General features: G+C 34.8%; 2 protein-coding genes across 8 annotated transcripts; one reads left to right on the top strand and one right to left on the bottom strand.

Moving 5' to 3' along the window:
* The first annotated feature begins 26,726 nt into the window (after nt 1-26,726).
* On the top strand, nt 26,727-95,580 carry LOC149543838 (AUGMIN subunit 1-like). 6 transcript variants are annotated; one of them, XM_089798525.1, is made up of 8 exons: nt 69,153-69,434; nt 69,539-69,642; nt 93,681-93,908; nt 93,993-94,125; nt 94,337-94,471; nt 94,597-94,720; nt 94,838-94,975; nt 95,180-95,580. In XM_089798525.1, the coding sequence occupies exons 3-8, from the start codon at nt 93,749-93,751 to the stop codon at nt 95,288-95,290; spliced, it is 801 nt and encodes a 266-aa protein (XP_089654651.1). In that variant the 5' UTR covers nt 69,153-69,434; nt 69,539-69,642; nt 93,681-93,748; the 3' UTR covers nt 95,291-95,580. The 6 variants fall into 6 exon arrangements, with proteins under 6 accessions (XP_089654647.1, XP_089654648.1, XP_089654651.1 ...); XM_089798524.1 differs by having other exon boundaries at nt 69,539-69,768; XM_089798523.1 differs by having other exon boundaries at nt 69,539-69,772.
* A 42,030-nt stretch (nt 95,581-137,610) lies between these two features.
* On the bottom strand, nt 137,611-140,065 carry LOC149543837 (heavy metal-associated isoprenylated plant protein 28-like). Of its 2 annotated transcripts, none has more exons than XM_089796326.1 (4): nt 139,930-140,065; nt 138,403-138,478; nt 138,029-138,323; nt 137,611-137,942 (listed from the first exon to the last, which is right to left on the bottom strand). In XM_089796326.1, exons 1-4 carry the CDS (start codon nt 139,933-139,935, stop codon nt 137,888-137,890), a joined length of 432 nt encoding a protein of 143 aa, XP_089652452.1. In that variant the 5' UTR covers nt 139,936-140,065; the 3' UTR covers nt 137,611-137,887. The 2 variants fall into 2 exon arrangements, with proteins under 2 accessions (XP_089652452.1, XP_089652451.1); XM_089796325.1 differs by having other exon boundaries at nt 139,909-140,034.
* Between the last annotated feature and the right edge of the window lie 4,114 nt (nt 140,066-144,179).

Raw genomic sequence — 144,179 nt, 5'->3', positions numbered from 1 at the left:
ATTTTGACCTCCATAGCTTTTTGCTTCTCTCTTCTATAATAGGTGTTTGCATGCAGGTGATTATTGGGAGTTGTGGGGTTGATTGTTCATCAACTTCAACAGTTGTGTCAAAAATTGTAGAAATGGTGTAGGTTTTCATAAGGATAAGATCATCCAAGATGAATGTTGTTATATAAAAGACTCCTTAATATATTGAAGTATTTTTGTAGATCAATTTTAGACACTTCCTTTTATTATGAAAAGTATAATGTATGCCTTCAAATCATACACCTATTAGCATACCCATTGAACCATCATTGGGTGCAAGTGCTAGTATATTTGTTCTTCTTTGATGAGCATTATATGTTGAAACCTTACATTCCTTATGATTTTGCATGTTGTGACTATCAATCATGTTGTGAACATTATATGCTAAAACTCTTGCTAGGTAGTTAAGATATAAAATAATAATAATTCAGCAAGCCATTGCAATGCTGATAGATATATGTCAGTTGTACAATGTTGTTGTCACAAAAGTTTTGCAATTACGATGGATGCTCAACAACTCTTTTGATGGTTAACCATCCCAATTATGATGGGTATTTGTGGTTGTTTAGCATTATTGTCGCAATTGCGATGTCCATAACATTAACTCTTGCCCCTCCCTCCCTCCAAGTTATGATTGTTTCTCCTGTCGCAATTATGATGGATGTCTTTGCCATCGTAATTTGTGACAATAAAAGTTTGATGACATTCCAATGGGAGCCAACTCTTGGTTTTGTCGCTAGGGCGATGGGTGGATGTTGCAATTGGGATGGTCTTCCATTCGAAAATGGGTCCAAATGTTGTAGTGTACTAACCCTCATAATATCTCTTAGCTATACAAAAGTGAGAGCTTCACGATAAACAAATAGATTGGGTGGAAGCGAGAGATTACAAGGATAAAGTGCTCTATGAAATTCTTCTCATGGATGCATGTCACCTCTTAATGGGAAAAAATGGAAATTTGATGTCAAGTCTCAACATGATGGTGAAAAGAGCACATATTTGATAAAAAAGAATGACATGAGGTTTAAGATGGATCCCTTATATGATCAATTGGAGGAAAAGGACAATAACTCCATTTCTAATGTTTGTCAGTGAAAAATAGTTTATGAACCTTATGAATTGAGATGGATGCTAGAAGTATGCCTAATTGATGAAGCCTAAAGACAATCCCTACATGCAATCTAAGGTGTAACAAGATATTCCTCAACAGATGCAATAATTACTAGATAGATACCAAGGGATCACGGTCAAAGATACTCCCAACTCCTTACCTCCAATGAGGGATATCAATTGTCAGATTGATCTAATCCCTAATGCAACTCTTTCCAATAATTCTACTTATAAGATGAAACCTTTTAAGAATGAGGAGATTCCAAGGCATATTCAAGACCTCCAAGACAAAGAATCAAGATTAGAGAGATCCCCAATCCCAATATTATACCATCAATTATTACTCCTAAGAAATATAGAATGTGGAGGTTTTTTAGTGACTCAAGGTCCATAAACAAAATCACCATCATATACAGATTCCTCATGCCCAAGATAGAGGACCTTATATAGTGTCTTGGGGGATTATGTTACTATTATAAAATTGATTTAAAACCCAAGTAATACCAAATTAGGATAAAGTAGGGAGATGAGTGGAAGACTTCCTTTAAGACTAGTGAGGGTCTTTATAAGTGTCTAGTCATGCCCTTTGTCCTTACTAATGCTCCTAGAACTTTTTCGTGCCTAATGGATGAAATATTGATTAATTTTATTGGTAAGTTTGTACTTATTTACCTTGATAACATATTTGTGTTTAGTAGGTCAAAAGAAGAGCATATGCAACATTTAAGCCAAGTGCTAAGGAGATTGCATGACAAGAAACTAAAGATCAATCTAGATAAGTGATAATTCATATAGATAGAGCTTGTTCATCTAGGATTTTTAGTGTCCATAGGTAGCTTGGAGAAGGGCCCTACTAAAGTTGAAAAAATCCTAAACTGGCATACTCCTAAATTAGTTGTTGAAGTAAGGAGATTCAATGTCCTAAAAACTTTCTACATAAATTTTATCAAGAGGCTTCAACAATATTTGTACCCCAATCCTTGACACTATAAAGGAAGGAATCAAATGCAAGTTTGCATGGACTGATCAGGTACACAAAATCTTTGGATAGTTGAAGAAGAAGGTTGGATAATTACCAACATTGATTTTTCCCAACTTCAATAAATTCTTCACTATGGAGTGCAATGTCAATAAGAAAGCTATAAGTGTTATGCTTAGTCGAGAAGGTCATCTAGTGGCTTTCTTATTAGATAATTTAAATGAAGCCAAGTATAAAAATTCCACCTATGATCTTTGATTTTATGCATTGGTTCAATCACTTAAAAAGTGGAGTTATTTCCTACTTCTAAAGGAGTTTATAGTCTATATAGACAACCATGATCTTAGCTTCTTAATGTGTTGGAAAATCTCAATCAAAGGCACAAAGTGGGGTAGAGAAACTTTAGTTTTTCACATTTATAATCAAACATAGGAGAGGATCTGCCAATAAAGTAGTAGATTCTTTGAGAAGGAAATTTATTTTTGTGAAATAAGTTTAGTTGCAACACACAGCAGTTGATTCCCTTAAGGAGATATAAAAGGAAGACAGGGACTTAAAGGAGGCCTATGAGATATGCACTAACTTTTTTGTATTGTTCATGTTGACTTTTTTTATTATGTTTTGTAGGATGGTCTCTTATTCAAGGATAATCAATTAGGTGTTCCTCATTCTTACATTGGAGACAATATAATTAAGGAGAAGCATAACATTACATTAGGAGGGCATTTTGGGTTAGACAAGACCATTGAACAAGTCATTAGATTCTATTACTCACATAGAGTACAAACTGATGTCAGAAACTATATTGCAAGTTGTCATATTTGTCAAAGGGCCAAGGGTGTATCTAGTAATGCTAGATTGTATCAACCTCTTCCCATTCCTAATATACCTTGGGAAAGCACAAGTATGGATTTTGTGCTTGGACTCCCAAAAATTCTATCGGGTTATCATGGTGTTTATTCCATTATGGATAGATTTAGTAAAATGGCTCATTTTGTGCCATGAAAAAGCACAAATGATGCATCCTATATTGTAGACCTCTTCTTCAAGGAGATTGTTCAGGATGCATGGTCTAACAATGAAAATTATGACTGATAGAGATCTCAGTTTTGTGGGACGATTATGGAGAAAATAATGGGAGAAAGTTGGTATTCAATTCTCCTTTTCATCTACATACCATTCTCATATGGATGGCCAAACTAAGGTGGTAAATAGGTCTTTGAGAAACCTATTGAGATGTCTTACTAAGCAACATCACATGAAATGGGACATGAATATAGGGAAGGAAAACTATGTATACAATGATAGTGTAAATAGAACCACAAGTAAGAGGCCCATTTGAAGTGGTGTATGGTTTTCACCCACAAGTTATCTTATAACTTAGGGAAGTGAATTGATTGGAGAAAAGATGTGCTTAGGGAGAAGACTTTGCAACCATCATAAATGAAGTGCATGATAATGTGAAGGATACCCTAGAGAATAATGTTACCAAATATAATTATAGAGAAGACCAATGAAGGAGAGATGTCCAATTCAAGATATGGGACCTGGTCATGGCTTATATCAAGAAGGAGAGGTTTCCTAAAGTTCATTCACTAAGTTACTTTTGAAGAAGATTGGACCTTGCAAAATTGTTCATAAATTTGGTCATAATGCTTATGAAATTGAGTTGCTGCTAGGACTAGGTATCTCTCCCATATATAATGTTACAAATTTTTTCCCTTACAAGGCCCCTTTGGATGCTACTATAGGCATGGATAATGAAGATGTTGGGACAAATTTAGATTGGATTAGACACCTTCCTCCAAGTCAACCCTTGTAGTTAGAATCCATCTTGGATTTTAAGGTGATTAAGAAGACTAGGAAAGGAACATATAAGGAGAATTTGGTCAAGTGTTCAAGCCTACCAAATCAAAGGAAACATGGATGTCTGGAAAGGACATCATGAAACATGGAACTACTATTAAATAACTTGCAACTCAAGGGGCTTATGTTAATTTTATTATGGAATCTTTTGATTTTTTTGGTAAGTCTTGTCGTGTTTATAATAAAGCCTTTAGGTTATTTTGTTTTCTTGTTTTAAGGACTCGATTATAAGTCCAAACAATCTTGTAGGCCCATGTGTTTACCTAAAGGCTCCTTGGTAAAAAATGATCAGACATTCCCAAGATGTGGGAAATAGGAATTTTCTTTCATTTTGTGTCTAATTAGTCTTAGTTGGCTATTTTGGAAAGCATTTGAGTCACTTTAATGTGAAAAATGCAAAACATGGAAAATGCCCCAAAAGATGTAAAAGGGACAAGTAACAACATGATTTTGAAATTTTTATCTCCAATGGCTAGGAAGTTGAACAAAGAATTTGATGTCAGTTACAAGCATCTGTGAGAGTGATCTAAGCCTCTATAAATGGTTTTGGATGTCATTGTTGAAGATTTGGAAAATAAAGAAATTTTGATTCCATAAAAGTTGGTATTTTACTCTATTTTCTCTTGTTTAATGTAATTATATGACCTAATACTAATACAAAAGGAGAATAATTTTTCATGACATGTTAGTGTGTTGTATTAGATTCCATTTTCACTTGATTTGAGTTGATTTAAATTTTTGGTATCCATTATACATTAGATTTTCTAGGATGCTCTAAGAAGACATTGAACCCTAAGAGTTTTGGGAAATAAGGATGACACACTAACATTCCACTATGGAAATTGGTTGATCCTTTTGAGAATGTTAGGTTATACTGTATTACGATATGTGCAGGATCATGGTCAACCAAACTATGGCCTTAAGTGGCAGTGAAAAACCAGCAAATCAGGATTATGTCAACTTGACACATAATTTTGAAGTGGTTCTGGACTTTATATCAAAAAGTTGTAAGAAAATAATCTATAGGAAATTGAATGTAGTTTCTAAACTACTAGGCCTTATCTGGAGAGAAAAAAAAATTGATTGGTCAAAAGTTTGGATTTTAATGCAATACTACAAAAATTTCAGGGTGAAAATTAAAAGTAGGTGTATGTCTAACCACCTTTGTCAAAATCAAATGATAATATTTTTTTAATATAATTATAGATATAAAAAGTAGACTCATGCCCAGATGTGACACATATTTTTGGGTATTTTTATTCCAAATAAATAATTAAATATAAATTTTCTACTAAAACATTTTTGAAAAAAAACTCTCGTGTCTGACCACCTTAACTAGAAAACTTTACCAAATTTAATTTTTTTTTTAAATTTCTGATACTAAGCAAAGCATAGAATGTGATGAAATTTTTGGATTTAAAAAAAATATATACTGTTTGAAAGTTATAGCTATTTTGTCATGCCCAAACTACGAGGGCAAAAACACAAAAAAAAATTGTTTTGAATAATGATTAGTAATTAAACATGCTCTAAGTTTGAAATGATTGAGATAGAAGTTTTAGTAAAGGTTCTCTCCATTATGTCTTAAGATTATAAACATGGGGACGATAACATCGATAAGATTTTGAAACTTTCGTTATTAGATTGATATCGATAAACTTATGTTCTTACATTAACTTTCAACAATAAGAAATAATTATTTAAATGGCAATGTAAATGTATCCGAGTTTAGATTCATTGAAAGATATCTAAATCAAAGGCAACTATAAATCTCTTAGAAAAATATTGATTGATAATCTAATCGATATTGTAAGGTCACTTTTAAGAAAAATAAATTAACTAAAATTGAAACTGAATATATATATCTAAAGTTTATTAACTTTAAACATTTCAACTATCTTAACATAAAAATTAACCATCTAATCTTACTAAATTTAAATTTCATTTACCAACAACTAACTAAATCTAATACGTACTGACTAAATATAAATCAATAATACATTAAAACTAGTTAAAAGAAAACATTAGAAGATAACTATAGTTCTACAAGTTAAATGATGATAGAACCTATAATTTAACACGATACACAATTTATAACAAAATTAAACTTACCCTTTTAATTCTAATAAGATCACCATTCTATTAACGCCAAATTAAAACTATAATTGCTACTAAACTATAATAAAATGTATATCTATATATAAAAAAATACTAACTAATTAAAGCCTAAACTATATTACATTTAATATTAATTTGATACTAAACTAACTTAATTTGATATAACATAACTAAATGATTATAAATTATCTTCAACATAATATTAACTTAAAACTTTAGTAAATTAAACTGATTATACTTTAACAAATTAAAATTTGCATTTTAAACTAACAATTTAAAATTATAAAAAAAAAAAAACAATATATTTAAAGAAACTAAACTAAACTAATAAAATAACTTAAAATTTAAAACTAACTAATTAATTTAAAAACTAAACAAAACACTAACATCATAACTTAATCTAACTAATTACAACATGAATTTAAACTAATACTACTAGAGAATATATATAATTTTTTAAACAAAAATCTTTAACTATATTAATAACTAAACTAGTTTATATCTTACTAACTTAAAAACTTAATAAAATCAACAAATAGCTTAACAATATACTAACCTACAATACTAACTACCCTAAAACCTACCATCTAACTACTCTAACAACTAACCCGCAACCCTACTAACCCTACCAAACCCCCCAACAAAAATGCATCCCAAATGCCAAATGGCATTACACTTACCCCAACTTGGGGTGCAATCCCAAGCGCACACCCAAGTGGGGTGTACTGCACGTGGCCCTATGGTCACGTTTGATGGCTGACCAATCTCGTGGAATGAGCGCAGGGAGAGAGAGAATGAAGGGTTAATACCCTTGCGTGCTGCCCCAAAACAATGCAGACCTACGTCAGTCTTGTTCCCTAGACAGCTGGCGCACAGAGGAAGGAAGGTACGATTTATCTTTTGGTTGCCTTATTGATAAAGTAAACCACTCCATAAAACTCCCATCCAAGCAACAAGGTGAGCACCCATTTTTGAAAAAGAGGGAGGAGATGGGATGGGGGACAGAGTGACATCACCCTTCCATAAAGACAATTGACTTCCAAACAAACAAACTAATTAAAAACATCACTCAAAAGTGACGTCCACCATGATGAGAAGGGTAAGTAATAAAACTCATAAAGTTTTATAGGTAGCACAAAAGATATTTAGGATATCGAATATAATTATGATATTTTATTTACTTGATGACTATTTTATTATTCATTTTAATTTTAAAACCAATTTTTCAATAAGCAAAAAGGATCTTTTTAAAGAATCTTTTGATTCTCTGTTACCAAATGAATTAGTTTGAATCTCCCATACAAAAGGAAGAGAGTTTCTACTCTCTTGAAACCCATTTTTAACAAAAGTTTTCTAAGTAAAGTTTACAAGGCTAGTATTTTTTTTTTTTTTAAGGTGTATTTTTGAATAGATTTAAGACATTTATACCATAATCATTTGATCTCTTAAATGACTTAAATTGGAATAATCCGACCTTTGTCATCATTTCTTTTAAGGCAAATCTATAAGAACTTGATACAACCATAACATGCCAAGAATATGAATTATCCATTTTATTCAATAATGCAATACTTATTTGATTCAAATAATCATGAAAATTGAATCTACATGCATGATCATAATTTTCATTTTCAACATACAAGAAACCTTAAGATTTTTGCCAAATTTAATCAACATCATATCCATCCTATTTTGATGTGCATCCATCTAAATTTAAATCATGATTAAATCACATGATAACCAAATATGCTCAAACACCAATTTTATTGGCAAACCTGATTCAAAGGCTCAACCGGGAAAGAACCAGGAAGAAAACCCGGCTTCGTTGCCATTTACATCAAGTTTAAAATACAATTTACAATAGGATCTCAATCCCAAATTTCAACAATTTAATCAAATTTTCTTCATGACCCTAATCAAGGGATTTATAATGTTTTCTGCAACTCCCTTCTAGAACCATGGAGGAAACAAATATCTGATCGGGTGACAACCAAGCATAACCAAGAGACAATCAAACATGCATAATCATACATGGTTTACACAATAGGATTCACAATGAATCAAAACTAGGGAAAGGTGGATTCTTCCAACCAGGAGAAGTCAAGCACAACACCAAACAAATGCCCAATCGGGGCTATATACCAAGAACCTCCGTTCTTCCATTTCAACATACCATAATCATACAAGGTTTGTGCTGACAGGTAGGGGCCCATAACACCTTACCCTTTCTCCCTCTTCTCATCCTGAGAAGAGACTCTACACTGATTGGAGTCCAACTTAACACACCTTTCCCAAAATTGGTCACTTCTGCCCTCTCCAAGGGTGAGTAATACCAAAACACCCATATAGGAAAAATCTCAAAATTGCAAACATAAACAAGAAAGGAAAACAACCAAAATAACATGTTTTTTCAAATCTTCCCAACATACCCACAAACACACAAACATTGAAACAACAACAAGGTAGCATAAGCATGAAACAAGAATAAAATCAGAACAAGGGAGATGAGAAATCCAACCTTCACAAAGAGGTAATGGCAATGAACAAGTTTGAGTAGAGTTTCCTTCTCCTTCCTTCAATCTTCAAGAACTCTTCTCTAAATGTAGAGATTGGGTAACCCACCCAACTAGTCCAACAAAGGCCTCTAAATAAGCCTCCAACTCAACCACCAAAGGGATCAATAACTTCTCCCACCCACTTGCCATTCTAGAAAATCCTAACTCAAACCACACCATGGTTAGACACTAAAAGGAGGTGGGGTAAGACAACTCATGGCAACCACTTGCAATTTTCGCACAAAGGCAAAAAGAGACTTTTTGAGTGGCCTCAAAAGTCAACAAAAGGGGCTTAGGGGTTGGAAAAGACCCATAACCCCTACCCATACCCCTTGGGTATAATTATTTCAAGTTTTAAAGCCTTAGGAATAGCTTAAGAGCCAAACAAAGCTTAGGAAATAATAGGACCAACTAACAACTCTAACAAAATAGATTAAGCACTAATCTGGATTAGGGAAGACTAACCTTGATTAAGAACCCAATTAGCAAACTGACACTAACTTAAACCAACAAAGGTCTAAAGGGTACACACCTAACCCTAATCAGCACGTTGAAGGGCAAACACAATTCACGAGTGTCAAGCGACACTAACAGAACATAATTATGAGACATTCACATTTACTAACATGGAAAGATACATTCATACATCTCACAATACAATACTTGAATTACGAACAACAAGGTTTCCAAAATTAGCATATAGAGATTAGTTATGTTCCTCCGTCGGTTTTCTCGACTAAAGTATCTGCACACTCATTGCACACATCAGTAGTCTCGAAAATCACATGTACATATATACGTATCTGAAATTCACATAAATTGAAACATTCATCAATCAGGGTTTCTTGCATCCTACCTATATCCTTAACCATAAAGATTCCAAAATCAATGTGTTAATCCTACATTTACTAATTCATCAACATACATATACATAAAGCATTAAATGATGGACATCAACTATCTAAAAATAACATCACACAACATGAAATAATATGATATGTTCGAGTATCCGATAATGTCTCGACATCTTGAGTCGTGAGTATCAAAATGATAAAGTAACATCTAAGGCTACGAAGGGTCGGGGCGAGGCCTCACACTATTTTTCAATCAGTATGTCAATCAACACTTTACAATCATCTTCATTGAAAATTAACTAATAAATACTTATCGAACTCAAAATTTGACAGCAATTATATCGATGGAATCTCGAGAGTGTTATAAAAAATCCCTTTTCATTCATTCAATTTCGATGAAAATAACATTGTCAGATGGCTACCCAAAGTCTAAGTGTCAGTGAAACCCTTCTCAAACACATTTTTTGGGTTGACCAAATAGGCTTGGTAAATACCAAAGCTAATCAGATACTCAAATTCAAATCGGGTATTTGATCAAGTCCAGGATTTTTCAATTGAAATTTGGAGGGAAATTTGAGAGGAGAGATTTTCCAATGTCAAATTTGGAGGAAGAGAAATTTGAGAGGAAATATATTTAAGAGGGAAACTTTAGAGTGTTTTAGAGAGAAATTTATTTAAGGGAAGTGTGGACATTAATATTAATATTATTATTATATATGATTATAATTATTATTATATTATAGTAATATGTATGATTATTATTATTATTCAATATAATATAGTTATAAATATTATTATTATTATTATAACTAAATATAATTTAGTAATATATATGATAAATATTATTCTTATTAAATATATATAGTAATATTATATGACTATTATTATATAATAATATATATGGTTATTATTATTATTAAATCTATAATCTAGTAACATATATCATTATTATTGTTATATAATCTAATAATATATTATTATTATATTAAAATATACAATATTATATTATTATTAAATATAATATTGTTATAAAATGCATCAAAAGGGGTCATAGGTTATCCTATGACCCTTTTCAACACATTTTATGACAACATATGTCCCTAGGGCCCCTAGTGACCCCTTTCAATGCATTCCCAATGGGTCCCTAGGGGTCCTAGGGGTCCTAGGGATATACATTGTCATGAAATGCATCGAGAGGGGTCATAGGTTAACCTATAACCCCTCTCGACACATCGGAACCAACCAAATGTGTCCTTAGGGGTCCTATGACCCCTAGGGACATAAGTTGTGATGAAATGCGTGAAGAGGGGTCATAGATCATCCTATGGCCCCTTTCAACCCATATAAATGATTATAATATGTCCTTAGGGGTCCTAGGACCCCTAGAGACATATGTCATCATGGAATGCGTCGAAAGGGGTCATAGGTCATCTTATGACCCCTTTCAACCCATATAAACAATTATAATATGTCCCTAGGGGTCCTAGGACCCCTAGAGACATATGTTGTAATAAAATGTGTTGAAAGGGGTCATAAGTCATCCTATGGCCCCTTTCAACCCATAAAAATGATTCTAATATGTCTCTAGGGGTCCTAGGACCCCTAGAGACATATGTCATCATGGAATGTGTTCAAAGGGGTCATAGATCATCCTATGGCCCCTTTTGACCCATATAAACGATTCTAATATGTCCCTAGGGGTCCTAGGGCCCCTAGAGACATATGTTGTAATAAAATGTGTCGAAAGGGGTCATAGGTCATCCTATGACCCCTTTCAACCTATATAAACGATTGTAATATGTCCCTAGGGGTCCTAGGACCCCTAGAGACATATGTTGTTATGGAATGTGTCGAAACCTATGGCCCCTTTTAACCCATATAAACGATTGTAATATGTCCCTAGGGGTCCTAGGGCCCCTAGCGACATATGTTGTAATAAAATGTGTCGAAAGACCTATGACCCCTTTTGACCCATATAAACAATTATAATATGTCTCCAGGGGTCCTAGGACCCGTAGAGACATATGTTGTAATAAAATGTGTCGAAAGGGGTCATAGGTCATCTTATGGCCCCTTTCGACCCATATAAATGATTATAATATGTCCTTAGGGGTCCTAGGACCCCTACAGACATATTTCATCATGGAATGTGTCAAAAGGGATCATAGGTTATCCTATGGCCCCTTTCGACCCATATAAACAATTGCCATATGTCCCTAGGGCTCCTAGGACACCTAGAGACATATGTCATCATGGAATGTGTCAAAAAGGGTCATAGGTCATCCTATGGACCCTTTCGACCCATATAAATAATTTTATATGTCCCTAGGGATCCTCGGGCCCCTAGAGACATATGTTGTAATAAAATGTATCGAAAGGGATCATAGGTCATCCTATGACCCCTTTTGACCCATATAAACAACTATAATATGTCCCTAGGGGTCCTAGGACCCCTAGAGACATATGTTGTAATAAATTGTATCGAAAGGCCCCTTTCGACCCATATAAATGATTCTAATATGTCCCTAGGGGTCTTAGGACCTCTAGAGACATATGTCATCATGGAATGTGTCCAAAGGGGTCATAGGTCATCCTATGGTCCCTTTGATCCATTCGACCCATATAAATGATTCTAATATGCCCCTAGGGGTCCCATAACCCCTAGAGACATATGTCATCATGGAATGTATTGAAAAGGGTCATAGGTCATCTTATGGCCCCTTTCAACCCATATAAATGATTTTAATATGTCTCGAGGGGTCCTAGGACCCCTAAAGACATATGTCATCATGGAATGTGTCGAAAGGGGTCATAGGTCATCCTATGGCCCCTTTTAACCCATATAAACGATTCTAATATGTCCCTAGGGGTCCTAGGACCACTACAGACATATGTCGTCATTGAATGTGTCAAAAGGGGTCATAGGTCATCCTATGGCCCCTTTCAATCCATATAAATGATTGTAATATGTCCCTAGGGGTCCTAGGACCCCTATAGACATATGTCATCATGGAATGTGTCGAAAGGGGTGATAGGTCATCCTATGGTCCCTTTCAACCCATATAAATGATTCTAATAATAATAACAACAATACTATATTGTGTTATAGTAAAAAATAAAAATAATATAGTAAAAATATAATAATATAATATAATAATCATCTATATATATTAATATATATATTTATAGATAATAATAATAATAATAATAAATAATTAATATATTATTATATATTAATAACATAGGTCATAATAATAATAATTATATATATGTATATATTAATAACATATATAATATATTACGTTATTATATTTAATAATAATATAGTAAAAATAATAATAATATAATATAATAATATATATAATAATAATAATAACAAAATAATATACTATTATATATTAATAGTTAACATAGGTCATAATAATAATAATAATTTCATATATATATATATGTATGTATATTAATATTATATATATATATATATATATATAGATTATAATAATAATAACATATATTATTATATTTAATAATAATATAATATAATAATACATTATAAGGTAATACATAACTCATAACTCATATATTTTGGTAATTCATAACTCATTACTCACTAATAATGAATAGTACTTCATTTTCCCCTCCAATATTTGGGTGGCAATATCGGATATCTGATTTGAAATCGGTATTTGATCTAAAATCGGATACCTGATTTTACTGGCATGATTTTTCCAAAATATTTCTTGTGACTGCAGACCCGACAACATCACTTTTTGTGGGCCTTTTTCACAGGTTTTAGGAAAAGTCACGTTTTGGGGCCTAAACAATCAAAAAAAGTTTGATAATATATCCCTAGGTGTTTGATATTGTCATCTGAATGGGGAGCAACAATCGTCGAAAGGTTAAACACAAAAGGAAGGTATCCAATGAAGACATTGAAGCATATAGGGAAAGGGACAAAATAGAACACCAAAGGAAAAGACAAGGTATGTCATATGTGAGTCAAGTTGATGATGAATTAGTCAAAGGTGAATCAAAGAGTTAGATAATGAGTATGTGCAGTTGGGGAATGAAAATGTACCAATTGAAAATGATAATGCTAGAATTGAAAATTTTGAGGATGAAATGCTACTAGGTCATAATATAAATTGCATAATTGATCATGTCGAACATGACAATGCATAGGAACCTTACATATCTCTTAATTATAATTGACATGAAGGTTGTAGAACACCAAAATGGATAATTGAAATTGATGAAACGATTATTACCAATTTGGAAGGGAAAAAATCAGAAAGAACCATTCGGTTATGGGCTTCAAGACTATATAAGATGTTTTCTAGCAACAAGACAGTGGTGGAGCAATGTCAGCTTTTTATGCACTTATTAAAGATGCAAAAGATGAGACCTATGCTTTCCAAATTGAAGATTTGTGTCAATAAAAATTTGGAAAGAAATGCCATTTGGAAAAAATAGAAGGGAGAAGGATAAGAGAGCTACTCGAAGGGTTATTACAACCTCTTTGGTAAGTCATCATTTGAAAAAGGGTAGATATATAAGACAAACTTGTATTGACTTGAACCTAAATTGTACAACTTTGAGAAGAGCACTTAGTTGACGATAGAGAATTGATGATCCTCTTCAAAATGAAACATGGGCTTTTGGTGGGAGACTTACACATTTTGATAAGAAGCTATCCAATGATGTGAAGGAAGAAATTACACAATTTTGGCACTCTAGCTCACAAGTATCACCCAATGCTAAAGACATGTTAAAGTTGAGAATTGGCATCAAAGACTGCATGCCACATCTTAAACACTATTTAGAGGTAAGTCAAACTATGTTGTTCAAACAATTTAGAGAGAGTCATCCAAGTCTTCATATATTACAAAGGGCTTTTGAATCTTTGAAGCCATTTTATTGTGTGCCACTTAAAATTTGAAATACATGTTGTTGCAAATATCATGTCGAGTTTTCTATGCACCATGAACTATTACGCCCCACCTGTTCTACTTTGCATAGTAATGAAATGTTGGAGAATTGTGGTGCTAGTGGGCTTCCAAAATCATCAAGAGACTTGTTAGATCAATTTTTATGTCATAGAGTTGATGGTTGTTTCTTTTATAGAAATGTTTTCTTAAATGAAAAGTGTTCAGAATGTGGTGGCTTATCCAAGTTTGACACATGTTTCAATGAGGGGTGCAAAAAAGATCTTGGAAAGATAATAGTAAAAAAAAAGGTATATGAAATGGTGAAATACACATTGAAGAGTGGGGGTGAGGGCTCTAGATGTGAATTGGTTGGAAAAGAAATCAGTGTTGCTAGTTTTGTTTCAAATTTCAAGGCAAATCTTTTCGACAAGTATGCAAGACATAGTCACAGGTCTCAATGGTTGGATCAACAATTTAGAATGTGTAAGGAGACTTTTCTCATTGGCACTATTATATCAGTTGTTGATTTTTCTGAGAACTACACATTGCAACCTCAAAATGAAACACAATCTTAGTATTACAACTCCATTCAGATTGCTATTTTCATCCACATAACATATAGACATGCCCCTGATAGTGCAGAAGATAATCAAAAGATTATTGGAGAGTATCATTTTTATATGAGTGGTGATAGATCTCACTCTCACGAGTTTGTGCAACATTGTTTCGAGAATTATTTTGATATCTTACATGAGCATGCAATTGCTACGGATAGACATATCATTTGGTCAGATAACTATACAGGTCAATTCAAGAATGCTCACATGTTCTATTGGTTGTGTAGGATGCACGTAGAGTGGGGGTGCCTCATATTTGAAGGTTTTTTGAATCTGGCCATGGGAAAGGGGAACATGATGGAATAGGGGCATGTGTAAAGAGAGCTCTAGTTAAGGAGCAATTGAAGATTTCAGCAGCAGAGCTTCTTGATGCTTGTAGCATTGTTGATTGGTGTAGTTTAGCATTATCATAGGGGGGACTCTTGATTCAGTGGTACACAAGTTCTTTTGGTTGGTTGAGGAAGGTTCCATAGGTGATAGATCAGATTGTGCTACAGTGAGAGACTCATCAAAAATACATTCATTCTGGAGCTCTAATTCTAGTACATGAACCATTTGGACATGACAACTAGCTAGTTTTTGTCCTAGTTGTTTTTAGTGTGATTGGGATCACTGTGAGTTGAGTGAGTGGGTGGACACATGGGCTCCAAATTATCTTACTCCATTTTCTATCATACCCTTTATCAGAAATGATGACATGGAAAGCTCACTTGAGCATAACCATCTATCAGATCTTCTTTAGCCAGGACATGTCTTTGCATTGGTTGCACCACAAGGGAATGATGATAAATCTGATTATTGGTTAGCACATTGTGTAAGAGGTAAACAAAAGCTTGCACAACTGATCATAGATGATGATGGATTCACATATCCTACGGGTTCAATGGTTGTCTCTGGAACATGGTTGCAGACATACATGCTTAGAAGGAATGGAATTCCTGCATTCAAAGACTATCAGAAGCACAAAATAATTCTCATATATTTGCATCTTATTATAGAAACAAATGTAAAGTTGTTGAAACATCAAGGAAGACCAAAAGTAAAATAACTTTTTACTATTACTAATGCTGATCATGAAGCCTTATTGGAGACCCTAAAACAGAGAGAGGACCCTACTAGAACACTCAACTAAGTATATTTACTTTTTATGTTATTTTCTTCATAATGATTCAATGAACCAATGATTATCTTGTTTAATACAATAAGTTACTAGTATTTTTTATAATATTGGAATGTAGGTACATCATGAAGAGTGGGGGGGGGCAAGGTGTTGGGGAGAATTCCTAAGATTTATGATGTATTATGATGTAAAATGTGAAGTTTTTTGGTATATGATTTTTGTAATAACGAAAAAGACTGGTTAAATTAGTTACACATTCTAATTTGTATTTTGGTAGGTTATTTGTAGGGAATTATAAGAGGAAGATATTGAACAAGTTCTTGCAAATCATATTTGCATGTGATACAAGGCTATAAGGACAATTTTAAGAGCATTTATAACTATATGAGTATTGAAGCAAGGAGACAATGAAAGATAATTGCTTGTAGATATCTTATTACAAGTTTGGATTTTTTCTTATTTGACATAGAGCTGACATTATGATTATTAAAATATTTTTTATCAAACTAATCAAATAAGACAAATCTAGAAAATACAGATGAACAATTAGAATACTTGATTCCTTAAAAAACAATTTGGGGAAGGTGTCAATAAGTTTGAATACTCATTCACAATGAGGCATTGAAAGAAGAAGTGATTTTATGATGCTAATATTGTGTAAGCCTTTTACTACAAGTCTTATCAATGCATTTCATTTATTTTTATGGTGTGAGGTTTCCATTATATATTTTACTCATTATTTTATTCTAATAATGTGATCTTGTATATTGTCAAAGTTAAACCCTTGTATATTGTCAACATTTGGGACTGAATCAACATGTTGCATTTGATCCTCTCCATAATCATCTTCATGTTCAAGTGCTAGTTTGAATGGTGACTCCTCCCTTGACTTGAGCTTGAAAAAATACCCAATTGCACAGCCTCTTGAGAGCACAAACTTTAAGCTTGATTTGCTGGTTTCTATATTGTTTCTTCTTTTTGTTGGTTCATCATGGTTACCATGCATTATTACAACCATGCCAACTCTTCCTCCATTGGCACCACATCTATAGAAGTTCATAAAAATTACATTTTACAACATTAAAGGATGATAGTCCATTTGCACACACTCTTTAGCATCTCCAAATGAGCTATTCATTAATATGGTGATTTAACATCACCAAAACATGTTGAGCTCTTAGGCCCACCCTTTGAAACAAGAGTAAAATCGACAAGAATCCCTTTGCATGCAGTCTCAAGCCTTCCCAAATGAACTAATCATTACCAAGGTGGTTCAACATCACCCATTAGTGTTGAACCCTTAGGCCCACCCTTCCAACTAAGAGGAAAGCCAATTCTTAGTCCAATAACATTAATGAAATACAAGGTTGTTGATCATTCACATACCTAGTATGTCTAATAAAAAGAGTTTTCAAGAATGCATGACATGTTTCCAAATGCATATCCATAAAAATGCACAAAAATGAAATTTTACAATATTAAAGGATGCTAGTCCCTTTGCACACACCCTTTAGCATCTCTAGAAGAGCTAGTGATTTTTGTGTGGATTCAATATCACCCAAACATGTTGAGCCCTCAGGCCCACCCATTTGAATTAGTAGGAAAATTGATTGGTTATCCAACAATACTCATGCTAAGAAAGCTTGTTAATCGATCACATACCAACCACATCTCATAAAAAAAAAAAAAACCAAGTAATGCATACATGAGGTATGCACAATCACTAACCATTCCATGCACTTTTTTATCACATCAATACATGGAACACTAGTGTAAAGCACCTAATATTTTTTCTTTTCTTGATGTAATAAGGTCTAGGGATAGATCTAATGATCTCCTTGTGACCATCCACATTTGTAATGGACAAAAGACCCCATGGTACAACTATAAGCCTTGGGCATCAATTGGTCCAATAAAGTGGATTTTTAGTAAATTCTATGTTTTATAGGCAAGTCTAGGTATTTATAACATTAGTAGGGTCCCTAGGAGTTTGTAGAGTCCATTTACAAACAAATTTGCAATAAAACTTGTCTTAGCACAAAAATTGCAAAAAGTTGCTTAGCAACTTTTGCAATTTTTTGACAACTTTTCAAAATGTAACTCCTAATAGCTAGAACTATCCATAGGTTGGTTGAATCAGTTGTAAATAACCTATATAGGCTCTGAGAATTTGAAGAAGGAGATAAAAGATTGAAGAAACACATTGTACTTGCTCTCAAATCAATAAAGAACTTGTTGTTTCCAGTGCATTTTTCTGATTTTCCACATGCAGTATGGAACCAAATGGTTGAAGGGTGAAATTTTTGCATTGATAAGTTGGCACTATTTTTTTATAAGATTTTGGTTTGGTTTGAAGTCCCTATCAATCATTTTGCAAAAGTTATTCAATTTCCACATACCCATCCATAAAAGTGCATAAAAATAACATTCTACGACATTAAAGGATCACCACAACGTAACTTTGAAACTACTGATCTTGGCATCAAATCATCAATGCCATTAGCTCTGAGTGGGTGGGTGAACCCTAGTGATACCCTTTTTCTAGCCACGGAGACCATCCATTATCTGTGGCCACATCTCCAAGGTGCTCTGAGTGCATTTCGAGGTCGATCTTCCGAGGGTCATAACTTGGAGCTCATGAGGGCTATCGATGAAACGTCAAATTCTACAGGATGGTGATGCTGAGACCTAAAATAAGCTATCTCATTGTTGAGAGATCACATTCTGTTTGGATTCAGCACAGTGATCTCACTCGATGCCAAAACTCGCAGCGTGCCTCAGTTCATAGGTGCACCACAACGTAACTTTGAAACTGTTGATCTTGGCATCGAATCATCAATTCCATTAGCTTTAGATGGGTGGGTGAACCCTAGTGACAGCCTTGTTCTGACTGGAGAGACCCTCTATCGTCTGGGGCCACCCCGTACCGAGGAGTCTCCAAGGTGCTCTAAGTATGTTTCGAGGTCAATCTTCCGAGGGCCGTAACTCGAAGCTCGTGAGGGCTATCAATGAACTATTGAATGTTATAGGAAAGTGATGTTGAGGCCTAAAATAACCTATCTCATTTTTGAGAGATCACATTCTGTTTGGATTCGACATAGCAATCTCGCTCGATGCCAAAACTCGCAATGTGCCTCAATTCATAGGTGCACCACAACGTAAGTTTGAAACCGTTGACCTTGGCATCGAATCATCAATGCCATTAGCTCTGGATGGGCAAGTGAACCCTAGTGACACCCTTGTTCCAATCACGGAGACCCTCCATCGTCTGCGGCCACCTCGTACCGAGGAGTCTTAAAGGTACTCTAAGTGCGTTTTGAGGTCAATCTTCTGAGGGTCGTAACTCAGAGCTTGTGAGCCATCGATGAACTGTTGAATGCTATAGGATGGTGATGTTGAGGCCTAAAATAACCTATCTCATTTTCAAGAGATCACCTTCCGTTTGGATTTGGTGCATCAATCTTGCTTGATGCCAAAACTTGCAGTGTGCCTCAGTTCATAGGTGCACCATAGCGTAACTTTGAAACCACTGATCTTGGCATCGAATCATCAGTTCCATTAGCTCTAGATGGGTGGGTGAACTCTAGTGACACCCTTGTTCTAGCCATGGAGACCCTCCATCGTCTGCGGCCACCCCGTACTGAGGAGTCTCCAAGGTGCTCTAAGTGTGTTTTGAGGTCAATCTTCTGAGGGTCATAACTCGGAGCTCGTGAGGGCTATTGATGAACTATCAAATGCTATAGGACAATGATGTCAAGGCCTAAAATAACCTATCTCATTTTTGAGATATCACATTCTGTTTGGTTTCAGCATAGCGATCTTGCTTGATGCCAAAACTTGAAGTGTGCCTTAGTTCATAGGTGCACCACAGCATAACTTTGAAACCGCTAATCTTGGCATCAAATTTTTAGGGCTATTAGCTCTGGATGGGCGAGTGAACCCTAGTGGCACCCTTCTTCTGGCCATGGAGACCAACCATCATCTACGGCCACCCCATACCAAGGAGACTCCAAGGTGCTCTAAGTGCATTTCGAGGTCGATCTTTCGAGGGCCGTAACTCGGAGCTTATGAGGGCTATCAATGAACCATCAAATGCTACAAGAAAATGAGCCATAAATTTTTCTTGCAAAGTGAAAATGAGTGCAAAGAGTTAGTTAGGGGTTTGAGCACGACCATAAAAGGTTGGAAACACCTATATAAGGTGTGAAATGATAACATGCATCAATGAAGCCAATTTTGTTAAGTGGATCAGTATGGGTAATCTAATCAATGTGAGAAATGTATAGATTTTATTCATATGGATATGGTATTGGGGAACCAAGTTAAAAAGGTTTGATCCAATCAAGTCTCTTAAGTTGGGATATTTTGAAGTTATGTTGAAATTGAAAAGTTGTAGTATGAGGATAGTAACAAAGTGAAGTACTAGTTATCAAAGATTATGAGTCTAAGAATGAGTTTGTGGTTGGGAATAGAATCCATGGTTGAGGAGTGGAGTCCTTAAGTGTGTTGAGATTATATTTGAAGCCAAGAGTTAGTTTCAAGGTTGAAGGTGGAGTTTAAAATCATATTTTGGGTTATGTGAACCTTGTGTCGGAGGTTAACAAGTGTGTTTATGTCATGATAGCAGTTCAAATTAAACGTTGCATCCAAATTTGATAATAAAGGTTGTTAAAATGTTATTCACAAATTATTGAATTTGAATCAAATATAAAAAATATAATCAAAATTAATGATATTCCATAAACATGAATAATACACATGATCCACGATAAATTGAACAATACTAGATACTAAATTAATATGTATATCATTGTGCACATAAATGAAAAAAATATATATCAAAATACATGTATCCATAGAAAAATTACACAAAGATCATGTATCCATAGACAAAGTACACAAATATATATCAAAATACATAGATCCATATACAAAATGTGGCTGATCATGCCATCAGAATGTGTATAATATCAATGTTTCTGTAAATAATGTGGCATATGCCATATCGAAATGTCTCATGATGCATCCTACAACAACTATACTATCCTATGGTGCTGGTGGATGATCAAAATGTAGCCTTTTCACTGCACTAGGTGGATCGAATGCCTCCTACATAAACAAAAAAGGAAAAACCAAAGTTAGACTACTAAATTTATATGATTCTTTGTATTTAACATTGAATTACTCAAATGCATAATGATATTTTTTTTAATGAAGATTTATACTATTAAACTTTCACAATAAATACCTCTCTCGTTGACCTCCTACATCGGTCAGGAGTCCTCTCGTATGCCCTCGACAATACTTGTACCTCGTTGATTGTGGGTTGTGTATGTTCAAATATGTTTGTCAGATGAATCTACAACTTAAACTATAACATTAAATAATTCATAGCATGCTAAATTTATAACATATTTAATCATGAATTCAAACTACAACTTACTAGTGTAGGCTCCTCCTCAGGATATAGTGGCTACATCATCAAAGCTACAAAACTCTCTCGTCGAACCTCATGTGCACTAGGAGTCTCCTATGAGATACAAAATAGTAGTTGTTAATATCATGGAAATTAGTTTTGAATTTATTTATGAAGATAAGGAAAATACAAAATAAATGATACTTATACATACAATGGGGCTCTCAATGTGAATGGAAATTCCTGAGCATCTACGATGCAGAATCTGTATGGGCTCATCGCTAGTAGCCACACCCTATATAAAATCAAGAATTTAATTAAATTTCATTACCATAAACATTTGACAAGAATGCATTGATATTTAATCAAATAGAAAGCACCTAATTACCTTTCTTTTGTCAATGGGTGCTGGCTCATCCCCTGCACTTTGTCCTCCAAGGACAGGTGGTACCTGCAAGATAAAAGAAAGATTAGCAACCATATATGCTACAATATCAAATAGAAAAAACAATGAGAACAAAACATAATGTATCGTAGATGTCTCAAGGCCAAATGAAATGGCCAAGATCATGGCATCATCAACCTGTCTGAGCTCCTCCTCAGTCATCAACTAAATATTAATGAAGATTACATACATGTATAAGTCAATATGGCTTAAAAATTAAAATTAATCTATTATAAAAATTAACTTTAAATCGCATATGTCATAACAAAAAAATGTATACACGTACTAACATAGGAGTCCATGCCTCTACATTCCCCTCCTCTCTCACATCAAGGTCTGTAGCCTCTGCATACGTGTCCGGTGTATCCTCATCTAATACAAAATGATACTCAGGAAGATCACCTATGGGACCCAGGCAAATATTCTTGCACATAATGCAAGTGTGAGGCACACAAATGTGTGATGAGCTAGTCGATGATGAACTAGCACCAACATCATCAACACAGGGAGGCAAGACTAACCTAGCCTAAGATATCAACAGGCTACTTAGCCTATGAATGGCTCTAATGGTTTGGGACCTAGCCTCTGCCATAATATTAGGATGCTGCACTCGAGGAGGGGGGGAGTTATCAGTAGGGGGGACAAAAGTGCCAGCTTTCTTCCGCTAGGAAGAGGGTCTATCCTGAGGAGCTCCTCGTCCTACACCCATGTTGGGCTTCATGCTCCAATAGTTCACTTTGAGTTTCAACACAAATTCTGCATATAATTTTCTAAGGAAATAAAATGGCACCTCTAAATTGCTATGTGGAGGGATATCAAAAACCATCCACCAACGATCTCAAAAGTTTACATGTATGGCATCATTTGTGCACCATTTAATTAATAGTTTGGGTTTTTTTTGTTTACTGGTATACCAGTTTTTGGGTTCTTAAAAAGGCTAGCCAAATCCTCTTTGGTTATATTGAGGGTCACAACCTCATCATAGTCCAAGCCATCATCAAACATCTCATGCATTTCATCACGCCAACGAAGAGCGGCATTTTGTTGGTTGGTAAGGGTTTTAATGTTAACCATTATGGTGTTTAACGTGGATAACATAGGAGCTAATGCAGGTACATTATTATATGTTATTTGCAAAGTTCTCAATTGGGTGAGAGTTTCAATTGTCAAATCCTTGTTTTGAGGGGGTAAAGGATCATTTGGTGGATGATTTTGTGAGGGAACTAGATCATTTGGTGGGGGGTTGTGAGGAATGGTATTCCTTGCCTCAGTGTCATCATTTTGATCAGTCATTCCTATTAATTTGCAAAACATAATTTATATTAAAAAAAACCTTAATTTTAACAATTTCTATCAAAAAAACTCTAAATTCAACTAAAACTAATGAATTCATGATAAAATTTATTAAATTTATATTAAAATTGATTAAAAAACAAAAAAAAAAAAAACCTTATATCAGATACACAATTTTAAACCCGATACTCGAAACCCTACGCACGAAAATCTCACTGTGATAACAACTCGTGGGTTGTCTTTTTTTTTATAAACATTGACAAATATCGGGTATCCCATATTATATTAGATATTTGATACAATATCGGATATCCAATATTTGCCACATCAACCCCACGTCAACCTGCGAGTTGTCTTTTTTGAAAAAACCCACGGGTCAAAAATAACATATTAGTAATTTATAATTTAATTTAAACTCTTATTTCCTATAATAACATATGTACAGTTATACTATAATTAATAATTAATATGTTAACTATAATATAATAATTACCAATATTAGAAGGCAAAAGCCTACAACGCAATGGTACCTTGCGAGCCTCTCATGTAGGAGGTCTTGGGTTCGAATCTACCTTCGCTAAACATATAATAATAATTAATTCAAACAAATAATAATTAATATAGGCTTCGGCCATTTATCGAGATTTTTTTTTTTACCAATATTAGTGATTATAAATTAATTATACTATTATATTATATTATACTCATATTAATATTTGTGAATGATTTTTTGAAATTTATAAAAATATTAATCTTCATAAATAATATAATATATATTTATTATTTTATAATTATATAATGTAATAACTAATTTATTATTTCATATTACTTTATATATATTTCATTCTATATATTTTTAAGTATTTGATATCAGGTATCCGATATCAAATCAGATATTTGATAAGGGTTGGGCCTTACTTTCCAAGTTTGGTACCTAGAAAGGTGAAAAAAAGTCAGAGCCAATTTTGAAACGCTTTTAGACATTTTTAAACTTTATTTTTTTCACATCACCACTTTTTGGCACACCATGATCTTGCATATACCCTGTAACAATGGTGATGCATACAATTTCATACCTATGGAATCTAAACATGAATTTTGCCATAAAACCCTAAGCTTGGCATAACCATGTGACAAGCCTGGTTTAAGAAGCAACATTAGCACAATGATAATTATTGGATGTGTGGGTGCAATGGTGGATCAGAGATCCTTAGGGATGTAAAAACCTCAAGGAAACAACCTCTTGACCCTTAGATGTGACTGGTGAATAATTTGGTGTTGAAATCCTTACCCTAAAGCAATTAGGTCTTTTGGAGCAGTCAGAGTTGACATAGTCAATGATAAAACCCGATTATGGTTTTGAGGTACTATGTAGTTCCCTTAAAGGGTATCCAAATATGTAATTATTCTATGGCCTTGCTCAAGTGGTTGAGGAGTTAAGGCACAAAAAGGGAGTTTGGAGGCCTAAAACTAATTAGGACTCCTATTAAGCCTAAAGTGGACAAATTGGGTTTTTGATCTTTGCCAAAGTTTCTAAGGCGTCTAGTTGTGTTTTATGGGTTAGTTGAAGATAAGGAAGCACTAAAAAACTTACCAAGCTTGGTTGGATGAAGTGATCCTATCAAGTAAGGGGCTAGAGTGTTGGATTATCTTAAAGATTAAAGACTAGATGTGAGGAGTTGTATCTCCTTATAGGTTTGTGTTGTCCTTGTATTGGTTAGAGTGAAGGCCGAGTGAGACACTAGCCTAGTGATATAACCTTGGAGGTTATGGTTTAGAACCATTGAAGGGTGTCTAATTGGAGCCTTTTGGGAAGTTGTCCAAGAAAACCAAGTGAAGACGTATTACCCCTCTGAATCACTTAACATCCCAAGTTAGTTGCTCAATAATGAATAGTCTACATTCTAACAAAAAATCCAAATTCTAGATCCTTTGTAAGGGTCACAAGTCCTAAAAATACTTCCCTTTCTAGGTATATATGTTTGAGAATGTATCAATTTAGATCAATTTATGTTGAAATTTATGCATTTAATCATAACAACCTAGATTAAGCTTATGCAAATATATCATTTCCTTTGTACTTTTTGGTATCACAATACTCTTCACTCATATCACATACTAGGGTGAAAACATGTCCATTTTCCTCAACCTTGTCTCACCACCTACATAATATCATAAAGTATTAATATCTTTCCTTGTGATCTTGTCATATAACCATTCACATACTCATTAACCTCCTCATCTTAGTCATTAGAGTTGTGAAACGTAACTCAAAGTAACTTCAAGACCATAACTTTGATAATAAAATATGGTCATAACAACCTTTCAGGCAAGACCTAAAATATATTGCCTATTAATTAAATACTATAAATCACAAATCGAAAGACATCATCTAACATATGCTTTACACATCACCAAAATGACTCCATCACTAACTAAAAGTACCTCAACAAATGTCAATACATATAAATAATTAGAATTCAATAATATAAAATAGATGGATAATGAATCTCATTCTAGTAAAATTGAATTGAATTACTATTTTGAAAGTTTTAATATGTTAATTGGTCTCTCTAGTATTTCAAATAATTACACTAATTAGACTAGTACCATTAGTCACAATGAAAAAAAAGTTAAAAAGTTAAAATTGATTAAACTAGTAAAGATTATATAACCCTTGTATAGAGAAAATTTAGATAAACATTAAATATTAATAGTATATTAATTTCAATAAGTATATTATAACATTAGTGCATTCCAATCTTATTTTTAAATTTATAAATAAATGAATGTAAATATCTTTTATTAATGACATTGCCTTATTTTGTAGAACACTATAAGATTATAGAATCCTACAATACCTAGATTTAATAAAATTGTTAAAATATAAAATATACATTTATATTAAAACTAATTGAGATATTATATAAAATCTTCCCTTTCTTATTAAATATTTTTCTTTAAAAAATAATTATATTTTATACATATATCCTATACAACTAAAGGATCAACTTTAACCTTCATTGTATGATATAAGAATTTTATTTTTCCCCCTATTAGATAGATCATTTCCCTATATTATAAAAAATATTTAAAAAAATAATTCCATTTTGACTGATAACGTTGGCAATAGTTAGTGCGCTTTGTATATATTATACCCTATATGTTTATAAAACATTAATCGCCCTCAAACAACTATCAATGTACTTTTTAAAGCAGATTATATTATATTTGTTGTTTTTGATACCACTTCTACCATTAATAAAAAATGTACCTAACTACTACAAACGTCTCTCCGGCCTCTAGCGACGACTCTATTTGCTCACGCTATTAAACTTATTTTTCCAAAAAGATTCAAAATATAACGCGGATATATGGCTCTGTCTTTTGCATAATATATAATCAAATATTATGAAACCTTTGTGCCATGCATGCAAACCTTCAGTTCTGAAGAGTCATTTTGTATTTGTTGATTCAGATTCCTTTCAAACCGCGTTGTTAAATTTAATCTCCAGCGTTTGAATTGCAGCCTTATTCCATCATATAATGCAAAAAACTTAAAAAGCTTTCAGAGCTGTCAATCTTTTGAATAAGAACGGTACAGAGTTCAACATTTCAGTCTCATTTGCTTACGAGTCTCGAAAGGTTGAAACTATTCTCTGCAGTAATACAAATCTATCTATGCTGATTTGGGCTGTTAAACCAGCATAAGAATCCGATAACGACGATTCAAGTGCTTTTGGGCAAGATATGGCAGATACCTCTGAATTTGGCCCTGAATTGCAGCCATCCCCAACCGCAGGTATCCATGAATTTTTTCCTCACTGTTATGTAATTTGAAATTCGGCTCAAAATTTTCCCTGATTTCAATATTGAATTTATACTCTATATTAAACTCACTCAGTTGATTGGTTTCAAGTTTTTGTTATATGCTGATAATTACCCTATGTTTATTTGGTTATTGGATGAACTAGCGACAATTCCATTTGATTGTTTCCTCTCCAGGTAGAATAAGTTGTATGATAAAACTTTCATTGAATTGTGAGATTGGTATTTGAGCCCAACAGATTTTGTCTGAAATGAGTTGACATATGTTGGCTTTTTGTTTTTTGTTTTTTTTTTGGGTATACAAGTATTGACGATATATTGTTGTCATGCCTGCAATTGTCTTTTATTGGATATGCAGGCATTGCCGATAAATTGTCTTGATTCCTGCAACTGTCTTCTATTGGGTATATAAGTATTGACTATAAATTCTTTCATGCCCGCAATTGTCTCGACATGCCACATCCGGTCTCTTTAAAGAATGCAATAAAGGAGAACTGATTTTTTTTAAAGAATGCAATAAAGGAGGACTAATTTTTTTTAAAGAAATTCAAAAGAAGAAAGGTCTAGTGCATAATGGAATGGTATCAAGATGGAACTATTGCCTTGATGTTTAATTAAGGGCTCAAGCCTGTATGAGTTGCCCTTGATGAGACTGCATGAGTGACCCATTTGAATTTTGAAGGAATGGATACCTCTCGGATGTGTTTCAATGCTATTCTACGCTTGATTACCATGCATTTATTTAGACAGGGAGGCGTGAGAGTACAAATCTAATTCACCCAACATATATAGGAAGAAGATCCCCATTTTAATTTTCTTCTTTCCCATATCTTATGTTGATAGGATTGTATTAGTGTCAATTGCAGGAAAAAGAAACCCGCTGGATGAAAAAACAGTATCTGTACGTTAGCAGGAGTTTTGTGAACCCTATAAATGAGTAAGTGATTCTCTACCATTTGGTGAACCCTATTTATGAGTTTCAAACAAGATCATGGTGCTTACTACCATGGCTTCTGTGCACTGTAGGTGAGGTGGTCAGACAATATAGCCGATGAGTGAAGTTTATGCTTGTGTTGTGTTAGCACCTGGTAGAACAGATAATCTGCTTTTACTGTTGGCCCTAGAATTCCTGAACCAGAATTAAAGTAGCTGTATAGAAACTACTTTCAATAAAAAGGTCACACAATTTAATTTATAATATCTTTACATGTTTTAAGTAGGGAAAGCTCATATTACGTTACTCTAGTTATTCATTTATAACTCCAGAAATCTTCGATTACTCAATTAAAGACCATCCCAATTCAATTTGCTATAGATTAATCTCCTCATTTCTTTTCTTATGAACTCTTCAAAATCTATCCACTAAAGTTTAATCATATCCTAATGTCCTAGGTCTTTTAGGTATTCACAACCAGACTCTTACTCTTCAGTAGCTAAGAATCTCCCAGGGATTTTCACAGCCTTTTATCCATTCTCTGAACTTCGGTACTATGAACAGTTGTCACTTTTTCTTTAGAATGTATGCCTTATCATCTTTAACCGTATTTGGAATCTCTATTCCCATAGGCAGGTTCTAACAGACTGCTACTTAATATATTGGGCATGACAATTGAGTTATTTTCTACAGATGTAGCTGGACTCACTTTTTAACCTTTCTCTCCTTAGGGACGTCAATTACATTTTAAACCTACACTTTGGCTATCTACACTTTAAACCTATTCCCTGTCTCTCTTATCAGGCAATGTGATTCAAGCATGCCTTCTCTTAATAATTTTTTATGATCTTTCAATAAACATGCCAGCCTAGGTAATAAATCCTTTCTGTTGAAGGTCTCTTGACAATAAACTTTTCTTATGTCTTACTCATAGTATACCTCAGAAGAACGCTATCAATTCATGTTTCTTAAAACAGAGATTAGATAGGCCAATTGATTTCACTATGCTCTCACTAATGGTCTTGAACTTCATAATATTAAATATCAGAAAACAAACTAATATGCATAGAAGGTGACTAGGATAGGATTGAAGATGGATTTTTTTTTTATAGAGAGACTAGGATATGCAATAATATGGATTGCACACAGTCCAAGCCCTTCCTACATGATGAACTGCACAGTCAGGCATATCCTATGGCTATATTCTATCATGAACATTCACGTAAGCATGATTTATTATACATAAGCAACACACACACACACACACACACACACACACACACACACACATGCATATATATATACACCACAATTGCATGTGAGGAGAAAAAATGCTGAAAATGACAGATCTAATATAATATCCGTCTGTCGATCTGAAGATAAATTCCTTTGGTGTAAATACTGATGAATCTCTATGAATTGATCTTAGACCTCTGTGCTCCTTTGTTGATTGCTTCAATTTTCCTTGGCAATTGTATTTGTTGACAAAATATCTGCTGAATATATTTGATTGATTGAAGATGCCTCGTTCCATTGCAGCCCTCTCCCTTTTACATCTTATTACTCCTTTGAAGAGAGTCAGTTCTTGAGAGGAGACTTACTTCTTTCTTAATTGCATCTAATTATTATTTTTCTTCCTTCTTGATCACACCCCTTTACATTTACTAAGAACTTAATTATTTTGGATGGGTACTAAGAAGTTAAGAACTTAATTATTGTTGTTTATTATTGTTTCGATTGCTATAAATCTTGAGCACTTTTTGTTTTGACTTTGATTATTAATATACCTTTCTCAAGTAGGATTCATGGGCCCTAGTTTGGCACCAAAATTTGAAATTATTCTTACCTTTTAATTTATATATTTTATTTATTTATTTATTCTTACTTTTTTAATTTTTAATTTATATATTTTATTTACTTATTTACTTGCTTGTTATACTTTAACTAGTGTTAAAAACACTTATTCATTTTATTAAGTATGATAATATCAATTGTTATTGGAAAAGGACGTAACATTCTCAAGTTCAGGATTGTTCCAAGCTTAACATACCAAGTACTTTGCTATGATCTTATTTCTTACCCTTCTTTTCTCACATCAATGATAGCTTCAGGATCCAAAATCAGTTTACCCTCATCAAATGGTACCATCTCCAACTAAGTAATATTTCCAAGTGCCCTTTAGAGGCCTGATACATGGGATGGATTGTAATTTTTGTTCTCCGAAAATTATAACTCATGCAATCTCTCATATTCTCTGCAAGATGTGTAAGGTCCATAAGTTGTGGCTTAATCTTCTCAGCTCCTCTTCCTTTCAGAGAAGAATGCATACTGAGATGCAAATCTTAAAAATACAATACCTGCCACCTCAAAAGTCCTTTCCAAACAATAGAATCAGCACACATCTGCTGATTTTGGGCCTGATGTATGTTCTCCTTGAGTATGTTCAAATATTTCTATATTTTGCTGAATCGAATCCGTATATATATATATCTTCTGCAATATCTCAAAGATAAACCACTTAATTCATGTTTTTTGTCTTGTAACATAGTTCCTCAAATATCCTGCAATCCATTGTTTACAGCCTCTGTTTTTCCATTTGTTTGAATGTGATAGCTAGTACTTGGAATCGACTCTATACTTGAAAATTGAATATGTTCTTGCCAAAACTAGGTAAGAAACTTGTTATCCCTATCACTTGCAATGTTCTAAGCAACCCATGTAATCCAAAAATCAGCCAATATGGAGCCTTGTATTTTAAATATATAGTACTACAATGAGCATATGTAGTGGGTCTGTCCATAACCACAAAAACAAAATCCTTACAAAATTCTATTATATGTGTTTTACATTATTATGTATGGCTCTCACTTAAGGATTTACATGTCAGATAATATCTTCCTAATGCATACACTAAGAAATCATCTCATGCATCCTGCAATGAGATAAGATTGCTAATGACTGCAATATAGAGATTCCTGATCTAATCTATATGCTTGATTGCTTGGTACTGCTTGATATTTTTATGTTCCTTCCTCAATGTGTTTTCCTTCGGAAGTCCAATCTCTTTATTGGATCACTAGAGGATCCTTTTTTCTTTGTATAAGGATCAATGTTTCTTGAGATTACTGCTTGAGGGTTGGATGCCCTCTTCAATCCAAAATCTTCTACTCTTATATCATTCTCTTATTGCAGAAAGGTGGTGTCCCTTCAGGCAGCCTATCTTTCTTGAAGAGTGGCATCTTTTCAAAACCAATTTAGCTTTCCTATTAGTTTTTTGATAATATTTGTCTTTTATCATTAATTAAATAGATGTCTTTATGTAATTAAATCACCGTCTTTATGATAATCAACACCTTTATTATATGGGGCACTGTTAATTGAGTATTGATACTTGGATTGCTGGGCTAGTTAAAAAAAATTCTCTTCCTTGGATGGGGTCATGACAACTAGCAATTGTGACAAATAGGAATTTGAATCTCATTTTTGGTTTCTAGTCAATCTAAGCTTTCAGTTCTTCAAGAAGGGGCTACAGTTTGGCTGAGGATTATTTTATGAGCATTCACCTAGTCGCACCCATCATTTCTTCATCATAGGGATCATTGGTGAAGCAATATATACCTAATCACGCAACAAGAAACTAGGTGTCCATGCAAGTCCAACATATCATTAGGCAACAATTAGATAGGATTATCACTTTGGATGGTGTGTTCAGTTTGATGATATCCTCAACCACATCTGCAAAGAAAAGCAATGTTCTATGCTTCAAATTGGTATTGTTGAGAAATATCTGGAGAAATAATTGGTTTGAAATCAAAATTTTATATCAATGATTGCATGTGTTTCATACAAAGTAACAAGAATCGGAATCGGATCAAAATCGGCAAGGTTGAATCAAATCGTGAATTGGCCATGAATCGGAATCGAATCGGCCATGAATCGGAAAATTAAAAAAACCCTTGAAATTTAGTGAGTAACTTATTTCATAAACCCTTTATCGCTGATTCGATTCACCGATTCACAAAAAATCGTTTGGCTTGAATCGAATCGCCGAATCGCGTGAATCGCATGAATCGCCGTGATTCTTGGAACTATGGTTTCATATCTACTTGGATAATGAAGAAATTCATTATTGTAGATTATTATGAGTGTTTATTGCTATGTAAAATTTCAACTAGTGTCGCAGCAATTGTGTTTGATTGCATTTTGAATCAACTAAGACCAAATTCAAGAAGGAAGATACCCAATACATTGTAATCATACATTGTGATCTTTCTTCCTTCATGTAAAGACATTCTCATCCCTACTTGGTTTTGTTTCATTGTGTGGTTCGAGAGGAATGTTCAACATTCTTAGATTTTCATCATCATTCTTTGTCGAGTATCCACCTTCATTGTAGGATATTATCTGTTGTGGGAGGGATATGTAGTCTCTCCCTTTCTCTCCAATATGGGAAACATTGGTTGTACATTAGTGATAGAAATAGTCCTTGATAGCTCATGTTGAGTCTTCATTCATTCTTTCACTTGTACATATTTGTTTGCATCTTTTCTCTTTTTGAGAGTTTTTTTTTCATATGGTTTTTCTCTTTTACTTTACATGTGAAAGATCTATTTGTACATGGGTACCGTTAATGTGATTTTTACACCACTACACCATGTAGAATTGAATACTCAGTATCTCAATCGAAATACCAAATCTTCAACTCTCTTGAACAAGGATTCTCATATGCTAAACAATATATACAGATTGTGTGATCAAATGATGCAAAATCAATGTTCCTTCTAGTTGTGGACTTTCACTTAGTCATAATGATGTGATTTTCTAGTATCACAAAGGGACTTATGTTTTTCGTTCAATGGACTTTAACTGCTTTAACTTCTTCTAACCAAACAAATTAGAATTGGGACAAGGGTTTAGAATATTATTGTAGTCCTAGAATACAAGAGACTGTGAATGTCTTTGTGACTCTACTAGACTTAGTTTAACCATTGACATCAACCAAGTTAGTGTGATCCCCTAAGATAAATATAAGATTTTTAAACTATTAGTCTATTACCATTCCATTAACACCATGAATGGATGCATATCAATGTGCAAGCAATAATCAAAATAGAGGTCATTAAACTTTTAGTCGACCACTCGAGGTAAACTTACAATCAACAGGCTACTAGAGGGATAGACTAAGGGAATTCCATGAGGATTGATTCACAATTGATTTCATTGAACTAAATTATTTCTACTCAGCATGAAATAAAATCTACTTTGAGGAAATGTAGAAACCATGCAATACTCCAAAATGATGCAAACAATAAAACATGAAGACCAACAATGAACTAAGAAATTTTTGCAGTATCATAGAAACGATTTCTCAAAATCCGTCCTCCAAATGATTTGAGTTAGCCTTTTATAGAGGCTCCAAGTGCAACGAGTGGCTCTGATTGATTTGAAATCAAGGACCAAGATTAATCTACCAAAGGCCTATTTCAACTAACTGCTACAAACCATAATTGCAATCAATTACATGAAGACTCCACGTTGTGGGTCAATAAGAAAATTACATTGCTTGAATTGATCAATCAGAAAATAGGTAAGGTAGAAGCTTATAAAAAAAGCCACCAATCAGTGGATCAATGATCAAATTCCATGTAGGCTTACACCAACTCTTCGTTTAGAAGAAAATTTCCTTGGCTTTTTTCTCCTTTTGCAAATTCAATGAATTTGGACATAGTATTGTCAAGCTCTTCTGTAGGAACACTTGGCATGGTTTGATTGATTGATGATGAATGAACACTGCCACAACTTGCTTATCTTGTAGACTTGATAAATGTTATCAAGCCTTCAATTGTAATGGTTCATATTCCTGAATTGCTTCATCTTTGTGCATTCTACTCTATCTTTTGAAGTCCTTCACCTTGAAGCCTCCCTAATGACATGACTTTGAACTGGATTTGTACTTGAAATCTTTCTGTCTTCGTGATATTCTAACCTTGAGTTTGTATTTTTAGTAATGATATGTGTTTCATGTAGTTGGATCTCTTAACTGAACTTGGATTTCAGAAGGAAATTCAAGTTTGCACGAGTTTCTCCATTTTCCTGTAGATTTTATCATGATGTTGTAATTTCTCTCGAATTTCCATTTTGATAGCTCGCACTTGAACTTGGACTCGGATTTGTATTTGTATCTTGACTTGATCTTTGACTCGAGCCTTACCTTTTCACACTCATCCTTTTAACCTTGCAAAACAACATTATATTGTTTAACATTTGAGTTTCAGATTTGCAAATCGAAAGACCTGAGAATTCAAGTTCTTGATGAAGATAGTTTTTATGATCACAACCTTGAATTAAATCGCAAGATTTAATCACATTAACCTGATTATTTCTGTACATAAACTCCAAATTTGAGTAACTCATTCAAAATGCGGTCACAGCCTTCTACTTATCTTGAAACACCATAAGAAGTGACTTATACCTTGCTTCTGATGGTAAAATCCTAAGTCTGACTCAGATCTGCAACTAATTTGAACTTGTACAGGCCTGATTTTCTTGGTATGATTAGGTCTTAGTGCTTTCAATTTGGCCATTTTTGTAATTTTTTTGAATTAGCTTTCAAATACCAATGGCGTCTTTTCATGATTCAAATGACTAATGAAATTTCTAACCAAACTCTTGTTGCAGCTGCTGTATGTTTGAACTGACTGGAGAAGAATGCAATCTGCCCTTCTTATTTCAATCTGCACTTAGGAATTGTTTTTGAGTTGGGTGTCAAATTGGATTCAACGCCCAATTATATAGGCTTTAATGCCATGGGTTGTCTTTCCAAAAGGGCCGACCTGGCCTCTTAGAAACCAAAATTAAATCAAAACACATCTTTTAATTTCATAATCAGACCGACTTGATCTTGATTTAATTTGTGGCCCTCTAATTAAATGGCAATTAATTAAAATTTACCATCATCGAATAATAGTTGCCATTAATTAATACTTGCTTGAGCATTTGATGATTTCAACTACTATTAGGCCGACTTTTCAAGCATTTTTCATCAAATTTTGAAAGCCAATAAGATTAACTTCGGAAATAATAGGGAAATTGGGCAAGATATCAAGTCTTTTTCAGAATTTCACATAAAGTTGGACAAACAACATTAATTCAATTTAGAATTCCATGTTTCATTGGGAAAGGTAGATACAAATTTTTGGAAGTTCAAGCCTAGTCTAGTTGGGCAAGGTCATTATGCAATTCGGAAACAATGAGGCAAGTTGGGCCAAGCACATAGAGATTTTCAGAAACCCATGCTCTATGGGCGAAACCACAACCAAATGTGGAAATCCTAGCTTCATTGGGCAAATTTTCATAGCCACTTTCAGAATCCAAGGCTCGATTGGGCAAGATCACCATAGCAATTCAGAAGTTCATCAATGAAAGATCCCAAAAGGATCCTTTCACTGAAATTCTTTAAATTTTAGATATTCCTGTGCTTTCCTTGTGGTCTTAGAGAATTAGATAGAAGTTGCAGAAAGATTGTTTCTTCTTCTTTTTTATTTTTCAGATATAAGTAAAACAATAATTAACAACAGCAGCAAATAATATGATATTCGGTCAACCAGAATAGCTACAAATAGTACCAGGCAAGATATGTAATTAGTATGCCAGCAAAGGTGTTTACAAACAAGGAATGAAGACGCTAGCTGCAAGAATGGATCAGCCACACACTAAGAGGGTAGAGATGGCTGACGTAAGCCAACCAATAAATCACGTGCCAGCTGAAAGGCAGCCATACGACTGTTATAGTCATACCAAGGCAGCAAGAAGATCCCAACGTGCCAAACAAGACCCTCAACGTGCAATGCACAAGCACTCCCAAACGCTGAACTTAACAATCTTTGTCAACTACTGAAACAATACTGTAGAATGCTATTGAAAACATCTATTGGGGATTGCGTCCCAATAACTAGGCTCTAGGGTTTGTGTCCCAATCCTCTAGAATCACTCCTCAGAGAAAAATTGCAAATACCAAGAATGAAAATGTAAAAGATAATGAAACAATGAACCAACATCTCCTTTTATCTCCCTCTCAAAGCCAATCGAACCCTAAAGGGAGAATATGCCTTTCCCTTTATTATAAAATGGCATCTTCTCAATTAAAAGGCCTTTATGTATAGGAAAAACACCTCTTTCCTCAAATAACATAACTCTAGGTGCCCGAAGGTCTCCAGATGATGAAAATAAGATATAATAATTAAAGACCTTTTCAACGAGCTACGAGACATAGGCCTGCTTGACCAAATGAAGCCAAAATCCCCTTATTACTCCAATTAGCTATATAAATAGTTGTATTTTAATTTATTTAAGCACAAACTTAGGAAATATAAAAAATATTTCATTTTATTCAACTAGAAAGCCAAATTCAATTGGAAAGCCAAACCAACCAAATAATCAGTAAACTGGTCCTGTCACCTGCCTATGACTGATGTCGAGCAATGTGGGCCAACTGTTAGTCCTATCCCTAAAAACTAGGGATGCTCCTAGAAAATAGGGAATATACCTTGTCACGCTGAAATTGAAACCGTATACTGGTCCCAAGGAGCCTCAAATCTGATCACTGCCACAACCTCCTAAATTTTAGGAAAATCCCTAAAATTAAAGAACTGCCCCGACTAGCTCTTAAACTGATTGTAGAACCAACTTTGGTCATTGAGTATCCAATATGAGTCTCTATCCATCATTGCTAGCCTACGAGACTCCAACAATAGGTCAACTCTCATGGCTTTGCTAGTCAGCTAGAGAGGGGACATGATAGTCCTCCCTTCTCGAAGATGCTTGCCCACAAGCAACTGCAATGCTAGATGTTGCAAAATGGACTCACCCTCCTAGGTGTCGTCCTCTATGGGTAGACCTCTCCAGCTCACCAAGTACTCCCTAATCACCCTACTCTTTAATCGTCTCTCCTTGACCTCCATAATCTCCTCAGGGACCATAGTCAATTTACTGTCTTCATCCAAAGGAGGTAAATCACGTAATGTTGCAATTTGTTGTCTCAGTGCCTTCTTCAGGCATGACACATGGAATACATTATGAACCCTACTATTTGGTGGTAACTCGATCTCATAGGCCACCTCTCCAACTCGCCTAAGTACTTTGTAAGGTCCATAAAAACAAGGCTTGAGCTTTTCAGCTCCTCCCCATTTATGGGTGCTCTGTCTATAAGGCTGTAGACAAAGGAAAATCATGTTACCCACCTCAAATGCTCTCTTCATCTTGTGCTGATCAGCATACATCTTCTGTTGATTCTGAGCATGTTGCAAGTTCTCCCTGAGAGATCTCATGATATCTTGGTTCTGTTGCAACCAATCTTGTGCCAAGGGAACTCTTCTATCACTAAAAGCCAAATCAACAAAACATAATGCCTCGTAGCTATAAGGAGCTCTGAAGGGAGTCATGTCAATGGACATGTGGTGTGTAGTATTATAACAATATTTTCCCAAATACAACCAACGCATCCATGCCTTCTACTGCCTTGACACATAGTTGTACAGATACCCCTCCACCCACTTATTAACTACCTCAATTTGTCCATCCATCTGAGGATTGTAGCTAGTGCTGGGGGTCAACTCTGTGCCTACTAGCCTGAAAAGTTCCTACCAGAAGGAACTCATGAACCTATTGTCCATGTCACTCACTATGGTCTTGGGGAGACCATGGAGTCTAAATATCTCCCTGAAAAACAACTTGGCTACCTGTGAAGTTGTGAAGTCCGCTCCAATGGGAAAGAAGTGGGTATACTTAGTCAACCTGTCCACCACAACATAAATACAATCCTTCCCTTGAGCTTGAGGAAGACCTGTATTGAAGCCCATAAATATCCCTGTCCACTTCTGCTCTGGTATAGGCAGAGGTTGTAACAATCTAGTCAAAAAAGTATGCTCTGACTTGTTCTGCTAACAAGTCATGCATTTGTGAACATGGCGTAAGACATCATCCTTGAGATCCTTCCAAGAGAATCGCCCTTGTACTGCCCTATAGGTCTTACCATAACCCGAATGTCCTGCTATAGGAGTATCATGGTAAGCATGCAAAACATGCTCCTTCAAGTGTGATTCAAGAGCAAGGTAGACCCTACCCTTGTAGTAGATGACATCATCCACTACACTATATCCGTCATCTTGTGTCAACCCATCCATGATCTCACAAGCATGTTGATTTTTGGAATACTCAACTCAACTAAAAGTTGAGCCTTCCGATTTGCCAAAAGCTTGCTCAATGAACATAGGGCAGCAAGTGATGGCTTCTTGGAAAGTGCATCAGCAACTGTATTGTTCTTCCCCTTGATGAACTCTATGTCAAAATCATATGCCTACACCTTGCTAACCCACTTTTGTTGCCTATCATTAAGCTCTGTTTGATCAAGGAAATATCTCAGATTATTATGGTCCATCTTCACCATTAATTTTCTGCCAACAAGATACTGTATGAATTTGGGTAATGCATGCATGATAGCCAACATTTCCTCGTCATATGTGGAATACAACCTCTCATTATCCCACAGCTTCCTACTCTCATAGGCAATGGGGTGTTTGTTCTGCATCAACACCGCCTCTATGCCTTCACCTCAAGCATCACACTCAAGTACAAATGGCTGCGAGAAATCAAGGAGTGCCAAAACTGGACAAGTGCTCATAACCTCGTTGAGTCTCTCAAAGACTCCTTGTGTTGGCTCTGTCCATCTGAAGGCTCCCTTCTTCGTGAGATCTATTAAAGTTGTTGCTAATTGAGAGAATCCCCTTATGAAGCTCCTATAATAGGCACATAAACCAAGGAACCCATGCAACTCAATAATGTTCCTGGCAGGGGGCCAATCAAAAATTGCCTAAATCTTCTCCTCGTGCATTTTCACTCCCTTTGAACTGATCACGTGACCCAAGTATTAAAACTCTCTGAGTCCAAACTCACATTTGGACAACTTAGCAAATAGAGACTAACTCTCCATGATGCTAAGCACCTCCTCAATGTGTCTGAGATGATCCTCCCATGTCCGGTTGTAAATCAATATGTCATCAAAAAATACCAAAACCGATCTCCTCAACTACTTGTTGAAGATGTGGTTCATACAGGACTGGAAGGTAGGAGGTGTATTAGTGAGGCCAAAAGGCATCACCAAAAACTCATTGTGCCCATAGTGACAACGGGAAGCAGTCTTGTGCATGTCCTCATCTTGCAAACGAATGTGATGATAGCTTGAACAGAGATCAATCTTTGAGAAGTAGATAGCTCTATGTAGCTCATCTAACAACTCGTCAATGCGTGGAATGGGGTATCTATTCTTGATTGTCTTTTTGTTCAAGGCTTGTAATCAATACACATCCGCAAAGTCCCATCCTTCTTAACAAGCACCACAAAAAAAGCAAACGGGCTAGAGCTAGGGCGAATGAATCCCATATCTAGTAACTCATGGATGGTCTTCTCAATCTCATCCTTGTATGCTCTAGGATGACGATATGAGGTAGTAATCACAGGCTTAGCCCCATCCTCCATCTCTATACCATGCTCGAAAACTCTATCAAGAGGTACACTAGAAGGTATATCACCAAAGACATGACCATGCTGGTCCATCATTGACTGTATGTCTACATGAAAGGCCTTGCCATCCTGAGGTGTAGGTATTTTGGACTTCACAAAACAACGTGTAGTCCAAAGTATGTCATCACGATGAATGATAGTCTCCATCTTGCGGGAAGTTACCTCCTTAGGACCATCGTCTGAAGCTGCCCTCAAGATAGTCTTCTTCCTTCCATAAAGAAACTCCATCTGCATGTAGTGGTGGTCAATGATGTATCGCCCAATACCCTATAACCATTGCATGCCCAAAACTACATCATAATCCTTCAGCAGTAGCACATAAAAATCATCTGTTAGAGTATAGTCCCCCATCTGGATGCTAAGCTGAGGAATCCTTCGAGTATAGCTCAAAACAACACCATCTACAACCTTCACTCCAAAACCAACAAACTCCTTGGACTGGAACCCATGCCTGTCAACTAGCTTCTGGTCAATAAAGTTGTGCATGGCACTTGTATCTACTAAGCTCATACCTGCTGGCCTCTCAATGTACCTTTCAAATGAAAGGCATGAAATCTGGGATAATTGGAGAGAGTAGACATAGTCACTTTAGCTGATGCCAAAGGCTCCAGAATGTCTAGCTGAGGAATCCTCTGAGTACAACTTAAAATGGAACCATCTGTAACCTTCACTCTAAAACCAAAAAACTCCTTGGACTGGAACCCACACTTGTCAACTAGCTTTTGGTCAATAAAGTTGTTTGTGGCACCTGTGTTTACTAAGCTCATAACCCGCTGGCCTCTCAATGTACCTTTCAAACGAAAGGCACGAAATCTAGGATAATTGGAGAGAGTAGCCATAGTCACTTTAGCTGACGCCAAAAGCTCTAGAATGTCTAGCTCTAATTGCGGGTGTTCCTGCTCAACCTCCTTTGGACTATCCTCAGTATCAATATCAGGTATCTCCTCATCGCTTATCTCAGATGTCACCTCTATCAAATGAACCTTGCCTTTACCAAGGCAACGATGTCCAGGCTCTCATGGCTCCTTATAGGAGAAGCATAGTTTCTTCCTCGTCTCTTGGTCCATCTTGGGTGGTCTAGAAGGTGGTCCCCCTCTGCCCTGGGAAGTGTTGGTCTTCTGGGGAGGCCGAGAATCCCTAAAAGGTTTCTTATCTGCCTGATAAGGAATTGGAGGGGGTGTCTAGTCTAAATGTAACATCAATGGCCTCCTTGAGGGTGGTTGGCCTGAATGCTCTGATACCACTGAAAAATCCCAAAAGGATCCTTTCGCTGAACTACTGCAAATTTTAATTAGAATAATGGATTTTCCTATGTTTTCCTTGTGGTCTTAGAGAATTAGACAGAAGTTGAAGAAAGATTGTTTCTTCTCTTTTTGTATTTTCCAGATATAAGTAAAACAATAATTAACAACAACAACAAATAATATAATATTCAGTCAACCAGAATAGCTACAAATCGTACCAGGCAAGATATGTAATCAGTATGCTAGCAAAGGTGTTTACAAACAAGGAATGAAGACGCTAGCTGCAAGAATGGATCGACCATGCACTAAAAGGGTAGAGATGGCTAATGTAAGCCAACCAACAAATCACATGCCATCTGAAAGGCAGTTGTACGACTGCTAGAGTCACACCAAGGCAACAAGAAGAAGATCCTAACATGCCAAACAAGACCCTCAACATGCAATGCACAAGCACCCCCAAATACTGAACTTAACAATCTTTGTCAACTATTGAAATAATACTGTAGAATGTTGTTGAAACCATCTATTGGGGTTTGCATCCCAATAGCTAGGCTCCAGGATTTGCATCCCAACTCTCTAGAATTGCTCCTTAGAGAAAAATCACAAATACCAAGAATGAAGATGTAAAAGATAATGAAAGAATGAGCCAACATCTCCTTTTACCTGCCTGGCTAGATGAAGCCAAAATCCCCTTATTACTCCAATTAGCTATATAAATAGCTTTATTTTAATTTATTTAAATGCAAATTTAAATATATTTCCTTTTATTCAACTGGAAAGCCAAACCAACCAAATAATTAGTGAACGGGTCCTGTCACTTGCCTGTGACTAATGTCGGGCAATGTGGGCCAATTGGTAGTCTCATCCCTAAAAACTAGGGATGCTCCTAGAAACTAGGGAATACACCCTATTACCTTGAAACTAAAACCGTATATTGGTCCTGAAGAGCCCCAAATCTGATCACTGCCACAACCTCCTAAATTTTAGGAAAATCCCTAAAATTAAGGAATTGCCCCGACTGGCTCTCAAACTGATTGTAGAACTACCTCTAGTCACTGAGTATCCAGTATGAGTCTCCACCACTGCTAGCCTACGAGACTCCAATAATAGGCCAACTCTCATGACTCTGCTAGTCAAACTAGAGAGGGCACATGATGATCAAGCATTGGGCAAAACCATTGAGCACTGGGCAAAACCTTTTACGATATTCAGAAATTGAGCCAGAACATTTTGAAATTCCTATATAAGTTGGACAGAATCACCATCCTTTTTTGAAATTAACATAGAGCCGGGCAAGATACATCACCAGATTTTCAGAATTCTGGGTTGACTTGGGCCAAACTGTCAAATAACTTGGAAAATTTTGGAAACTTCATGGTTATGTGGCAACTCGGCTTCGGAAGCTTCTTATATCTAGAGAAAATTAGTGATCAAGCTTTTGTGAGTAAAGGTTGAAAAAAGACGGAATCCAAGCCTTCATGTGACAATTACATGTTCGAACTCAAAAACCTCATTTGGCAACTCGATTTGACAATTTCCATCCTAAGGACAAATTGAAAATTTATGCGTCAATGCAGAGAGTCAAAACTCAGATTTCAGGCCTCCATATGATAACTTGGATTTTTAGGATTCCCAAGGTTACATGTCAAGCAGTTGTTCAGAATCCATGACCTTATGGAGTAATTCAGATCTAGATACTCCATGAGTCAAGTGCAATTTGGAAATCAGGGTCTTATGTGGCAGGGTGGAATTGGAGACTTTATGTGGTAATTGGAATTGGAGGTTTCACATGGCAGGTTGAAATGGCAGGTTGAAATTCTTCCAAAGGGATGTGGTGAATGCCACCAAGTATAGCTCCAATTTTACAAGGTTATGTGGCAAGGACTTTGCAACTCAAATTTGGCATGCTCATGTAGCTTACACTTAAGTAGCTTTGGAATCTTAGGTTGATGTGAAAAGGTGCCACATGAATTTTTACGACACATTTCATAATTCCTCAAATTTGAACTTGATGCTTGTCTATCAAATTTAGACTCATCCTTGATTAAATCTTGATGTCTAACATAGGGTTGACTAACTTCAGGGTTCAAACTCTTGACTAAGCTTAAATTATGAAGCCCAAGGGCTTGACATAAATACTCTTAAAAATGACCAAGGGCCAAATCCGTACAAACTTCATGTTCTTCCTTTCAACCACTGTTATTCTGTCCCCATACTTGACCAAATTTGATACTCTTTGATTGCTTCTCTCCTCTCTCTCTAAGGCTTGGATACTTTAAATGCTCCTCCTAAGCAAGTTTTCCAATTTGAAGGGATTAGCAAAACCTTAAACTACTGCCAATGTGCTCTACCACCTACACCTACCAACAACTACAAAAAGAAGGGGCCCCCACTTGCAATGGGACAATGGTGTGAAAACCTCTCTACAATACCTGACACTGTTTTGTAATTGAGGCCCATTCCTGCATCTTTGAATGTTTCTTTGCACTCCCTAAGTTGCACTAATGGGTTGTTGGTGTGAGAATTGTATATTACCTTATTATTTTTATATTAGATCTTATTTATACCAATACCAAATCTTAGATCATTTACTTTTTGTGTCTGATATCATTGTTAAGGCACTTGTCATGATCTTAGTTTGTTCTAGAGTTTCATTCTTGTTTTTATAACAAGGAATTCCTCATTATACATGTACCAATTTTTGTGTGATGCATCTAATGAATTTTCTAGCTTTGTAGCATTGCCTTTTCTTTTGTGTGGAAGGTTGTTTGGTGCAAGTGATCATTGGTTCCTATGGGGTTAATTGTCAACTCTCACATATATGTGCATAAGGCCTAAACATGGGAACATTTTGACGTTTCAGTTTCACACAAAGGATCTATGGGTACGGTATTAGCTACAACCTTTGTTGATGTTAGAATATATAGTCCACCAATACAACTGAGAGTGGGGGGGGATCAGTCATCCAACTATTATCACAATTATCAACCTTAAACAAACTTAACCATATGAGTAATATGATCAAAAACCACAACAAGATACTCAAACACAATAACACCAGATATGTTAACTAGGGAAAACCTTGATCAGAGGGAAAACCCTGGTGGGGATGATACCCACAAGATGATGTACTAATATAAATGTTCCTTGTTAGTTAAGAGTCTATGAATACATTCAGTACATATGAGTCCCTGTTAGGAGACTTTGAATCCCTGTTAGGAGATTCTAATCCTATTAGGAGTTGTGGAAGACAGCTGGACCCACTGCCCAAATAGCTTCAAGGTTAAGACCAATGAACCCCGTGTCCAAATGATCTATATATTATTCCTTGCAGAATAATAGAAATGAATACTGCTTCCTTCCCCTATCTTTGTGCTATCAACCAGACCTTTGCTCCTTATGATCTTGTAACCAAATCACAAAACTTGTATCCAATAATCCCTTGGATTGCTTACACTTCAGTAAACACTCTAATTCAGTAAACACTCTACTCCTTTTCGCACTTTACACTTCATACAGTGCTTGATGCTCCTTACAAACAAGGAAAACATCTTTCCTTTATACCATATTTTCAAAATAATTCCTTGAGTTGGCCTTGTGGCTTTCCCAGTTAATTGTAATAAGATAATTAATTAATTACAATTACAATAGCTCTGTCGGCTCACAGTCTATGCAAAAGTTCACATGTGTGATACTAGGGCTTGCCCACTTGCTGATGTCACCAACAGACTATCCTCTATCGCTGGTTGACTGCACATCTCTTCATTGCATCTCAGATTTAAGATAGAAAACAACCATCAGGAACTACTTTCCTAATGCTCTATTTCTATATTGATCTTTGTAAATCAGGTACAACTTCCGTATATCTTCGACTAACGTGTTGCGCCTTGAACCACCTCATGAAGACAGTGTTGAACACGTCCATGACTACACATTACCAGACGATCAAAATATTGTCTGTACAACTAATATCTCTATCTGCTACTCTAACAATCTTCATAGACTTACTGCTATGTTGACATGAATGACAAACACAGTCATGAATGCAACATGTCAATACTCTCCAATACTTAGGATACTCCCCCAGAGTAGTATCATCAACATTCATGCTAACAATCTCCCCCTTTGGCAATGATAGCAACATAGATGAAAAATGTCTAAGTTCCCAGAATACCAAATAGTAGTTTGTTGCTGCTGCTGCTGTTCTCATCTTCTCAAATCCTCTTAATTAGTCAATTCTGAAATCCTCTGGAACACTTCTAGGATTAGCATCAGATGTTCACACACTAAACAACTCTTAGCTTCTCTCCCAAAGAGTATCTCCCCCATACATGCTTAGGAGATGTTTTTTCATGAATATTCTCCCCCATTGACATCAATGACAAAAACCTCATCATATCAATATACCAATTGTTAATACACTACTCCAAGTCTTCAACTAGCTCAAGTGTCCAAAGACACTGTTCAAGACCAAATACCAAGAGTCCTCAATGACTCAGCTCATCACAAATACTCCCCCAAACGGGAAGCATCAGCATTCAGTCCAGTCTAACAATAGTGCTCTGTACCATTGGACTAATGCACTTACTACATCATCTACTCAGAAGTAGGCAGGGGCATAACCCCAAGCATACCTCTCAAGTACTCAAAAGTATCTTTAGGTAAGGGCTTCGTAAAGATATTTGCAATATAATCTTTAGCACTCACATACTCTAATCTGATCTCTTTTTCTGTTGCCTTCTCTCTCAACACATGCTACTTAATGGATATATGCTTAGTCTTAAAATGCAATACAAGATTCTTAGACATACTCATTGTACTTGTGTTATCACAATAAATGATAACAGTTTCTGCAAACTCAATTTTGATATCCTTCAACATTTGCTTCATCCACATAACTTGATTACATTTATTTGCTGCTGCAACATACTCAACCTCAGCTATACTCTGAGAAATACAATCTTGTTTCTTGTTTCACCAAGAAACCAATCTTCCTCCAAGAAAAAAATGCTCTACCACTGGTGCTCTTTTTGTCATCTATACTGCCTTCCCAATCTGCATCAATATATGTACATAGAGTAAAAGTACTCAATTTATAATACCAAATTCCATAGTCAGATGTTCCTTTCAAATATCTGAATATCCTCTTTATTGTTGCATAATGATGCTCCTTAGGATCAGCTTGAAATCTAGTTGCAATCCCGACTACATTTTCTATATCTGGTCTGGTGTGAGTCAGATATTGCAAACCTCCAATCATGGATCTGTATTCTTATGCTCTACTGCAAGTGTCTCATCTTTGCTGGATAACTTGTGACTAGTTATCATAGGTGTACCAATAGGTTTACAACTTTCTAATCCAAACCTTTTCAACAAGTCTTTCAAGTACTTAGCTTGTCAAACGAAAATACCATCACTGTTTAGTACAATCTGTAATCTTAGGAAAAACTTCATTTCTCCCATCATGGTCATTTCAAACCCATTCTTCATCTCTTCAGCAAACTTATCACTTGTTTCATCATTACCTTCAAACATGATGTCATCAACAAATATTACTATTAACAGCAAATTAGTCTCAATTTCTTTCAAATACAAGTTACTACTTGTTGTACCTTTAGCAAATCCAAGTTTTGCCAAATAATTGTCCAACCTTGCATACCAGGTTCTAGGTGCTTGCTTTAGACCATGTAGAGCTTTCTGTAGTCTGCATACCAAGGTCTTCTGTCAAAGTGAATCCTTCAGGCTGCTCAATAAATACCTCTTCTTCAAGTTCTCCATTTAGGAAGGCTGATTTAACATCCATCTTATATACCTCAAACTTTTTATTTGCTGCATAAACCAATAACATTCTCACTGATTCCATTCTGGCTAGAGGTGCATATGTCTCCTCATAGTGTATGCCTTCTTGCTGTGAATATCCCTTGCATACAAGTCTAGCCTTGTTCCTCACAACTTCACCTTGCTCATTCATCTTGTATCTCAATATCTATTTGGTTTCTATCACATTCTTATCTTTAGGTCTAGGAACTAACTCTTGTTGTGAGGTTTTCACACCATCGCCCCAAAACTTTGAGGACCCCCCCTTTTTCGGGCAGGCCTTGGCAAATTTCGTGAGTGTTGTAAGTCTTTGTTTGTCTTAGTGAATTTTCGGAGTTGTCCAGAGGTTTCGAATTGACAATTTTACCCCTTGGACGTCTTGGTCTCTAGGAGGGATTCAATTTATTTTCACCTAGTGCTAAACTTGATTTGTTGGAATATGTAATTTTGTCCTTAGGCCAAACAAAATTCAACAACATTGTTTTGATGGTTAAAATAATATCTGGCAGGACAAATTTGCAAATTTTGGACTTAGATGGATTTTTGAAAATTTGATATAATTGTATAAGTTTGAGCATTTTCAAAATGAATTTGTGGATTTAGTTGTTTTTGAAATCTAAAAAAAATTTTGATGGTGAAAATAAATCTTTTGATGGTGAAATTGAATTGCCAAATAAGGGTTTATTTTAATTGCAAATTGAAATTGGATTGAAGTGCAAAATTTGATTAAGTTGATATTAAATTGCCTGGAGGGGGATTTCAAAATTTTAAAAGAAAGTGAAATTGAAATTAAAATCATATTTTTGGGCTGTGTGTTTGTAATTTGGAAATTTAATTTGGCCCCCTTTGTATGTTAAATTCAATGGATTTTAAGGCTTAAGAGGTGTGAAATTCAAGATAAATTATTGGGTCCACAATGGGGAAGGTTTAAAGCTATGTTAGAGCACTACATGACTTTTAAAAAAAAAATTCAATTTTAGGGTTTATGGTAATTTCGAATTTGGCTAATTTAAACCCCTTATTTAATTTTATTTCCCTCCAATGTAGGTAGGCCCTATTCAAGGAGGCAAAATTTTGGTATAAGAAGAGGCTCCTCTTCATTTCCCATTCCAACTTCTTCCATTCTGTGGAGCAGCGATTTTGTTTGGAAGGGGGGCATGGTTGATTGTGAGGTCGGATTGTCTTATTTTTGGCAGCAATTTTTTGCTCTAGCTGGGCAAATTATGGAGGCAGCAATTCTGATTTTTTTAGGGGCAATTTTCTGCCCTAGTTGGCTGAAATTTGCAGCATGACATAGTTTTAAAGTGCAGACCCGAATTTGCAATAGACGTGCAATTTTGAGGGCAGAATTTTGGAGGTTGGTGATTTTTTCTTGGGGGGATTGCAATTTCTTCCTAGGGTAACGATTTTTTTCCCTAGCTGGGCAATTTTGAAGGTCCGAAATTGGTTAAATGGCAGCAGGGTTGTCTTGGAAAGTCTAATCTTTGAATTTCACGAGGGGGCAGAATTTGCATGAGATCTGATTTTGCATATTGGAGAATTTACAAGAGAGACAAGGTTGGTGAATTCTGATTTTCGCTAGAGATTCATTATTTGCAAGGAGGACTGAATTTTCTGAGATCAGATCTGAACTTGAAGAGGCCCGATTGTTGGTAGAAGGCAGATTTAAAGTAAGATTTTCATTCATCTTTAGAGGTGAAGATTGCTTCTAAAGGCAAATTTTATTCCTTGTTTTTGCTTGGTTCGTTTCCCTTATCTTCTTCTTGCGCTATTTATCCACCACGTCATCATCTCCATTGATAGGCTAAAGTTGGGAGATATAAGTGTAGATTTCATGATCAGACATTTGGAGAGGCAGAAATAAGCTAGACCACCCTAGGATTGAAGTTGAGAGATATAATTGTAGTCCATCCTAAGGTAATGAAGAGGCTGAAATAAGTGGTAGTCCCACCCCTAGGATTGAAGTTTTGAGATTGATAAGTGTAGAGATAGGATTTGGAGAGGCAAAAATAAGCTAGATACCATCAATAGAAAGAAGTTTGGAGATTGATTAGTATAGTCCATATCATTTAGAATGAAGGGGTAGAAATAAGTGTTTAGGATGGTGGATGTTAGTACAAGCAAGAACCCAAATGGAACAAATACCAAAAAAGACAAGGAAGACATGATACCTAAGACCACCTTCTTCCCGAAAATGAGGTGAATAAGTGACACCAATATTGGCATGGTGAACATGGTACAGTTGAAGGATAGATTGAAGGAAGGACAATCCCCCATGGCGAAGAAGATCTACAAGAGCGGAATTATGCACGTGGCGGCTTTCCTTCTACGTTGCCTTGTCTGGAATTGGTAATGGATTGTGCGTCCCAGTTTGATATTGTGACCAAGTCAATCATTTTTGATGAAGGGAAGAGAGTGTTGGCTAACATCAGCAGACAAGTAGTTGAAGAAGTATTCGATATTCCCCAGCATAAAGGCATGGCAGTGGTAATGATGGATCAAACAACCAAGTTCTTTTAGGATAATCAGGAAGCCTACTTCATTCATCTTAAGTAGAATTGGTTACACAAAGGCAAGAAGGGAGTTACCAAGTCCTCAATACTCACCAAGTTAGATTTCAAATCATAATATGGTGACCTTATTATGCTTCTCAGCCGAATCATGGGCATGGCTCAAGGTATGCAATTCGAGAGTTGGATGTACTATTGTATTGATGAAATTGAAATGGAAAGAGAAAATTTGATTAGGCTAGAATTATAAGTGAAAATTTAGAGTTGCAACTTAGGACAGTGCAAAATCAAAAGTAATTCTATATGGGATTTTACCTCTTTTATTTGATTTAGAGGCGGTGAAAATTGAAAAGTGAATCTCAAGGAAGAGTGAATTTCAAGGAAGACCAAACTAGGAGAAAGTGATTTGAAAATATTTGAGGCTAGGCAAGGCTTGGCTATTCATGCAAACCAAATTTGAATAGGAAGGTTAGAAAAGACTGGGAAGGTTAAGGAAGGCCAGGATAATGAAGGAGGAAAGCGAGACGAAAGGTTGAAAGAGTTCAAGTTTGATTTTAGGGTGGTGGCTAAGAGCAGGACTCTCAAATTGCAAGGAGGTTCACGTCTAGTCAAGCCATCGAGGCCAAGGCAAGATTACCCCAAGTGCACGGAGATCTCACCCTTTCAAGGTCAAGACATCAGGTACAAGCAAATTCAAGTGGTGATGAGAAAGTTTCTAAGGACGAGCTCAAGCATCTAAGGCTTCACCTCATCTCAAAGATTAAATAAATTTATAAGATAAGGTTGATGAGGTGGCAATTTCCTGTGCATGCAATCAAATCGTGCCAAGTGTCCTATGTTCTCATTGGCTGACAAATTATTCTAATTTTCTCATTGGCCCACAAAGTTGGTGCCCTCATGTAATTGTTTGAATGATGCTAACCCTAATAAGGGTTTGTAAGGTTTAATCTTGGCCCTTGATTTTGCCTTTTAATCTTGGCCACTCGTAATTTTGAGCCTCTATATAAGGCCATTTTGTTCTCATTTGTAAAGAGAGTTATGTTGGAGAATTGTTGCCAAACTACTATCAAAATTGTTATTTATTCATTGTTGTGGCTTGCAAGGTGGATATACATGATCATTTTGGTGTATTTGCATGTTTCTTCTCATCTCTTAAATTAAAGTAGGATTTCATTTCATGTTGTTATAGTAGAAGTAGATGGCTAGTTGTATGATGATGTTAGTGAATGTTTGATAGGGATCTATATACTAGGCCACTAGCATCCTAGCGGCTTGTTAGGAAGCCTTGTGCGGTAATCTAGTCCGATCGCTCCCAAGTTCTACTTGCATTTCATCTTTTTGCTTCTACTTCAAGTTGAGTTGGAAAATAGGTGTTAGTGTGAAAATCCTCAAAGTATCCCTTAGAATCATTGCACCGATGGAGGTAGTGCCACTGGCAAGCTTTCATTTGGTTGGATCCCTGTCTATTTACCAATTTCTTCATTCATAGGAGTAGTAGTAGAGCAGTAAGCATTTAGCGGTAGGAGTAGTTGAAAGTGAAAGTGATCAAGGAGAAAAGAACAAGTCAAGCGACGCGAAGTACCACCAAGTTATCTTCGAATGAATAACGTAAGCCCGCCTACTTGATTAACCAACAAAACACATTAATATAACTGAGTTAGTATCCACAAGTGTAAGGAACCTTGGAGTTTTCTCATCTTCTTCATGAGTATTTACTTTTCAAGAGAGGGTTGAGTATTTGGTATTCCATATCAAGTATTTAATTGCTATATGTTATGTAGTGGTACAAAATTGACATCAACAATTCCCATGCTTCATTCTTCACAATCTGATCTAATTCTTCCTTCATTTCCTAAATCCAATGATCATCTTTACATGCTTCATTTGCACTCTTAGGTTCAACTTGAGAAATTAAACATATCTCTTGATTAACTTTGTTTCTTGTCATCACACCTTTGTCTTTGATTCCAATTATTTGTTCTGGAGGGTGATTCTTTGTCAGATTCCTATTAGGGGTAGGATTTGACATCTCATGTCTTATCTCATCTCTAGGTTCAGGTCTCTGTTCTCCTCTTTGCTCAACAATTAACACACGATTTTGTAGATCATTGTTAGTCTCAAAGCAAACTTCTGCATTTTGTCTAACAATTTCAGAATTATTTTCTTCTTCATTAGAGTTATAATCTACTATCCTTTCCTTAGTTCCAAAATTTTCATCAATCCTTACATTTGCGCATTCAACTATTGTCTTAATTCTATAGTTAAAACATCTGTATGCCTTGCTTTTCAATGAATAATCAATAAACATACCTTCATCACTTCTTGGATCAAACTTACCAATGTCATCATCTCTCTTAATGTAATATTTCTTTCCAAATATTCTGAAATACTTAACTGATGGTGAATGACTAAACCATAATTCATAAGGTGTCTCGCTCATACTTTTTTTTTGATCCGTACTCTATATAGAGTTTATATTGCTGTACTGACTACTTCTCTCCAAAATGTCTTAGAAACATCATTCTCAAACGACACTGCTCTTGTTGCCTCTGCTATTGATTTATTTCTTCTTTCAGCAATCCCATTCTGCTCAGGTGTTCTAGGTGAGGATAGCTGTCATTTGATTCCATTCTCTTCACAAAATATGTTAAACTCTCTAGAGATGAATTCTCCTCCTCTATCTGATCTCAAACATTTTATCTTATCACCAGATTCATTCTCAGCTCTATTCTTAAATATCTTAAACTTCTCAAAAGCTTCAAATTTCTCTTTAAGAAATGCTACCCACATTATTCTAGTGAAATCATCAACAAAAATCATAAAATACCTTTCACCATTGAATCCTTTTGTTCTAGAGGGACCACTCTGATTTGTGTGAACGATTTCCAACTTCTCTGTGGTAGTGAACTTCTTGCTAGGAAATGATACTTTCTTTTGTTTAGCCAAAATACATTCTTTGCAAACAACATTAGTAGGCTCTGTTATCTTAGGCAAGTCTCTCACTGCAAATGTATTACTAACTTTCACAATATTATTGAAGTTAATGTGACAAAATCTTCTAAGCCACAACTAATTGTTGTCCACTTTAGCTACCGAACATGGCATTTAAGTATGATTCAACTGAAATACATTACCTCTGGATCTTGTGTTTGTTCTAATCGACTTACCATCTTTGTCTTTGATAATACAGGTCTTCTCAATGAATTGTAACTAATAACCCTTGTCCACTAACTTCCCAACACTCAACAAATTATGCTTCAATCCATCAACAAAATAAACATCATCAATGTTAGTTTTACCATCAAGAGTAATGGATCCAATTCCTGTTATATGACAGGTTGCATTGTTACCAACTCTAACAATACTTCCATCATGATTCGTGAACTTAACAAACTTATTCATATCACTAGTCATGTGATGTGAACATCTACTGTCAATTATCCAATTAGATTTCTTTTCAACTTGGGAAACTAGAGCTCTTTTTTCTCTAATTTCTCTATCAAGATCATCTTCCTTGATAGCCACAAATCCCAATTTATCATCACTCTCACTTTGACCTCTCTCATCAGATTTTTCATCTTTATTTGCATACAAACAATTTCTAGGTTTCCTAGGTCTAAACTTTCTCTTATACTTTTTCTCTTTTTTAGGACATTTAGATGCATAATGACCGAATTCATCACAAGTCCAACATTTAAAGATTTTTTTACCATCTTTTTCTTTTCTCATAAGAAGGGCTATACCTTCAATCTTCTTGTCTTCATCAAATCTGCTGCTACCAAAAAAATCTCCATGTGTGCTCACACTCCTTGCTAGATTTGGTTGAATGTTAAGGCTACTGAAAGCTGTTTCCACTATTGCTAGATCTCCAAATTGTCTTAGATCTACTTCTGCAACTTCTTATCTTCCAAGCAACGTTTCCTTGGTAAAATCCTTAGTGCAAGGTATCAATAGTTGAATCATCTGAGCTACTTGCTTGAATGGTGGCATCAAACTTTTCAAGATCTTCCATACTACCTCATCTTCTTCCTTGGCTCCACCATGAGATTGAATTTGTGCAACAATTTTTGATATTCTACCAATATAGTTTCTTACATATTCATCTTCCATCATTTTAGCATCTTCAAATGCACATATCCAACTCTGCAATCTAATTCTCTTTGCATGTGTATCACCTTCAAAAGTAGATTCTAATGCTTTCCGAATTTCATGACATGTTTGAAGTGACTTTACTTGACTGTACTCGTTCTCAAGAAGGGTTGATAGTAATGCTTCTCTTGCTTTCATGTTACACATGAATAAATCTCTCTTTGCTTCACTGCATTCTTCAAGCTTTTCTTCTTTCACAACGGTCTTCGCATTCTTTGTCAAAATCCAATAACCTAGACCCATACATAACAAATGAGTCTTCATCTTCTCCTTCCAACTATCATAGTTGGCCCCATCAAATCTAGGACTATCCTTTCTGAAAAGATTTGCCATGGATCTCCCAAAGCTGTTAAGCTTTCCCTTTAAGGACCCTGCTGCTTTGATACCAATTGTTAAAATATATAGTCCACCAATATAACTGAGAGGTGGCGGGGGGGGGGAGGAATCAGTTATCCAACTATTATCACAATTATCAACCTTAAACAAACTCAACCATATGAGTAATATAATCAGAAACCACAACAAGATACTCATACACAATAACACCATATATGTTAACTAGGTAAACCCTTGATCAGAGGGAAAACCCCGGTGGAGATGGTACCCACAAGATGATGTACTAATATGAATGTTCTTTGTTAGAGGATGGACCCTGTTAGGAGTCTATGAATACACTTAGTACATATGAGTCCCTGTTAGTAGATTCCAACTCTGTTAAGAGTTGTGGAAGACAACTGGACCCATTGCCCAAATAGCTTCAAGGTTAAGACCAATGAACTCACTGTCCAAATGATCTCTATATTATTCCTTGCAAAATAATAGAAATGAATACTGCTTCCTTCTTCTATCTCTGTCCTGTCAACCAGATCACAAAACTTGCATCCAATAATCCCTTGGATCACTTACTCGCATTCAATAAACACTCTGCTCTGTTTCTCACTTCGTACTTCATACAATGCTTGATGCTTCTTACAAACAAGGAAAACATCTTTCCTTTATACCAATCTTCAAAATAATTCCTTGAGTCAGCCTTGAGGCTTTCCTAATTAATTATAATAAGATAATTAATTAATTACAATTACAATAGCGTTGTCGGCTCACAATCTATACAAAACTTCACATGTGTGGTACTAGGGCTTGTGCACTTGCTGACATCACCAACAGACTATCCTCTGTCATTGGTTGACTGCACATCTCTTCATTCCATCTCAGATGTAAGATAGCAAACAACCACCGGGAATTGCTTTCCTAATGCTCTATTTCTGTACTGCTCTTTGTAAATCAAGTACAACTTTCGTACATCTTCGACTTACGTGGTGCGCATTGAACCACATCCTCAGGACACAGTGCTGAACATGGCCATGACTACGCATCACTAGACAATCAAAACATTGTCCATACAAGTAATATCTTTGTCTGCTACTTTGGCAATCTTCGCAGACTTATTGTTATGTTGACATGAATGACAAACACAGTCATGAATGCAACATGTCAATACTCTCCAATGCTTAGGATACTCCCCCAAAGTAGTATCATCAGCATTCATGCTAACAGTTGAGAATGTTAGCCTCATAGTAAATTGAAGCAAAATCTATAAGTAAATATAGTTTATGATAACCTTAATGATTGATGCTAAATCAAATTATGAAATATTGATTAAATATATGTCTATATATATATATATATATATATATATATATATATATATATATATATATATATATATATATATATATATATATCAACTCATACTTATATTTATCAACTGCCAAAATACCGATTGTCTATTATATATATTGGTTGAAATCTTGATCAAGTAATGTATAGGTTCAAATGAAATACCAATCACAATCAATTGTGTATCGGTTGTGTTAATTATCTGATCGTCCGTAATTATCATCGGGCAGTAGTTATTGTTTAGATAGGAATGTAGATGCATGACCACGTAGGGTCATGACTCTACGTGGCATGAGCAACGTAGGGTCATGCCCATCCACATTAATATTAATATGGCAATTGAAGGTTGGGATGATCATCAATCACATTGGCAATGCAGAATTCCAGTCTTCAGAATACATCAGAATACATCTTCCTCACAGTTCATTATTCATAGACTGATATATCTGCCCACATTATTAGCTACAGTACCTGCAAAAGAAAAACACAAGATTATATCAGAGTTATAATATAATCAGTCAATATTGTTGCAAGTATGTTTAGTTCTATCTCCACCAAAACGATCTATTAAATTTAATAACCCTTACTTTAAAATCAGCTTTTTTCCATGACCTTTGATGGAAAAAAATAGAGTCAAGAACATTGCCTATTTTATAATTAGTAGCAAGGATAATCTTTGGTCTCTTCCCTACTATAGTGTGCAACTACAAGATCATAACGATTCACTCTAGGTTCAATAAGGCGAATGCTACTCCTGATATTGAAATGCATGCGGCCATCATTCCCTAGATCCTTGTAGAAATAATCCAGTAGGCAGTATTACATGTCCAATGTTTAAATATGTGAATTCTTAATTGTAAATGTACTTCTACTTGTTATTTTTCTTTTTTTGATCCTAAATAATTGGAAAACATCTCTTTTAAATTAATTTACTAGCTTATCAAGATGAGACAATAGGCTAAGAAAAACTAGAGATTATGAAAAAGAAGGGGACGTTATAATCCCCTCTTCCTGAGATTTCCTTCCCTCAAGAAATTACAAAGCTAGATGTTGTAGAATATCTTGAGCTTTTCACATTGCATCCTCAAGTGGTAATTCCTCCAAAGCACCAAAAATTCCTTGTTCAGCTTGTTTCTTAGTTGTGTCTCTCTCACTTCCAACACCTTTTCAAGTTCCAAAATAAGCTTCCCCTCCTCATCTAAAGGAGGTAATCTAGGAGCAAACACAACATGCTGAGCAATAGCCTTCTTGAGGCATGAAACATAAATGACATTATGAGTCTGACTATCAAGTGGCAACTTGAGCTCATATGCCACTTCTCCAACTCTCCTTGCTATCAAGTATGGGCCATAAAACTAGAGTTTAAGTTTTCTTGCGTCACGCTTCTCCAGTGAACTTTGCCTATATGTTTGAAGGTGTAGGAATACCATATCTCCAAACTAAAAAAATTCCTCTGTCCTGTGGCAATTAGCACACATATTTTGTTGGTTCTATGCATGTTGGATATTATCTCCGAGAGCCTTGAGGATATCTTGATGATCTTGTAACCAATCCTTGGCTTGAGGAGCCCTGCTATCATCAAAATCTAAATCAATGAAAGACAAAGGCTCATAATCATAGAGAGCCTGAAAAGGTGACATGCTATTAGTCATGTGATAATGTATTATTATAACAATATTCCTCTTTGCTGACTTGCAACATAATTACAATAACCTTCCACCCATTTATTCACATCTCTATCCAACCATCTGTCTAAGGATGGTAGCTAGTACTTTGTCCTTGCCAATTTGAACAATTCCTACCAGAAAATATTGAAGAACTTACTGCCCTTATCAGTGAAAATGGTCTTGGGTAGACCACACAATGTAAATAACTCTTAATAAATAGCTCTACTTTGTCCAATAAGTTGTAATGACATAGAAATGAACAAATTTAGTTAACTGATCAACCACAACAAATATATAGTCTTTACCTTGTACCCTCAGTGGATCTGTGATGAAGTCCATAGACACACTCTCTTATTTCTACTTAGGAATAGGTAAAGCCTGTAATAATCCAACAGGAAACACATGCAATGACTTGGTTCTACTGGCAAGTCAAACACTTTCTAACATGGTTAAGGATGTCATCCTTAAGAAATCTCCAAGAAAATATCTCTCAGATCTTTCAGTAGGTCTTAAAATACTCTAGATGACCTACTAAAGGCATATCATGGACAACCCTCATAATCTTGTCCTTAAGTTAGATTTTGGCACCAAATAAATCCGTTCGTATAATAAATAATATCATCAACTACTCTATACTCTTCATCCTGAATCTAACCATCCATAATCTCACAAGAAAAAGTATTTTTGGAATACTCAACTAAGAGTTTAGAGTTCCAAGAAGCTAACATCTTGGATATGGAACATAATGTAGCAGTAGGTGGTCTCCCCAAAAGTGCATCGGTCACAATGTTCTTCTTTACCTTGATGTACTTGATGTCAAAACCATATGCTTGCATCTTGTTCACCCACTCTTGGTGTTGCTTATTTAACTCTTGCTCCAAGAAATATCATAAGATGATATGATCTATTCTCAACACAAACTTCCCACCTACTAAGAACTGTCTTAAGTTTAAACTATGCCAACACATGAATGATGGCAAGCATCTCCTTATCGTAGGTGTAGTACAACTGATCAATATCTCTCAGCATTCTCCTCTCATATGCAATAGGATGTCTATTGTGCATAAGCATTGCACCAATCCCCTCACCTAAAGCATCACACTCAAACAAAAATCGCTGAGAGAAATTTTGAAGTGCTACTGGGCAAGTATCATAACCTCCTTAAGTTTGTCAAATCTCTCTTGTGCATTAACTGATCATTTGAAACATCCCTTCCATATAACATTTCTGAGTGAGCTAGTAACTGTAAAAACCCCTTAAAAAACCTTTGTAGAGAACAAAGCGCAAGGGATCCTCTCAAATCCAAAACCTTTCTTGGTGGTGGCCAATCCATAATTGCTTGTATGTTCTCTTGAAGGCCTTGATCCCATTAGCTCTTATCACATGCCCATGATATAAGATATTTTTCAAGCCAAACTCGCATTTGGATTCTTTAACAAATAAGGATTGCTCCTCCATGATGCTCAATACCTCATCCAAATGTTGTAGGTGCTCCTCCCAAGACTTGTTGAATATCAAGATATCATTGAAGAAAACCAAAACAATCTTACATAATCACTTATTGAAGATGTGGTTCATGCATGACTAGAATGTAGTATGTGCATTAGTGGGGTCAAAGGCATCACAAAGAACTCATGATGTTTGTCGTGGCATCTGAATGTTGTTTATGAATGTCCTCATGTGTACGTATCTAATCAAAGATTTATCTTCAAAAAGTAAACAACCCCATGCAACTCTCTAGCATCTCATTGATATGAGGAATGGGATACTTGTTTTTAATGGTCCTCTTATTCAAAGCATGGTAACCAATGCACATCTATACTGTAACATCCTTCTTTACTAGGACTACAAAGAAGCAAATGGTCTTGAGCTTGATCTGTCCCATTGCTAGTAAATCCTTAATCATTTTCTCAATTTCCTCTTTGAAATGTGTCTTTATTGGTGGAGACTAAGCAACTATATTTTGTCTTGATATTATTTAATTCTGGAGATCTTTGAGTTTCTTATGTGAATGCTTGACTTCTTATGTGTGCTTAATGATTTCTGTAAATCCAATTTATATTCAATATATTTATTGAAGTAGTATTCTGATATAATCTGAGATCTATGTACCAATGTAATTGATATGATCTGCAGATAGAAAATAGAATAAGTATATATATATGTTGAAACATAATCATGTAGGGGCATGACCCTACGTGGTCATGTATATATATATTTGACAACTACTAAGATTAAACAATAGATGTTTCAATACACTAAAAGCTAACATTCTTAACACTCCCTCATTAGCAATGTGGGTTTTGAAACAGATATATATACAAGTTCAAATACCACTCAATTGTGGGTAATCAATTATGGTGTCCAGCAAAATCCAGCCTAAAGAACCATAACAATAATTTTTCATGGTGTCCGGCAAAATCCAGCCCGAAGAACAATGATAACACTTTCCTTCAACACTTTTGGTGTCAAAAGGTTGGTCAATTATTGATAAGATCGTCACCTTACAATAGTGACCTTAAACACATATGAAAGATCGTCACCTTTCATTTTACAAGTTTGCAAACAATCTAATTTTCAATATTCATGAATATATATAAATTTTCAAATTTGTCATACCAAGTTTACCTTTGAAGTACTTTATTTTCATCCTTGCAAGAGGCTTGGTGAAAATATCAGCATTTTGATCATTAGTGCTGATGTAGATCAGTTTGATCTCTGATATAATGGTATAGAGTTTCGATGTGCTTTGAGTGATTGTGAAAAATTGGATTAGCGGAAAGCTTGATGCAGCTTTGGTTATCACAATGAATCACTGTGGGATTTAATTTCTTTCCAAAAAATCTAAATAATAGCTTTCTCAACCATACTGCTTCGTGAGCTCCCATGGAGGTTGCTATATATTTAGCTTTGGTGGAGCTCAAGGCAATTGTAGGTTGTTTTCTACTGAACCATGATATCATCGTTGGCCCAAGACTGAAACAACATCCTATTGTACTCTTGTGGTTTATGGAACAACCAACCCAATCAGAATCAGTATAACCTTCAAGTTTGATTTCAACATTTCTATACTTTAATCCAAGACCAATAGTGCCACGTTGATATCTCAAGATATGTTTTGCGGTCATTAAATGAATCTTCTTTGGTTCACACATAAAGTGACTTAAGACATTCGTGGCATAGCAGATATCGGGCCTAGTATTTACCAAATACATGATTGATCCAATGATTTGTCTGTAGAGAGTAGGATCAATAGATTCTAAATGTATTGCTTCCTCCTTTAGTTGTGTAGATTAGTTTCCATTGGAGTTGCAAGGGGTTTGCTTTCCATCATTCCAAATCTAGTTAAGATGTCCTAAGTGTACTTTCCTTGATTTAGAAAGATATGATCTTTCTTTTGACATACTTCTAGACCAAAAAAATAGTGTAGTAAGCCTAGATCCTTCATTTCAAATTCAGCTACAAGACCTTGTTTGCATCTTTCAATTAGGTGATCATTTCCTATTATCAATAGACCATCAACATATAAAAAAAGTATTAACATATCATCATTAGAGATTTTGAAATATATGTTAGGATCAACTTCCTTCTTTGAGTATCCTAATTTGGTGAGGTAGCTATCTATCTTTTCATAGCATGCTCGAGGTATTTGTTTGAGGCCATAAAGAGCTTTCTTGAGTTTACACACATAGATCCTTATCTTTTATAACAAAACCTTCAAGTTGTTCAATATATACTTGTTCATTAATGACCCCATTTAGGAATGCAGTCTTGACATCCATTTGATATATCTTCCATCCTTTGGCTGTTGCAATTGCAATAATCGTTCTTATTGAATTGTATTGAGCAACATGGGCAAAAGTTTCTTCATAATCAATACCTATCTTCTGAGAAAAATCTCGAGCAACAAACCTTGCTTTATGTTTTTCAATCCTGCCATCAGAAGCATATTTGATGTTGTATAACCACTTTGAAGAAACAACTGATTTCTCTTTTGGTCTAGGTACAATATTCCAAACATCATTTTGTAGTATGGATTGATATTCTTCAACGATAGTATCTTTCCAAGCTTGACAAGTTAGGACTTCTTCAATAGTTGATGGTTCAGATTTAGTACACTTAGTTACTAATGCAATATAACAAGATTTGTTTCTAGTTTTGTTGCTTTCCCTGGAAATTTCATTTGGCTCAACATTATTTTCTTCAATCATTTTTCTTGTCCATAATGCCCTTTTCTTGATATTAGAGATGTCTCTATTTTTTGTATCTGGTAATAGTTCATTCTCTTCTGATATGTTCTCCCTTTGAATTTCAGTTTGTAGATTCTCATCTAAGTTTGTAATGGGCTCATCTTTTGTACTTGTTGATAGTTTTAACGTAGTGTTTTCCTCGAATATGACATCTTTGCTTACTTCAACTAATCTTTGTCCAAGTACATAGACTCTATACCCTTTAGAGTTTTCACTGTACCCAACAAATATCCCTTTCTTCCTAGATGGTTCTAACTTAATTCTTTTTTTCGTTAGGTATGTGAATATAAACAGGGCAACCAGAAATTTTAAGATGACTTAAGTCAAGTTTAGTTCCTGTAAAGACTTCTTCAGGCGTTATGTTTTCTAGTATTGAGTGTGGGCATCTATTTTGACTGTATACAACAGTATTGGTGACTTCTACCCAAAATGAGAAGTGTAGGTTTTGATCATGAAGCATGGCTTTTGTTGTTTCAACAAGATTCTATTTTTCCTTTTTGCTACCCAATTTTGTTGAGGATTATAAGGTACTGTATACTCCCTCTTAATCCAACAGAGGTACAAAAAACTTTAAAATTTTCAAAAGTATATTCTCCCCCTTTGTCTGATCTTAGGGTTTTAATTCTCTTAGGATTTTAATTCTTTTTGACGTTTGATTTTCCACAATTCTTTGAATTCTTTAAATTTTGATAAAACCTCATTTGATTCTTTGACCTTTAGAAAATAGATCCAAGTTTTTCTAGAGAAATCATCAATGAATATTATGTAATAAGAGTAACCTCCTAGAGAAAGTGTTGGCATAGGTCTCCATAAGTCAAAGTGAACTAGTTCCAGAACTGATTTAGACTTGTGTTCACTAGGAGGGAAGGGTCTTTTAATGTTCTTTCCTAGAGCACATCCTTCATAGGTGCCTATATGTAATGAATTTAGGCTAGGTGTTTCAGTGGTGATTTTCTCTACATTTGGAAGTGAACTAAATCCAATATGTCCCGGTCTTTTATGCTATACTTCATTTGAATTTGTCACTTTGTGGTTGAAAGTTTTCTTTTGAATGTTACATAGTTTATATAGGGTCCCATCTCTAGTCCCTATGGTGATAGCATTTTTGAGATTAGTGTTTTTAGGCCAGTACAAAACTTTGTCTTCATTGAAGGTGACTTGAAACCCTTTATCAGTGAGTCCATAAATTGATACTAGATTTCTTTTTATGCATGGTACATAGAGAACATCTTTCAATTTTAGTGTGACCCTAGTTCGTAGTTGTATAGAACAGGCCCCAATTCCTTTAACTGGATAGTTGGAGTTGTCTCCAATGGTGACTCCTTCAGTGAGATAATTTCCAAAAGTTTCAAACTTATCTCTGAATCCTACTATATGTCGGGAAGCACCACTATCTGTTATCCACACATTTTCATTGGATTTCATCTCACTTGATAAGGCAAAGTAGAATAATAGATTTTCATCCTTCTTTGTTTCGGCTAATGAAGCTAAGATTTTTTCCCTTTTTGGACAATTTTTGAAGGTATGTCTGAATTTCTCACACTCATAACATTTAACTTTGGAGGAGTCATTTCTTTTGTAATTATTATTCCCTTTACATTTGTCATATTTCTTTTCTTTGAATTTCCTCTTTTTTCCTTTGTTGTTAGAGATTGAGAAGAGAGCTTGATTTTCTCCCTCTTGATTTGAGATGATCCCTCTAGAGATTAATCTCAATTCTTTTGATGTCCAATCATTTTTTAGTTGATCAAAAGCTGTTATTGAAGGTTTGCTGACGACTTGGATGAATGCTTCCCAAGATATGGGTAATCCTCTAAGTGCTATTATCGATAGTTCTTGGTCTTCTACTTTGCTTCCAATAGAAGATAGATGATTTTTAATTTTGGAAATCTTTCCAAAGTAGGATGAGATTGTTTCTCGTTTATTCATTTTTGTATTCATCAGTTAATTTTTTAATGTAATCAATCTACTTGAATTGTTGATTTTAAATGTAACCTTAATCATCTTGAATACTTCAAATGCCTTTTTGAGATTTGAGATGGATGGAAGAATATGATCTTTTACTGAATATTTTTTTGACTTTATTATTTCGTCTTTTTCAAGTGGCCTTTTCTGCCTCATCTTTAGTGTTTGAAATGTTTGATTCAATAAAAGATTCTAGTTCTAATTCTTCAAGAATTGTAATAATCCAAATTTTCCAAGAAAAGAAATTTGCTGCTCCTTCAAGCCTGTCCTCTATTCATTTGACATATTGTCACTTTTGATTCAAGATTAAATTTGAAAGTCTCTCTACCAATTTGGCTCTGATACCATGTAAATTTTAATAGATCTTTATTGGTGGAGACTAAGCAACTATATTTTCAGTCTTGATATTATTTATTTCTGGAGATCTTTGAGTTTCTTATGGGAATGCTTGACTTTTTCTTCTTATGTGTGCTTAATGATTCCTGTAAATCCAATATATATTCAATATTTTTATTGAAGTAGTACTCTGATATAATCTGAGATCGATATGCCAATGTAATTGATATGATCTGCAGATAGAAAATAGAACAAGTATATATATGTTGAGACTTAACCATGTAGGGGCATGACCCTACGTGGTCATGCCTCAACATATATATAATTGTACCTTTTCAGAATTAATCACAACTCACCCGATACTAATCGGTGGTGATAGAACAAGACAGATAATCAATTAACAAATGGTGAATTTAACAGTGAAGCCACCTAATGCACAATCGGTGTGTAAACATAATAACGCCCGATGCACAATCGGTGGTAGAGCAAAAGGCTCAAATATAATTCATATCACCAATATAGAAGATTGATACCTTGTATCAGATCATAGACTCTCATGAATCAGTAATCTGCAATGTAAGTGTATGACACTTTTGTGTGTATATATATATATATATATATCTAAGATTAAACAATAGATGTTTTAATACACTAAAAGCTAACATTCTTAACAGTAGGGTGTGGTAATGATATGCTTAGTACCCTCCTCCATCTTTAACACATGCTCAAAGCCATGATCAGGTGGTCTGCCTAGGGGAGTATCTCCAAAGACCCCCTTGTTCTTATTAAGCACTATGTATATGTCTACATGATGCTCTTGTTCCCTGCTTGGTGTGGAATTGGTGGACACAAAAAACTGGGCTGACTACTCAATGTCATCATGTCTAAGTATAGCTTCCAGTCGATGAGATAAAACAATCCTAGGTCCACCATTTGGCATAGCTTTCAACTCTACCTTGATCACGCCTCATGAATTCCATCTTTTTGATGATGATGATCCATTGTGCACCCACCAACAATTTGTAACTAGTGCATACCCAAGATCACATCCCATCCTTCTAACTTAATGAGATAAAAATCATCCACCAATGGTAATCACCCAATCGTATTTTAAGTTGAGGTCTCCTTGAGAAATTCAAAAGATCACCACTTGCAACCTTTACATCAAATTCCAGAGTCTCCTCAACTTGTAATCCTTGTTTTGCCACTGCATCACATCAATAAAGTTATGTATAGCACCTGTATTTAATAGGAAAATAACTATTTCCCTCTAACAACTCCTTTCAAATGGAAAGTACAAAATGTAGGCTGCAGGCAATTCTGATAGTTTGACAATAGTAATGGGGGGTTGATCAACTACTTGTTTTCACTTTTTTCCTCTGTAGGCTGCTCAATACTCTCTTCATTATCGCTATCCTCAGACTTTCTATCCTCATTCTTCTCATCTTCTTCCTCTAAAACAACTTCAATGCAGTGTATCTTGCCTTTTACAAGGCACCTATGATTGGGGGTCCAAGGTTCCTTGCATGTAAAAAAGAGTTTTTCCATCTCGACTTGTTTTTAGTCTCCGTATCGTTTCGGGATGTGTAGTTTTATTCTGATTATATGATTTCAGAATTGTCTCTGACCCCATAAAGTTCTTTTTGGTTGGCTATGTGATGGAAGATGAGGTGTCTACATCAAGGGCCATCTTAATAGCTTCCTGCAGTAAGTTTGTCCTAGAACTTTCACAATCCCCTTGAACTTATCATTTCAGCCTTCAATGAATAACATAACCTTCCTTTTCAGACATATTTGGAACCATTATTGAGATCCTCAAAAACTCATTGATGATGGAATCCATGAATTGCTTTGTTTCAGCTCAACCAACTCTCTGTAGAAGGCTTCAATATCCTTCCAATCAAATCGAGAAATCAACTTAGTACTGAACGCCTCATAAGAATTAATCAAACCATAGTCATTTAACTAGACCATGGTGCAACCAATCATACACTGCCCCCTCTAAGTGCATAATAGCAAATTTAATGGCCTATGTTTCCTTCGTGAGTTTAAGTTTGAGGAAGGTGTCTAACTTATGTATCCAAGCATGATCAGTTGTCCTACTGCTGCTATCAAATATAGGAAGGTTTAACTTGTTGATAGCATGCTTCAAATCTTTGTTTTGAGTTTTGGGCCTTCTTTCTTGCCTTGTCCTTGTGGTTTCTCTTCGCTGCTCTGTGTAGTGTATGAAGCTTGAATTTTTTTTGACATGATTTAGTGATAAATCCCATTCATCATGCATGGTCATAATGCTATCAGTATTAGGTATAGCTTCTACTGCTTCAGCATTAATTACTTCCTCTTCATCATTACCATCAACAAAAATAGACATCAAAGGCATATCAGATGAGTGTGTGGACGCTCTCACCTCTTGGATTCCAATTGTACTACTACCTTCTCTATGATTACTGCAAGGTCTCCTAGGAGCTACACATAACTATTTAATAGCTAGTGTAAGATGCTGAAGGACATTGGCCACCTATTCCTATCCTGTTTGAATTCCTGTCAAAGAACCTCTTACTTTTGTGGCCTAATACTGTAATGGATTGTCATTCCTTTTCTCACCCATACCTGTAACATGTTCTGAACTAGAAGAGGAAATCAACCCTGATATCGTCTTCCCTTCGGGTACTTTAGGTGGTTGCCAAGTTTTACGCAATTCCCTCTAATAATATAGTATTTCCTTGTCTCCTGGTTGCATTAACAATTTGCTATAAACCTAAAGGTTAGCAGGGTCTTGGCTTTAATACCACTGTAATATCCCTTACAAATATTTGTCTTTAAATACTTAATAAGCTTGGAGCAATTTTGTCAAACAATTGTGTCGCACAAGTTGTCTAGTAGGTTCTGTTTTTTCTTTTACCCAATCACATTATAAAATACAAACACTATGTATTGTAATTCCATCAAATACTTTTCATGCTTAGTCACAAAATTCTGATTTTTCATTGAAGATATCTGCAAGAACGTTAGTTCATCATGTTGTCATAAAACATGCTAGTAAAAATTATAAAAGGTCTGAAGATGTCTCGACACAAGGAATAGGCATTATATCAAACACTTCGCATTCAATATTTGTTCTTTTTATTCAGATGTATCATATAGACATTGTCAAACACTTGACCAACTCCTAACATATTTTAACCAGAAAACTGCAAACAAATAAGAAATCTGAGGCCAATGCCCATAATGACTCATCACTAAAAAATATGTTTATTAACAACACCTTGAACCAAAAAGTTCAAACATAGTGTGAACAGAAAAAAAGAATCAAGATGGATATTGATATGTAACTCATGTGCACTGGGCTGTGAATATTAATCGATAACATGTAAATACCTACCCAAAACATAGACAAAAATACTGTTTATGCACTGTAGCAGCACTGTTCACAACACAATGGTGTTTGTGTGTTTTATGACCTACCAATAGTACAACAAAATATTGAGATACCTTATGCTCTCTTGATCAAAATCATGTGTATGCTATGATTGCAAAATATCATACAGTGGATTCCTTGGTGTTGATTTACTAGGATCGTTTCTGCAAATGTAGTAACATTGCCAATTTTATTGATGTGTTCCAGTTGCAGATTTGCTTCTCATATAAATATGAGAAAGAGGAGACATGTCTCTATAGTTAATCATCATTGGTTAGTATATTTAATATAACTAACCATATATATATATATATATATATATTATATATATAATAATATGTATGCATAAAGAATATATATCTAATGATGATTTACCATTTATAATGAATCTCATGATCATATCAATCTAACGGAACTACAGTTTAACACTCCCTCTTAGTTAGGAAGGATTGATATAGAACATACTATGTTCTTGAGTACAAGGAGATATCATCTCACTACGATATCCCTAGAATGGCATATCAATATGAATTCATTAACACACATGTGTAAATTAACATATTGAATTTACTTCAATACACTATGAGGCTAGAATCCTCAACACTCCCTCTTTAGCAAAGGGGAAATTAAAGTAGCTATAAAAAAACCACTTGAAATGTGGTCTAATAAGTTATGGTGTCCATCAAGATTTGGCCTGAAGAACCATAACAAATGGATTTTCATGGTGTTCAGCAATTGCCCAAAGACCCATGAAGGTCATCAATGTGTCCAGCAAAATCCGGCTCGAAGAACAAGGATAACCCTAACTTCAAGACAATGGGTTTTCATGGTGTCCGACATGGTTCCCAAAACTGCAGATTGGAAATCCAAGAGCCTGCCACTTCTCCGATAGGACTTCTTAATTAGTTTTCGCCAACGAACGGGAATACTTCTTGATTCCCCTGCACTTCAGGCTCCGCTACACCTAGGTGGGTAAACCTTTACCTCAAACGCTGACTGTCCGGTTCAAGGTTTTTCTATAGCGAATTTAGACTTGGAGTTCTTCGACTGGCAAGGTCCTTGAACTCGATGACACTGAATGTTGAATATTTGATAATTGAATGTTTTGTATAAATTTTGTAAATAATGGAATTGATGCTTGTAGAAGGAATATGTAGATTTTCTGACTTCAATAAAAAGACCAGTGCCTTTGCTCATCCAGCCAATAGAGTCAACTTCAATGAACTTTCACGTACAACTTCATAATGTTCAATCCATTTATACTGCCAACAATTTTAATAATCCAGATGCGACAGACCAATTATAATACAATCTTAAATTAGTCTAGATTGAATTTTAACTCCGCTAAGAAGGAGACAAACTGGACAGAGGTACGGAAACAATTTAATATTTCACAACACCTATGATGATCAAATCTAAAATGCTAATTGACCATGTCCACTTATCTGATATCAAAATCATATACAAAATTCTAAAATATAATTACGAAGGACGATTCGCCTGTAGTTTTAAATCTCCACGCCATTCAAAAATAAACAAAAGACATTTTATTTTATTTTAAAAATAAAATAATGGAATTTACATTATGAAGCCATATTTAGCCCTTATTCCTCCTTACAAAAATATATAAATATAAAAAATGCTTCTTTTTAGAGAATATTAAGTGTTCGAATATTGAATATTACAATGTCTTTTTGTTTCATAAAACTCCTATTTATATCTTCATACTTAAAAAGAATACGACTTTTCAATTTCAAAAGTCATTTCTTTATAAATAAGTTGCACCTTTTCTATAATTATTATTAATGTTTTAATATAACTATCGGGCTTACACTTAGTTTCATTATACTAAGGCTGGGGTCCCATGGGCACCCGCTTGCTTAAAAATAGAGCAGGTGCCGCTGAGCTTTTTTAGGAACATTTAAAGGGGAGCGGTCTCATGGGCATCACATTTAAGTTTGCTTTAAAAAATTAGCTCTTAAATTGAAGGAAATATTAAAAATATAAATTGTTGTTTTTAGAATTTTTGGTAGGATGATTTCAATTTGGAGGGAAAATGAAGGGTAGGTTCTTGCCAAGTGGCAGAATTCTTCCCTAAACAGTAGGGGCTATTTCCAGCCCCCCCCTTTTGCATCCGCTCAACTAAAAAGTAGGGGCTCCTAGTTAATAGGAAAAGATTCAAAATTAAGCTTTAGCAACCCCCCCCCCCCCCCCCATGGGACCCCGGGGTAAGTCTCTTCGACTGTCTTCTCTTTACTTTAATGATTTATCAAATAAAATTATGCTCCATCAAAATAGTAATCGCTCCTCCTTTGAATTAATCACGCCTTTTCAAGAATAAATTTTGGTGCCTTCAATAGTTTGAATGATTGTAACATTTTAATTCTTTCCTTCAAAAATAATCCCGTGAATTTAAGTCATAGAATCGGCTTCTATTATAATTTCTCTTTCATCACATAAACCTCCATTACTTTGTGTATGTGATGAATACCATTTCCTGTGTGTTATACGGCTCTGATTATTTTCGTTATTTTCCGCACTCCCGAGCCTTTTATTTATTAATATGAAATATAATCTTGTTTCGAATATAAGGATGATGTTTGAAGGTGCGCAATGGAATTTCTATATTGCCGCTTTCACAAGTTTGGAGCCATTTTAGGTTCTGGGCGTATTTGAAGGCAATTTCTTTATACGAACTGGAGATTGCATTTGACATGGAGAGTGTAAACGTAAGGTCAGTCCTTAAGAATTCTCGAACATCCGCATAGACATGTTTTTGTTTTTATATTGGTCACCATTTTGGTTTGGACTAACATATTATGTGTTTGTTCGATGCAGATCTTAGCTCAATCTTTGATTACTTCTAATTGCCCCTCAAATACAGAGTGCCGTGACTTCGGGTGTTATCCAAAAGTCTATGAAGAATCCAATATAGAGCGCTGGTATAAGCCTCCCAGATTCAACAGGCCTATCTTCTTCAAATTTTATGAGTATTTGCTCAGGAAACTGGTTCTCATTGTACGCCTATAGAAATATATTATGACTTCAATCAGATTGTGACTGAGATTGTAGGTATTCACACTGACTTGGACTACTTTTGCATTGGAACATCTATGACATCGTCGTGACAATTGTCCATTGTGCCTTCCTTGGATCGAAGAACTATAGAGTCATATGCTTGAAACAATTATCCATTTGTACATTCCACTATGTATTCACACTTTAATACCAGACTAGAGGCATTAGTGCTAGGAGATTAATAATATTGTTTCTGCCCCTTTTCAATAATTATCACGTCTTCCTCATACAATTCCCTTGACATGCAACAATTCCATGACAGTGGTATGAACTATTCATCTGTTCGGATGATGCTTTTTGGACTAGGACTTTATTAGTGCAGACCATAAGCTCAACTATTGTTCATGCCAATTTGGCTCTTGATGTGTGACAACAATACAACTATCCTCAGTTTTCCAGTTCTCAGTATGAGGATTTGGGCCCAAATAAAACATGAGCTCTAAAACTTCACCAATTCCTCTCTTAAATGATGAAATGACACAAAAAGAAGGTTCATAGCAACACAAGAGGGCCTCCTTCCAAAAATTAATCTCCTGACTGTAGTTTGGGCAAAATGTTTGAACTCCATAAATCTTTTTGAATATCAATTATCCACCAAAATACCAAATTCTTGATATAGGCATAATCACGAACAATATCTTCCTTCTCATTAGTAGTTTTTAATTCTCAAAATTGTTATCTATAGATCAGATTATATGATCTTTATGACTGTCTTAATCATCCTCAAGATTTTAGAGTTATATAGCAGAAAAATCTGGCCTTATGAATATGTCAGGTTACTTTAGTGGATATAGATCAAACTAGAAAGATATGTCAAGTCATTCAATTGCAAATGTCGTTGATTCTTTTGTCCACTTAGCTCAAATGGATGCCCAAAAAATTGAAAATTTGGCTCCATCACGACATTCGCCCAAAGAACCATGAAAGTTATCAATGTGTCCGGCAAAATCCGGCCCAAAGAACAAAGATAACACTAAATTCAACCATTTTTTGAAGACAGATCAACTATAATAAAGTCGTCACTTTAAATAGGATCAGAACACAAGAAAGGTCGTCACCTTTCACAAGAAAATTCGTCACTTTTCACAAAACAAGCTTGCAAGCAAAGAATTTTATATTCATGGATATATAGTTTAATAAATGCATTTACAACAATGTCATACCAAGTTTACCTTTGAAGTACACAATTTCAACTTTGCAAGAGGCTTGGTAAATTTAACTCATCCTTGTGATAAGTGCACCAATATCACAAGGTCAAATGACATTAAGTCATTGAGCATTTTCTACAAGAGTAGATTTATCACTGTATGCATATCATCAACCATATGATCTTAGTCAATAAGTGCATAAGAAACAATAAACATTAATCATATCAAGTTTACCTCTGAAGTGATATGATCTACTCCCTCTGAATAAAAATTTGACAGAATCATGTTCTCTATTTGCTCCCTCTTAATCTGAAGCAATGTCAGATTCCCTCTTCATAATCTTAATCATTAAAAATGTTCACTTCTAGAGCCTGCACAATAATCTTGGTAGCAAACGTACCAACTTTCTTTTTTCTGCAAGAATATCTTTAGATATAAAGGAAAGGATCAATGCAATTAACTCTTATAGTACGTATAAGTTTATAACCAAGAAGAGAGAGACTTTAGTAAGTAGATAGCTGTAATACTCAAGAGTAAGAATTACTTATCTTTCTATGACAATACATAAACATCAAATCATTAACTCTCCTCTCTAAAGAAGGTTTCAAGTGAGAATTCGAACATTGTTTATTATATTTACCCTCCACAATGTGAAATTCCAACTCTTATATCATCGAACAATTTTACATACTCGGTATCTAGAGTATGATCATGCAAGTTATTTAAGGATCTTTTCATTTTCTTATGATGTTCACAAGGTGTAGGTCCATTAAAATCATTTTGCTACTCATTAAAACTTTTGAACTCCCTTTGAATATTTTAATCTTTTCAACCTTCAGGTGATAATTCAATACTTCCTCATTATGTACATGGAGGTAGGCCCATCAAAATCACAAAGTCACACCCATGTATTTCTAGACTTCCTCTAATTATAAATAATCCAAGCTCCAATGTTGCCTAGAAGAAGTGTTAGACTCCCTCTTAATAAAGAAGAATACTCAAAACCTCGATCATCTTCAAGGTCCTTACATTATTCAACTTGATCCTCATAAGACTAATGAATTCTAGATCACGACTTCTTTGGAGCTACTTCATAAGATTGAGTCTACACAATATCTAATAGTATGTTTGCACATGAAGATTCAAAAATTGTCTTCTTAGAATATTTGGGAATAGAACATCTCTTCTAATGAAGGTTCAGGTGGGAATGACAAATTGAATATTATTCCCCCCACAATGTAAAATTCCCACTCATTCTTATATTGTTTTGTATCAAATATGATAACTTCTGTCTAAGTTTGAACTTTCTCTTGTTATCCAATGAAAATATAAACATTTATTTAGCCTAATAGTAGAAGCAAACACAAACTCTTCCACAATACGTCAATATCTTGATTGAGTATGATTGTGCCACTTGAATGACTCTACAACTCATCTGTGAAGTTTCATTTATCAAAGAGAGACTTGTCGATAGTTTAATTAAAGTCATAACTTTCTCAAGGGGTAGGCCTATTGCATGAATTTCAGTCCTCTTGACTGTTACAATTTTATTGATCACTGAAGTTTCCATCACAACATTGGTTTACTCCCTCTAACTCTTAATCTTCGTCTCCCTACAATAACATTCTCAGAGAAGGAGATCAAGATACATAGCTCTTATTGAAATATAATTAAGTTAGAGTCTGCAATGAATAGATAATTGTAATACTCAAAGAATACTTATCTATATACCAATATCCTTAATTATCCTTGTTATTACTGATGTGGTATTATATATATATAAACTAAAATTCTTTCGCCCGTATAATTCAGATATTATATTGCTCTCAAAAAATAAATCATTTCTTAAATAAACATAATTTATCTATTTTGAGAAATTAATAATGTTCTATATGTACATTCATATATATATACAATGTGTACTTTCAATTATAATATCCTTATCATATGAATGAATATTTCCAAAGTGATCGTTACCAATAAAACATAACAATGATTATAAAATTCTCATTCAAAATAACAATGAATAACCCCTACATATTTAGTAATCTATTCTTTATCAATACCAAATATATTTAACAATTAGATGTACCTTGAACTTAAATCTATTATCACTTTAATTTTCATATTCGCAAAAGAATCTAATAATAAAGAGATAAATACTTACCTCCACATCACTCCTTCCTTATTTATTTCCAACGTCAAGGGTTTACACAAATCTTTGTGATTTCCTTCCACCAAGGGTTTAATAGCTTGAATATAATTGATTTAACCATTTTAACGAAAGGATATGAGTTGTATCAAAATTGTTGTTGAACTCCACAAAATTCCATTATATTAGTGTCCTCTAGGACAATATCGGTCGTCATGGGTTCTGTGAACATTTGAATGCTATTGTGAACATTGCAATGGCAGCCACGTTTTGTAGCTAGGTTTCCATAGAATATTCCTCTTATCAAGAAAGTCTTACAAGAATGTAAAGAGTTGAGTATATATTTGAGTTCAATTCTTTAATTCAAGGGAGAAATCCGTAAGTGTTTGCCGAAACTATCACTGAATGCTAGCTATCCTCATTCAGGTAGTCACCAAAGACCATGTTGGATTTAAGATCTCTGCTAATGGAATAATATTGTTGTAATTCTATGTTCTTTGGGGAATTACAATTTCCAACAGTCGACAAAAAGTATTACAAATAAGGCCTGTGAAGATTAGGAGTTCAGTAAAGATAAATCTTCCCCAGCCGTACATGGCCTATCATTTTCGGACAGACAAACCTCGCTTAGCTGGCCTTTGTCACCAAGAAATAAATCGTTTTTGTTGCGAATTCATTCAGGACACTTTCACATCTCCCTCGGCCTCTGCAGTCAAACGGTTCTTTGGAGAACTCTAGACGAGAACCCGTCGTCTTTTATTTGTTTTCCTTTCAAAATCCTGAGTCACTTCACGTTTGGGTTGTGTTTGCTTGCGTTATGGGGTTATTTGAGATATCAGGAGCATATCTGTTAAAATACATTTTCATTTCATGACTGTTCGCATGGAGTACTTCGATCGTTTGAGGGCAAACTACTTTGTATCGTGGATCGCAGGAATGCTGTTAAGGCTGGGGGTTCCTTCAAATATAGCTCCCGAAAAAGTGTATCCTCTGGTCTATTGTATATTTATGGTTCCCATCACAATCTTAGAGCTCAAAATCTACAGCCAATGGTTCACCAAAGGAAAGAGGTCCCTAGCTTGAGTTGCAAACCCATCCATTCAATTGTCCATAATCGGGAATTTCGTCATAGCCTGTATTGCAATGAAGGTAGAATGGATGGAAATTGCGTTGTTCTTCTTTACTGTGGGATTCATTCATTATGCGGTTGTGTTCATAACCCTCTACCAGCAACTCTCCTCGGACATCACGGTTTCGAGAAAGATATGCCCTGTATTCTTTCTGTTTGTTGCATCTCCAAGCTCAACAAGCCTGGCGTAGGAAGAAATATCGGTATCGTTCAATTTGTTCGCCAAGATGCTTCTTTTTCTTTCACTGGTCTTGTGCTCGGCCTTGGTGGGTATAGTCAGATAATACAATTCATAACTGAAAATGAATTTGCATCAAATTAATTGAATTTGAATTCATCTATTACACTAACTTCCTTCACCTTTGTCCTTTTAGATAATGAGAATCGATTTCTTTCAGAATAGCGTACAAAAAATTTCAATGATATGGTGGGCATGCGCATATCCAATTACGACAACATCAATGGCCGCTCTGAGATATGCAGAGAATGTGAAGCATCCCATTGCTCGGACTTTGACTTTTGCTCTCTCTTTTGTTTCCATTGTGGTTTTACTAATTCTTACACGGTTAACTATTGTTAGTATGGTAGTTGCTAGGGATCACTTCTTTCCTGATGATACTGTCATCATCATTTGTTCCGAGACGCAAAGAAAAGTTCTCTTGCGAACTAAAAGATCATGTAGTTCTTGCTAGCCCTTATTTGAAATATGATTTACAATACTTACCTATTCTTTAGTCACTTCTGATTTCCTATAGTAAACTCTTTCTTTAAGCAACGATATGAAAATTTAAATATCATAAGAACTGTACTGTACAGTACATTTCAAGGTTTTATTCATATGGCTTCTACATATACTATTGCTGTCCATTCAATTCAATGTTTTATCATGATCCTTGTAGTTATAATATCTTCATCTTTTGTATCCTTTCTTACATTTGTAGTTTGGCTCTGATACCATGTTGATTTTCTAGGATCATTTTTGCAAATGTAGTAACATTGCCAATTTTATTGATGTGTTCCAATTGCAGATTTGCTTCTCATATAAATATGAGAAAGAGGAGACATGTCTCTATAGTTAATTGTCATTGGTTAGTATATTTAATATAATGTGTAATATATATATTATATATAATAATATGTATGTATAAAGAATATATATCTAATGATGATTTATCATTTATAATGAATCTCATGATCATATCAATCTGACAGAACCACAGTTTAACACTAGGTTCCTTTTATGTTAGCTCTTGACTCTGGATAAACTCATTGCTTAATGTGTTATGTTGTTTATCACAAGGGGCCTTATGTTTACATTGCTCAAGTTGACCTCAAATGGTACTGGTTGTGGGAGCTTTCAGAAAATAGAGTACTTTTTTAGGTTTTCACGAATATGTAGAAAGAAAAGAGAATAGGGTTTTACTCTAAGAATATGAAAGATAAACACTACTATGATGAAGTCTACCTAACTTTGTTTCTCCAAATTCCACAACTACACAAAGTTGGTGAAATTTTCAAGGGCTTTGTATAAGATTTTCATAATATGCATCCAAGATAGAAGTACAACTTCCACGTAGGAGGCTTAGATTTAACCTTTCCCTATGCTTAAGAATCACTTGAGACCAAGAGGTATGAGCCAAGTGACTTCGCCCACAACAATATTATCATTCAAATTCACTTAAGTAATTGAAAGGAAATCAAAACTAAATGAGGGAACAAAAAGAACATGCAAGCACAAAGACACATCAAGAAATCACTTGATTTTAGTGATAGCTTTATTATTTCACCATCTCATAGCAACAAAGTTTGTTCTTTACAAATAAGAAATGAGGCCTATAAATAGGTCCCTAATTACAATGAGTGGCCAAGATTGAAACAAAAGAAAAGGCCCAGACTGTGTCACATCAATTTCTAACTAGGGTTAGGGCAAGTAGAGATAATCTACAATTAATATGTGTGTCCACATGGAGCCGTTAGAAGAAAGACTGCCTTCTTAGTGGGTAATAAATACTATACTTGTGTATTCAATGGGGGAGTGGGGTGTCATGAATGCCCACTATGCATTAGATGCTCCTTTGAATGCATTGAATATGGTCAACATGGTCTACAACTCATCCATGCTGACACTTGGCATCATTACCCATTTGAAGTCCTGGATTGTTGTTCAAATTGCTTTCCCAATCCAAAAATGAATCTTGAGCTGTGTGCATGACTTTTGAGAAAATGGAGAAGTTTGTAAAGTCCTCTTGAATGAATGAATGAATGAAAGATTTTTAATGGCGTCCACAAGGCCATAAGCGTGAGGGACCCACATAAAACTCCTAGTCAGTCTAATGTGATTTCTCTAGCCTGTCTCTTTTGTTGTGAATCTGCATAAGTAAAATGGCACCCTTGAAGAGTCTTGGTCCTTCGAAAAGGTCTTTTATGTTCATTTTTAACGTTTCTTTGTGTTGGCTGTGAATGTCTTCGTATGTTGTACAATGCTTCAAATAGTGTCACTCTGTTTCCACCACACCCTTGTTGCAAAATCTACAAATTTTGTTCTCCCAATCCTCCTTAGGGACCTTCCATCTACCAGTTTCACATCTCAAACAGTGGGAACTAAATCTCAATTGAGCAATTAAGATTTTTTCATTTCCTTGGTCTCGGCTCCTAAATATTTTTTGTCATCATGATCGCATGTGGGATTGAATTCTTTGACATAATAGGCTTTTTTTCTACCTAGCTGGTTTGCCCACAGGACAAATCTGATTTTTCCTGCCACCCATTTTTTTTTTTCAGAATTGTTTTCCAAACATTCTAGGTAGTCAGTGTTCCACTTATTGAACTATTTATCGTTTTGTTTCTTCCATGTCTTCTTCCGACAAGCCAGTTCTCCGTCCACCACCCTACTAGGCCAGCGATGTGCATCCATTTTACTCACCTTTTTAAGATAGCTCAGCAATCTAACAATTGCCAAGGTCTCCACCGGAAAAATGCTTGCCTCTGCTAAAATAATCTCGTATGGGACTGTGGATTTGATTTGATAAATATGTTCATCCTCCCAAGACTCATCCATGCATTGTACTTTGGAGAGAATAGGCAATGCCTTTTCATGAATTTGTACCAAGTCCTCAGAAAATTTGTACTCACTTTTGACGCCTTCTACACAAGCCTATAAATTTTGAGAAATTTGCCTGATTCTTTCATTACTCTTCACTGGCTGAGCTGAAAAAATTGTAGGTGAAATAAAGGCTTGGTTTTATTCTCTCATTGGAGGAGATAAGCTGCTCAGAAATTCACAAAAGGCCTTGTTCTCGCCTTTGATCTTCTAGCATATTCATTCCAGATTCCTCATCTTTTTCTTCATCACTTGTGTAGAATCCTCAAACTCTTCAATATCTTGTTCTCAAAAAGCATGTCCCAAATCAAACTGTCACATTGTATTTATCTACACTATTCTGATCCCTTTCTTTATCAATTGGGGTCCATTGTAAATTGTAAAGTTTTGGATCCAGACTCCCCTTTGACGTCCTTTTCAAACTTCTTGGCCTTGCCTTTCTCCTCTAGCTTGTTGACTCAGTTCAACTTTTCTTGCAATTCTAATGTCACGTCAATTTGTTTCTCCTAACTTCTTTGCAGCCTTTACCTTAACCAATTTGTGGAGCAACAACATTCCAATCATGGTTTGACAAGTGCTCTTGCCTTTGCATTGCGGTTTCATTAATCTCTTTTTGGCAATAGGGCATCTGTCGTTGTCTTAGAATCCTCAATTTATGTAGTAGGATTTTTTGCCTCTACTACAAAAGCTTCCGTCTCCATCATTTCTTGCTCAAAATGGCGCCAAGACTCTCCTTAGTAGTATTGATGTGAGCTTTGTTCCACTACAACATGCAAAATAAAAATCCCAATGTTTCGAGATGAAACATCAACTACTCAATCCTCTCTTGATATAAGATCATCTCTCATACTAAGCTAGCAGAGTAAGATCATGAAATGGATTCAAGGTTCCTTTAATTGTGGATACTCGCTCAGTAAATAATGTGATTTTTTGGTAATCACTTAGGGGATTTACACTTCATTCAATGGATATCAACTATTTGCAATTCTAAAGATTTATCTTCACAATGTGCAATTAAAATGTAGTTTGATTTTCCATCTTCCACTTAAATTTAATTCCTACTTCTACTTTTAACTATGAGTGCAAGTTGTCATGGATTACCTAGAATCTACTAGATGCAACTTAATCATCGATTGCACCCACCTAAATCAAGCTTCTATGGAACACACAAATGATTTTCACATCAATATTCCCTCTTCAATGCTATCAAATGGATGCAATATCAATTGGGGTTAAGTGCTTTCAATTATCGACTTACCATATAAGGCACAATCATAATCATAATACTCCAAAATGATCATCTATTTCTGCCTTTTGTCAACTTTTACATCTTTTCTCATCCTTGAACATTTTGGACTGCAACCTTTATTAAATGATTCAAAACCATGTCTAAGGCCTCTCTAACATCATTTCCACTAATTTGACACATTTTGGAGTCATTGTGCCCACTATGGTCTATCTTGCCTACTTGACAACATTTTGGCCATACATTGACAACTTTTTGGCCAATCAACTTTGACTCAACTATGAACCTCTAGATTACCCACTAACCACCTATTGGACTCTCCTAAGTCCTTATTTCCTTCACGACTTGGCTAAGGTCATTACAAACCAAAATTTGCATTGGGGTTTGTGCCAAATCCTAGTTGCTCGAGCATGCACCAAGAAAGTTAAGTTACTTCAGGTGTCAACAATGTTATGTCAATACCAAATCTTTTGAAGTTACTCTCAACAACCCAAATAGCATTCTGATTCTGGTAAATGTGCCCACTTGATCAGATGAACCATATATTGTCCATGCTTAGTCTTCTGCACTCTTGAATCCAAGATTTTGTCTACTTGTGGTTGACCCTTAGGAGGCACAGGTAAGTCCTTAATTACTTCTGCAATGTCAAAACCTTGGTTGGTTGCCTCTGTAAGGGGTCCCTTATATTTGATCAGATCTTGTAAATTAAAAATAGGGGATATTGCTAAGTCTCTTGGTAGATCTATCTTATAGGAATTTTGACCATATATAGGTAGTACTTTGCAAGGCCTTATCCTTCTCATTTGTAGCTTGGTTGGCATACCTTTTTGGAGTCTATCTTTGTTGAGATGAACTATGACTAGGTCCCCAACATCAAATTGCACTTCTTTCCTCCTTTCATCAACTTTCTCCTTGATCCTTTGTCTAGTCTCTGCCAAGGTCCTTTGAACTTGCTCATGCACCTCTTTCATTGACTGAGCAAAATCCTGTGCATGCCCATTTTACACTCCATACTTCCAAGATCTCTTAACTCACACACACCTCTAGGATGTACTCCATAAATCACCCCAAATGGGCTCTTCCCCATGGTCCTGTTCACACTGTCATTGTAGGAAAATTCTGCCTGAGGTAGTAGTTGGTCCCACACTTGTCCATATTCTTTTGTCAAACACCTCAATAGGTTACCTAAGGTTCTATTAACTACCTTTGTGTGCCCATCAATTTGGGGATGGTAAGCAGATCCAAAAGAGAGGTTTGTGCCTAGTCTTTTCCAAAATGTCTTCCAAAAATGCCCCATAAATTTTGCATCCCTGTCTGAGACTATGCTGATAGGTAGGCCATGAATCCTGATCACTTCCTCAAAGAGCAATTGTGCAATATTATTGGCATCATGTGTTACCTTACAAGGTATGAAGTGGCTCATTTTGCTAAACCCGTCAACAACTACATAGATGCTATCATAACCAGTCTTAGTCTTGGGTAACCCAACAATGAAATCCATACTGATGCATTCCCATGGCTTGTTGGGGATTGGTAATGGTTGGTATAAACCAACATTTGACGCAATAACTTTTTCTTTCTGACACACTATACATTGCTTCACATATCTCCTAATAGCTTTATGCATCCTAGGCTAGTGGTAGAATATTTGAACAAGTTCCAGGGTCTTGTTAAGACCAAAATGACCACTAAGACTCCCATTATGATTATCTTGAATGAGATTTTCTCTCATTGAACCTCTTGGCACACACAATTGACCTCCCTTAAACAACAACCCATCTTGCAAAGTGTAATGTGCATATCGACAATGGAAATGATATAATAATCATTTCCATACCTTGTAAGCCTCTGCAAAATCATCATCATTTGCATAAAATTTCTTAAAACATTCTATTCCCATGCACTTCAGTTGTACTTCTTGTACTGTGACAAGTCTCTTGCTTAAGGCATGAACCACCTTATTCATTTGACCTTTTTTATGCTTAATAGTGAAGGTGTATGCCTGCAAGAATTTCATCCACTTGATATGTCTGTTACTTAGCTTATCTTGTGAGTTGATGGAACTTAATGCTCGTTTGTTTGTATATACAACAAATTCCTTTGGCAATAACCAGTGTTTCCACTTCCTAAGATCTTGGACTAGAGCATAAAGTTCAAGGTCACATATAAGGAGTACCTTTTCTTAGCCTCATTTAACTTCTCACTGGAAAAAGCCACTGACCTGTCATCTTGACTTAATACAAACCCCACTACCACACAACTTGCATCACACTCCAAAGTAGACAATTTTTCAAAACTAGGCAAAATCAGTATTGGTTGAGTTGCTACCTTCTTTTTCAACAATTCAAACCCCTGATCTGCTAATTTTGTCCACCTAAACTTAGTCTTGACACCTCCCTTAATTGTATCTAATATTGGAGCACATATTTCACTTAAATTTCTAACAAACTTTCTATAAAATTGTGCAATACCATCGAAACTTCTTACCCCAGTGCTTGTTTTGGGAGTAGGCCAATTGAGTATGGCTTCAACTTTGCTAGGATCCATCTTTAAGTTGCCTTATGAAATCAAAAATCCAAGGTAAACAAACTCTTGCTTCATAAATTCACATTTCCCCAAATTAATGGTCAACTGTTCATCATGCAACTTCTTTAGGACAATCCTCAAATGCTCTAGGTGTTCTACCTTTGTCTTACTGAAAATAAGGATATCATCAAGGTAGACCACTACAAACCTACCAATGAAGTCTTTGAGCACCTCATTCATCAACATCATGAAGTTGTAAGGGGCATTAGTGAGCCCAAATGGCATGGCAAGCCATTCCTACAAACCTTCAATGGTTTTGAAGGTTGTTTTCCACTCATGTCCCACCTTAACCCTTATTTGACGGTATCCACTCTTTAAGTCTATCTTAGAAAAATATCTAGCCCCTCCTAAACAATCCAATTCTTGGGATAGGCAACCTATACCTAATTGTAGTCCTGTTGGTTGCCCTCGAAACAATGCAAAGTCTTCATTTTCCTCCTTTTTTTGGTGGTAGTACCACTGAGATTGCACATGGACTTATACTCTTCCTCGCAAACCCATTTTCAAACAATTCTTGTACTTGCTTAGCTACTTCTTTGTTCTGCTCAAGGGTCATTTTGTGGGAAGCTTTGTTTGGTAATGAAGCTCTAGGAATGAAATCTATTTTGCGACTTATTGATCTTTGTGGTGGTAGGGTTGCAAGTATTCCATCACATACAATATCTATGAACTAATCCAACAACTCTTGCACCTTTGCAAGTATCTTTGAATTCTTGATTTTTCCCTCTTCACTAAGCTTTACTACAATGGCAAACCTTTCTCCACCTTCCTTCTTGAGAGTACTCAAAAATTCCTTACCTCCAAGTTTCCTCTCCATCCACCAATGACTGTAATTTATATGTAACCCCATCCTTTAGGAATGAATAGGAGTTCTTCTCCCCATTATGTATGGCCTTTCTATCAAATTGCCATGGCCTGCCCAATAGAAAAAGGCATGCATCTATAGGTAATATATCACATAAAATCTCATCCTTATAACAACATATAGCAAATCCTACCCTTGCTTGCTCATTTACCAACACATGCTGCCCTTTATTAACCAAGTAACTCTATAAGGACTAGTATGAGGAATCCTAGTTAAGTCTAACTTGTTGACTTCTTCTTCAGTGATAATATTATTAGTGGAGCCTAAATCAATTATAACTCTATATGCCTTGCCAAGTATCTTGCATTTGACCTTGAAGAGTGATCTTCTCTGCTTAGACTCCTCTTTGACTAGCTCCTTGATTAGGATCTTCCTTATCATCAGATTATATCCCACTTCTGAATCTAAGTTCACCTTAGGGGACTTAACAGTTGAAGTCTCTTCTTGGACAAAGTTCACTCTTTTATCACTTTGGGACGAAGAACCCTTTTTTGGACACCTATAGGCAGGATGTGCCAATTGATTGCAATTATAGCACTTCATTGTAGCAGAATAGGATACTCTACCAAGCCCACTTGATCTATCTCTGCCACTACTGTTATTGAATCCTTTTCCTCTACTATAACCTCCTCTACCACTAGATCCTCCACTTTGTTCTGCCAGCTTGGACTCACCTTGGGGTTTTTGTTCTCTATATCTCCCACCATAACCTCCTCTACGATTGCTGTTATCTCTGCCTCTTCCTCTACTTTTGTTGCTTGACTCATGCTTCTTTTTGCTCTTCTCTTCCACCTTGAGGGAAAGTTGCTAGCATTTGTATATCGTGGTAGGACTCAACAAACTTATTTCTTCTTGGATATTCCACCTTAAACCATTCAAATACCTAGCAACCTTGATATTCTCATCCTCCACTACCTTGGATTTCAAACTTAACCTGTGAAATTCCTTTGTATGGGATTTCACATCCAGGTCTCTCTGTCTCAAATTTTGCTTCTTTCTCTAAAGCTGAATTTCATAATCCTTTGACATGTAGATCTCTTGGATTTTGTTTACCATGCCCTTCCAAGTGGCTATCGGATTCATACCTTATTTTTCTCTCTCTGATTGGACAAAGTTCCACCAAGTTAAGGCAACAACCATAATTCTAGACTTTGCAACTTTAACTTTTTGGGCCTTAGTAACACCCTCACACAAATTTTTTTTCAAGACCCTCTATCCATTCCATTGAATTTGGCTCCATCTTATCACTGAACAAGGGTATTTCCTCTAAAGCTTTCCCTCCTAATGCCTTTAATGCCTTCAAGAAAGGTTCTTTAGGCAATCTGGGGTTTGGTTCAAGGATCTTGTCTTCTTCTGCAACTTCTTTTCCTTTATCGTTTGTGTCTCTAACTTTTTTACTCACCTCTTTAGTATTGACCTCCACTTCACCAAGCTCGCTCTCCATCTTTTAGGAGTCTATTCTCCACCTCCTATTTATGGACCATTTTGGCCAATTTCACATTGGTCACCATGGTTGTTTCTCCTGCTGACTCCAAATCTGACTTGTATGTGTCCTGACCCAAATCTTGTTAGGCTCTGATACCAATCTGATTAGTAGACTCTACCTTTGAGTCCTCTTTGACTCAACTTAGGCCTTTCTCTAGACCTCCTAGGGCTCCTTCCTACAAAATCCTAACCCTTGGGAATCCTTCCTAACCCCCCTCACATTCTATGTATGTATGTATGTACGTACGTATGGCTTTTTACCAATGAGAATAAAACCTATCTTGTTGAACTCACAATAAAAAGTTCACCTCACAAATTCCTAGTGTCACTTGCAACCATTTCACAGGAGTGTTTGGCCTCCTTTTCGTCCGTGCCAACTCCTTTTAGCTTTATTTGGCAAGATCTTTAACAATCTTTCTTACTGATTTCCAAAATCATTTGTTCTGGACCTAGTAGCCCTACTAGCCCTCAATTAGGCCTCCTAATTGAGTATTATCTCAATAACGTAGAAAACTCTCAAACAAGCCTCCAAACGAGTCTTCGTTCCTGATGCTCATTTCAATGTTCTTAAGGAATTTTAGGGTTTTAGACCCTAGCCTATCTATATAGTACGGAACCCAAAACAAGACTAATTACAAAGAAACTTTGCAAACAATACAAATTTAATGGGTTACACCCCCAAATTGTCTAAAATTTTCTTGAATTCACTTCTAGGGCTTCACTAGCCTCCATTCAAATCCCCCATGCTAATCCACTCTTGCATTTTCTCCTCAACTGATCAATCTTGCACCTAGCTTGATCATAGTAAGACTCGCCTAGGGCGAGACATTAAAATAAGCAAACTCCATCTTCGGGTGCTCTGCAAAAGAGAAAAGGAAGCCTATGGAGTCTACTTACTATCCTCAAATGGACATGAAATTCCCACTTTGAGGATTTGAGCAAACCTCAATTGTTTGCTATCCACTCTATACAGGCCAGAGAATTGGTAGAGAACAAAAGATTTACAAATAACCTGTCTAAATTGTACACAAATCAACACCAAAGCAGTAAAAGCAAGAAATGGATATATGCTAACTCTTTACATTGAATTTTTTTAGGTTTCAACCCATAAAAGACAAGTTGCTCTACTTTCAAAAAAGATTGATAAATTTTCCAAAAATTAGAGTTTCATTAACTTTTCCTTCACATCAAAACTCCAACCAACCTTACAAAATTGACTTGGATGGTCTTATATTGACCACCCCCAACTATTCGCACTATTCATTCTTACCTCTAATTGATTTTTCCTGAAAATGCAATATCTTGCAAAAGTTGTCATGGCAACTTCTTGTCAACTTTTACATATTTTTTGATCCTTGAACAATTTGGACTCCAACCTTTACCAAATGACCCAAAACCATGTCAAGGCCTCTTTAACATTACTTCCATTCATTTGACACATTTTGGAGTCATTGTACCCACTATGCCCTATCTTGCCTACTTGACAACATTTTGGCCATACATTGACAACGTTTTAGCCAATCAACTCTGACTCAACTATGGACCTCTAGACTTCTCATTAACCACCTATTGGACTCTCCTAAGTCCTTATTTCCTTCATGACCTAGCTTAGGTTATTACAAGCCAAAATTTTGGTTTGGGTTTGTGCCAAACCCTTGGTGCTCTTGCACCAAAGAGAGGTAGACAACGCCACCTTACCACCTTGGGAAATGTGTTCCTTATCCTCATCCTCTTTCACACTCAATGAGCCTAGACACCATCTCAGAAAATTCCATGTGACACTTGGCATGTTTTTACAGGTTGAGGATAGGGATGCCACCTCAAAAAATGTATCCTTTAAACTTGATAAATACCCATACTTGTTAATAAGAGATCATTTGTTACTCTTATTGTGATGGCTAGTGTTGTCAATTTGATGTTGGAGCATCCTAGGGTAGTTGGCAATCCTGCATGGTGAAGTGGTTGGACCTTGGAGAACTCGGTCGTAGAAGGACTGGTGCTCGGTCATTTTTGGGCAGTTCTTGGGTGTAGTTTTGACCAAGCTCAGTCCCTAAAGGTTTTCTCGACATCTACACTGTTGCTTGGCTTATACTGTATTGCTAGACACTTGAAGGAGCTCGACAGTGCTTGGTTGGTGGTTGTTGATGCTCAGCAGTTTGGGCTTGCTGGACGAAATTCTTGTGGATTTGATCAATCGACTTGGTGCATTTAATACGTGAATGTGATTGTGACGTGGAGCAGTCGTGGTTGTTTGTGTGGGCCTATTTAGGTCTTGTTTAATTGTCCTATGTGTATTTAGTGGGTGTTGCAAGCCTTCTAAGGCATTTTGTATTTAATATCTATTGCAGGTCAACTTGTGGCTTAAATAGGTATTTAATGTAAGGGGTTTATTTTATTTGTAACTTGCTAGCCCAACTTGTGGCTTAGTTGGGTATAAGTAGAGGGTCTTGTGGAGTCTTGGATCAGAATTCATTCATTATGGAGTTTGTGAGCTGAGCTAGTAGTTGCGGCTTGGGAAACAAGAAGCTTGCAAGGACAAGTCTAGATGTCATTGGAGGTTACTACCAGAGTGTTATCGTGCTATAGATCTGGACTAGCTAGGGTTTAGGTTGGATCTTGAGGGATCTTGTAGAACTATTATTTGCATTGTATTTGGCTGTAACTGGGAAGGCTTTACAGCCTACCATATTGCATGTAATTATTTGTTTCACAAATAAAGAGTTGAGTTTGGTATCAGATCTTATATCTTGTGTTGTGTTTCCATTGTGTGGTTAATTCTTGGGGGCTAGGACATCTCCTACCTTGCATTGCATCACAATTGCTTCATCCTTCGAAATATCTTAATCTTCTTTGCCTTAGAGTCTCTTTCTTTCCATAATCCTCAAAGTTATTCTAACGAGAGGATTTTACTGCAGTCTTCTTTCCAATGCCATGTCTCAGTTGGTGAGATGATGGAGGGTTTTCATATCATCAATCCTCTATTTTTTCAAATTGTCTCTTTAGATTTCTGATCTCTCTCATGTCTTGATGTCTTGTGTATCCTCCCCATTCTCGATCATGAATCAGATCTCATCCTCGGCTTTGCATCTTGAATTCATCTTGGGAACATCCTTCTTGTATTTGGTTCATACAACTCTTAGCCATCTCCCATCTTGGCTTGAGGTCTTATCTTTCGTTCAAAATTGTGTTGAGATCCACATGTCACATAACTAAAGTATATTTGGTTTCCATTAACCCACACGTTACACCTTATAAGAGGCTCAAAATGATTTGGTTTTAGTCTTCCCTCATTTCCGATGCAAGCCATCACAAATAAAGTGGGATTGGGTGCCTGGGCAATACTGCCTTCTTGGAGGGGATAAAGATTTGAATTTTGTGACAAAACTTTCCAAGTTCCAAGGTGCCAAATGCATGTAACACCCAGCCCATTCAAATCTTGGCCTTCATTGGATTTAGGCAATGAGGTTGAGAGCTTAATTAAGGCTGAACTTGGCTTAAATCTATGACTGCTATAAAAACTTATACCTGATGTTACACATATAGGGACTGCATACTTTCATTTTGCAACCAATTTCAAGGCCTCGCTCCCATGTCAAAGTTTAAGATTCATCCCTCAAGATTCGAGTTGCGATTCCAAGGCTTATGTGAGACACAAATTTTAAAGGTAGAAAAAGGAGGCTCAACCCCAAGATGAGACACAATATTAGGGGCAAGAGAAAAAGGCTCAGCTCTAAGATGAGACGAAATATACATAGGTAGAAAATCATGTCTTGGCTCAAGATGGGACGAAATTTACATGGGTAGTAAATCATGTCTCTGGTACGAACCATTCCACCAAAACCCTGAGGTGCTAGTGAAGGCCACCCACCAGGATCATAACATCCCACCATGCTCTGCAATCTAGACTTTGGGCTGGATGTGCACCCACACAGAGGCCCTTCCCTTGGCCATATTAGCCTTGGACAAACACTGCAATGTCGGCATTGCCCCTGCTCTGAGACTTGAACCTGGGTGGAGGCTCTGATACCACATGGTACGAACCATTGCACCAAAACGCCAAGGTGCTAGTGAAGGCCGCCCACCAAGATCATAATAATCTCATCTCCAAAAAATCATACTTAGCCAAATTTAGTTCTTTTAACATTACTTGCTTTTTCGTTCCATCTCCCAGACTTAGCCAAACTTAACCAAAATTATCCTATTTTGCCATTTACCAATTTTCTCGAATTTTAAACCAAGCATAACCTTCTATAGCTCAGCTCACCGAACCTTTGCAACTTTTCAGACTTTAGCCCAAATATAGCCCCTTGTAGCTACTACCAAATTTACTCCAACACCTGAGCCTACCAACAAAAGAGGGGGTCCCTATTTGTAATGGGGTGACGGTGTGAAAGCCCCACAACAAGTAGCAATCTCTTGTTCTCTGTCTCTTCCTTGGGCAGATTCCTGATAAGTGTGATGCTTTCTTTGTCATGTATTGACTTGGTCTTTTGATCTTCCTATTCTATTGTTTTAATCTCCTCTCTTGTGAGAGGGTCAATCTCCTACAAACTCAAAGTCTGACTAGGTAATGATGTAGTATTCTTTGACCATTTCTTTTTTTTTGTTGAGGTTCTTCAACAAGAAGGTTAGACCTACTTCTTGGTTGTAATTCTCGAACAACATTATTTCCTTTTCTTTGTTCAATAATCCATGATGGGATTTCTCCTTCAGTTCTCCCTAATGAGGGTTTTCTTAGTCTTTCATTCTGCAATGGTTGATGACCCATCAAGGTACAAGTACCTTCAACTTGTTGATCTATTGCTCAACCCACCATTTCGTGAATTCTAGAACTGATGTAGATAATGAGTCGGTGTCGAATACTTTCTTCTAAGACCAATCGTATAGATGGACGGTCCTTTCCCTTTTTGGGTTTTATCAATTTTTGGTCATATTCATATCCTCTTCTACTTGGTTAGGCACCTAGATGATTTTGCATATTCTAATTATGTTGAGTGGTGACCTGGAATACATCCTCCTTTTTATGTCATTCTCATATGTAGCATTGACCCAAAAATCCTCAGGGTGCATCTTATGTTGGTACTTCACATACACCATCACCACTTTGATTTTGTCATGAATAAAATCCACATCATGTCCAAATCTCTATGATATTGCAAAGGATCTATCCAAAATGAACTAAAAGAGATTTCTTAGTTGTAGTTTCTTAGTTGTAGTTAATGCGAAGTTGGAATGTGTGTTTCATCAAAGAAAACTTGGTGAGTGGCTAGTCATTTATGTAAATGTTTCAAGGTGGTGGGGGTAACAAGAAGTACAATGATAATCTAGCATTGGAGAGCATTTAAGGAAGGGGAATCTTTCCATTAATGATTGATATATATCAATATGCAAAGTCAGCAATTTGGTCTCTTTTCAAAGTTACAAGTTTCTAATTACATTTTTGTTAAAGAGACACATGTCACTTATTGTAACTAGAATTAGCTTTTAGGCTATATTAGTGTGAAAGTTAGAATTGTCTTTTAGTTTGTAAAAGTTAGAGTTGGTTGTAAAAGCACGAATAACTTTCATCCTCTAACTTGGTTACTAACCTAGAAAAGTAATCATGACAAAGGAGCCTATAAATACAAGGCAATTAGTATGTAAAGAGGGGATTTTTTTTGGCAAAGGGGAAACGTGAAATTTCCAAACAAGATTTAACATTTCGATTATGTACGAAATTGTTTTTGAACTTGTATATTTTCACATAGAGAAGGAAGAATGGATTTAGTCATATGTCTTGAATGTGTTCATCAATAATCATTACTATTTATTTTGTATTTCAAGTTGGTAATCTCTTTATGTATTGGTGAAACCCAATGGTCTTTCTGAAATATGTAATGGATTTGATGAAATGCGTTCATTTCTTGGTATCTTCATGTGAATGTATTGGAATATTATATCTTTTCGTATGTTAGGGTCTGCTATCCTTTTATTATCACCATTGCATTTTGTGCTTAACACCCCTTTATAATCATTTTTTAGTGTTTATCTCAAGTAGTATTCATATGTCTATTGTCAGGGTTTATGTTCTCTTAGTTTCCATTAAGAGGGGACACATGTTCTAAACTTCTTTTCCCGAATCTTTTGGGAGGTAGGGGAAATGTCACATGAGAGCTATTAAAGGAACTTAAACAAACTGAAATCAGCGGAGGCCTGAAACTATATAAAGTAAATACAATGTGCTTAACTTGCAATGACAATCCTACTCCTTTTAAGTTTTTTGCATATTTTTCCCTTTGTGTTGCCTTCGTAATTATTATGCATCAAATGGATCAGGCTTTCTAGTCCTGAAAAACGGGATGTCCTCTTCAAGTCCGTAGGATGTTTGGGACATTGTAGATGTCACCTAGACCCGAGGATGCTTTCCTTAGAGTTAAGAATAGATTAGCTGTTGAATGAGGAGATTATTCAAGATATTGCCATAATGTTGTAAAGTCGTGGATGTTTCCATATTTCTGGTTGATAATTGCCTGCTTAGACTAAATAGTTAACTTTCTAAACTCAAAATTTTGATCAAGGCATTAAGCATTTTAATATTTTCACACCTCTGAAAATATCCTGCTAGTTAGATATTTAACAAAGAAACTCAAGATCTCTAAAGAGGCTTGTACCCAAACTTGAGATGGACCTACAGGAAGAAGAGGTATTTTAATTTTCAAAACTGTGGATAATTTGCTAAATTTACAAGGAATTTTTCAGAGGTATTTTCCAAAACTACTGAATTACGTATATACAATTTTCAAATCATCTACAACCTATCAGTCCTAGCTTTACCCATCATTGAATCACAGCCAGGTGAAATTGTTAAAATTTAGAATACATATTTATCAGTCTGCAAGAATCTTTTTTACGATAAAACAAAGGATTTTGAGCTTTGCATGGTACTATGTGCTATAGATGATCAGGATGTGTTATGTGTTGTTATGAAAACATGAGAGATATGAAAATAGCCTCTTTAGAGATCTTGACTCTTGAGTTTAGTTAGGAGTCAAACATTCTAATGTTTTCATACCTTTGAAAATATACAGCTAGGTGGATATTTAACAAAGAAACTCAAGATCTCTAAAGAGGATTGTACCTAAACTTGAGATGAACCTACAGGAAGCAGAGGAAGTTACCTAGCCTCGAAAGAATATATTGAAAAATTAGAAGTGGTAAATTTTCTAAAAATTGTCATTCCTTCACCATACAAACAAATACTTAGCAGGGGCTTGAGCACTGTGTGGCCTGTTGATGAATGAGGATCGCTTCAGATGTAATTGATATAAGTAATTTTATAATGAATTATATATTTAATTTACTTATAATATTCCCTTTGTATATTCTAATTTCTTAGTATATACTAATACTTGCACATGAATAATGCTTCTGAATGATATCACACAATAGGTGGTGGGCACTTTAATAAAATGAAATAAGGTGGAGTTGACAGCACTGGAATGACTAGTGTTTACAAAGTGCATGTAATGAATTCTATCGTATCTCTAATTCACTACATACACTGATCTGTCCTCGATATCATCCACTTTAATGTAGACCGAGTGTAATGATGTCTACGGAATATCAGTACCTGCCGCGTGCACAAATATAAGTCTTCTCTGTCGTAATTGTATTCACATTTTTTTCTTGCTATTTTTCTAACGACAAATAATTGCATTGTTTATAAGTATGAAGAAGAGCTATTAAAAGGAGAGTCACGACCCAATGGGACGTGACTCTATATAGAGATATGTCCAATCGGGCTCGTGACCCCCAATTGGATTAACCATTAACCAAAAGGAAATATGTCTATAGCAATAAATTATTGCTTACACATTATAATAAGGATATAAATCAAGTTAGTTATATATATATGAAATTTATCAATTTACATTATAAGAATATATAATCTTTAATGTCTATGATATTTAAATTTAACCTTTAAGATTTATCTGACGAAACTATAAAACTTTAACATGGCCCTTTTCCTTGTAATTATTCACCAACATACAAATGAGCTAGAAGTGAAAATTCATGGAGAAATGATCAGTCATGGAAAATGCTTATTGAAATCATGAATTAATTATTAAAAGTGCTCTCAAGTATCAAAGTTCCCACAAAATAAGAGTAGCTAAAACTTTGATTGCGTATGTTGCACAATTAGATATAGATCAAGAACCAGAATATTTTCAATGGATAGGATTTATCTGATGTATAGAATTCTAATTTAATATAGGGAATATTGTATTGGATAATCTCATTTGCAATAGCTAGGAATGTTTTGTTTAATTCAAAGTGACATCTGACTTGTGATTTACTTTAAATTGTTAATTTGTTAAACCATATGTGCTGTCAGCGTGACCTGGTGATGTTTTCTACCATTTAGTAATTATTACTATATAATAAGATATGTTGATTTAGTCTGTAGACAGAAGCTACAAACTTTTAGGTTCTTAGGTATAAAATCATTGCCCTTAGTGGGCATAAATAATCTGATTTTTTTTTTGTCATTTCCCCTAAGTAATAATGTATGTCCAAGGTTTTCAATAGTCAAAACTGTATAATCTTAAGCACCATTTAGATGCCAATTATACTTAGGCCTATTCATGTTTGCATTTTACAGATCTAGTAGCTGAATAGTTTTTAAAGCTAATATCAGGTCTTATTTTGTATGTTCTAGCATTCATAAAACCAGCCCCATTTTCCATCACTTTTGGTCAATATCACCCTTAGCATGAAAACACCAGTGTTTTCCACCACCCTCCAGTTTCATACTACAACTCCGACCACATTCACTCACTAAAGGTCTCAGAGGAACCTTAGTTCAAATGTTCCTACTATGGACACAATTGCAGCACGACCTTCCTTAAACTCATTGCACTTTTCATTTGAAACATAATCTGAAAATGCATTTGGACAACTCGAACTCACTTGCTTCAATTAACAAGAGTTCTACAGGAGATATAGTTTTGACTGACTTTCCTGAGGGCTGTGCATGAGTTTTGCATTCAGTTCTCTATCTGGTGGGCTATCAATGTGACCTTTTCTCCCTGATACCAAATCCTGGACATTTTCATAAGTTTAAAGGCTATTGTCCCATCTTATTATGCAATACGCCATCTAAGCTTCTCACTATGATCACAAAATCATCTTGCAGAACTCAATCTGATGCTACTCTGCAAACATCAACCATGGTTTTTAAAAGGCAGGGAAAGAATGGATTTGACAATCTTAGCATAAGACATGGTGCACACAAATTGCAAATGCTTCAGAAACTGGATATTTAAAGGCATGTAATCAATATAGAATATGAGATACTTCCATAACAACTACAACAAGAGACTTTCAAAACGTATAAATATAATTCAGTTTTCATGTTTCAGTGTCATACAACTCAGACTTTTTCTATGAATGCTGCAAAAAAATGTAGATTGTTCAATGTCTGGTTCCTGTCTTATTACAACGATTTTGTGCTTGGCGATGCACTGTGCCGATGAAGATTGGCAACAGCAGTAAGCTCTTCAACCTTTTCAGCAATGGGCTTTGTCACAACTGATGGGAATGCTCTATAAATTTGATGGCTTGTCACAATCGATGGGAATGTTCTATTTATATCTTATATGTTTGACAAATGCTCAAGTTTTGTGAGTGAGTGATTGGGCTCTGTTTTATAGATTTCAATTAAGTTTTTAAGGCTTTGTTGACTTTCAATCTGTTCAACTTGCAATTTGAGACTAGGTTTGGCTAGTGATATATTAGATGTATATTGAAACATATTTCTGCTTATTTTGTACCTCCTCTTCAAGTTTCATAAAGATCCCATGTCATGAAAATATCCCCATGCTTAGTTGTCTCCTTTTAGTCCCTGAAAATAGATTTCAGGAATCTAAGGATAAGAGATGCTTGATGAGATTTATGTGAAGTAACTTGAAGAAACTGAGTTATTCAATATAAATATCAGGTAGCGTGGAATTTCCTGTTCTTTCCAAGATATGGCTCTGGAAGCTGAAGCTGAAAATGTGATAAACTATCATCTTTACCTTTTAGCCTTTTAAACCTGGATACTCTAAAATACTCCTTGTGTGGATGCAATAATATTTAAATATTAATTAGATAAAAACTAAAAAGAGTAATGTGTAGAGAAATTAATAGAACTTCTGGGTGGATTTGCAGATGCAGAGAATATCAATGATAATTCTAGTGCTGCCCAGGTTGCTGAGATACAGGCATGGCTTAATTCCATGTTTGAGGCTGCTCGGAAGGAAATTCCAGAATTTAAATACACAACCAGTGCTGTAGCTCACCTGGACAATGTAGCCAGGGTTTCACAGGCTCGCACACATGCAGCACAATTAATAATCACTGACCTACAGGAGAAAGCAGCAGAATACCATAGTCAAGGTAAGCTGGAAAATTCATTAGCATTATTCTCAAAGAAAAATATTCATGAGTGGTTAAACCTTATACTGATCATCTTGTTTTCAGCTGCAAGAGTAAGAGAGATCTTGGATAGTGTGGGATTAGCATTTGAGGATCTCTCTCAGAATGCAATGGCTTCAACGAAAGTAATAGGGACGGTAGCAAATTCATTAAATCTGAAGGATACCGAACTGAGCAGGTAATTTTTCTTGGCTGACTTAATTCCCCTTTGGAGATGAAGGCAACAATTGATAATTTCTTCTCTTATTTGTCATTTTGATTTAGCTAGTTCTCAGCACCTAGTCCATTTGGGATTAAGCACTAATCAGAAGAGGCAATAAGGTGCTTGTTAGCTGCTCCTCCCTTGCTTCTGTTTTTTCATATGTTTAAATTTTGCTCCAAAAACATAGTTTTCTTGTAGGAATGGGAGATCTTCTTCTACGGAAGATTGATGCAGAGGAGCAGAGAGACAAAGCTGATAAGGAAGCGAAAGAACTTTTGGAAAACATCCGTAAGGCTATTAAACACTTGACTCTTATGAAGAGGTCTGGTATGCACTTGCAGTATATTCCATTTTTGTTTTTGCTTTTCTTATAATAGTACATTTTGTTATTTTTAAAATGCCATTTTTTATCCGAATTCTCAAATAAATCCTGACTTGCCGCAACAGAACTGTGACTGAACTTGAAGAAGAAGCAAGTCGTCATGAGGGCATAATTCAGCAGAGACAACACAACTTGAAGATTATGGCTTTAAAAGAAAATCAATATGTGATGCAGCTTGCAAATTTTAAGGTGTGCTCTAATATAGTATTCAAAGTTGTTTCACTTGATGAACTAATTCATATAGTATTCCACTGTTAAATTGGTATTTGATTATATATTAACCTGTTGTTTCGCATGTTTTATTAGACAGCATTGAACAAAGTGGGATATTCTCCTGAGATAAATCATGGTGCACTGATTCAAATGATCAAAAAACAGAAAGAACTGGAGAGTAAAACTGAACCTGTATTAAATATTCTGCAGACTTATCAGCACCTACCACCTGTATGGTTTCTCTTATGTAGCTTACTACACATGTGCTTGTTTTCAAAAAACTAGTCAGCAAATGAAATATGCTACAATTTCTAACCTTGTTCTCTTATATTTTTTCAGTTCATAATAATATCTTATCTTGTTTTATATAATTTGAGCCTCTTTAGTTAGAAAAGAAAGTTTATAACAGTATCTGACTTCGTTATCTTTTGTCAGGATAAGTATCTTGCTGAATTGGCCATTGAGGAAAAGAGGTGTGAGTGTGAAGCTGCAGAGAGGTATCTTGAAGATGCAGTACAGAAAGCATTGAACACCTTAAGTGACTGATGGGATACTTCATTTAGCCTTAAGGGCCTTCCCTTGGTACCTTATCAAGCTGATTGTTGTATCAGCAAAAGTTTTGTATGATTTTTTTTTTCCATTTATGTGCTTCAAACTGTAGACAAGTTTTCAATTAGAATTAAAAGGAACGATTTGAGGGTGAAGCAATTCTTAGCAGCTTCCCTATCCTATCATGTAAGTAATGTGAGTATCTCCCATATTTTTTTGTGATGCTTTTTCAGGCCATGTCTTCATAATGTATCTTCCACAAGTTTTCATGATGCTTTTTTTGGCCATGTCTTTCTCTACATCTTTTTATAATGGGCCTGGGGCTTCATTTAAATTTTTGCATGTGAAGTGGGTACTTCCCACATTTCTGTATAGCATTAGTTATCTCTTTAGACTTTCATTACAACCGAAGTTAAATTGTTGTAGTAACTTGATAAATTTTGCTAACCCCATGGAGAAATGGTCAACTGAACTTATAAAACAAAAGACCACCTATGGTTTACACACTATATAATTATCATGGTCAAAATTGTGTACCACGTGCATTTCTCATTTGTTTTGAGGCATTTTAACTAGTTTATCCTTTATATACTGCCTAATGCAGAAGGGGCACATGGCCCACAAAATTTGACAAGTAATTTGATCTAATTTGATTCCATGTGCACAATTTCCTAAGGAAGCATTCCCAATTCTCAGCTCATCAATCTCTTACCAAAAGCAAATCTATGAGCATAAAATTAACCGTATAACTTGTGAATTCAAATATAGAACTTTTAGTCATCATGTGCCAAATTGAACACACAATTTGTTAATTTTTTGTCCTAGGGTGTTGTCTTGAAGAACCTAGTTTACTATTGCACATTGAAAAAAATCCATGTAAGCATTATAGCATTAATCATTTGAGCACATAATAGAGCAACAAAATAACAATATTTGGTTGCATCAACATTTTAGTAGGCATCACTAGATGTTTTCTAGTTATCTTTAATGCTTTTCAGAAAACCATTGAATCAATAATAGATGTTAACCAAAGTAGACCTATCCTAGCCTAGCAAGCACCTAAATAGTGTATATGGACTCCACCTACTTCAAGCACAAGTTTTACCCATTTATCAAGTAAGCAATTTTTTGTAGTGTATCAAATTATATGATGTTTTATTAAGATTTTTTTTTGAGGCAATTTTACTGACCAAAATTTCATGAGTAGCAGTTCACAAGTATCTAACTCTCATTAGCATGAATGTTCCACTTTTCACACATTCTTCTAGGTGATATTCATGCGTGTGAATTATTGAGACTAAGGTCACTCATCCAAGACTACTATGACTCAAGTGCACTTAATCATGGATTTTTCCTTGAGATCATGCTATCTTATCTTGTTCAATCATTTGCAATCACAATGAAATGTTGATCAAGGTGTTAAAATTCGCTTGTTCCTAACAAAATAGTATGAGTTTGTGGGTCATCTGCTCATTCTTCTCAATTGAGGACTTATCTATATTTAGGTTCTCATCCTATTGGATAAAATGGGAGCACCCATATATATGATTAACCTATTATGTTACTACATCATTTGCAATCACTGTCAAATGTTGAAGGTGTTAAAATTCACTTGTTCCTAGCAAAATGGTACGAGGTTATGGGCCTTCCGCCCATTTTTCCCTATTTGAGGACTTATCTATATTTAGGTTCTCATCCTATTGGATTAAATGGGGTATCCATATATATGATTAACCTATTATGATATTAATGCCTAAAAGTTAGATGAAGTGTCATACAAGCCTTGAATGACAAGAAAATTTGTGTCTACAATTTGTGAGTGGGAGGTAGCCTTTTGTTGGGTGGGGAGGGGGGACTAGCATGCATGTAGAACCTTTGTTCATCAATAGTGTTAGAAAATATTTCTTTGTTTTGGTATATTTTCTTTTGACTTGCATTGAGTAGTGGATTATGCAATTGTGGTAGTGGTAGAGAGTGGGTCAAGAGTTTTTGGCATGAGAAAATATTTCATTATGAACCAGTGTCATTCTTTGTGGAAGGAAAATAAGGGCTAGTGCCAGGAATGGTGCAAATGAGGAAGCAAGCTAATTTGACTTGACCAAGCATACTTGATTATAGTAGTACAATGATTGGTGACCTCCCAAAAGTCTTAATGCTTCATATCTATAAGCATCACCTAGATGCAATGAGTGTTGAGAAGATCATGCATACTCATGAAAGATGGACTTGTTTGAAAAATTACACAATAAAATTCTCAATAAAGTGTTACAAAATTGTGGACATTAAGGTGGTCAAATTTTACATGACGTTTCTCAATGTTAGGTTAGGCCTATTCTTGCTTCAAATACAAAAGTGAAACAAAGAATTAGAATATAGTTTACTAGTTCAAAAGTGCTTTTTTGACACCACACAAGGTTTTAACAATTTAGTGAATACTTTTTTGTCATTTGATATGACAAATCTTCACTGAGCTTTGATTCAATTATGTTATTTAAGTGTTTTTTGACATTCTTATCTTCCTCCACTCAATTATTAGAACCGCTTATTTCTATTGAGTGTATTATTTAATTGTAGTCTATTTGTAGAAGGCGTGAATAAATTGTAGAAGGCATGATTTATTCTTACCCGTTTTGATTAGTGAATTAGTTTCATCTTATAATCGCTTAGGTCTTAATCCTTAAAAAAAATTAAATAGTTTTAAAAAAAAAAGATTTAAAACTCTATTTTTTGTATGTATTGATATTGCCTTTCCCTTATTATATCCTCTTTTTACCCTATCAAGGATTTTGTATTGAGATTATATCAAGGTCTTATTTTCATACTTCTAAAAGATTAAAGGAAACAGATCTAATATTATTAAGTGCAATTTAACTTTTTATGTGAGTAGCATAAACTAGATTTACATGAATAATTAATAGAATATCGCCGCCAAATAGAGTAAAACCTTTAGAGTTGGGAACACGCATAAAAACTGACTAAGCTATGACATGATTAAAAAATTGGTTGGAAGAACATGTATGGAAATAAATTTGAGGTTGGCAATGATTCTAAAAGGTTGAAGAAAGGTTCTTGGTAAATTTTAGAAAATAATGATGTGTTTTTCCTCTAGCACTAGAAATACATGCTCATTTCTAGAGCTATTTTACTCATGTCTAACTTCCTATTGTAACACACATAAATTGCCATGAACAAAACTCAATAGAACACAAGCACTTTTCAATAAAGAATTTTATCACACCAATGACAATGTAACATGCAGATGTGCTTTAATGTATGTGACATCCACCTAAAGATTGCTACTTCCAAGAGAAGCTTTATGCAGTTGAGTTCTCAAATTGAGGGATGAAGGATAATTTTCTTTAGAATTGACTTATAGCAGAAGAGCTAAACATTTAGTTAGTTGTACAACTTGTTTCATTTTTCCAAACATATTAGCTAACACAATAAATAATATTTTTGATACTAATAAACAACAAAATAGGAATGTTGCCCCTTTAAAACAATAGTCCAAATATCATAAAACCATCATCAACAAAGTATTAGTAACACCTTAACAACTTATGAACATGAAACAATGTTTAACTTTTACCTTTATGTATTTTTTGAAGGGTTACTTTGAAAGAGTAAGAGAATTTTTTATTATAACAAAAATTAACTTTTTATTATTGTAATTTTAGTTTATTCATTTAAAAATGTTTATTTTAAAGATTTTATATTTTAATTAATTATTGGTGAAATGACATGTATTGGGGGAGTGATGTTAGGTTTTTTTTGTATGTCGCATGTTGGGTGGGAGTTCCACTTCCATGTGGTCCCTTGCAGCTTGGATGTTGTTATTCTTGTGCATGCTAAATGAATTAATGGAGGTATTGTAATGATGTTCGTGAGACCCAATAGTCTAAAGAATTGAGATACACCAAAAAGTTCATTCAGGCTGCTACCTTTAAGTCGTTTTCAAATTGACTTTGCATATCTTTAGATGTTGCATGCTCTAATGATATATCATTCCATTTCAAGAGTGGGACAAAAATTGTGCTTTACAAAGCAACCTCCAGGATGTTATAGAAGCCAACTCTTCTCTTGGTGTTCTAGTAAAGAGGGAGGAGAACTAAACAAAAATTAAGGTGAAGTGCTAATGATTTTAAAACTTGGAGCTCCCATTAGTGATAATGAAAATGTCATGCCCTAGGAATGAGCACAAGAAGCCACAAACTTTTCATTGTTGGGAAGAGAATGTGACAAGAAGATCCTAGACACATGCCAAAGACTTCATATCTTCCCATGAGAAGCACTCATCAAGGCTCAGAGGAAAAACAAACTAATACCTTACCAACATAACTATCTTCAAAGTATCTTGTTCATTGTAATGGCATGGTATAACTTTAGATCACAAGCATTGAAAGAGTAACCAAACGTGATCCACTAAATTGAAATGTATTATAAGAGTCTAAAAGCAACAAATTACTATATTTATTTTTTAAATGACACAAAACCTTAAAACCATCCACAAAATAGAGAGAAACATACAAGAAAATAAAATATCGGTATAGATCAATATATTCCTTATATTAAATATGCAGGGATTACAAGACTAAGGTTGAAAGAATGCAAATACACCCAGATTACAATATTCTGCTAAGGAAAAACATTCTTGGAAATGAAATCCTAGCTCTAATTGAACTTTCCAAAAGCCTCTTGTTTACAATGTGCCTAAAGAAATTTCTCAATTGTATCTTTGAATCTTGAAAAGCAACTAGATGAACCCTAGATTCATGGGAGGTGGAGAAATCATCATGGTGGTTTTTATGGTTTCTTCAGGCATGCTAGCCTTGTAATTGTTTCTCTATTTTTTTGTGCAACATGGGTGACACCCACACCCCTTCTTAAAGTGACCAAATTGTGGTGGAGAAGCTTTTCCTACAACTTTAAAAGTGCCTTGATTTTTTTTTCTCATTTAGATGAATAGTGACATCATATTTACTTAATGGAGGGTCCAATAAGATCCTTAGATAATTTGATTACAGTTTGTATAAGTCGTAGATCCTCAGACCTTTCCTTGATGCCAATACTTCCACTTTCCATTAAAACTTTGTGGCTTCAACACATGGCACTCTCTGTAGTGAGCACACGATATGGAAAGTATGATGAAGGGAATAATAGACTCTTTGGGGCATGTTGGGGTTTGTTACGATGTCATTACTGAAGGTAATCTCTAGATGGCCCCAAGCTGAGAATGGTGCTAGGTATGTCAACGTTTTAGTGACTCACAAGTGATCTTGGCCTGTTGATAAAGAACTTCAAAGACTCTAGTTCCACATACCAAAATCACATATCCATTTGGCTTAGAGCCAAAATCAGCATTAAACAAGATAAGATACAAACACCTATGCAAGCATACACTTGGAGGGAAATTGGAAACCAAGCATGCATTCCCTTAAGGAGAATGTCACATGTGCAACAACACTTCTTGGAGAAAAAGAAAATCTCATCGATTATGTATAGATATGTACATTGTAATGTTAAACAAGATTATTAACTGGCTTGTTGAAGTAGCTTCCCTTCCTAACCAACACTTGATATGCTACATATTTTTGGAGCACTAGCCATAAAAGCAATCAACATGACAGAGTACTTCCCAAGATTTGAAAATAAAGAAACTCAACCATGTTGGAATATCATCACTTTGTAATGAATGATTGAGATGCTCCTCCTTGTGAAGATCATTCTCATGCTTGGAGTTGAGTATGACTAGTGACAACTTGTATACCTGGGTCAGATGATTGATAGGGCTTCCTCTTATTGGTTTTGTTGGCTCCCATTTCTCCTGATGGCTAGAAGAAGCAATCTGATTCTACTGGCATTTTTACTATTGTGCAGACCTCTGTTTATCATCCTCCTTGGTCATTGCACCTAGAGGTTTCTATTTTGAAACAAACAGATGATTTCCTCTATGATCCCTTAGAGGAGTGCTTCTGCAACATATGACCCCTCATCCCCATTTTTCTTGTCCTCTTTCGAGTTAGTAAAGAGATGAAGCTCTGAAAATTGTAGGGGAAAGTCTCCATCCTCTTTGTTACCTCCCTTGTGTATATGTGTAGGGAGGTCTGTATGGGAACAAACTTCTTAATATCCTCATGTAGCTCATTCTTTGTTCCTTCTTTATTTTTTCGCTTTTTCTTCCAAATCTATTTAATTAGGCCCATGGGTTAACGGAAGCCCATGATTAGACATTTCTTCCTTTTTCATTAAAACCATCTTCTTGGTCCTCTCATCTTTAGCAGGGACTTGCATTACAATGAATTGTCCCTATTGGTCCCTTAGGACACCGACTTGTTTCTTCAACAAGAAAGCTTGCAAGTCAAATTCCCATTGTCGGTGATGATGTTCAGTCTCCTCCTTTATTTCTTTCTAGCTTTTTCTAGAAATTTAACAAAATATCCCTATAGTTGATATCTTCTAGGTTCCTCGTAGGATAATTGTGGGTAGATAAGATTTTAAAAGACCTCTTTTAGTTGCTAGCCCCGTTTTGGTTGCAGCAATTGGGTGGGAATAGGAAAATCTAAATACTTGCATTCGCCAATTTAACGTTTATTTGCAAAATATAAAATTGGAATTAGAATTCACCTATCCTAATTTGACCTCATAATGAGCATAGCGAAATTCCTTAAAGAAGGTGGAATAAGAATAGCTTATTCTTATTCCAATTATTAATAAACCCAATTTGATGGGCTGTCCGGTCCATGACTTTGTCATTTGATTGTATTTTTTCACTGAAATGCATTTTTGGACTATTTTCTCCATTCATCATATGTAAACTAGGTCAACATTATTTAACGCTTCATAGTCTTTTTTTAAATGATAAAAAATACTAATATCAAATTTGATATCTTTTCTAAACTTTCATAAAAAATTTACAAATAAATCTTTGTGTTTAGTCTTATAATTAAAACTATGTTAAAAGATCATTTGAATATCATATTAATAATCTTAACTTATTTGTATTTTTATTTTCTTTAATATATTTAAAAATAAAATGATTTTAGTTTTGGTCTTATACTCATTAAAAGAATTTGATTTAATTTAGAATTAAATTTATAACATACAATATAATGTGTCCTTTGAATTTCGATGAATTTCAAAGGTTGTGGTATATCTTTCACTTATAAAGTCAATTTTAAAAATAAAATAAAAGGCTATTTAAAATAATTTGGCTTTAAAAAAATTAATTAAAAAATCCAGGTTTTATAAAAAAAATCTTGTTTATTTAAAATATTACCAAACTAAAAAAAAAAAAAATTATTAAAATTATAAAATAAAACTTATTTCAATTCCTATATCAATTGTTGCAACCAAACATAGAATAACCATATTTCAACTCCTCTTCCAGGTCAATCAAACATGTCCAAATGATATTCCATAACTTATTTTAAGAATGCACAAATACCAGAAGAGAGCTTATTCCAGCATAGATGAATGCTACATTTGACAATTCTTGCAACCAAATGGGCCCTATAAGTGTATGTGTGCGTAGAGCACTAGTAGGTTGTAATGCCCTTCCATCCCTAACCTGTTGATGAAATGTGTATTGGAAGATAGGGGTGTTATAGGGACTTGTTTTCTTGTTTTGAGAAGAGTATGATCCTTTTTGAGGCATTTGCATAAATAATTCTTTCCTAACTATAATAACTTCACATTCTAGTTTAAAAATGATAAATTTTTTTAGGTATATGCATTCACGAATATTCATCTCTTCGTATATGTCTGATATTTCAGGACCTAGATGTTGGGGCCACCTAATGTTACTATGCGAGGTACTCGTTGTCAGTTATTATAATTACCTTAGAAAAATTGTTTATAATGACTACAAGATTAATTTTGACACCCAACTTGATGATACTACTTGTTATACTTGAGATTGGACAATATTGTAATATTTTATCATTTGTGGATTGTATGTTCCTCCTTACTAGAATTAGATGACGAGATGTTATCAGTTTATGGCTTTCCTTTGAATAATGTGTTCATTATCATTAGCTTTTATGTTTCCTTATACATGATCTTGGTTGTCTCCTTGGTTGATTATGAAATTTTTCTTAAGTTGAGATGATTTAGAAATATTGCTTATGTCTTTGTTATGCTTACATGACAATTTTGCATCATCACTAATGATGATTTTGTTGAACCCCTAGTATTCTCTCTTTGATTATTTTCCATTAATGCCAATAAGGCATATATGTCTGCTATCTCAATTAGTTGTGGTATACTAGATGCAATTTTAAAATTGGTATACAAGAATGCATCTTTAATGCTCATATTATAAGGCCAAGTTGATATGGTTCTAATGTGTTTAACATCATATCTATGCCCTAATATATTGGATAATTCATTATTAAATTGGTACATAAAGTTTTAAGTGTATAACACCAAATATTGATTTAGTTATAGTTCCATAACTACCTAGCTATGGTCGAAATGAATTTGATCTTATTAAGTGTTAAACATTACTCTCACTAGTATACCTTTTTGGAAAAGTATTAAACATATCTCAAATGGGTCTAAGTCAGATTCTGTACAATACATGGTTGGAGAGAATTTATTTCGACCAAGGCAGTTTTTGGTAGTTTTGATAATTTTGACAGTTTTACCAATTTTGGCCTAAATCAATTTTGAACAGGTTGTTGTGAAAGTAAATAATGAAAAAGGACATTTATAAGTGGGGGATTCATGCCTTCAAACATGATTATAGGTGGTTTTGATAGAAGTTGCACGATTTATGTGAAATTCGTGGTAGACCAAACAGATTGTAGACGAACTACAAAACAACAAAGGAAAAGGTAATGGTTGTTGATTCAAACTTGTTATTTATGATTCATTTTTTGTTGAAAAAATATATCTTAGAAGTTGAAGAAGGTTGATTCAGTGCGTTGTAAGTGATTTGAATCAACATTCAATCAAATTTTTTAATGACACATGAATACTTGTTTAAATACTTGATATTTTGAAGAGAAATAAGGGTTTGTCACTTAAAGAAAGTTGATAGTTTGAAAGGATTTAAATGAAGCCAACTTCTTGCATTCAAATGTGTTGTTTTAGGTCTAATTATACATCTTATAATATGATTCATTCATTGTAAGAAGGCTTGTATACTTTGATGAAGTTATTTGATAGAATCAGTAAGAGAGAGAAGATAAGAAGTATATCATGCATTATGTTTTCAACTAGAAGCTGAAATTATTGATTCATGATTTTTATTTTAACAGAGATGACCCTTTCATTTTGTATCTCATTTCTTCATTTTGGAAGCCGGTTCTTCTTATAGTCTTGATGTTGGTGCTTCAAATGTAAGGGATTGATGTGCTTGAAATCAATGTTTCTAAAATAGGGTGTTGGTGTTTTTTAAAGTTTTAGCTCTAAAATATTTTCCCAAAAGGCCAATAAAATTTTAGATTCAAAGTAGATTTTTACCCTAAGGGGTTTTCCGATATAAACATTGTGTAATTTATTCTTATTGTATCTCTTGTTCATTATTTATAAGTTGTAATTGTAAAAGTTTAAAAAGAGAAAGTTTTAAGTGACCATTGATTCACTCCTCCTCTTCGTACTACTTGTATTCCAACAAGTGGTATTAGAGAAAGGTTCCTTAAATCAAGTTTAACAACTTTGGGTAGATCTTGATTGATTCAAATACTTGTCTACAATGGTGCAAGAGAATTCTTCAAAGGTACCTATTTTTTATGGCTCAGATTACGATTTTTGGGAATTTACGATTCAAACATACTTTTGCCAAGTAGTTTTGATGTTTGGGCTTCAATTGTTAATGATTATTATAATATTCCTAAATCTCTACCTATGTGTTTTGATGAAAAGATGATGTACATAATTATTATAAAAGCTAAATATTATATATTTAACAACTTACATAAAGATGTGATTGTGAAGATAATACATTATATATCTTGTAAAGAAGTATGTGACAATTAAAGAACACCTATCATGGTAATGGAAGGGTTAAAGAAGCCAAGATACAACATTTGAAAGCAAGAGTTGAATACCTTAAGATGGGTGATGATGAAAATCTAGAAGACTATCTCCTTAAGATAGATGAAATTGTAAAGGGCACAAGATAAGATAAGATAAGATTGTTGGTCTCAAATTGGTTTTGACTATTGAGTGTCAATACACTTAACCAATTTCCAAGATGATGCTGAGTATAATATAGATGTCGAGCTATAGTATGTGCCGAGTCAAAGATTCAATAGGTGTTGAGTGAACTTCAGGTGCCGAGCAAGATTCATATGCCGAGTGATAAGTGATGTCGAGTCACTATAGATGCCAAGTCACTATAGGTGCCGAGCAAAGTTTAGATGCTGAGCAAGAAAAAGTTACTATAGGAACTGAGCAAGATAGAATTCCTCTATGTGCCAAGTATCAGCAATTAGTAAGTGTTGAGTAACACAGAATCAACATATGGGTTTGTGCCTTTACAAACTCTGATGCAAACCATTTTTGAGCTGACTCAGGATGAATCTTGAAGGATCTTAAAGATAAGATCAAATATTTTACATTCCCTGTGTAATCAACATGCAACCAATAAGAAAAATGGAGAAAGCATGCAACCAATAGGAAAAATGAAAGATTTGAACAGGAGAAGAAGGATGAATATTGATCGTAGATTCATACCTAACCCTATGTCTTTGAAGCCTTTAAAAAGGAGTACAATATCCCATAATTTGTGTGTGTAAGAGAAATATATGGGAGGATTCTAGTGAAGTTCAGAGGGGTATAAGGACTTAGAAGAACAGCATTGCAGAATTTAGTTTGTGAGAATAGAGCATCAACACTTCGAGCGGAGACATATCAGATCAAGGAAGGATCAGATCAAATTGAACATAACAAGGATTTGAAATCAGCAATCAAATATTGTAAGTCATTAGGTCATCAGATTCTAATACTTTCTAGCCATTTTATTAGGAATGAAAATCCTATGATGATAGGTTGGTGTAACAGCCATGTTGTAAGCCTTTCAACAAGGTGCTAAATCCTTTGACAGGGTAACATTCCAAGTGAATGTTTGTAAATCTTTTAACCAAGTCACTTTTAAAAAGGTGTAAAGTCTCTAACAGGGCAAGCCTTTCATAGGGCAGACCATTGGAAGTGGTCAAACTTTGTAACCTTAAACAATTACATATTGCTATAGTGATAATTTGTGGGTGTCATCCCCAACCCAATTTTACCTTCTCATTTTGGAGGGTTTATGGGTGACCAAATCTTGTGTCATCTATTTTCATGTATGTCTTTACTTTTATGTTAATTAGATATGGTAGATGCATGTGAATGACCTCACTTAAAATTTTTAAAAGGTTAAAGTTAGTTACTTCTAATTCACGCCCCCTCTCAGAAGTAAATCTTTCCATTTGTAAATTCCAACAATTGGTATCAGAGCAAGGTTCTCACAAGGAGGAGCCTTATAGCTTGGAGAAAAGATCTGAAAATGGAAGTCTATAAACTTGTGTTGGTGTAAATAAGTATTTACTTATTACACTTAAGTTTACTTAGGTTAATGCGTTATTTAATTATTTTGCATTATTTTATTATTTATTTAGGTGAGACACTTAGGAGTTTGTATACTCTCATGAGTTACACAACTCTAATTATGCACATGGTGTCTACAACACAGGAGTTTGCATCATTCATTGAGTTGTCATGTTGACAACATAGTTATTCGCACTCCTAATTTAGCACATGTTGTCTACACCATTGATTTGTGTGTTACACCATTGTAGGCTTATCCTCACATCATTGAACTTAATTTCGTGCTTAATGGAGGATAACCCATATCTGGTGGACATGTGCTTGGTTGTATGACTTATCATGATGTTGACTTCTATGCATTTTAGAAGCTCTACTGAGGCCTTTATATACAGGGACTCCTAGTGTACTCTCAAGCGGGCATACTGAATGAATATCGTCATTCTAATCATACTCTCTATTTTGGTCTACTGTGTGCTTGTGTTTGAGTTCCCTAGTCTTGGGTGAATTCTATCCTAAGCCAAATTCTTACATGGTATCAAAGCTTAGGAAGATTCTCTACACATAGCCATTCAAGACCGTTCATGCTTCAGCACCTTGACCCAAATCTGGAGGATCCACAAAAATTAGGAGTGTCTAGAGCCAGATCTGACCTCACCGTTGCATTTGAAGCATCGATTCAGTGAAGATCGACTATAAATTTGCCTATGCTAGGTGAAAGTTGATTGTGAGGCAAAAAAATTTGCAAATCGAAACCCGGAGGCCCCAATTTGTAGTTCGGGTATGGTCATTTAATTGGTTTGATTATTTAATTTTTGAATATGTTTCTCTATATTTTTTGAATTTGGTATTTTCATATTTATTACATAAATAGAGGAAAACAAATTTCCAAACCAGGCAGTGACACCCCAGCTCGGCTCTGTATTTTCGAGGAATTTTATTTAATTTTGTAGGGTATTATTATTTAATTCGGCTAAGCATTCAACAATTAGCTGATGAAGGTACGACTCTGATACCATGAATGACGGTACACTCTAATACCACTTGATGATGGGCCACACCACCCTTACCAACTCATAACCAAGAATGCAATTTTATTATACTTGAAAATCCAATAGTAATTACAATAACATTTTTTTCAAGATCTCTCAAGATCCAACCCAAACCCAAGCTAGCCCAGATCCACACTCTGGTAGAAACCTCTGAGATCTCAACTTGTGCTCACAAGCCACTAAGCAACCTCCTTGTTTCTAAACCGCAACCACTAGCTCTTCTCCAACTTATCCAAGATCTAAGTGTAAACTGCCTCGCATTCGACGCTCTGTCTACACACTCACAACTCCATCACAATCCTGTTGTAAACTGCCTCACATTCAGCGCTCTGTCCACAAACTCAGAAAAACTCACTCTTCACTTCCTCCTTCTCTTTCACACCTTCTAACTTTCTCACCTTGAAGCTTTTCCTTCCAAATCTTTACCTTCCATAGCTTCTACTTCTCGAGCTCCTTCTTGAGCTTCCACTTCTCAAGCTTCTCCTTGAGCTTTTACCTTCCCAAGTTACTCCTTGAGCTTCTACTCCTCAAGCTTCTCCTTGAGCTTCTACTCCTCAAGCTTCCCCTTGAGCTTCCACCTCTCAAGCTACTCCTTGAGCTTCTCCAAGCTTGCTTTAGAAATGCTCATATGCCTTGCTTAAATAGGCACTTACCACCCAATACATGACTTATCCACAACCTTCTACAACTTCCATAACCTTCTACAATATTCATAACTTTCTACAATATTCATAACTTTCTAGAATTCTACCCACACACCTCGATAAATGCAATGACAACCATTTATTTTTTTATTTTTTTCTATTATGCCACCTATGCACCTTGAAAATAAAAATTTCTCCTTTTCCTTTCTTTTCTCCTTTTTCTCCTTTTTTAAATTATTTTTAAAAATTATTTCTCCTCTAATTTTCGTCACTTTCTCTCTCCTCCACAATTTTTATTTTTCAATTTTTTTTCTTTTCTTTTTTTTTCCAAATTTCTCATGCAAGATGCTCCTACATCATTAGCGAACATAGTACCGCACAAATATTCCCTACAAACTACATAATTTTGACATCAACGAGTTAATTGAAAATTCAACACCTTTGCCATCCATCGGCAACCCCTTATTTTGGTTTGAATAGTGCAGTGTCTTTATTTTAAACTCCATTCGAGTTATACATCCCATGAATGTGGGACAAAAAATTCCAAATTCTGGTAGCATTTAAAACTGGCCCCCGCGACTATGCTAACCAGTGCCTGTGTGATGGAAACGATAGCTCGAATGAAATATCCTAGCATCGCTAAAAGAATTTTCATCTCCCATGCAAATTTAAACTCAAACACCAGCTCTTGTGAGCTCATTCCTCCAGGTGACAAGTGGCATCTTTTGCACCCTCCATGCGGTATCATCATAACTAAGGCTCCTGTTGCATCCAAAAATCAACAACGGAAACCTCACGCATCTTAGAATATTCTTAAGATTGGTGGCAACATAAAACTATTCTCCGACAACACGCCTACCAACTACGTGGCACATCATCACCTACTAACTCTGTACCATGTAGTGTAATCCATACAATACAGATCCATATAGCTAACACAATAATTCGTACATGCTGACATCATCACAGGGTAATGTTTGTTGACATCATCATATTTATCGCATTAAAATTGATGACCATCTGACCATCATACTAGGGCCAATTACAACTACTGTGATGGTCATATGACTGTCAAATTTAACCCTGTCATTCACAAATGCAACCCCTCTTCAGATTCATTTAACTCTTTTTTTATTTTGGTGCATGAATTGTTTAGAAATTGCATTTTTGGCAACTGTACTTGCATAATCCTACATTTTGCAACTTCAAACGCTCCGTACGGGCACATCTGGAGTTAGAAATAGGTTCCATTTTTTTGAAAGTGTGTTATTTTTTGTCTACTTTCCAGATCCTTAGTCAAATTATAGGGTTGTGTGGACAAAAGTGTCACCTTCAGCAATAGGGACTACGTTGCTTTGTATTGCTTCAAAATTTTAGTACATTGTAAAGTTCTAGAGTTGTAATCTATTAAGAGGTTGTAACAAGAAAAATCAAAAGTCCACAAAGGTCAAAATTGGGAAGTGGCTCATTGTAATCGCACTACTAATAAAGTGCCCAAAGCATCTATTTTGGGAGGGTTTCTTGATTTAGTGAAAAAGGGGGGTGTTCTTGGTGTTGTGTTCTCTTTTTTTTGCACTTTTCTTTCATTTTCTGCATTATGGGCAACTTTAAGTTTCCTAAATTAACTCCTCATAACTATGCTACATGGTTAATCAAAATGTGGTATCACTTAATGCATAATGGAGTTTCACGATATATAGATGGTACTCTTCCTAAACCAGAAAGTGATAAAGTATTAGAAAGTGATATTTCAGCATGGGTAGCAATGGATAGGAAAGCCCTAGGTGATATATGTTTGGGGGTAGATGATAAGATCATGCATCAAATCAAGAAGTGTTCTACATCCAAGGAAGCTTGGGATACCCTCAAAAACCTTTATGGTAAAGTGTTTGAAGAGGATGTTTTCAAAATTGAAGATGAGCTTGTCTCTTTAGATCCTAAATCATATGATTCAATACAGGATTTCATCATCAAGGTGAATGAACTAAGGACAAAGCTTACTGATTGTGGGAGCTCTATCAAAGATGACAGACTGATCTATCTCATACATAACAAGCTGCCATCAGAGTATTCCACATTTGTATCTTCTTTTAACACATCAAAGACTACCTTAGGGTCTGCCTACAAAAAAGTCACTTTTGACGAATATGCTAAACTATTGGATGATGAAGAAAAGAAGTTAAAATCAATGGGGATTCTCAAATCACCTCAGTCTAAAGCATTGGTGGCCAACAATGTGGTTTCTCAAAATTTAGCTAGACAATCTTCAAATAAAGGAATGGGTAAGAAGAAGTGGAAGAACAAATTTTGGGATGTAGAAAAGACAACACCACAATCCAATCAACAAAGCAAGTCCTGAAATTCCAACAAGAAGGAAAACAATAAGGAGAAGAAGAAGTGTGCTTATTGTAAGAAATTAGGTCATGAAGAGCATGAGTGTTATCTTTAAAAGATTGATGAGTTGACCAACATCATGAAGAATCATAATGTTCCATTGCCTAATGCTTACAAGGATAAAGGCTCTTCTTCAAATTCCAAGGGCAAAGGGAAAGCATTCATGGAAAATGAAAACTCTTCAAAGAAATGGATATTTGATTTAGGTGCCTCATATCACATGGGTTCTTCAAAGAAGGATTTTTCTTCAATGAAGCAATCAAAGGTATTGCACATCTTCATGGGAAATGATAGCAAAATGAAAGTTGAAGGATAAGGAAATGTGGAGATGAAAAATGGAGAGTTTCAAGATGTTCTCTATGTTTCAAACCTAAGTTCAAATCTCCTCTCAATCTACCAAATCACTCACCTTGGAGATGGACATAGAGTTAAGTTCCTTCCAGACTCAGTAAAAGAGCACAATCTTAAAGACGACTCCTTGGTTGCAGAGGGGAAAGTGAATCATAACAAGAGGTTGTATTGTTTCTCTCATTTTGTACCCAAGTCTCCTTCAAAGGCCTTGTTATAACAATCAAATTCAAACATGTAATTATGGCATGAGCGATATGGTCATCTTGACTACCACTACCTTCAGCAACTTTACACATATAGAATGGTCAAAGGCCTACCTCAAATCAACTTTTATAAAGGTGAATGTTCAACAAATTCAATGGATACGCATCCAGAGGGGAAGTTACAGGGAGGGAAGTCTTCAAGAGCATCAGGTGTTCTACAAATGATTCACATGGTATTAATAGGTCCTTTTGCATTCAGATAGGATCGCTACATACTTACTTTCATAGATGACTTTTCAAGGTTCACTTGGGTCTACTTTCTTCATAACAAGAATGAAGTGTCGGACAAGTTTCTAGCCTTCAAGACTCATGTAGAATGGAAATCTAGAAAGGCCATCAAAGTACTCTGAATGGACAATGGAAGCATATATGTGAACAAAAGACTTATGGACTTTTACAGACTTGAGGGAATTGATCTTCAGACTCCACCAGCATTTAGTCTGCATAAGACAGATGTTGCAGCTTTGAGGATCCACACTCTCAAATCTATGGCAAGTTGCATGATACATGCCAAGTCTCTAGATCCATTATTAGAAGTTGAAGCAATCTCTAGTGCCACTCACATTCTTAATCATTCTCCTCATCCATCCTTAGATGGAAAAACTCCTTTTGAGGCATGGTGTGATAGAAAACCTATTGTGACACACTTTAGAGTCTTCATTTGTCCTGCATGGACAAAGATATCTTCCAGGGGATGCAAGGCATAGTCATCTCAGCCTTGTACCTTCATTAGTTATGAAGATAGTATGAAGGCATATAGACTTCTAGATCCGGAGACACATCAAATTTTTGTGGAGAAGGATGTGTACTTTGAGGAAAGTTCACCCAACTTGTCCTCTACTCCTCTCCGCGCATCACACTATGTGGAAACTGATAGTGACAATAGCGATAGTGCTTCAATAGATTTAGACATGTGGAGTTCTATCAATAGTTGTAGCGATAGGTCACTTCATCAGTTCAGTCCACATGCATGCATTGCCACAATGATACATCTAGAATAGTAGGGTACATCCAATCTTCCAGATATAGGTTCAATGACAGATTTGGGGGATAGTATTGATCATCTACCTCTTCTTCTTGATATAGAAGCACCTTCTTCAGTTGTCATGAGAGTTTCATCTGACTCTCTTGTTCATTCTCTACATGATTGATTGTCATAGGTTGAAGTGATTTTGGATACTTATGATCAGCAATTGCAGCAGGGCTCTTCATCAGTTGCAGAGACAAACAATTCTTTGGGATAGGTTCTTCGACCAATTGAGTAGGTTTCAAAGACATCACTTATTCATGGGATTCTTTCCACACACAGCAAAAGTGTCTCATTTGTACCTTTGGCATTGCTTCTTCCTAAGGGGAGGAACACCATTCTGTAGTCTTGGATCAACTTCTTCATTAGAGCAGTCACTGTTCGACATCCTTCTTTGGGGGGGTGGAGCCTATCCCGTCTCTCTTCCTCTTCTCATCATTCTCTTATGTATATACTAGATGTATGTCATAATGGGGCGGTCTTGATTACTCCATCCATCCATGCATCCCTGTTTATCTCTCTTTTTAGGGGAGGATTTTTCCCATGAGGTTTTCCCTCTTTCCCTGCTTTATGAGAGATTGCATATCATTATGTACATAGGTACCTAACATGGCCTAGTAGTTGGGACCCATCTTGCACTTCATCCTAGATTTCGTAAGCTTAAGGGCATTCCCCTAAGTTGCACTTAAGGGGGGGTGTTGGTGTAAATAAGTATTTACTTATTACACTTACTTAAATTTACTTAGGTTAATGCATTATTTAATTATTTTATATTATTTTATTTTTTATTTAGGTGAGACACTTAGGAGTTTGTGTACTCTCACGAGTTACGCAACTCTAATTATGCACATGGTGTCTACAACATAGGAGTTTGCATCATTCATTGAGTTGTCATGTTGACAACACAGTTATTCACACTCCTAATTTAGCACATGTTGTCTACACCATTGATTTGCATGCTACACCTTATCCTCACATCATCGCACTTAATTCTATGCTTAATGGAGGATAACCCATATCTGGTGGACATGTGCCTAGTTGTATGACTTATCATTATGCTGACTTCTATGCATTCTAGAAGCTCTCCTGAGGCCTTTATATATAGGCACTCCTAATGTACTCTCAAGTCAGCATATTGAATGGATATCGTCATTCTGATCATACTCTCTATTTTGGTCTATTGTGTGCTTGTGTTTGAGTTCCTTGGTCTTAGGTGAATTCTGGCCTAAGCCAAATTCTTACAACTTGGGAAGGTCATAGAAAACTAGTTCTAGGAAATGAAGTTAAACAACTTGATTTCTAACCAATCCTTGAAGTTGCATACAAAAATGACCTAGTTGGAGCCCTATCAGTTATTCCTCCTAAGGTAGTTATGGTCCAGGATGTTAGAAGGTGTTGTAATTGTAAGATTGGTGCCATAGGAGACATGGAGATGAGAGAAGCTTTTGATAGGTCGTGCAAAAATGGAGTTTTGAAGGAAGAGTAATAAATCATTGAAAGGAAGGGTTTAACTTGTTCCCTAAAATTTCCCATTGTCTTCAAGACTGAATGGATCAAAATAGTGTTGAGTAGGATTCATGATAGAAGTTTATGGCTAGAAGATGGCCCAATCAAGATATCAAAGAGAATCATCCATAGAGTAACAGGGTATCCAACCCTAGATCGGCCCAAAACTCTCAGAAGTGACTCAAAAGAAGTCATTGAGAAAAACTCGGGAGCTAAATGGAACAAGAGAGAAATGACTATAGATACTATTTAGGATCCTCTTGTTGACTTTTTTGTTAGAGTCATTTCACACAAGTTCTATAAATCCAGCAAACTCAACAGTGTACCATGCATTGCAGTAGATGTTGGGTACAAACTAGTAAAAAAGGATCATACTTATGATCTTGTAGAATTACAATTGCAACAAATTAATGAGAACTTAGGAGAAATAACGAGAACTAAGGGATCAAAATGTAAATTTGGTGCAATTTTGATTTGTATATTTTTCTATGTACAAAATGAATTTCCATCTTTTGGTAAAGTCAGCTAGAAAACTAATAGGTCTATTGTAGCTCAAATGAATGAGTATATTGAACAAATGGGAGCTAATTTTGAAACTCTTATGACAAGTTATTTTGAGGATTTCAAGAAGTCCATGAAACAGAGATTGAGGATACTTGTTTCATTGGTTGAGAAACATATAAATGATATATGTTTTCTTGTAGATATTGAGTATACCTATATACAAGCAGTCATACCAAGGGTTAGATGGTTAAGACCTCTTGGCTATGAAATTAATATAGATGAAGCATTTGCAGCTATAATAGCATTATTAGCAGAAGAAGTAGATAAGAAAGCACCACATTTTGGGACTTATGATGTGGTAAGATCAAAGGTGGACATGGAGTTGAAAACTGCCTCCACATTAAAGAAAAAGGATAAATTGGTAAAGAAACTCAAGGCAAAATTTGGAGAAGGCACTGTAGAGGCAGAGGAGGAGGAAGAAGAAGATGAAGAAGAAGATGATAATGAAGATGAACAAGGACAAGGGCCACCTACATTAACCGATGTAGAAGAAGAAGAAGGTGCCAAATAGGAAGCACCAAAATCATAACCTAAGAAGAGGAAGGCACAAAAACAATCTGCTGCACAACCCAAAGGCAAGAAGAAAGTAGCTAAGCTGAGCCTATCCAAGCCTAGTACAAGGGTGGATACAAGGGAAACAATAAAAGTGGCCAAAGAATAGGAAAAGAAGAAGAAAGCAATAGAGAAAGGAGGGCCAGTAGAGAAGAAAATAAGAAAATATGTAGCACCTCTAGAGTGAGATGAAGAAAGGACAAAATTTGACAATGAGCAATTCAAAGTGGTAAGTCACACCAACAAATCTAACCTTGAAAATGTTGCAATAACATTAGAGATAATTCATATTTGACTAGACTAAAAGGCATTGATTTTAATAAGCCAAGTAGGGAAGAGCAAAACATAGTGGAAGAATCTATCTACACTATGATGGCCAAGTTCAAAACGACTCCACTTGAACTTGATAATTCTATGCCTAAGGAGCTAAGTTCAATAGTTGAAAATAAATGGCATTATTGCCTGAGCATGGAGAAGGACATAAGAGAGTCAACTTTGGCTCATGTAATGTCAGACCTTACAAAAGGTCAAATAAGCAAGGCTAACAAGAAACATGGGAGCAAATTTGCACCCAAATACAAAGCCTTTGACATTCTGCAAAATAAAGTTGAAGATGTTGTAAAGAAGTCCACTCTCATGTGGAAAGTTATATATGGTCTCCAAATAGTCAAGGAAGGACAAGAAGATCCCTTTGAGGGAAGAAATAATGATGAAGAGGAAGAGGAAAGTGAAAAAGAGGAAGAAGGAGAGAAAGAGAAAGAAGAGGTTATAGTGGAGGAGAAGACACAAAAAGGTGATGAGGCAATAGTTGAAGAGCAACAAGAGGAACAGAGTGTCCAAGACACACAACTGCCACCACCTAGTCCTCCACATGCAACTCCTACATCTATAGAAATAGTAATTGTGAAAGATGTCCCTGACACTATTGGTCAAAATATTAACCCATTGACTGTAGAGGATCTTAGAAAGATCCTTTACCAAACAACTTTACAATCACAGTTGTGTACAAATCCTATTTTGGTGAGTGTAGAAGAGTTATAGAAAGTTGTAGCTGAAATAACCAAGGAGAAGGTGAACACACAAGAACCAACTTCACAACCTCCTACAACTACAAGTGATCAACCACAAGAGCAACAAGCTCAAGATGCAACTGCTAAGGTTGACACTATAGTCATAGTAACTATCGAGGAGCAAGATAAGGAGCAAACAACACAGAAAGATACCACTGATTCTACAGCACAAAGTCAAGGTGCACCTCCTCTAATCACTATAATTGGTCAAGGTAGAAGTGAAGAAGACAAGGAAGAGGATAAAACCCCTAAGGAGAGAGAGAAGGAGGCAATCCAAACATTAGTATTTGCCTACTACAGGGACTCCTACTAAGAAGCCAAGCACTGATGTAGTACCATTGCAAATATTAGCACCAGGCTTGAGCTCCACCAAGGTTGCAAGGGTACTTCATTATGGAGACCCTACACTTGATGAAGAGATAGTCATACCAAGTTATGACTACAAGACAATGAACTTGGCACAGATAAATGAAGTGCAAGAGGCACTAGAGAAGAAGAAGAAGAAAGAAATACTCAGGAATGAGTATAGACAGAGGCAAGCATTAATAGAAATCAAAGACATCTTCCTTGATGCATTCAGCTTGCCAGTACCTGATGAAACAAAGCCCATTATGGACCAATTGTCCAACATAGTGGACCAGGTACAAAATTAAGACCTAGATACTAATGTTAAATTATTAGAATGGTCTGAGAAGAAGTTTCAAATGAAGTTTAATGAAAACATATTAGGTGAGATAGCACTATCACAAGTGGAACTTGCTAAGAAGATAAAGAAAGTGCAAGCAGTAATTGAGAACATATTCTCATTGTACTCCAAGTTGTGTGATTCCTCATATTTCACACAAGAGACTAGCCAGAGAATATTGAGCTTGGAGAGGAACCTTAAGATATCTAGCACACAACTACCTAAGGATCTAGCTCAAAGTGAGAAGCATTTTGCCACAACGCTTCACACTTAGAAGGAATTAGCTATATTAATAGCAGAAGAAGCTAATATTAAGGCCAAATTAATACATATCCAGCCTGCAATAACCCCACACCTAGAAGTATTGCACAAAGAAATGGCCTATGCAGAGATTGTTTTATAAGAAAGATCCAAATCTTTCTACATTAGAAGGCCTAGTACATCTTGCAGTGGAGATAGCCATCCAGCTCAAAGCATTGGAAATTGCCTTAGACAATTGGGATGCTTCTTTAAAGATAATAATGGAGGTAAATAAAACATTTTTGGCTAAATATTACATTCATTCTTAGGATCCTTTGATATAAGTGTCAAAAATGGGGAGATAATAATAATACATTATGTAGGATATGGGGAGAAAAACATTTTTTTTTGAGATGGAGATATTCAAATCTTGAATTTTGAGGAGAAATAAGGAGATACGGCCAAAACAAAGGGGGAGTAGATACAGATAAAAAATAGTGTAGATAGAAATAGAGGCAAAGGAATGATAAGGCAGATAATGGAAACAACATGAGACAAATTTAGCATAAGGAATTTTAGATACAAAAATGACACATCAGCTTAGGGGGAGTTACAAGTTTTTGAGGTATATAATCTTCTACAAAATTTTGAACAAGTTTTTGAAGTTTTGTACATATATCGAATAGGATACATATTATACTCATAAAGACCAGATTCATAATGCTTAGTTAAGTGTTTTTGCCACTCATGTCAAAGGGGGAGATTGTTGGTCTCAGATTGGTTTTGACAATTGAGTGTCAATACACTTAACCAATTTCCAAGATGATGCCAAGTATAATATAGATGTCGAGCTATAGTATGTGCCGAGTCAGAGATTCAACAAGTGTCAAGTGAACTTCAGGTACCGAACAAGATTTAGATGCTAAGTGATAAGTGATGCTGAGTCACTATAGATGTTGAGTCACTATAGGTGCCAAGAAAAGTTTAGATGTCGAGCAAGACAGAGTTACTATAGGAGATGAGCAAGACATAATTCCTATATGTGTCAAGCATCAACAATTAGTAAGTGTTGAATAACATAGAATCAACATATGAGTTTGTGTCTTCACAAACTCAGATGTAAACCATTTTTGAGCTGACTCAAGATGAATCTTGAAGGATCTTAAAGATAAGATTGAATCTTTTACATTCCCTATGTAATCAACATGCAGACAATAAGAAAAATGGAGAAAGCATGCAACCAATAGGAAAAATGAAAGATTTGAGTGGGAAAAGAAGGATGAATCTTTATCGTAGATTCATACCTAACCCTAAGTCTTCAAAGCCTTTAAAAAGGAGGACAATATCCCATAATTCATGTGTGTAAGAGAAATATATGGGAAAATGCTAGCGAATTTTAGAGGCATATAAGGACTTAGAAGAGAAACATTGCAGAATTCAATTTGTGAGAATAGAGCATCAACACTTCAAGTAGAGACATATCAGATCAAGGAAGGATCAGATCAGATTGAGCATAACAAGAATCTGGAATCAAAAATGAAAGATTGGAAGTCATTAGGTCATCAGATTCTAATACTTTCTAGCCATTGTATTAGGAATGAAAATCGTATGATGATAGGTTAGTCTAATAGCCATGTTGTAAGCCTTTCAACAAGGTGCTAAATCGTTTGACAGGGTAACATTCCAAGTGAGTGTTTGTAAATCCTTTAACCAGGTCACTTTTAATAGGGTGTAAAGCCTCTAACAAGGCAGGCCTTTCACAGGGCAGACCATTAGAAGTGGTCAAACTTTGTAACCTTAAATAGTTACATAGTGTTGCAGTGATAATTTGTGGGTGTCATCCCCACCCCAGTTTTACCTTCTCATTTTGGAAGGTTTCTGGGTGACCAAATCTTGTGTCATCTATTTTCATGCATGTCTTTACTTTTATGTTAATTAGATATGGTAGATGCATGTGAATGACCTTAGCCAAAAGTTTTAAAAGGTTAAAGTTAGTTACTTCTGATTCACCCCCCTCTCAAAAGTAAATCTTCCCATGATAGAAATACTGATAAGGATAATGTAAACTTATTTTGAGCAGATGGCAGATTTTGACTTTATCTTTTGTATATATATATATATATATATATAATGTTGAATGAAAGGAGAATGTTGACTGTATACTCGAAATTGGAGGGAAGGTGATCATCTTTGGACTGTAACAATGTTAGGAATTGATAGTTCTTAAGTCTCAAGAACCGAGTGCATATGTATATCAATCGAAGAGACATGCCCACCATAGGTGCATGACTCTACGTGGCCAAAGGCCACATAAAATCATGACCCTACGGGGTCATGATAGAGATTAGTTAACTATCATAACAATAATATTAATATGCTTGCACTGAAAACATAGATATCCATGATCAGGAAATAGAACAAAGAGCCCATTATGGTATCATTATAATGAAGTGTCCATCATATATGGTTAGATCAATATGCAACCAATGAATCAGTCCAATCTCTGATCGACATAACAACAGTTATCAATGTATCAAACCTGATATGAATCAAAGGCAGATAATATGAATATTACTTTGATAGATGTTAAACTTCAACACTCCCTCTTTAGCATGGGAGAAGTAATAATCCAAATATGAGAAGATTTAACCATGTTATTTGACACTACCAATCTAAGAATAGAGACTCGTAAAAAAAAAATTTAACTTAATAGATGTTTGTAACATAGTCTATTTGGTAACTTAGTTCACCATAAAATTTACTTCTATTATGATTTATGATAACCTTTATTAGATGTTCATAACAATAGAAGTTCATGGTCTATTTAAGGAACTTAATCCACCATGCAAAAACAAACTTCTTTTGTGACCTTATTAAACATCATCACAATAGAAGGCCATGGTCTATTTATGGAACTTAATCCACCATGCAAAACAAATTCTATTGAAATCTAATTTCAACATCATTAGATGTCGAATTCAATAGGAGGCCATGGTCTATTTAAGGAACTTAATCCACCATGCAAAATAACATCTATTAAAAAATAGAATTTAAGCTATTGAAAGATCATCACCTTTCAATAACTTCTACAATTTCAAGTGTTGATCATTAAGAAGTCGTCACTTCTTTGTGATGTACACAGGTTTCAAAAATAAAGAAGTTTGATATTAACAATGAATGACAAAAGAACTCCTTCTTAAACCATTATTACAATAACTTATTTAGAAAGGGGAAGTTTCTAAATTCAAATTATGGTTACTAACTTCAGCAAAAGATGCTTATATAGTTGCAGTGTATCCATATTTTTTGCATCTAAAATATTGTACTTTAGAGTAGTCGCTTTGTCTCTTGCAAGAATATTGTCCCTTTTTTCTTTTTAATTTAGTGGTGAGAGCTTGAGAACCTTCATTCTTGGATTCATCAATAATTCCTCTGGATATTAAATTACATTCTTCTTGAATGCAATCGCTTTTAGACGATCAAATTTAGGAAGTTTGGAACAAGCACATACTCCTTGTTTGAAATTTTCACATGAGGCAAGGAGTTCATTTAATGTTACCAAAATTAACTTCTTGCTATCATAAACGTGACCAATTGTCAAAAGTTGATTTCTTAGGTTCGTTACTCTTGTAATGTAAGAGGTAATGTTTTCTCCTCTATTCATTTTTATATTAGAGAGTTGATTTTTCAAAGTAAGACAATGGCAAGTGTTGTTGATTTCAAACATATCTTCTAGAGATTTCATCATATCATAAGCAAAGTCTAGCTTGGTGATAGTAGGTAGTAAATGATTTTTCACTCCATCTACCAATAACTCCATGGCTCTTATGTTATCCTTTTCCCATTGGTCATTATCATTGACTTTTTTTTAGTTTAGGAGAACTTATAATAGTTAACAAATCATGCTTTTTCATAGCTAACATAATTTGTAGTTTCCATGCTTCAAAATTAGAGGCACCTTCAAATCTATCTTCGAGTCTCATGCCAAGTACCATTTTGTGCAATAAGGAGATTATATAAATAATGAGAATCTTCAATAAGCTAAATGTATCTTGCTTTTAAACCTGCTTTGATACCATGTTGATGCAAATCGAATCTTAGATAGAAATATTGATAAGGATAATGTAAACTTACTTTGTGCAAACGGTAGATTCTGACTTTATATTTTGTATATATAATGCTGAATGAAAGGAGAATGTTGACTATATACTAGAAACTATAGAGAAGGTGATCAATCTTGGGATTGTAACGATGTTAGAATTGATAGTTCTTAAGTCTCAAGAACTGAGTGCATATGTATATCAATCGAAGGGACATGCTCACTATAGGGGCATGACTCTACGTGGCAAAAGGCCACGTAGAGTCATGACCCTACGGGGTCATGACAGAGATTAGTTAACTATCATAACAAAATATTAATATGCTTGCACCAAAAACATAGATATCCATGATTGGGAGATAGAACAGAGAGCCCATTATGGTATCATTATAATGCAACGACCATCATATATGATTAGATCAATATGCAACCAATGAATCGGTCCAATCTCTGATCGTCATAACAACAGTTGTCAATGTATCAAACCCAACATGAATCAGAGGCAGATAATATGAATATTACTTTGATAGACGCTAAACTTCAACAATTACTAATGTCCAACAAAAGACCACAGTGAGGGTCTCTTAAACCAAGAAAATAGTAGACAAATGGAGCACCAAACGGTGACCACAAAAGAACAAGTGCAACAAAAGAAGAAGAAAGTAGGAGACATCACAAAAAAGATTAGGTATCTGTCCTCGCAAGAAAAAAGTCTAATATCAATTGATTTGTGTGGCTACCAGAGGTCCTATGATGAAGCCGAGTGCTACGAGAAGAGTGTCGCTAGTGAAGAAGTCCCCTGCGAGGTCTCACAGATCTAGAATGGCCCGTATTAGGGAAACTGTATGGATGCTTCACACCCCGAACCAGAGTTAAGGGTGAGAAGAAGGTTGTAATAAGAGGAATTTGTGAAAAACTTGATGATATAGATATTGTAAAGAAAGTCTTAAGATCTCTTCCTAATAAATTTGATTCTAAGATATGTTCCATTGAAAAAACTAGAGATATTAACAAGTATATAATTGAAAGTATTCATAGAGCACTTAGACCTTATGAAATGAGAAATTTTGGCAAGCACAAATTCGTAAGCAAAAAAACAACATTCCAAGAGGAAAAGAAAGAAAAGAAATTCTCTTTGGAATCTAAAGACCTTGATGCTCTTGAAGAACATTTATCAAGGAAGCTAAAGAAAGGATTAGGTAAATACAAAGGTAAACTTAATTTCAAATGCTTTAATTGTGGAAAAATAAGACACTTTGCATCTAAATATCTTTATGATAATCATGATGAAGTAGACAATGAGAAAGAGAAATCAAGTAAAATATAATTTCATAACAAAAATAATTTCTTTAAGAAGAAGAAGAGTGTAATGTTGATATGTCAAATATTGAATCCGGATGCTCTAAAAAGATGAAGTTGTATTCATGGCTACAAAAACTACTTGTCAAGAATTAGATAGTGATAGTGGTGTTGACCTTATTCAAGCTGATTTGGAATGTGAATTTCTTTATGCACTTAACAAAATTAAAAATAAGAATTTAAGTGTTCAAGATAATCAATATATAAAGGAAAAAGGATAATTTTGAAAAAGAAATTAAGGAATTAAGTCAACAAGTTAGAGATTTGAAATTACAAGTTGAGGAACAAACAAAATTATTTTTGTCACTAAGGAAGAGTTAAGTTCTAAAGATCAAGAATGTACAAGATTAATGAGTAAAGTAGTATCATAGAAAAGGGAGTTAGAAATATATGAGAATAATATTTTGAATGACATATTAAGGAATCAAAATAAAACTAATAATCCAATAGGAACTAGTTCTAAGCATGGACAATGTTCTAGTGACAAGAAAGATAAATCTTTATTTGATATATTCAAATATGATAGTAAGGACATAGACTATAATATTACCACTTCAAATGCAAGTAAAAATTTAGATTTTAATCATATTTTTAATATTAAAAGGTAGGTTATATCAAGATAGTCATTCATGGAGGCAAGAGCCTACAAAACAGCGATGAATTGTGAGCCTCTTAATTGGGAGGTCTTGAGTTCAAATCTACTCAAGATTAACTAATAATTGAAATATTTAATTATAAAAAATTATTATTATTAACCTTGGCTTTGGCCTGTTACCCATCAGAAAAAAATATAGTCATTCATGGGTAAAAGGTCTTCAAACATACCCACTTCTTTCTTTATGGGTATTGGTTAACATGTCATCAATATGTGCATAAAATAAGTGATTGCAAATATATGTTGAGGAGATTTTCAAATTTTTATTTTGGTTATTCCTCTCACAAAATGAATGGTATAAGTGTTACAAATGCAATATCATTGATCATGTTATGAGGAATTGTAAAACTAAGTCATTTCAGCCTAATAAATAATATATTAGTATGCAAGTTAACAAAGAACTTGATACTAAAGTAACTAAGAAATGGAGGCACGGGATTAATAAGTCTACTTTTTTTCAAATGGATTTATATTCTAAATAAAGGACTTATGGATCATTGATAGTGACTCTAGACACATGATAGGTGATAAGACAAAACTTGACAAATTGTTTGACTACAAAGGTGGCAGTGTAAGTTTTGGTGGTGATGATTATTACAGGAAAATGAAAGGTTTGGGTCATGTGATGCTTAGTGAGAAAATGTCTATTCATGATGTGTATTGTGTCGAGGAATAGGTGATAAGACAAAACTTGACAAATTGTTTGACTACAAAGGTGGTAGTGTAAGTTTTGGTGGTGATGATTATTATAGGAAAATGAAAGGTTTGGGTCATGTGATGCTTAGTGAGAAAATGTCTATTCATGATGTGTATTGTGTCGAGGAATTGAAGTGCTAGTCAAATTTTTGATAATGGATATAAAGTTATATTTGATGATTATGGTTGTTAATTCAAATTTAAACTGGGACAGTTGGTTGCATTGGATAAAATATCTAAAGACAATGTATACATCTTAAAAGATGTCACAAATGCTAATAATCATAAAGATGTTTATCCTATGGGACAGGTGAACGAAATTTGGGTACAACACAAAAGGCTTGGGCATTTAAAATTAGATAACTTGGTAAAACTTAGTAAGCATCAAAAGTTAAGAGGTGTGCCATACATATAAATAAGCCAAAGTATGTTATTTGTGAAGGGTTCAGAGTAAGATTGGGGGTTCTCTCCCTCTCTTCTTTGCATAAGTTAATTAGTGTGTGATAGGTTTCAAGGGGAGTATTTATAATCAATATTCATTAAAACCTTAGTATATCTCTTTTGTCATTTATGTTATAGCGGGAGAAAAAGAATGAAGGAAGCATGTGTAATAACCCCTTATTGACATGTAAACATATATATTTTAATCATTATTTTTTATTGCCTATGATAATAATAATATTAGCAATAAATATTAAGAAGACGTAATAATATGCAATCCTAATACATTGATAAGATAATATAAAATAGTAATATAAGTTCATTAAATAATTAGACAAATAGATTACTAAATTAATCCATTTATAATAGAGAATAAATCTGGATATGAATATATTAGAAGAAATAAAAAGGCATATGCAATGGCAACCCTTAGATAAAGGTTGTGGGCTGGTAGACCCACCATATAAAGGGTTAAACACAAATGAAAGGAAAAGAGGAAGAGATAGGAAGGATAGCACTTGGCCTCATGGACACCATTGATAAGGTAACATTGCATTGAGGGAGGAACAAAGTCAGAATTACAGAACGAGACACGAAGCGTAGAGGATCTACGAAGCATCAACAACACAGGTACGAACATACAAACGTATAACACAGGGTGGATGTGGATTTGGAGTCGTCAAACACCATGGATGAGACAATTAATTATTAGGGTAACAAGCCTATATACGAAACAAGTTAATAAAGATCACCAACGTAGACATTAGACCCTACGAATGAAATAGGAAGATGTGCCACATAAACGATATATGCCATGGGTACATAAGCTGATATATATGGTGTGTTTAATTTTGTTGTTATTAAGGTGGTAAGTAATGTTTTCTTATATTATTGTTATCGAACATATATTTGTATTAGGGTGTTGAATATATATTTATAGTGCAACAATATACAAGGGTATTTGCACGTTACTCTGGGTATGATATATGTATAATTTTTGAATCTAAATATTGTCTAGAGAAAATAATTAGGAAGGTAATTGTGTCAGTGTAGGACATCATGCATCTCTATATAAATGGCTTTGTGTCAGTTTAGAGTTTGGGGTTTGTGTCCATATAAATGGCTAAGTTAAAACTTACAAAATCTTATCGTACCAGTGCATGCGATGTAACCTATCATATAAATGGCTTATGGTGCCAATGTGAGTAGTAACTATATTCCATGTATAAATGGCTAAATGAGTAATAAATATTATAGTGCCAGTGCGAGAGATGAGTAACCCTGTATAAATGGCTAGATAAGAATGAGGTAATGGCTAGAACTATGGCTTGAATAATATATTTAAACTTGTTAATATTTAATTTTAACATTTATTTTGTAGGAAATAATGTTCCAATCTAACCTAATTAGCGGGGACATTACAACATGATTAATGAAGTTCTAATGTTGATATGATTTGTTGATATATTATATACATGTGCATGATATACAAGTGACACATATACATGTATAGGTTGATATTGACATTAATGCCAAAGGGGGACTATGTTGAACCCTCGGCAATTTGTCTTTGATTATTTTGCATTCATGTCAATAAGGCATATATGTGAGGTATTTCAATTAGTTGAGGTACAATAGATGTACTTTTGATGTTGGTATATTTGTAACTTTAATGCTCATACTACAACTTACCAAGTTGATATGGTTTTAATGTGTTTAACACTATAGGTTGGATAATTCATTATTAAATTGGTAGATAAAGTGTTAATTGTATAACACTAAATGTTGACTATGAATGTTGAATTATTTTTAGTTCCTCAACTACGTAGTTATCATCAAAATGGATTTGAACATATTAAGTGTTAAACAAGACCCCAACTATTATATGTTTTTGGAAAGATAACATATATATCTTAAATGGGTTGGAGTCATATTTTGCAAAGCATGTGGTTGGAGAGAGAACACTTATTTTGAGTAAGCCAATTTCTAACAATTTTGCATAGGTTTTTGTGTTGGAAAATAACAACAAAGGACATTTATAAGTAGGGGAATTATAAGTATAGGTTGATAGAAGTTGCAAGATTTGTTTGGAATTCATTTTAGATTGAACAAATTGCATACAAACTACAAAATAATGAAGGAGAGGGTAATGATTGTTAATTCAAACTTGTTATTTATTGAATATTTAAAACTATAAGTTGGATAATTCATTATTAAATTGGTAGATATAGTGTTAATTATATAACATTGAATGTTGAATTGTTTTTAGTTCCTTAACTACCTAGTTATGGTAAAAATTGATTTGAACATATTAAGTGTTAAACAAGACCCCAACTATTATACTTTTTTTGGAAGGAAACGGACATATCTTAAATGGGTTAGAGACATATTTTGCAGAGCATCTGGTTGGAGAGAGAACTTATTTTGACTATGGCAATTTCTAGCCGTTTTGAACAGGTTTGTGTGTTGGTAAATAACAACAAAGGACATTTATAAGTATGGGAAACATAAGTAAAGGTTGATAGAAGTTGCAAGATTTGTTTGGAACTCATTGTAGACTAAACAAATTGCATGCAAACTACAAAATTATAACAAAGGAGAGGGTAATTGTTGTTAATTTGAACTTGTTATTTATTGTTAAAGATTGGCCTCATTTAGATTCAAGAAATTTGATTTTAATTTTTTGTTTTTGGATGTACAAAATGTTGTTTTCTACTTAGGATGGTATAATATATTTTTTATAACTTGTAATAGTACTTATTCTATTTCTTGTGTTTCAAGTTACTCTCTCAATGAATATGCATACAATATTAAGAGGCATGTCTCTTGTAGAGGCAAGTCTCTTGTTAATATCTAAACTTGCACTAGTTATCACAATTGATATTTGCTCAAGGTATTATCACGATTACATGATTGTAATATTGATAATAATATTAATAATATGTATATATATGAGATATATTACAAAAACATATACACGCGCGCGCGCACACACACACACACACACACATATACATATATCTACTTAATAATTTATTATCAATAATAATGCTCCATATTTTAGATTAAGGTAAAAGCAGGTTTTGAAGGGGCCCTGAAACCCTTTACATCAAAGAGAAAGATAAACCATTAAGCACAACCAAGTTTTAAAAGGACTTGAAACCAGCTAAACAACTAAACCAGGTTTTACAAGGACCTGTGACCAACATATGTGACTAGAAAAAACAACCATAAAAACACTAGAACCTAGACAGTCCACAAACTGGAGCAACAGCCTGAAAAACCACCCAAACCAGTATCCAGCAAACCTTAAACGCATCAAGTTTACCATCACAATAAAACTCGTCAGCAAAAGGGAACATAGGATTTTCCTTTTGATTTGAAGTTTCGCTTTCGCGACCGAATGATCATATCTAAAGGGGGAGCAGAAGACTTAGTCTTCTTCCTTTTAACCACAATCCAACCATCCTCTAACTTCGTTGCCTCAGCAACCCAATCCTCAGAAGACAAAGACCCATTGAACCCTAGGGATGCAGAAGCCACAACAAATTCCCTATGAGAATTAGACAACTTTTGGCCCTAAGGAGGAACATCCGAAATAGGGGGAGAGACCAAAACATCCACCTCAACCATCGGCTCGAAATGAACACTATCCTCAGCCACAAAATCTATAGGAACATCCAAGGAATGTTCCACCAAAGCATCCTCCTCAACCACCGGCTCAGAACAGACGCTAGCCTCAGTCATAGAATCTGAAGGAGTAGCCTAGGGTTGTTTAACCGTGGAGTGCTCAGAGGAGGCCATTGACCACCAAGAAGGTGGTCACCTAGATTTGGATCTCCTACCAGCACAACAAGCAGCAATGTGACCCATCAAGAGACAATTCCTACAACGAAAAGGGATAACCTCGAAATCCAACAATTGTGTCCAAGAACCCCTCGAGGAATCCAAGAAAATCACCTCAGGAAGGCCCTTAGAAACATCCAAGTCAACAAGAAAATGTGCACAGGTCAAATGGAAAATATCCGAAGTGTCAGCATCCACATAAAGAAAATCGCCAATAGCATTTCCAATAGTTTCAAAAACTGAATCTTGCCAAAGATGTAACGGAAGATTAGGAAGTCAGACCCAGATAGGGAACTTATTAAATGATTCTGTAAGTGGATCAAAATCCATATGCCACGGTTTAGCCATAAGTGGAAATTTGCCTAGCCAAGAAAAATTATTGTGACACAAAATAATCTTCCTATCACTAGAACTTTGAAACTTAGCTATAAAAAAACCTTTTGCACACGGGAAGATGTGGACATTATTATCTATAAGTGGCATCCAATTCTTGGAGATCCAGACATGTAGATCAGCAAGAGAGGGTCAGTAACCTCATAAGCGAAATATGGCAGCCAAAGAGGAAAGCTCTTCATCCATATGAAAAATATCTTCAACAGAATCTGGGTCAAGAGAAACCCTAATGGATTTTAAAGCACTTACAGGTGTCACAAGAGGGGGTTTAGATGAACCTGCAAGAGGGGGAGCGCCATGTAAGTCGGCTTTGAAGGAAGCCATGTCTGCAAAAGACCTACCCCCCGAACAAGGAGGTGATGGATATATATTGAATGTTTAAGGTTGATAGGTCATTCAAATGTTTAATTTCATCGATTGGGAAGCTATAATCATTAACACTCACTTTTAGTTAGAGATGATTATTTCTATCCATACAAACAACATAATGTACTATTGTTAACTCATGGTAACACTAGGAGTATGGTATGCCTAAGAATATTAACCATATGATATTCACCATACTCATATGTGCACTGACTTCATGTCTCATGATGTTTATCAGAGAATATATTTTCTCATGGTATCTCCACCAATACTACATCTCAAAGTATTTTCCCATGATTTGTATTTTCTCATGGTTAATTAGTAATCATAACAATTTTCTTCTTGATCAAATCAATTCGACTAAAGCTACACCATTAACACACATCATAATATATCAATTCTCTTCAATAATAATATGAAATTATTAATTAGTCCTGTATATAATCAATCATGTATATACATATTTAATAATATGATCATAAACGAAATCCCTTGATTATTAATCATATATAAAAGAGATTAATCATGATCGACATGATCATAGTAGATAATCATATCAAAATAATTTGAAGGATAGAGATTAAATGTTCAAGGTTGATTAGCTACTTATACATTTAATTTCATCGGTTAAAATAATCTAACCAAAGCTACAAAATTCTAACACTCCCTCTTAGCTAGGGATGAGAGCTTCTATCTATGATGTAAATACAACAGATCCATTTATTATGAGAAAGATATCACCTTATCATGATATTAAAAGTTAAGGTATATTCATGGATATCAAGTCTCATGATATCTTCTATAAACTGTTGTTAGATAAAGATACCTCCTCATGTGATTTGAAGAGTTAAGGCATATCCATAGATATTAAGTTTCATGATATCCACTGTAAACTTGTGAGAGAAAGATATCATCTTATCATGATATTAGGAGAAATGGCATGTCTAGGAACATCAAGTTATATGATATTTACCATAACTCACAATATCCTTTATTGTATGTGCATAGGCATCAAGTCACATGATATCTATTATAAGAAATTAGTTCATGACATATTCATGGATATTAGGTCACATAATATCCACCATGAGAATCTCAGTAATATCAATCATTATGTTTATCCATCAATATAAAGTCTCATGTTATCCACCTTAACTTGATATTACTTACAAGATATTAACTACCATGACATGTCTGCATATATCAAATCTCATGATATTCATCATGATAGTGTAGTCAAATATTGTAAAGTCATTACCTTGTACAATAATAACCAGAAGTACAAGTGTTCATCATTGAAAGATCGTCACTTTTGAATGATGTTCATAGAGTCTCGTGAAGTCATGGAGTCACACACATGACCTCTACTATGAACCATATCAGAGGTTGGTGATAAGGGCTCACAACTCAAGTTTCTCTTCAAAGAGAAAATTGAATTAAGAAGGTCTTGCACTTCAAACTTCTCCTATACATAGAATAATGCACTAAGTAGATCTGCATGATGATGTGGTTCCCTATGTAGCTCAAGATCTTGCATCAACATCCCAACCTCTTTGTTTTCCTTTGATGAAATGTTAGAACCCCTCTAAATGAAGACTCCCTCTCAATAGGGGCAACATTATTTCTTCTTGATTTTCATAACAAAAAAAAAAGAGTTGATTTCAAAGTTAACAAAACAAGGAGCAACACAAGCTATACTGTCACACAAGTTTGTTGATACCCGGAAAAAAAAATGGTATTTCTCTCTCCACATCTCAACTTCTTGCTAATTTTCATATCCTCGTGATTGTAATCATGTAATGAAACTTTCATAGATAAAAAATAAGCCATGATTTGCAAATTTCATGCCTATACAAACATTTCTTATCTTGTTAGTAGAATGATCAAAAGAAACTTAACCTTTTCATTTAATCTACACATCAATAGATAATCCCTCCACAAGTATATTCATGTTCAGCTCAAGTGCTTGCAAGATTATTTGATCTCCTTTGATTCTCAAGAAACTTTAAAACTTCTTTCCCAACTCATCACTTGCAATGATTGCCCATCCTTGAGTTATTGCAATGTTCCTCTACTAAATGATTTGTGTTTCAGTTGACCTTTATTTTGGTTTGCAGCATTAATCATGCGAGTATTAATATTTTCTTAAGTTCAACAATGAGTAAAATATTTAATGTATCATTTTGAATATTCTCATTCATTGCCAATGGTTGAAGTACAACAAATACCAACGACAATTACTGTGCATAGATAGGGATCGTCATTATGTTGTTTAAAAAACTAGAAATCTACATTGAAAATCCCCATATAGAATGGAAACCTTGCATTCTCGTCGAGTTTGAATAGAGGAGTTATGCCTTTTTCAAAATCCCACTCTCTCTTATACCAATGCATAAACATATATACAACTGCCACGGTCTGTGACTCGCAATATAACGTTGAAATATTAATTGTATTGCTAATATATTATCAGACTTGTCGCATAAAGAGTGGTGAGCCTTTAGTCGAAGCTTATATATTCCACCCATAAGGAAGTCGAATGCCTCAGTGCTAAATGAATTGCTCCTGAGGATGATTTATTTACATTCTCTTTATTGCGAAGAAGCTTAGATATTGACTCTTCCTTCTTTTTATGGTCACTACACTTATACACGTCAATAGGTCTAACATGTAATCATTAAATCCTTCAAATCAATGTCCCAAGGAAGTAAAAGTGTTGATAAAATCTTTTGTTATTTATGTGGATTTCCTCCATTTTATCTTCTTCGTTCATTGACTGGTTTAACAGCAATGGTCACATGCCGCAATCACCTTGCTGGTGCTTGCATATGTAAACTCCTCTGGTCACATGCCGTTATCCTTCCTAGACTCCCCCGGAAAACTTTAGTTACATGTCGCATTAAAGCCCACTCTACCATAGTTCTGTCCAACTTTTAACCTTTCCTGTTCTTTTTATTATTTCTTTGTATGTTCTCTTACTCCGTTATGATACTCTAATTCGAAACCAGTGTCTTTCCAATGTCTACTCTTCTGAATAGAAATTATGGCTAGTTCATATGTGAGATCATTTTTACAAAGGTATAGGATGAAAGATTGCAAACCATTATGTGTTTATTATACAGTTTGAATAAATTTGTCTATTATAGATTGTCCTACATCCCCATTTGGAGATGGAACATGTGACACGAGTATCTTAGTTCTTAAATGTTATGGTTATGGTCTATATTAGAACAAGATTTGCCTAAGTAGTTAGATTGTCCTATATTCCCATTGGAGATGGAAGATGTGACAAGAGTATCTTAGCATTGTGTCATTGGAAGTTTCATAAATGTTATGGTGTACGTTAGGACAAGACTTGCCTAAGTAGTGGGATTTGTTTCCAAATAAGTTTCTAAACATGGAAGAGTTCATTGGGATGTAGCAAAAGGGTTTTCCGATATTTGCAGGTTATCTCTGAGTTTTTTTCGTATTATCATGGTAATATAATGGGAGACAAATTTTTCTTTAATATTTATGATTATGTGGATTTAGATTGGGTATTTGGTATTGATAGTGAAATATCCACTATAAACTTAAGTATATGTTAGTTATTCATGCTTATAAAGAATCTATTTTTTTCAAGAGATGGTATTCAAATATTAGAATAAAATAAAGAGTAGAAAAAAATTATTGTCATAATTGTAGTACAATTTTCCTAGAAAATAATCCAAATTTTCATGCCAAGACCAAGAGCATTGATGTTCAATAAAAAAAATTTAGAGATGTGGTTAAGGATGGTAGGTGGAATCTAGTTAAGCTAGAGGCTTTGATGAATGAGCATAAAGAAATTCAAATGATGTTTGGAGTTTATGGACCTCCCAACCACAACAAATTATATTATGTGTAGATACTTCCTTTTCTCTTTCTTGCAAGATGTTCAAAATGTAGGAGATTGTTAGGAAAATAAGTCTTGCTATGTGTTTACATGGGGTTACTGTTTTGAGTAAGTTTTTCACTTTAACGTAAATTTTCCATATTCATTCCCTAAAAGCTCATATGGACTAGATAAATATGCTCATAAAGTTTTGTTGTAACATTATGTCTGAGTTTTTAGATATTAATTTTTTTGTGTATTGAAATTACTAGAAAAAAATTGCAAATTTGATTTGAAGGCTTTAAAATCACCAAAATAGCTTTAAAATATGGGTAAATAACATACTAAGTTATAAGATGATAGATCACATCATGAGCCTTCCAACACTTCAAACAGTGTGCCCATCAAACATCTAGTTCAAAAGTGATGGCCTCTAGAAGTTGAGACACCCAAAGTAGAAAATAGAAAACAGAAAAATATGTCAAACATATAAATGATTTCTAAAAGGATGTTACATGTGTTAGTGTAGGTGTAGGTGTTGAAAATGTTCATAGGGAATATTTTAGTGGAGATAAGATGAGCACTACTTTATAAGTATTGGTTTACGGGGCGTAGTTAAATGGAATATCATTTGAAATTTTCTTATAATGCATCTGTTATAAACTCAGTGCATGAGTTGGAGGGTATGTGCAAGAATCATATATCTTTTTATTTACCTCTTGATCTCTAGTTGGTGATACTTATGACAAAAAACTTTCTCAATACGTATATTGTAATCTTAATCTGTTGATTTCTATGTAATATAAATTGGATGATATTTTTAGTAGATTTTTATTCTTCCAAAAGGATTTTGCCTATGTAAATCACTATGTTATGATACATGTATTCAATATTTTTTACATTATTCTCCTCTCTCGAGATTTTGTGTAAAAGTTCTATAACTTAACATCTTTACAACTCTTACAATCTTTTGTTGTAAAAAAAATCTTTAGAACTCTTATAAAAGCTCTCTTCTCTCCTCTTGTTTCTCTTACACTTGTAAACTTACACATAGTTCTTTACAACTTGATACAACTATCTATATTTCTCTTGCATCACTCTCTTATAGTTTTGTTTCTCAGTTGAGTATCTTATACCTTCCTAAGAATATCATCATTTATCTTACACCTCTAAACGTCTTGAAGATCAATCACATCTGTCATATTATCCTCATTTTAATATAGAATTTTAATAATAATTAGATAATATAATGTTATTAAATAAATAATGATAATAAAATCGTATTAAAATTAATAATAAAATATAAAAATAGGAAATTATTATTATTTAATCTATATTAAATCAATGGAATGATATTTAGTATGATATTTTAATAATTAGAAAATTATAAAACTACAATAAATAAATAAAGAAATAAAATTAAATACAAGAGACTATATTGTAGAAAGTATGTTAAATTTATAAATGAAATTTAATAATAAATAATAATAAACACAAATAACTAAGTAGATAAATAATAGAATATAGGAATAATATAAATTAACTAAATCTACAATAAAAATTCAAGAGGTATTTAATAGATAGACATGACTCCTTGAAATTAAGATATAAAAGGGAGGAAAGTTTATTTTAGAGAGAAAGAAAAAAGAAGAGGAGAAGATAAGGGTTCAAAAAGAAAAAATGGAAGAGTAAAGTAATATGAAGAAAATAAGGAAGTAACTTTTTGAAAAGGTATCAATGATATTGAATGGATGTGAACCTTCGAAAAGGTCATAATTAGGAATAGATGCGACTAAAAAAAAAATTATAATTATAAAGTATTGGGGCATTTCCAAAGGATTTTAATTATGAAGTGTTGTGACTTTTTGAAAGGATTACAAATATGAAGTTTTGTGACTTTTCAAAAGATTTCTATTATGAAAGGTTGTGACTCTTGGAAAAGAAGAAACAAAAAGTATATTTTTCCTTATAAATAGAAAATGAAGAATTTGAGAAAGTACATATAGAGTTGAGATAATTTAGTAGGAATAATTCATTGAAGCTAAGGATAGAGCCACATAAACCAAGCAAAGAGGAAGATAAAAAATGTATGTTTATGGACTATATTTGTTTACTTATATTTATAAAATTACTTATTTTAATGAATCATACTTGTGGATAATTGATGCATATACATATGTATATGTAAATGTGGAATTCAAAAAGGATAACATACACGATTGAATGGTTAATGGTTTAAGATCAGAGAGTCCTTTTTAAAGGGAAAAGAGTGATCTTAATATGGTTATAAGGCCAAAATATTTCATAGACATTAACATATGCATATGTGACAAGGGCCCTGATAGATAAGGTCTCTTCTAGAAAGGACCTTAAAGGGAGCATTTCATAGAAGATAGAGAAGTAATTGGGGATCTAAGGATCCTCAAGAGGGTTATTGATCCTGATGTGAAGACATATTTAAGGTTAGGTCAAGATAAAGGGTAGAATAGTGAAAGTTGATTTATTATTGTATAAATTCTAACATTGGTTTTGTAGATATTCTTGTCCTATTTGGTGGGAATATTATAGTGGTATCAGAGCATGATCTTTCCATCTTGTATGGTTAAAGAGGATCTAAAAAAATAATTCATATGAAAGACTAATGTAGAAAATTAATGACTATTAGAAAGGAATCCATGATAACAACCTAAGAATTTGGACATATATGTATCTATGTATGTATATGTATATGTATAGATATGTATATGTATATGTATATGTACATGTATGTATGTATGTATATGTATAGATATGTATATGTATCAATATACATATCTATATATGCGCGCACACACACACACACACACATTTTCAACTCAACAAAAGAAATTATCTAATTGCTTAAGGATAAGTAGTTTGAAGAGGGGTGGACTATCATATCCCCATTTTAAGATAGAATTTTAATAATAATTAGATAATACAACATTATTAAATAAATAATGATAATAAAGTCATTAATATTAATACTAAAATATAAAAATAAGAAATTATTATTATTTAATTTATATTATCATTGAAATACAATAGACTATATTGTAGAAAGTATATTAAATTTTTTAATAGAATTTAATAATAAATGATAATAATTAGAAATAACTAAGTAAATAAATAATATAACATAGAATAATATAAATTAACTAAATCTTATGAAAAGTAAAGAGATGTTTCATAGATCTAGACATGACTCCTTGAAATTAATATATAAAAAGGAGAAAAATTTATTTTGGAGAGAAGCAAAAAAAAGAGAATATAAGAGTTCAAAAAGGAAAAATGGAAGAGAAAACTAATATTTAAGAAAATAAGGATGTAACTTTATGAAATTGTATTAATGATATTTAAAAGATGTGAACCTTCAAAAGGGTCATAATTATGAATAGTTGCAACTCTTAAAAAATGTTGTAATGATAAAGTATTGAAACATTTTCAAATTATTTTAATTATGAAGTGTTGTGACCTTTTGAAAGGATTATAATTATGAAATTTTTTGACTTTTCAAAGGATTTCTATTATGAAAGGTTGTGACTCTTGGAAAAGAAGAAACAAGATAATCTAATAGGAATAATTCATTGAAGAGTTTACTAAGGATAGAGCCACATAGACCAAGCAAAGAGGAAGGTAAGAAATGTATGTTTATGAATTATATTTGTTTAATTAAATTTATGTATTTATATTAATAAATCATAGTTGTGGATAATTTATACATATACATATGTATATGTAAATGTGAAATTTGAAATGGATAACACATACGATTGAATGGTTAATGGTTTAAGATCAAGAGAGTCCTTTTTAAGGAAGAGTGTGATATTAATATGGTTAATAGCTTAATATCAAGAGAGTCCCTTTGGAAGAGAGTGATAGAGAATGTAAAGACATATGTGAGAAGGGTCTTGGATAGAGAATGTCTCTTCTAAGAAGGACCTTAAAGTCAACATTTCATTAAAGATGAAAAAGTAACCAGGGATCTAAGGATCCTCAAGAGGGTTATTGATCCCGATGTAAAGACATCTTTAAGGTTGGGTTAAGATAGAAGATATAATAGTGCAAGTTGATTTATTACTGTATAAATTCTAATGTTGATTTTATAGGTATTCTTGTTCTATTTATTGGGGACATTACAACATCCTTCATCAAGTGATTTGTGTTTTTTATCTGTTTATCTTGGCCACTATAGAAATAGAAACATATATATAAAAATAAAAAATAAAAAACCACATTAAAAAACTAAAGCAAGTCTGAAAGAACCTTCAAAAAATTATTTTATTTTAAATGTGCATTCAATGCATGGAAGTTTGTGTGTGCTTAGTTATAATTTTTTCTTTTGTTTATAAGCAATTACATATTTTCATTTGATTTAATTCTTCATATTTCTATTTTATAGTATTCACTAGTATTTTTTATTTTTGGGCGATCCATATGAGACTACAACGCATACATAGCTTGAAACCTTGAAATGTTAACAAAGGAGTTTTTACTATCTATATTTGTATTTCTGCAGTTATTACATTCTATTATTATTAGATATTTTATTCTAGTGCAATAAGTAAAGTTTGCTGCCAAAAAGATTATTTTCCTTCTAATAAAATCAACTTTGCTGCTTGGTATTGGGAAATGTTTTCAGTAAAATTTATCTGTACACCAGAACTGTGATAACATGACAAAATAATTAGCTCCTCCGGCTGGTTTGGAAAAATTAATCTGAACTCCTTATACAATAATAAATTTTATAATTGAAAGCTACAAATCGCGTGTATTTGTTCATTGAGATTTTCCAATTAGAAATGAATAAACCAAACATGCTCAAGAATGAGCATTTACAACTATTATAAATATCAATAGCCCATGCTAAGCATAATAATCACAGTACTCAGAAACTTGTGAAAGGTGGGGCTGTGCAATAGTCTACTTGGGTTGGGAATTCATTAAAGATGATAAATTTGCAATAATGCATTAAACTTTGGAACCTTTGATTATTTTCTTCTCTTTGGAAGGTGAAAAGATCTAGCGAGTGACCTTAACATAAACCTGCAACAGCACATGTTATCAACATTGGTCAGGATGAAACATAAAATAGGGTTTGAGTTGCTTTGTTGGGTTTTGCTCAGACTTACATGAGAGTGCGTCTATTTGAAATCTCATCTTCATCTGCAAGCTTGCAATACCCAAAACTTCCATTGTATCTGTGCTTTCTATAATTGTTATAAACTTTGGTATATAGAGAAGTGGCATGTAAAGGATAACTTGTCTTGGGCTTAGTGGTAATGTGACCAGGCTGATAAGTATTTAATGGCCATAACTCTGCTCTTCTTCCTGTTTTTCTCACAGTCTTGAGCACCATCTTCTGATCTACACACCCACCAACTGTTATCTTGTGCATGCTCATCTCTATGTCCACAGTTTGCACACCTACACAGTTTTATGACAGAATTATCAGCTAAAGTTTGAATCAAAAGAAAAGCATAGAGATTTTGGATGAGAGTTGTGCCTTTCAGTTTACAGAGGGCTTTACGAACAGTTCTCTCACAGCCCTTGCAATGCAATCTCACCTGCAATTCAACAACCTGCCCACAAAGTAAAATCAAACAAATCGTCATTTTTTCCTAAAATATATCATACAAATGTAATTTACTAACGCAATGTATTAAAGAGATGGTTCTTTCAGTTTATATTCTTATCTACTAAAATTATTGAGATGGGGAAAAGAAAGAGAAACTGATTACCATTTTTCCTATCAAACTAATATGGAATATAATAACCCTAATGTTTGACAAACCTTAATAAGCAATTAGTATTCCTTTACATAAGGAATCATGGTGAGGTAAGGGAAGCGATGAATCTGTGGAAGAGTAAACATGTACTACATATATAGTGAAGCAATATAAATATTACTTGTTACAGTCTTGAAGGCTATGTTGTCGCCTTCTTACATGGTAATATTTTCAATTCTATCAATAAATATATTATCACAACTAACATTTTTCCATATAAAGTAAAATCTATCACATGGGTATGCTACATGAAATAAAACAGATTTAAGCCTGTTTTGTTTAGCATGTGCCAAGGTCAATTAAGGATTAGCCTTTTTGTAGATTCTCTATTGAATTAACCGTTTACATTCATTCTGAGAACCTCATGTAGCTTAACCCCAACTTTAATTTTATTTTTAACCATAGTTTCTGTAAGATCTAATAGTTCAACTATACCAATTGTTGATCATAATCAATAGTCCAGAGTCCAGACCCAGTAATCTTTCTGTATCTGTTTAGATCCTCACAGTGCCTAATGTCATACTTTGATTAAGTACCACTTTTGTTGCTAAAATTGAAATGTTAAAATTATGTTGGCACTATCTGCTGCCAGTTACAATAGTTCACTCCCAAGTGTTTTGATGCAATTATTGATCCAAACCAGAAATATCAGTGTTCAAATATTTGCAAGGCTTATCCTTGGACTATAAACCCACATCATTAATATTCTGATATTTACAAGACTTATCTTCACTGTAGACCCATTTAGTTATCTTCTTCATCTGTATATATCTATGACAATCAGAGATGAGACATTTCATTGTATACCATATCATGACTACTGCATTCTCCTTCAAAATTGAATAACTCTCCATTTAAAAGAAGATTTAACAGTGATTGGTAAATGTTTAAAGCCAAGGAGAATTCAATTGAAACAAACAAAATTCATGTTAATCTAAAATCCAATAAAAGTAATAGAATTCAAAGCTTCTTTCATATATAGAAACGTGACTTCTTAAGTCAATAGGAAGTTCTGTAATTATGATTAGATTGATTTTTGTTCTTGGATTCGATTGTAAAAAGTTTTGTATCAATAAAAAGTGATCAGCAAGAAAACGTCATACAATCAAATCTAAAAACAATATTGTATGTCAAACATCAAAATAAAAACTGTAACAAATTATCTATCTACCCAAAAGAGAGAAAGGAACTTAGAAAGATTTGAAACAATGTTTTAGCATCACCTGAGAACAATATGAATTTACCTCCATGGCGAAACCAGTTGTAAACTTGCAAGACTGTCTTCAATTGAGTAAAGTCTCAGACCAACAGATTTTGTGTGTTGAAGGATGCAAAGATGAAGTACACTTTTATAAAGCTCATTGGTACCAAGAATGTCAAATCTCTTTAAAGGTAGAGACCTTTACAACTCAGAAAGGGTCATCTACTTTACAACTAAGAGAAGTCTTCAAATCAGATAATGCACTTGTCAGTTGCCTTCACTTTTTCTTTCTTTTGAAATGGGAACCGACAAAGGTACTCACTTTTAAGGATTCTATAGAGATAGGATAGTTTTAACAATCTAGTGCTTCTTATATTGTAGTACTAATATAGTAGTGCACCATGAAGAGTCTCTGGAGTACTTGTTGGCAGATAGTAATGAATAATACTGCAAATTGTCGATGTCTTTGCCGACCATTTGTTCTTATCCAAATCTACCATCTCTCAAGTTGGATCTCTCGCATCTCATTGACAGGAATCTCAGTTTCCATAAGTAAACAAAGACCTTTTAGTTTATTGAATAACTTACCGTTGGGCTCGAATTATTTTCTGGAATTGTATTATTTATCTAATCATGACAGATAATTTTACGAAATATGTTTGTTAGATTTGAAGCATGAAACACTGGTTCACATGGGAGATTAGGTTTGTTGCCATGTTGAAGCCATTTTTATATATTCGGTACGTCCCAAATGTTTTATTTCTAGTGACATAACGGATCTTTCCAAGTATACTTACATAGGAAGTCTCCAACGGCTATATCCTAAATATTGTTAAAAAGTGTCTTAAAGTTCAAAAAGAAGTCATTTTCTTATCTGCTAGTCTTGGGGAAGTTTCGTGGGATCTTACGTAAAGATGACAATGATGGTAAGTAAAATCATCATTGGCATCTTGTCATCTTTCTTAATAAAAAGATTTTCCTTGTTTAAATTGAATAAGTTGGTAGGAATTAGATTCCCGTTCTTGGTGGATCAAGGGAACTATTATTTAACTCTCTTTATATGACTAAATGTTTTGATTGTGATTATATATAGTGTTAGATCAATAGTGAACAATTTTTACATTACATATTAAGGTTTGATTCTTAGACTAAATGTATTAAAATAGCCAAAGTTGAATTCCTTTTTCAAGCTTAATTTTTCCCTTAGTGTGTGATAATTAAAGGTGGCCGATGAATAGTGTTGTGTTATTCATATTGGAATCAAATTGTATAAGTATTTATCAAAGTTTAAAGATGATATCTTTTAAAGAGTCGTCAGATTTTAAACAACATATAATCTTAATAAAATTAGGATTTGAAATTGAACTAATTATAATAATGATCTTAACACTCTTAATTTCACAATAACAACACACAGTTAAATTTGCATTAACTTTTTCTTTCCTAATGTACTTTAGTTTTCCTCTTTTGAACTTCCCTCTTCTTAATTTTCACGTATCCAAATCATATTGTGAAAGCCTCTCACTTCTCTTCTCTTTTGGATTTTTTTAAGAACTTTTTGCAAACACTTATTTTTCATATGCATATTATTGACACCCTTTTCTTGTACAACATGAAAGTCTTACAATGTTTACAATGTTTTTAACATTTATAATATATTATTTTCTACTTCCTTGTCAGATAAGACCTCCTCGTTAAATAGGACAAAACTTTTTTTATACATATGGGTAACTGCACCAAGTTGTGGTGCCAAAAGGGGGGTATAAGTGGACACCTTTTTCCTAAAATCAGCAATTTCTGAACTTCAACAAGAATTTGAAGATAGTTATGCTCAAAATTTTAAGATATGACAAAAACAAAAGTCGTAGTCCTTTGAATCTAGTTTCTAAACTACTAATTTTTTTCCAAAATGGTTTAGTTTTAGGTCCTCAAAAAAGGGGACCACAAAAAATGGTACTATTTATTCCAAAAAAAATAACATAGTACAAAGTGTGGCCTCACTAAAATTTTAACTTTTTTTTAAAACTCTTTAATCGCTCTAGTCAAAAGTTATTTAACACTATGTAGTTTATCCCAAAATTTTCAGGTAATTTTATAATGTGTATTATGAATTTTTTAACTAGACACATCTCGAAAATATGAAATATCTGTGTGCTCCCCCTAGAAATAATTGAAAACTAATCTAAAATCAAAACTTCTTTTTTTTCAAAGTGTGTAGAATGGAGTCTAGTTTCTAAAAAACTAAGTTGTTGCAAAATTTGATGAACGAGCTAAAATCTATAGCCCAATTAGTACATGGTGGTTTTTGACAAAAAAATGAACATATATTCAAAACAAATTATAGATGAAATGCTTGAAATAGTTCAAATTAAAAATAAATTATATGGTTATATAGCTAACACAGAGACCTACAATTTCATATAACCTGATCTTATCAATGCCCAACCATGAAGAATCTTAAAGGAGAGCACACAAGAAAAAACAATCATTTTTTGTATGTTTGCTGGAAAACACATCTTAGACCTATTTATAAACTCCAAACCTTTGGGTTGGATCCCCAGGGCAAAACCAAGCCTTAGGCTTGGTTTTAATGCAAAGCTTTCAATAGCGCGTACACCCTATAGTGTGCATGTGCTATTCAAAGTATTTGAATTTTGGTCTCAATGGCGCATGTGCACTATAGGGTGCATGCACTATTGAGACCTAAATAATGCATAGAAGATGCAAAGCAAGAGCAAGAGAGATCGGGGGAGACTGGCTGTGTGTGTGTGTGTGTGTGTGTGTGTGTGTGTGTGAGAGAGAGAGAGAGAGAGAGAGATAGAGAGAAATTAGGGGATGGGAGAGAGAGGAAGTGAGAAAGAGTAGGGGTGGCAGAGAGAGTACGAGATGGGAGAGAGGAAGTGAGAAAGAGTAGGGGTGGCAGAGAGAGTACGAGATGGGAGAGAGAGGAAGTGTGAGAGAGAGTAGGGGTGGCAAAGAGAGAGTATGGGATGGGGGAGAGAGATTGAAAGTAGGGGATGGAAGAGAGAGGAAGCGTGAGAGAGAGTAGGGGTGGGAGAGAGAGTAGAGGGTGGGAGAGAGAGGTTGAGAGTAGGGGATGGGGGAGAGAGAGAGTAGGCAGTGGGAGACAGAGTGGGAGAGCGAGAGCGAGAGAGAGGAGGATGGGAATGCATGTGTGTGAAAGAGAGAGAGTAGGGAATGGGAGAGGGGGGAGACAAAGTAGCTCAAGAGAGAGTAGCTCGAGAGAGAGTAGGGGATGGTAGAGGGAGTGGGAGAGGGAGAGAGAGGGGGGATGGAAATGTGTGTGTGTGTGTGTGTGTGTGTGTGAGAGAGAGAGAGAGAGAGAGAGAGAGAGAGTAGGGGGTAGCAGAGAGAGAGTAGAGATGGAGAGAGTGAGAGTGAGAGAGAGTGAGAGTGAGAGTGAGAGTGAGAGTGACATAGAGAGTAGGCAGTGGGAGAGGGAGTGGGAGAGTGAGAGTGAGTGAGAGACAAAGTAGGGGATCGAAGAGGAGAGAGGGGAGATGGGTGTGTGTGTGAAAGAGAGAGAGTAGGGAATGGGAGAGGGGAGAGAGAGATAGAGAGAGTAGGGAATAGGAGAGAGTGTGAGAGTGTGAGAGAGAGTGAGAGTAGGGGATGGGAGAGAGAGAGTAGAGAGGGAGAGTGTGTGTGAGAGAGAGAGAGAGAGATATATATAGAGTAGGCAGTGGGAGAGGGAGTGGGAGGGAGAGAGAGGGGGAATGGGAGTGTGTAAGAGAGACAAAGTAGGGGATGGGAGAGAGTAGGCAGTGGGAGAGGGAGTGCGAGAGAGAGAGAGAGAGAGAGAGAGAGAGAGAGAGAGAGAGAGAGGGAATGGGAATGTGTGTAAGAGAGATAGATTAAGGGATGGGAGAGAGTGTGAGAGTTTGAGAGAGAATAGGGGGTGGCACAGAGAGCTCATAGGGGATGGGAGAGAGAGAAAGAGAGAAAGAGAGAGAGAGAGAGAGAGAGAGAGAGAGAGAGAGAGAGAGAGAGTAGGGGATGGGAGAGAGTGTGAGAGAGAGTAGGGGATGGAAGAGAGAGAGTGAGAGTAGGGGATGGGAGAGAGAAAGTAGAGAGGGAGAGAGAGTACTTGAGAGAGAGATAGTAGGTGGTGCAAGAGGGAGTGGGAGAGGGAGAGAGAGGGGGGATGGGAGTGTGGGTGATAAATCTAGAGAGTAGGGGATGGGAGAGGAGAGAGAGAGAGGGGGGATGGGAGTTTGTGTGTGTGTGTGTGTGTCTGTGAAAGAGAGAGAGTAGGGGATGGGAGAGGGGAGA

The sequence above is a fragment of the Cupressus sempervirens genome, chromosome 8 (assembly GCF_028749045.1).
Source record: "Cupressus sempervirens isolate cs-2001-9-10 chromosome 8, ASM2874904v1, whole genome shotgun sequence".
NCBI lineage: Eukaryota > Viridiplantae > Streptophyta > Pinopsida > Cupressales > Cupressaceae > Cupressus > Cupressus sempervirens.
This window is presented reverse-complemented; position numbering and strand designations above follow the sequence as displayed.

Excerpts from the sequence above, each read along its gene's own strand:
- LOC149543837 (XM_089796325.1), bottom strand. The coding sequence starts at position 139,935 with ATGGAGGTAAATTCATATTGTTCTCAG. Across the intron at positions 138,324-138,402 it reads AGCCCTCTGTAAACTGAAAG|GTGTGCAAACTGTGGACATA; the intron begins GCACAACTCTCA and ends AAAACTGTGTAG. Across the intron at positions 137,943-138,028 it reads TCAAATAGACGCACTCTCAT|GTTTATGTTAAGGTCACTCG; the intron begins GTAAGTCTGAGC and ends GTGCTGTTGCAG.
- LOC149543838 (XM_089798521.1), top strand. The coding sequence starts at position 27,079 with ATGGCAGATACCTCTGAATTTGGCCCTGAATTGCAGCCATCCCCAACC. Across the intron at positions 93,909-93,992 it reads AGCAGAATACCATAGTCAAG|CTGCAAGAGTAAGAGAGATC; the intron begins GTAAGCTGGAAA and ends TCTTGTTTTCAG. Across the intron at positions 94,976-95,179 it reads CTTATCAGCACCTACCACCT|GATAAGTATCTTGCTGAATT; the intron begins GTATGGTTTCTC and ends ATCTTTTGTCAG.